Source organism: Prionailurus bengalensis, chromosome B2, assembly GCF_016509475.1.
Source record: "Prionailurus bengalensis isolate Pbe53 chromosome B2, Fcat_Pben_1.1_paternal_pri, whole genome shotgun sequence".
In the NCBI taxonomy this organism is placed as follows: Eukaryota; Metazoa; Chordata; class Mammalia; order Carnivora; family Felidae; genus Prionailurus; species Prionailurus bengalensis.
This window is the reverse complement of record NC_057349.1, coordinates 88,526,529-88,670,707: the sequence shown is the minus strand read 5'-3', so window position 1 is coordinate 88,670,707 and position 144,179 is coordinate 88,526,529.

Here is a 144,179-nt window from a genome sequence, read left to right as displayed (position 1 = left end):
GAGAGCTGGAGATGTGTGCGAACTCTGGCAGCAGCATTCCCTGAAAGGCACTGAGGTACCTCGGGTTGGCTCTGGGTTCAAGTCTCTGCTCCACCAGCTGTCCAACCCTGGGGAAGCCATTTCACACATGTAGTCATCACAGGGGGACAGTGAGAAATACATCCTCAATGGACATTAGCTACTATCGTTTTAGAAAGAAATCATTTTTAAGGTAGATAAATAAAATGTGGTATAGAATGATTGTAACTGATGTCAGAATTTTTCATTTCTAAAGCATAGAGGAAGCACATAGAAAACAGGCTTCTAAGGCCTAAATCGTCAAGCTCTCTGCTCTTCACCCACCTCTTGTTTGAATTCTTCTTTTCCCCTCTTCTCTTAGCTCTTAATGTTACTTTATCACCTCCCAGTTCACTTTGATGGAGATTATATCAGTATAGACATGCTTTATGTCATAAGAGTAGAAGTTTTCTATTAAGATACCTAAGTCAGGGGCGCCTGGGCAGCTCAGCTGGTTGGGCAACCAACTTCGGTTCTGGTCATGGTCTCAGAGTTCGAGGGTTCGAGCCCTGCATCAGGCTCTGTACTGACAGCTCAGAGCTGGAGCCTGCTTCCGATTCTGTCTCCATCTCTCTCTGCCCCTCCCCTGCTTGCACTTTGTCTCTCTCTCAAAAATAAATAAACATAACATAATTTTAAAACAGATACATAAATCATAATGTTTTATCTACCTCAGTGTTCTAAATTTTCATAATATAGTGTGTGTAATCTGTATACAAAAGTCACTAAAATGGTTTATTAACTCCATGATAAAGCTAAGCAGACATATTTGACTTCATTTAGTTGCAGGAAATAAATTGAGATTTACAAACGATTATTCAACTGTTCATTCATTCATTCATGCATTCACTCAAAATATTTACTAAGTTATGTATCAGTTACTGAGTACCTGAACATTTGAACACAGAAGTTCAATTAGAAGATGTACTTTTACCTTGAATCCAAAATAACGGCAAAGAAGAATTATGGCTTCAGATAAGTGTTTAAGCAGAGGGTTTGAGATAATAAAGTTATCTTTCAAGATTTTAAGATGGAGAAATTAGTCACTTTTTATTAGAACACTATCGGACAAACGTATTATATATTTTGTATCAATTTCCAAAATAAGATTTGTGCAGGCTTCAGTAGAATATTAGGTCAGTTCTTATTAAATAACAACAGTGTCAAATAATGATAATAATATTGAAATACGAACTTTGACATCTGGAACTAAGTAGTAAATTCGTTGGTGCTGAAGATAGAAATAAGGAGAGTATTAAGCTGTAAGCTTCACCTGGCATCTTTCATTAGAGTCTGAATAAAATTCTTCACTGGAATTTGCAACACTGCTTGTGGTTCATCTTATTACTTTTACAGAGGACAAACAGCCATGTAATTAGAGTGTATTTGCGGTATTACACGCTTATTTGTAGCCTGAAGATTAGATACCAATTGGATGTTATCATTTAATGGCAAGTATAATTACCACGAAGCTTGTTCTCTGCATCTGAGAGTTTACATTTCAATGGTGCTACAACTATACAATTATGTTTCAGTTAGCTTATATCTGTATTATTATTTAATGATTATGTCCACATTGGCTGTAATACAATCATCTTCAAGTCACCGTTAAAAAAATGGATCAGCTATACATAAAAAGCATACAGTAAATATTTTACATTATGGTGCTTTCTATTTTTACACTAATTTCCAATGCAAGTTATCACAACCATATATCTGGTTTCTTGGGAACAAGCACGAGTTGTGCCTTCAAGGATCTGAAGCTTACTATAATAATAGTAATACTGCCATATGTTTGTATAGCAACACTTATTTCCAAAGTGCCTTCATGAAGATTAAGCTTCACACTATCCTAAGGGGTTATAAGGAGGGGAGATTAAAACAATTTAGGATACAGAGGAGTTACACTCAGAATCCTGGGAGCAAAGTGGATTTGTGGGCTATACATGGTGTCCTTTCCACCTCACTGTATGCTGTGGAAGTTAAACAGTGGCACAATCATAGTTTGAAAGTAATCTTCAAAGCATTCATTCATTCATTCATTCACTCATCCATCCCTCCCTCCCTCCCTCCCTCCCTCCCTCCCTCTCTACCTCCCTCCCTCCATCCATTCACACTATGAATGCCAAGAAGTATGCAATGGGGCCTACCCAGGGCAAAACTGGCTTTGCTGGGGAAGCTGAGAACTGAAGCCCAAATCGTCCAGTGGCCAGACAGAAGCAGAGGTTTCAGAAGAATAGGTGTTGACAGGGACTAGGAAGACATTTCTGGATTCAACAAAAGGAAGCCAGTGTGGTTCTAAGATAAGCCACCAATATCTCTGGACCAATGGCGGGTTGGTTAATGTTTAACAATCAGCTCTCCAGGGGATGAAAGCCCCAATTTGTAGCATTTTCTGATTTTCATGGTGTGAATTATCCCACCAGGGCTGATTCCAAACTACCAACGTGATGTCCCTGATTGTGGAATTGGGCAGAGACATGCGATAGTGGCACATCATTATACGGTTTTCCATCATATAGATATGTAAATAGCCTCAAAAGCAGAGATTCTAGTAAAATATAAAATTATTAACTGGTGATGAATTTTGAGTATTGAATAGATTTTATTTAGCTTCTTTAATTTTAAGTTCACATGATTTTATTTTGAATAATGGTTTTATCCTTGGCTTCCAAAATACCTGAAAATTGAACAGTTCTCGCCAGCTGGTGCTAATTAGTCTAGCATGCCACTTCTCTGGACCACACCCTTCATTCTTTCCTTAATTTAAGGGGATTCGGATGCTGGGTCCTGGATTAGTTTGCTAGGATTCCCATCACAAATACCGAAAACAGGGTGGCTTCAATGATGGAAATTTACTGTCTCCCAGTTCTGGAAGCTAGATGTCTGAGATCGAGGTGTCAGTTGACCTGGCTCCTTCTGAGCCTACTGAGGCTGAAAGTCAGTTCCATGCTTCTCTCCTGGCTTCTGGTGGCCATCTTGGGTGTTCCTTAGCTCATACATGCATCACTCTGATCTCTGCCTTCACGTTCTCATGTTTTCTCCCTGTGTGCATGGCTTTCTCTTTGTCTAAATTTCCCCTTCATATAAGGACACAGTAATATTGGATTAGGGCCCACCCTGATGACTTCATCTTAACCAATTACATTCGCAACATCCTAGTTTCCAAATAAGGTCACATTCTGAGGTGCTAGGGGTTAGGATTTCAATATATGAATCTTGGGGGCAATACAAGTCAACTCATAATAGGCCCTGACTTTGAGCAGTGTCCCTTCGTTTTTCTTTGGATGTTACTATTCCCTTCATGCAATAGATTGCTTGTCCATATTAAGTCTTGAGGCCTGCAGGTCCTTATCTGTTCATCCATCTGAACACCCACTCATCCTTCAGGACCCAACTCAAGTTGCACCTCCTCTTTAAATCTTTCCCTGAGTCTTTTCCTGTCCTCCCAACCCTCACGCCACGGGAGCAGACTTGGGCTGCTCTGCCTCACGTGATACCTGCTGCTTTGGACATCTGTGAGGGGCAGTATGGCCTTTCGGTGAAGCGCACAGGCTGCTCCAAAGACAGAGCTGGGTTTGAATTAGTGTTTCACTCATTTGCTGGATGAGCCACATGACTTGTATGGCTTCTGTTACCCCATCTACAAAATTGGGTAATAAAATTAACTTTCAGGATTGTTTTGAGGATTAAGTGAGAGAATGGATGTAAAAATGGTAGCATAATACTTCCTACAAACTAAGTGTTCAATAAGTGCTAGCTGCTCCACCATATCCTAATGATCCTTGCATTCTCCAAGGTACAGGTGCAGTCTCTATGGCTTGATGTGTTCTTTGTTCACCACTAGGCACTTAATTCCTAGTGGGCAGGGGCTGGGCCTTGCTCGTTCTCATCTGCTTACAGGCACATGGCTACTACTTAATAAATGTTGGTTGAATGAAACTATATATTTTTAATGACAATATTTTATTTTTGTTACTGATAATAAAATCTCATCTTCTGACGCAGAGTAATCTATCCACTATATTCCAGCCTGACAAGGAAGTATGTGTTTTAAAGCCGACCTCAGAGTTGAAATATTCAAGCTTTATTTCTATCATTATATCAACATATAGTATAAAATATGACATATATCATGTCACTTTTTAATTCAACTTTTTATTTTGAAATATTATAAATTCACACAAAGTTATAAGAAATAACACAGGAATCGTGTGTGTGTGTGTGTGTGTGTGCGTGATATCTTGCAAAACTAGTATAATATCACAACCAGGATACTGACATTGATATAGTAAGGTGTAGTTAAGCTTTGGTTCCACCACCTAACGATCCTTCATGTAGCCCTACTAGCCACACCCATTTTTCTGCCACCAAATTATTCTACGGAATGTACCATTTTATATTCCTATCAGCCATATATGAGATCCAATTTCCCTGCATCCTTGTCAACCTTTGCAATTGCCAGTATTTTTTACTTTAGCTACTTTCATAGACAGGTAGAGATATCTCATGTGGTTTTGATTTGCATTTGCATAATGGCTAATGATGTTGAACATCTTCTCATATGCTTACTTGCTGTCTTGGTACCTTCTTCAGTGAATTGTCTCTTCATGTGTTCTGTTAACTTTCTAATTGGTTGTTTGTTTTATTGCTGTTGAGTTTTGAGAGCCCTTTTTTTTTTTTAAAGTTTATTTATTTATTTTGAGAGAGAGAGAGAGAGAGAGCGAGAGAGAGAGCAGGGAAGGGGCAGATAGAGGGAGAGAGAGACAGAGGGAGAGAGAGAATCCCAAGCAGGCTCCACACTATCAATGAAGAGCCCCATGCAGGGCTCAATCTCACGAACTGTGAGATGATGACCTGAGCTGAAATCAAGAGTGAGACGCTTAACTGACTGAGCCGCTCAGGCACCCCTTGAGAATTCTTTATATCTTGTAACTACTAGTCCTTTCTTGGATATGTGGTTACAAATACTTTCCCCAGTCTGTAGTTTGTCTTTTTATCTTCTTAACAGTGTCTTTGAATGAAAATTCTTAATGTTGGTGAAGTCCAGTTTATCATTTTTCCCTTTTATGTACTGTGCTTTCTTTTTTAAACAAGTCTAATAATGTTTTGCCTATCCCTATATTCTGAAATTTTTACTCCTATTTTAATAGAAATTTTATAGATTTATGTTTTACATTGAAATCCATCATCCATTTTGAGTTAATTTTTATATAAGGTGTGAGATTTAGTTTGAGGTTTACTTCTTTCTTCTTCTTCTTCTTCTTCTTCTTCTTCTTCTTCTTCTTCTTCTCCTCCTCCTCCTCCTTTTTTGCTTATAGTTACTCAATCACTTCATCACCATTTATTGAAAAGGCTATCTTTCCTCCATTGAATCTTTGTCAAAAATCAATTGTGCATATTTGTGGGGGTCTGTTTCTGGGTTTTCTATTGATCTATGTATCTGTCTTTCTGCCAATACCACTGTCTTGATTACCATAGCCATGTAATGAGTCTTGAAACTAGGTATATAGATTCTTTCTACTTTATTCTGTTTCAAATTTTTTAATTACTCTAGTTCCTTTGCTCTTCTATGTAAATTTTTAGAATAATCTTGTCTATATCTATAAAAAATATCTTCCTGGGATTCTGATAGGAAGTGAATTAAATCTGTGTACAATCTGGGGAGAATTGGCATTTTTATTATGTCTTCTAAGCCATGAATGTGGTATGTCTCTCCATTTATTTAGATTTTCCCTGATGTCTTTCGTCAACATTTGGTCGCTTTTAGCACACAAGCCTTGTACATGTTTTGTTAGATTTATACCTAAGTGTTTCCTTATCTGAGTAATTGAAAATGGCATTATATTTTAAATTTTGGTGTCATTACAGTGTATAGAAATATATTTGATATTTATATGTTTATCCTATCTTGCAGCCTTGTTGAACTCCTTTATTAATTCTGGGAGGTTTGTGTTTTATTTTATTATTTAGTAGATTCCTTGGGGTTTCCAACATAGGCAATCAAGTGATCTACAAAATAGGGAGAGTTTTATTTCTTCCTTTTTTGAAGTGTATGCCTTTTATGTAGTTAGTTTGTTTGTTTTTGCATTTTATTATACTGCCCAGACTTTCTTGATAGAATTTCCAGACCCTCACATGGTTTTCACTAATACCATGGGCAGAATCTCATTATTACATGGTGAAAATGGAAGTCTACATTCCTTACTGAGCCTTTACTCGTGAGGGTGGGAGAGAAGTCCTTGTTTTCTTTCTGGTGTTGGGCTGGAGCAGAGCAGTTACTGTCTGGACGTTTTCTGTCTTGCTAGGCTGGCCCTTTCCTGGGCCTTAGATTAGTATAGAAAGATCATGTTTTTGTTTTGTTTTGTTTTGTTTTATTTTGTGGCTTTTTCTGTTTGCCCTTTTGATATTTCCAGATTCCAGATTCCAGCTTGGGATATATGAGGCAAATGAAAACCCAATGAGCTACTGACATGGTCTTGAGGCGGCTAAGCAGTTCTGTCTCATATGTTTGTTTTCTATATAATTTCCAGTTTCTAATTGTACTTAGTGGAAGGAAGAGAGAAAAGTATGCTCACTCCCTCTCCCTGGAAGTAGTAGTCCAACCTCATAGCTTTAAAGGGAATGTGCTGTGGATATGTTTTCAAAGATTGAAAAGATGTTTGCTCACGTTTTATAAGTAATTCTTAATCCTTTGGACAAGTGTGATAGCTTCAGAATTTTTAATTTTAATTAAAAAAGAGAAAACAACTACTAAGAAGGGTCTAAATGTGTGTCTAGTCTAAAATGTGGTATAATTAAGTGGGTAAAAGGTTAGATAATAGCGTATGGTGTTTTGTTAGCTAGAAAGACATTCCTAGAGTACTTATAAAATCCATTTTTTTGGTGGAAGTATATGAAAACCATTGTGGAAATGATAGTGTGACTTTCATCCATACATTTCAAATTATAGCTTCTTTAGATATATAGAAACAAAACATTGGGGATGAGACAACTGAGTTTTAATTCTGAGTTCTTCCATAGCTTTTTAACCACAGGAGAGTTTTAAAATCTTTCCTCATGTGTAAATCAGTCTGGGGTCATTGTGAAGATTAATTGAGATAATATACATAAGTCCTAACAATTTCTAGCACATAACAGCTACTCTAGAAATAGTAGATGCCTGTCTTTAACAGGATTAGGGAGTTGTCAAAAAGAAGTCAAGGAGTCCAAAATGGAGTCATTTATGCTAAGCCCCACATCGCCATACCAAGGTTTAATTAGAGTTTGGCTGTCCCAGAAATGGAATCTTAAATAAATCAATCAGAAATTGCTTGCTCAGCAATACTTAGGTAATCTCCTGATAAACCCTGGCCATCCCCTGAAGGAAAGTAATCTTGCAGTAACCAACCCACTTTTTTTGCATAGTATAACTTACTCGTTCTCATTCCCTTCTGCCTATAAAAGTCTTTCATTTTGTACAGCTTTTTGAAGGTCCCTTCTATCTGTAAGATTGGAAGTTGGCCAATTCAAATTGATTTTTGTTAAAAAAAAAAACTCTTAAAAACTTTAATATGCCTCTGTTTATCTTTTAATGGGGTTCATGTTAATTCAGATGAATTACATCTCATAGTCCTAGGCAACTGCCTTTGTAATCTGTCATTTCAAATGAAATGTGCATTGAGGAAATACCAAAGAAAAACTGCTTTTAAAAACTTGGAAACAGAGTGCAGCCTACATAGAAAAACAACAAGTCTGAGACTTACTACTTAAAAATAATTTTGTTGAATATCTACTCAGAGAACATGAAAAGGAAGGCAAAGTTCTCTTGTTAGGTATCTATTGAGTAGCCCACACAGACAACTTTAGAACAAACAACAGTAATTCTATTCCAACTTCCTTTTAAAACAATGATAAAAATTCTTTACATTTGTATACTGCTTTACAGTTGACAAAGAGCTTTCATATACATTATCTCATTTCAAAGAGACTCCAAGGCGCCTTTCCTGCCCTGATTGATGTTTATGAATGTACGACTTTCCCCTGGGCTGCAGTCATCAATAGTCAATGAGAAGAAAGGCTGGCTTTTTTGGAAATGCTTTGCTGCCAGGTAACTGCATTAACTCTGCTATTGTTGAATAGAGCCATGTATTAACCGTGCCACAGGATATCATCCATATCAACTAATGAATATTTGAATCCTTGTTCCTTGTGGAGCCGTGTTTGAGACCCATTCCTCTCTGCTTATCCAGTGCCCTCCCTCAGGATCCATATTCTCAATGAAGTTCTGTCTGACGGCTCTAAGCCATTTCAGAAAAACCTACACTGAAGATACTTAAGTCCTAAAGGAAAAAAAAAATGCAGAAAGTACATAAACAAGACACTGCTGTATGAAACAAGGATTATACTGTTCTGAGGACAGAAAGTGATGTTATTTGTTAAGGTCATGGGAGGCATACTTTGACTCGATATAAAGGACTTTCCACAATAGGAGTTACGGTGCACTAATGAGGTCTCTGTCTGTGGAAGTATTTAATACAAGTCTGGAATGGGGCAATCCCCACATTCTTGGGAATGTGGGACAGAGGATTTCTGAGGTCTCTCCTGAGTCCAGATTCTCTGCTTCTGAGATTCCTCTTTGTTCTCTGATTGTTTCACTCTATAAGGAACCACTCTGTATTAAATTCTCTGGATGTCTCTTGGTGCCAAGCAGTGTTCACAGCCTATTGACTGAGAACTAAGGGAAAACAAAGAAAACAGAAAACACATATGCTTTCTAGGAAAATATGTAGGAGCAGAGGTAGAATTAAGATTGCTCAATCGACATCTCTGAACCAGTGACATTTTCAGTTGTGCCTTGTTTTTGGCTTATACGGGATTTCTTCAGTCTTATTCACCACTTCTAATTTCCATAGCTAGTTATGTACTTTACATTTTTCACCAAAAGTTTTAAACTTTCAGCCTGAGTCCCAAGTCGTAACAGATCAGTTTTGACCAGCTGTGTCAAGAATCACTAGTATGGTCAGCTGATTCCCCCTCTGAGCACAGGGGGCTCTCTCTGCAACCAGGTCACATCCACACCTTAGGGTCTGTCACTTATGATGACCCAATTGCAGGAATTAGTTCCAGAACTGGTCAGATCTGTTTCCTGTGGCAGGTGGCACCAAGCCGACCCCAAACAGCTAACGGCCTGACAGAAACCATCTAGTTGCTACTGGGAAGTGGTAAAGCTGACCTCAATCATAACTAGATACTTATTATATCTAGGATATAACCCAATTACTCTGAAACAAAGTAGGTAGTGGCATGCGGGATAAAGGGGGTATTTTTAATATTTTAAAACTAAACGACCTAAACATATTTCTTTTTTCAGGGATAGCTATCTATCATAATACTTCCGTATGTTTGTTCCCATAACATTCAGGTCACTTCAATAAACATTTACCGCAGTTTATCTCCCTTGTAATCGATTGGTCAGTGTCTGCCTTCCCTGATAGACTGAAAGCTCTCAAAGGAAAGGCAGATTTTGTCATTTACTGGCATACCAATGACACTAATACAAGGCCTAGCACTCACCGTATGTGTGTGTATGTGTATATGTGTGTGTATGTGTGTATGTGTGTATATGTGTGTAAACACTAGTTGAATGAATGAATGAATAAATGAATGAAATAAATAGTGAAACCTAGCATGGCATGGTTTAAAGAATATGGATTCTAGAATCAGATAGCATGTCCCTCTATTCTGAGCTCTGCCATCTTTTAGTATATAAATTACTTAACTTTTAAGTCTAAGTTATTCAGTTGTAAAAATTGGATAATGTTATTTACCTGTTAACATTGTTATGAGAATTTGAGATGAAGTATTTAAAGCATCTGGTACTGGTAGAAACTCAATAAATGACAGTTACTTTTAATGTTACAACAAAAATGTTCTGTGCTAATTATTGAGGATATAAGATGAAACTATTGAGAAGGATTGAAAAATCACAGGCAGAAAGATCAGTTTATTCAAAATGATAAAATAAATTTTAGAGATGAGTATAGTGTACCATAGGGCCGGGCAGGGTCATGTGGTGAGCGGAGCCGCCATATTGCGCAACTTCAGAAATTGCATGTGCATGATAGTCTGTATGAATAGAGGGCACCGTGTGTACAGTTGCCATTCACATCAGCTTATTGACTGAACTGTGTGAAATTGCTGACATTCAACCACTGCGACATACAGAACTAAAAATGGGAATGCGCCCTCTGAGTCACGTGGAGACCATGCGTGGGGAAGAGAAAAGAATCAGAGATTTCCTGAAAGCCGTCTTGTCCCAGATGAGCGATGGAGGAGGAGGAGTCATCGTAGTAAAGAAGTAAGGAAGACATAGTCAGAGGGGCTGGCAGATATCAGTTAAGCAATAGAGGCTTAACAAAGCATTCTGAGACACAGGAAATGCAATGTTTCCAAGGGTGGGGATTGAAGCAAGGTGAGATGGACATAAAGTTGGAAAGGCAGGCAACGATGGCTGATTTAAATGCTACAGATACTATAGTCTTGAAGCAAAATTACAAAATGGCCATGAGAGAAGATGTTAAGTCTAGAATCCCAACTTTCTTGGGAACTAAATTAGATCTCCCCTCCACTACAGCCTTCTCCCACTCTTTAGTCTCAATCAGGTGCACCCTTCAGTCTCTTTCATGGCATCTTATTCTTTTCTTTCATCACTGGCCACATTCTGAAATTATGGAGTATATTTAGTTGTGTATTCATTTGTTCACTTCCTAAATTATAAGCTTCAGGTGGGCAGGGACCTTGTCCCATTTGTTTAAAATTACCTATCCGGTGCTTAGCACAGTAGCTGGAACTAAGTAGGTAGGGGTTCAATAAATTGGTTGAAACAATGAGTGGATAACAAATATGAATTTTTCCAAGTCTGCTGTCTCCATACCAATTTCTCCCTGCTAGAAATATTTTAAGAAAGTCCATTTGAAGAAGTCTTCGGGAGAGCCATCTCTAACACTTGTCCCAATTACCTAATTCACACAAAAGGGGCCCTTTAGCTCAAGTACCAGATGTGTGAGGAGCTGGCCTCCTTTCCGCCCGACTCCTGGGTGCTCTGACCCAAGCTTGTGTGACGCCAGGTGACAAGCCAGGTCTGGCTGCATGCCAAAACGGAGAGATGTGCAGAGAAGTGTTGCATATTTTTCTTAACACACTAACTCAAGGCCTCTTAGCAGGAGATGAAGAGGTTCGAGTGTTGGGGGTAATAAATGAAGAAAATATCTTTTAAAAATTTTACTAAACCCAAGGTCGTTTGTCATAGAGCACCATCTGAGAGACTTGTTAATTAGAAGAATGTTGTGTGCAATTCAATTTGGCAGGCATTTGGATATTGTAAGGGCTTGACTTAGATCTTGTACCTTAGCTACCAAAGGGAGTGGTGATGTCCCTGCTGTTTGGCTCTGGCCTATCAATGCCAAGTATTTCCTTGCTAGACCACGGTGACTAGATTTTCACTTTAAAACCATGCCACAAATCCAGAACGTTTCCCTCTTGTATCCAGTTTCAAAAATTACGTTCCATTTCCTTCAAGGGTAAAAAGGACATAGACTTGATAGGAAGGCAAAATATGACTAACCCTACTCCTAAATGCCCATCCCACTGTGACAGAACCTGACCTCCTTATTTCTTTTTCAGCTTACATAAACTGTCAGCTTACATAACATATAAGTGCATTTCCCTCCCCCTAAATGCAGAAACCCACTTTCAGTGAAAACATTTAATATTTGACATTAAATATGTGATGAAGTGCAAGATAAGCCACTCAATTGTGGAGAGATGATATTCTTCAAATGCACATGCATCTGGAAGCCTGGTGTTGTTGATTACTCTGACACATTAGGTCTAATCCTTGAACATTCACAGTGTCTCCTTGTCTCCCCTAAAGACAAAATCCACCTATTGTCTTGGATATTTGAAATAAAACATTAATGCTAATCTTACAATGAACAAAATTTCCATATGAAGAACCTTATATTTGGAATCTTTGATAGTCCTTAGATACCTGCTTATAAGAGGCATCCCATAAATGTTTAAGGGACTTCTTTAGAGTTTCAATGAAATTACTTTTGGTTCTCATAGAGTTGGGTTAATTTGAAGCTATATAAAGATATAATAGTGAAAAACCAACTACATTTGGAATGAAAATTCCTGAAATTATTTAAAACACTTCCAATTTGTGTCTACAGAGTCAGTGGGGAGCACATCCTTGTCAATGATCAGCCAAACCAAAAATCTGGGTGGAAGATCCTCCCGGGGCAAACCCTAACCTGGGCCAGAGACTGTTGTGAGACTTAAGTAATGAGGAGGAAAAGGAGTTGCTTTATCAGGCAGTCACTAACAGAAAATGTACTTTAGTTACCTGCAAGAATTAATGTGGCTCCTTACCCAGGATGCTGAACAACAGATAGTGATTTGGGTGCCCTCCCCAAAAAGTCCATTAAGCGAACCTGTAAAAATCCAGCACTTTTCTCTAGGAATTCCCAGATTACATCCTCATCCAGAGCTGGAATGATCCATCGTTGCTCCAAAGTCTGCATGAGAAAAGGCTAAACACCCAGAAGCGGGGCTTATTTGCAGAAGAATGAGAACACCAGATGCATCTCAGTAGGAAGTTAACCAGTTAGCCCACACTTCACTCCTGTTGCCATTAATGGCAAGGTATGTTTCAACACAATGCGTGGACATTTTTACTTTATTCTTTTCTTCGGAAAAGCTGCTGGTTTAAGAACTAACTCTATCTGTTTGAGAAGGGAAGAAGCCCACACTTCAAGATTTTGGCTTCCTGCAGACGGGTGCTCGCAACTCTGCAACTTTTGCTTCGTGAGAGGCGGAAAAAGTAGCTGGGAGATTTTCACTCTCCTGCTTGCTGAACTCATCGCGGCGGTTCTACAGAGGTAGGACCCTTCCTTCCTCCGCAATGGTAATAACCCTTGGAGAGAAAAGAAAGCAGCCGGTGCCGGTATGAATGCAGGCGGGATTGTGAAGGGCACTTGGAGAGGGCAGAGCAATTAACTCCCTTCCTCGACTGTAGAGAACCTGGTTTCTCTTGATCTCACCGTAGACCTTAGCCAATGGCCAGGATTCTTTACAGTGAGCGCAACAGAGAGTGCCACTACAATACCAAAGAGCGGACCTGCCCTGGTCCGGCGTTCAGAGCGCGAGAGAACTTTCATAATGAGGCCTGCGGATAAAGGACTGAGATCCTTTACAGCGGAGGGAAGTGCAAATAGGGTGCGTCTGAGCCGATCTCTCGGAGCCACTTCACCTCTGAACAGGTTCGGAGCTTTCAAGCCCCTTGATGTTTTAAAAAGGCACTGATTTCAGCATGAGATGTTTGCTGCACTGTGCTCAGCTGGAATGAAACGAAGGGGAGGAAAAGTAGCTTCTTTCTTGCATTCAGAAAGCAGAGGCCAATTGAATGGATTCTCCTCAAACTGATTGCGTTTGTAGTTTTTGAGGGGGGAAAAAAAAGCTAAGAAGTTTAAATCCTATTCACTAAGTTCACAAAAACAAAACCCGATCACAGAAGGACTCTGAGAAGTGCACACATCCTTACAAGAGATGGACAATTTAAAACAAGCTTCATTAAGTAAGCCCCTTTCAAACTGGCTTAGTATAATTCAGTAGCTCATACTTCTCTGCCTCATTTTAAGGGCTTTCTTTACTGTAGGCCGGTTTAAAGCAAAAGTTCTGCCTGATTTTGTAAGTTTACAACGGTTTATTGATTCACTGAGTTAAAAACCAAAGTCTTTTTCTCTTTTGTCTTTAAAGAATGGACTATCTATATTTATGTATCATCCCATCACTTGTCAATTACTACGTGCTCTGTAATAGGGAAGCCAGCAAAAATGTTGAAAAATGAAATCTCGTTATTATTATTTATTTTATTGTTTGCTCATCCTGCTCATCTGACACCTCCACTCGGTCCAAACGCACAGAACACCACAGGGGCTCTTACTTGCCTCTCTTTCGCCTAATTATCCTCTGCTTATGCAAAACGTTACACATTTATCCATTCACTTAATTCATGCAATGCTTTAAAGCTTATTCAGCTAGCTGATTCTCCTTACATCTGTCTGCTTTAGCATTCTTGGCCTTGGACTGAAGGCCTCCGGAGGTCAGGAAATTGGATATTACCTCACTTTGTACAGGACCTGGGAGAGTACCGTCTATGGCCCTTTGCTTAACAAATGCTTTCAGATGATGCTGACAGTGATGAGTGGATGCTATTTCACTGGTAGGAGGAAACTCGTAAAGAGTGGGTCCAATGTGTATTATACTGCATGTTGGAATTTACATCTAAGGTGATACACTGGCTAGTTCAGGCCACTGAGGTACTGTATAATGTCTAAGAACATGACTGCATTTAGTTAAGTGATCTCTAAGTGTCATTAGACTGCTTAGTTAACTTATGGAGAAGAGTCTCCAGTTTGATTTTATTTTTTAAACCATATAAAATAAACTGGACACAGAATGGCACTTTATAATGTTTGTCAATATACTGGAGGTTTATATTGTATAAGTTACATTTAAACAGATGTCTGTAGTCAATAGTTCATGATGCATGAGTGTGCAGTGGTGATGGGTTCTCATTTTTGGATCCGTTTTACAGAGTTTTTTTGAAAATTGCTTCCAGGAAACTGAATGAAGTTGGAAACATCCCATGCTGGAATCTCCCAGCGAGGTAAGATTAAGAGGTGAGATCAGAGCTCACATTCCATAGACACTAAGCTACTAATTAAATTATCAAGTATCAACCAGGATACTTGGTTGCTTTTCTTTTCTATCCCCATCATCTTTACATTCCGTTTACATGAAGCTAATAACCTGAGCATTTTCTTAGCACAAACAGTGGGTCAGCTTGAAGGTAATAGCATAGCTCACCATAAACAGTGGTATATGTGCTGTGTGAGTGGATATGTCCCCTGTAAGATGCTTCAGGAAATGAGTATAGTAATGAGCGACTGATGAAAATCAGATTTGTTGCAATAGTTACACTGCCGAAAGATGAGTAATATGGGAAGATAGGAGGTACACACCAGTCCCTACATGTGCCAGTGGACTTGCTTTTTCAAAATATATGGAAATTGATTACCAACACAAGCTGCTGCTGTTTCCCTTCTCCTTTTCTTCTTACCTCCCCTCTCTCTTTATATTATTATAATTAAAGTGATCAGATTGCAAGCCTATGTTTGGAAGAAACCTTAGATGTCTGTATCTCTAGATCTACCTTACCAAAATACTTCTGGCTACAGCCCTTGTTTGTCCCCAACAGGCGGATTTATTGTGTTCCCCTCAAGGAAAATGGTGACATTGGTTCTAGGGGTGTCTGTTTTTTTAGTCCTTTCTTTTTTCTAGTGATTAGTCGAACTCTCAAACACTTTAATTGCCATAGTTAATTTGTACTTTTTGATGAAAGTCCTTTAACAAGAGTAAAATCGCTGATACTAAATACTGTACCTCAACTAGATGCTTACATGTATCATTTTTTCCCTCTGGTGTCAGGAAAATGATTTCTTCCACTTTTTTAGACATTATTAAGTACCACTGAGTTGCATCTTAGGGGAGACGGTGGGAGAAGGCAGTGGAAATGAAATTACATGTTTGGCCTTGAAGGTAAGTTAGAATAACTTTTTAGCCAAAACAGATGTGCGTTGGTTCACAAGGGATAGATCAACTGAGATCCTGAAAGATTTCTATCTGCCCTGGTGACTTCTTTCTCCTTTGGGGTGGAAGAATCTTAGGTTTCTTCCACTGAGCTGTTGAAAAGTGTGAATTTGGCAGTCTCATCTGTTTGTGAACAACGGGTTTCTTTCAGTTTGCCTAGGAAGTTAGGTAGGTAGCCACTCTAGGTCATGAGATCTCTTGATGAGCAGGAGACAAAAGGAGCTAGCTGTGGTTTTAGTAAGAAGATGGTAGGGAAATTCTTCTGTCAAATTGTCTTGCAAGCCAACCAGATCAGATATATCTGATCAAATAATGATAAATATACAGGAAGTTCTGAGCATTAATGGTCAGACTAGATGTAGGAAAATTCTTTTAACTACAATGGCATTTGCCCAAGAAGTCTGAAAATATCAAAAGGGACTTTAGTCTGGAGATAGGAGAGCTGACACTTGATTGGATATGACAAAATCATATAGGAAAGCTTCCCAATATTATAATACAACAAAAGAAAAGAAACATTTTCTTTCAATATTCTCTGTGCCCGGCGAGTGACTATGTACTCTGAGGCATTAAATTTATCTTCATGTGCTTTTTTGAGATTTTGGTGTAGGGCTGGCTCAAGTCATCTGATTTATCTCATTGGATGGCTTCCACATAAAATAAGTTTCACACCGGGGCTCTTTTTCATCTATCTTTGAAAAATTATTATTATTTTTATATTTTTAGCAACAGAACATGTGTACTCGTTTTAAAAAATCAAATGCATTTCTGGGTTTAGACAGCAGTTTTAAACTTTTTCACAGATTTTTTCCCATAATACCTAAGAAAAAGCACAGCAACATCATAAAAATCTCTTGCCTGAATTATTGCAATAGCTTTCTAATTGGTCTCTTTGCTTTTATCCTTGTCCACCTATGCCCTGCTCTCAACAAAATTGCCAAGGTAATCCTTTTAAAATGTTAGATCATGGTTAAAATCGTGAAACCCAGAGTAAAAGCCTTTCAGTGGCCTACAAAACTGTCAATATCTACCCCATTATTACCTCCCTGATCTTAGCACACACCACATTTTGCTTCCCTCTTTCTACTCCAGCCACACAGGCTTCCTTGTAGTTTACTGTTGTTCCTATGCATGTGCACCTGGTGCGCTCTTACCTTGGCACCGACTGTTCCCTCTGGCTCTAAGACTTTTCCCCTGGAGAATCCTTCAGTTCAGCACTCGAATATCACCTCATGAGGCCTTCTATGACTGCCGTGTTTAAAACTAAAATTTGACCTATCCGCCCTCTCACCCCCTGCCCCCACCTTGCTTACACTGCTCTGTTCTCTCTTTCTGCCATAGCTCTGGCCACCTCTATGATACTATGGTACTGTGTAGTTTGCTTCTTTATTATGTTTCCTGTTTACTTCTTCTCCCCCACCTAGTCTTCTGCTCCACAAGCCCCACAGAGAGTTTTGGTTTGGTTCCTTCAGAGATATATCCAAGAGCCTGCTGCCTGGCACACAGATTTTAAATAAATATTTATTGAATGAATATATATAATACATAGTAATTTCTCCTTTATAAAAAAAATGAACATTTGTGTTGCATATTTCAGGAATTTTGATATGGGACATTCAACATGGATACATACCCTAGTTAAGGAATTGAACCTGAAGGAGTAAAAAACAAATTTTTTTTAGATATACAGGTTGATAAAGCAAATCACTATGGCTTATAAAGGAGCCAGATCTCAGACTTACTCACAGAAACATTTGATGCCAGAGGATGATGGAGTTATTTCTACAAAGCTTGGAAAAAATGAAAGAAAACTAAGATATCAATAGAGAAAAAGGCAAAAGACATTCTTAAACATGAAAGAACTCAAGGAATATGGCATTCTTGAGTCCTTCACGAAAAAAAAATGCTTGAAAATGAATTCTAGCTAATTAAGAGATAAATCAAAATAAAGAACATGGGAATTGAGAAGCTGTGATAAAAAGGACTGATGGTGTTTGAATCTATTTAAATATAGAATTAAAGACTAAACAACTGAGAGAATTATTGCTATAGAACAAAAGGTGAATGTTATTAATCAGAACAATGTAAAATTAGTAGTATAAAGATAATTGGAAAGCGTGGTGAAGGGAGATATTCTCATATTTCTAAGCAAGAGTCTACTGATATTGTCTAATATTGACATAATATCATAAAGACATTAATGACTCCAACTCTCATTTTTTTTTTCATATCCACCCCCTACTCTTTCAAGCTTAGAGGGTTTTAAACCTTATGGCAAGAAAACATTTATTTGAAAATCAACAATTCCTTTAGTTTTGCTTCAGTTTCCCTTTTTATTATTAAGATATAATTAAATTTAATACTTTGTTATTAAAAAAGTATCTGTATCTAATCCCATTTTAGCAAAAAGCAGTGTCATCTATATACCTGTCCATCTATCCACAATTATCTACCTAGTTATCATTTCCATCATTACCTTTTATAACCACACAGCAGGATTTAGAATATGAATGGTAGTAATTTTGGGATATTTGGAATCGGGAAGTAGCTTTTTATTTATTTCTTGGTACATTTCTACATTGTTTAATCGTTTTTTAATGAGCATCGCCAAATTTCAAATCAAACAACTGAGGGAAAATTTTAAATTCACTACCCCACCTTCACTCCCCCTTCCAAGAAAAAAACCGAGAAGGAAATAGGCTAACATATTTCTAGTAATTAATACTATGTGGTATAGATAACTGAATAATGCCAATAATCATTTTTTTCTATCTTTATAACTTACTGTATTTTTTAAATTAAAAACGAACAAACAAAAAAAGCAGTGTCCTGCCATGATCCTCTTTTTCTCATGGTTTTACTCCACACAGCCAACGACCTGTAACCCTTTCAGATGTCTCTTCTGACATTTATATAAGAAGATATAATGCTTGATTTTAAACATAATTTATTTTCCAATTCTGCCGCGGGAACTTTATCCTCTCTGTATCTTCTTTTTCCCAGTATAATGTTATCTTTTATATTCCTCTGATATAATTGTTAGCAATTTTTTGTTAAAATTTATTGTTTATATTCTAATGACTACATAAATATTACATTTGAGCCAGTGGAGTGCTATGATTGCCTTTTTCTCCCCTCATGCGATCCTTTGTATTTCCTGGAGTTAATAATTGATTCATTTTGAAAGTTTAATTTTATGCATCCCTATTCCCATTCTCTCCCCCCCCCGCCCCCTGCCATGTTCTAATTGATTAATCAAATGCCTAACAATAATTCTTCCAAAATGCTCAGATTATCTATGGGTTACATCTCTGTCTCTGCCCCCCCTTTTTACTTACTTGTTTATTTGGTTATTTTCTTTTTAACTGGAGACCTCTATTGCTTAGCCCTCCAACTTCTTGCTCCAAGCTGGACTATTTATTTTCTGAAAGTTCCCTCATTGTTCTCCTATATAATATCCCCTTTTCCTGGCTTCTATATCACTCTTTCCTGAAGTACTCTTAAATTTCATAGAATACTTGCTGCCTGAGAAAGAATAAAACTTTTGAGAGCTTGCATACTTGAAATTGCCTTGGTCTGCCTTCATAGTTGCTTAGTGTTTTGATTGGGCGTGAAATTCTGGAACAAAAATAATTTGGTTCAGAACTCTGAGGGCAATGTTCCAATGTCTTCTAGCTTCCAATGGTGATACTGAAAGTCAGATGTAAGTCAGATGACTGATTCTTTAAAAATAACCAGTTCTATCTCTTCAAAAACTTTTAGAGTCTTCTCCTTTTTTTAAAAATTTCTTTTATGTTTATTTTATTTTTGAGAGAGAGAGAGAGAGAGGGAGAGAGACAGAGCATAAGTGGAGGAGGGACAGAAAGAGAAGGAGGCGCAGAATCTGAAGCAGGCTCCAGGCTCTGAGCTGTCAGCTCAAACCCACAAACGGTGAGATCAGGACCTGAGCTGAAGTCAGATGCTCAACCGAGTGAGCCACCCAGGCATCCCCAGAGTCTTCTCTTTACTCTCATTCTTTGGAAATTTTGGGATGGTATGCCGTGGTGTCGGTTCTCTGTGATTCAGAGAGCTGGATACTCGGTGGGCCCTTTAATCATGGTCTCCATGTCTTTCCATTTAGGGATACTTGCTTGTATATTTCTTCTGTTTCATCTTTGTTCTCTTGCTGGAACTCCCGGTTTTCAATGTTGGACTTCCTCAGTTGATTATATCTTTCTTTATCTTTCCTCTTCAATTGCACTTTTTTTGGTCTGGGTGTTTATTTTACTTTCTGCAGGGTTTTTCTTCATGTTATCTTCCATCCATCTAATTGAATTTTTAATCTCTTCCATATATTTAATTTCCAGGTCACCTTCATATTTTTTGAAGTTCCCTATAAAAATAGTGTCCTATTCTGAGTTCATTAATGCATATTTATTCCTTTTTGTTTATGTATATCAATTATTGATTTTAAAGTATTTTTTTCTTCTTCCTCTATCATCTCTGATTCTTCTGAATTCCTTTCTTTTGTTTCTGTTTTGGCTCTTCTATTTCATTTTGGAGACTTTCTCAAATATTTGATGATTCTTGACTTTCTTAAATATGTAAACCTGTGGCTCAAAAAGCCGGTAAGAGACTCTGGATGTGTAAGTGAACTTGCCTTTTTATTTATTTCAAAAAATTTTAATGTTTATTTATTTTTGAGAGAGGGAGAGGAAGAGACAGACAGAGCACAAGCAGGGAAAGGGCAGAGAGAGACAGAGACACGGAATCCAAAGCAGGCTCCGGGCTATGAGCTGTCAGCACAGAGCCCCACGTGGGGCTTGAACTCACAAGCCATGAGATCGTGACCTGTGCTGAAATCAGACGCTCAACTGACTGAGTCGCCCAGGTGCCCCTGAACTTTCTTTTTTGAATGTAAAGCAATCAGCTGTGAGGTAGTTTTCTTTCCTGTGGAAGCCCCAAATATAAATGTCTGTAAGCCCCTTTCTCAGCTCCCTCATTCTCAGGCATCTCCACAGAAAATTATTTTAAACCTATATCACATGGTTACATATACCTGGTTGCTGACAGAATGGCAGAAAAGAAGGGGGCTGGAGACTTTATCTATGGGGGTGCCAACTTTCATATACTCCTTTAGTTTATTATGTGATGTTTCATCCCTACTGTCCATAGTACTTGGTATTTCTGAGTCCAGACATTCTGAGATACAGTTATGCAGTTTATCTAGATAATGTACTTCCAAGGTTCTGAAGGGTAGGACAGGAGTTTGGCTACTTAGGAAACCCGAGGTTTAGATGTTCTTTGTGTAGCTCTCTATCTATGCCCTGATCCTCACTTTTCCTCAGGATCCCGTGTCTCTAAATCCTCAGATTTCCTGGGTTACGTGGGGAAAAATCTTGCTTCTCGTAGATGTTTCCCTCTTTAGCTCAAGACTTGCCTTCTCCCACTCAGCTCTGTCATTCCCTGCTCTTCCATCTGCTTTCCATCTTCCAAAATGTGTTGACATCTAGTCACTCCCTGTTGTCTCCTTTCTGTCATCTTTTTCACTCATCTGTTTAGTGTTAATCCGGTTCTGTCCTTTCAGTAATCCTTCAGAAGGGAGTTCAGACCATTAGGTAGAGCCAGAAGGTATCTATATGTATTAATTTAAAAATGATTTACTGATCTTCTGTTAAGTTTGAGGAGCCTTAAAATGATACCATAGTTATAATCAGATGAAGGAAAAAAAAAAGATTAATGTGTCAAACGATTAGATCAAAGAAATAAAAAAAGAAGAAAAGCAAAACCGGAAGCTTATCTGACTAAAGAAAGCTGTGGCGGGTGCCAGGGTGGCTCAGTGGGTTAAGCGATGGACTCTTGGTTTCCCCTCAGGTCATGATCTCACAGTTTGTGATTCGGCTGTATGCTGACAGTGTGGAATCTGCTTGGTATTCTCTGTCTCCCTTTCTCTCTACCCCTCCACCCCACCTCTGAAAAATAAATGAATAAAAACATTAAAAAAAAAAAGAAAAAGAAAGCTGTGGCAATTGACCAACAACTGCTTCCAGGCTGTTAGTAACCACAGCAGAGAAGAAAAAAAAAATCATCATTGGTACATTTTTCATTGTTCAAAGGAAGAAGGATACTTTGTCACCAAGGGTAACACACTTCCTGCCCTGAACTTTGGGAGTAATTTGTTTATCCAATGCATTCATCATTTTACTCATAGAGCGATCTTTCATTGCCGCAGATCTGATGATACTCTTCTTTAGCTTAAAAACCGTTCCATGGCTTCCACGGCCAGCCACATCAAGTTTAAGCAGCATGTGCTACCTGTATAGTCTCATGGCTACCTCTCTAGCCTCATCGCCTCCCATCTCACTGGATATATTTTACGTACAATCATATTAGACTCTTGTCTCTGGATGAGTCATGCTTACCTCCTGTTCCAGGCTTTTGAACACAGCTGGTGAAATCTCAGTCTTCAACCTTTAAGGCTGTCTCAAGCTTCTCCTCCTCTGGGAATCTCCCCTTTTGCCCACTTCTCCTGTGTTTGTGTGCTGCTCCTCACTGCTTCCTTGGTACCTTATGCACACGTTATCAGAGCATTTATCATACTTATAAAAACTCTTGGTTTACTCCTCTCCTCTCTCCCCTTAATCCATAAAGCACAGAGATTATGTTCATTCATCTTAGAGTTTTTTACATTGTCTACCACATTTCCTCCTGGCACATGGTAGGCATTTAATAAATACATTTGAATAAATGAACAATAAATAGGATCTAAGTATGTAGTTTTCTCCAGTCTTACTAAATAAAGTCTGGAAAATCTTCAGGGTTGAACAGGTCATGTGTCACAGAGAAACTATCACAAATATCAGCTGTCTCAGACAGAATTTGGAGAGCAAAAACATAGTAGAGAATGCAGCCTGAGGTTGCCAGTGAGAACCTGAAAAGAAGGTATTCTGCATTGTTGACTAAAAGCAGAGCCATATGCTCAAGATGCCAGCTGATGTTTTACTGTGGGAATCTAGGGCCTTCCTAGACGCTGTGCCTGATTGGGGGCCCTGTCACTCATGTCTGTGTAATTGCTTTTGCCCTTTACATCCTCCTGAATCTTTGAATTGCCTGGCTCTCTGCTCCTCTTGTCCTCCCCCCCCCCACCACACCCACCCCTGCGAGGGCAGCAGTGGCTGGTTGCCCTGCTTCCCCCGCTCAGATTCTCTAACTCTTCCCTTTCAATGAACAACTATTTGCATTTGTCATATTTGCTTCTGCTTTTTTTCTAAAGACACAAAATACTTCAGACGTGTCAGAAGTTCCATTTGTAGCCGTCCCAAATCCCATCTCCCTTTCTTCCTCTGCTCACCCAGGGGTCCATTCAGAGTAATTGTAACACTTTTACAGATCGGCATGGTTGACGGGGAATCAGATCAAGGAAAAGTTTCTGTTCAATAGCACAAGATGAAGAGAACTAGGTAACTATCACCAAAACACCACTAGTTAAGATAGAGTAGATTTATGAGCATGAGTTTGTACCTTAGGCCTGTCATATTTTTTCACCTTTATGTTAGTTAATTGCGGAGTAACATAAATTAACTTTGGAACACAAGCAAAAATGGGAACTTTATTTATGAATTTCTTGGATTTCTTTACCTCAAGCCAAACAACTAAATTGCTGCTTAGCATAAATTATTTATGGGCCCTGGCTCAATACCATCCAGCACCAGCCCCTGGAGGTATGGGAGATATAAAAGATTTAAAGCATCACTGCGACAGTGTTCGGGCCGCCACGGAGCCGTGTTTCTTTCCAGAAGGGTCCACTTTATTTTGTTGTAAATAAATAGAGGCTGGATTTCCAGGGAGGGAAGTTAGCTTCCAGCAGGACGGTGGTGGTGTTTTGCATATGTTAATTACACAACCCTTTTATGACAGATAGACACAGTGTTTGCAGAGATATTTCTCAAAAGACCCATAGACCAAATGGATCTTTTCATTTCCTGGCATGGAGTCATTTCTCTCATTTGATCTCATTTCAGAATGAAGCTTTCAAAGCTTGCCACCTGTAGGGGAGGAAAAATTTTTCTCTACCATTCTAGATTCTTTTGGCTGGGCTATTAATTAAAATGACATAAGACAGATTAATAGGAGAAAAACAAATTTAATTTTGTACATATGGGAGCCCCCATAAAGACATGAGAGGCTCAAAGTCAGGTAAGTGAGGTTTATATATACCATCCTGAGCTAAAGTGAAGAGGATAGGGGCCTGGGGTTTCTAAGGGAAGGAAGAAAGAAAATTCACAAATTCACAGCAAGATGGGAAGAATAAATGTTTGGTTATATATATATATATGCCATGCAGAGACAATGGGACATGGAGAGGAATTTGAACAAAAACCCTGCGGAGCTCCCCCCTGGCTTACCACACCTAGCTCAGGTTCTTTGTAGTTATCTCTGGTGATAGCCCTCTTCCTGGACCAACCCCTCTATCTAAATTCTTACAGGCAGTTAAAGGGAGTCAGAAGCTCTTTCTGAGTCTTTTGGGCCTGGATTGTCTTCACTTCAAAATAATCTACATGCCAAAGCAGCACATTTTGGGGAGGCTCATTCTGAACCCCTTCATATTCTAACTATACTACAATTCTAGCAGGAACAAATGTACATCTTCTGCGATCTTGATTCCGTTTTCTTTAAAATTCAAGCTTGGTAATGGTGTGCTGACACTTGTGACAAGCCCATCGTCATTTCCTAGGTTGTCTTTCCATAGCTCTAACCTCAGCATGTCACCTTTTGCTCCAAAATACCCTTACATACCTTGTTTCTCAGGCACAGTCTGTTTCTAAGACAAGGTCATTGCTGTCTTTTTCTTTAGGTCAGACATATTTCATTTGGTTCGTACAGTGTTTAAGATCAGAAAACTCCACATAAAAATGTAAATTTCGGACTTTTCATTCAATTTCCAAAATTGGAAAGCTGAGCAATTAGGTCGTCCTTTCCCCTGGGCTGGTGTTTACTTAAGCTGAGTAGTTTCTGTCTCTTCTCCACTCCCTAGTTTGCCACAGTCCCCACTACTCCCTAGTACTACACCCAGTCTACTTTACCCAGTTAGGTTTTAGGCTATTCCCTTGTTCATGAAGGCATTTGCATTTTTGACCCCTAATTTATGTTAATGCCTTGACTGATACATTGATAACTTTTATGTTTTCTTGGGTAAGATTATATGTTATAAATTACCAAATCCAAAAAAAAAAAAAGATCATTGATAGGCTATAGCAATGGGCTCGTAGATGTGACTACAATTTCTCAGGATGCAAATATATAAATATATTTGCACTTAAATGCAGATTAGGCAGATTTGCTCATTTTTCTTTTGGAAATCGTGGTGTGTGTAATCACATTCTTTAAACAGCATAAAATGCCTCCGTGGTATTAATTCTCCTAAATCCTTGGTGTAATATTTGAAATGTCACTTTAGCTTGATCACTTGCCCAGCCCAACCCCAGTCAGGCCATGTTGTCTTTCAGACATTTCAAGCCCAGGTAGGCATTGCAACTTTGCTACCTGATCTTCATTGACTCATCCTCCTGGGATACCAGTTCTGACAGTGTTTCCATTAGCCTCTCACGAATTGCCACTGGGGCTCTCTTCTTGGGCCTTGAATTTGGTTGCATCACCATTCTCCTTTAATATCATCAGTGGTTTCCTCTTAAATTTCAGATCAGAATCAGATACTAAGTGTCACCCACAAAGAATATAACCGGCTTAACCTGGAAAGCTATCTGTGTCCTCCTGACCACCCTTCTATTTTAAGGGGAATTTGAAGCAAGGTAGAGGGGAATGAGGGGGACTCTGGAAACAGACCCAAATTCTAAATCTGACTGTGAGTATATCAGACCTGCCTTAGCCTCAGCTTTTTTATCTGTAAAATGGAGGAACTAGCAGCTATCTTGCAGAGTGCTTAGAAATGCAGTTGCTAATATGAATTTTGAAGATATTCAGTGAGTTATTCTTACAGGTCTGTGCCACATGCTATAAATCCTCTTGCTCCTACTCCCCTGCCTTGGCTCACCATGCTTTGTCTTCATTTGTTGAAGAAAAGAGAGAGAAAGTCCTTTCTTCATCTCTTCATCTATCTTTCTGCCACCACCTATGACGAAGGATCATCCCTCCCTAAAAATGCCTTGACTTCCTTCTATCCCGGCCCCAGCCCCCAGAAGCTGCTGCACACCAGGGGAAATAGAAAGAAGCTTCTGAAGAACTGAGGTCTAGCAGAACCTGGGTCAAGGCCAAAGGAGAGACCATCTTCCTTTAGGGACACGGAGGGAATCCTTCTTGTGAGGGCTGAGAAAGCTGGTTTCCCCCTCTCCCTTACTCTCATCCCCATGGAGAGCAGAATAAGACTCCACATGAGTGATCATCCCAAAACTGGCTGTATTGCATATTTTTATAACCAAATTGTATGTGTAGATATTATAATAGATAATCCGAATGTGTTGTACACATCCTACATAAAACATAAAGGGTTGCTGTCTCTGTCTCACATGCATTTAAAAAGCTCATTTTAATACTTAATGCTTCGAACAGTCATCTAAATCTCAAAAGGTAAGCAGGATACACCATATAAAGGACCCAGAGTTAAAACAAATGTTGCCGATATAATCTGGAATTTCCCTCCCTCTCCTCATCCCCAACCCACCATACTCTCATTGCTCTAGCTTCTAGAGAGCAGGAGCAGAGCATGGGTAGCAGATGCCATTCCCGCTTTGTAGCTCAGTGACACATGTTGGAAATGCAAATTGTGAAATGATATAAGGAATATCCACACTCATAACCCAGTATTCATAAACAACTTTTTAAAAACTTTACCTTTTGCATTTGTTTCTTTTTCCGTATTTGTTGTGAATCTCAAAAATATAATCTAAATTATAATGTATTAGGCAATGCTCATCTCTCAGTCTAATGACTTCTGGGACGAGAGTACATCAGCTTGTGGTGGCACCTCGGGCTGCTAGCGACAGCAGCTGATGTGCTGGGCAATTCTTTGGCAAAGTTGCTAAATTCACTAACTGGCACAGCTCTAGGCTAGGCTGTTCATTTGAGTATTGGATGATTTCCTAGCAAAATGAATAGAATCCCCTTTAGCAGAGATTGGGTTACTCAGATAATTCATTTAAGCTTTAAATGTCAGAAAACACTGGGATCTTTTTCCTATATTAATTATGACGACTGTTATGGATTGAATGTTTATGTTCCCACAACATTTGCATGTTGAATCACTAACCCCAACAGAATGGTATTAGGAGGTGGGGCATTTGGATGTGTGTCTTTTGTGTGCGTGTGTGTGTGTGTATGTGAGCGTGTATGTGTGTAGCTTCTGGCCTGATGGGTGACTGTGTATTCTCTCTTGGTCTACTTCCCTACTGTGTATGATACTGTGGTTTCTGGAAGAAACACTCTTCTCTTGCTGAGTTGCAGAGTAGACTTGGAGAACGGGAAGCAAGGGAAAGGAGAGGGAGCAGAATTATTTAATTAGGTTTAGATGAGGTCATGGGGGTGGAGCCCCCATGATGGGATTAATTTCCTATCTATAAGAAGAGGAAGAGACGGGGCACCTTGGTGGCTCAGTTGGTCAAACGCCCCCAACTCTTGATTTTAACTCATGATTTCACGGTTCGTGAGATAGAGTGCCACGTCAGGCTCTGTGCTCACAGCATGGAGCCTGCTTGGCATTCTCTCTCTCTCTCTCTCTCTCTCTCTCTCTGCCCCTCCCTAGCAAACACACACGAGTGCATGCGTGTGTTCCCTCTCTCCCCCTTTCAAAATAAATCAGTAAACTTTAAAAAAAAAAAAAGGAAGAGGAAGAGACTAGAATTCTCTCTCTCATCTTCCTCCTTCTCCTCCTCCACTCTTACTCTCTACCATATGAAGACATTGCAAGCTAGGAAGAGCGCTCTCGCCAGAACCCAATCATGCTAACACCCAGCTGGTACAACTGTGAGAAATAAATATCTGTTGTTTAAACCATCCATGTTGTTTAAACCATGCTATTTTGGTATAGCGGCCTGAGCTGACTAAAACAGAGTATGTCAGAGTCTTTTGCACATGTGTGCATGTGAGTGTGTATGGGCCTAATGACCTCTGGCCTAATGGGTGACTGCATACTCTCTCTTGGTCTACTTCTCTACTGGGTATGCTACTGTGGTTTCTGGAAGAAGCACTCTTCTCTTGCTGAGTTGCAGAGTTAGAATTGGAGAATGGGAAGCAAGGGAAAGGAGACGGAGCAGAACACTTACAAAAAAAAAAAGTAGCAGCACCTGTTCTTCCATTAAATGAAGGTTGAACCCTTAGAGATAGCCAGGAATGTGAGAATTCAGGAATGCCTGAATTTTTCAAAGTCACAGTGTAGAATGGGCCTGAATTTCTTTTAGCTTCCTTTAAAAGATCACCTTTCCTTTGCTTAGAATCATGTTGAGACTGCTGTAATTGGTCTGAACTCCATTTTAGTGTGAGACTATGGGTGGGCAGGTGAAGAGAGAACATGGTCAAGTGAAGTTTTTAAAAATGCACGCTTTTCTGCTACAAAAGCAGTTCCAAAAGCCCTGCCTCCTTCCTTCCCTGCCCCCCAACTAACTCTTGACTCAAAATGTGTGAACTTTGCATTTAAACTTTGTATGTGCCTACTGCGCAGTATGGAAAGCTCTCCTGGGTAATTGGGGGAAATCTATGTATTAAAAATGAAGTTATGAAAAATTGAAAATTGCTTTTGAACATTCATGGTAGTAAAACCCATATATAGCTCTTTTCCTTACTATTCTAATATGGAAGTTTTGCATGAGAGTTCAGTAGCCATGGCTTTTCACTTCTGAGAAGAGAGAAATCATGCCTTCTGTATATGGTTATTTTATGTTTGTACATAGCTTCCAGCTTCTTATAGTTTGTGCTCTGACTTCTACTCTTACTTTTTGTTATTTAAAAGGCAAAAAAATGGGATGCCTGGGTGGCTCAAATCGGTTAAGCATCCGACTTCAGCTCACGTCATGATTTCGTGGTTTTGAGTTCGAGCCCCTTGTCGGACTCTGTGCTGATAGCTCAGAGCACTGAGCCTGCTTCAGATTTTGACTCCCTCCCCCCTTCGCCCTTCCTCCACTCATGCTGTCTCTCTCACTCTCTCTCAAAAAATAAAAATAAACATAAAAAGATTTAAAAAGCAAAAAAAGTTTCTTAAATTCTTTTTAAAGAATGTTGGCATTAAAAAAACAAATTTGTATGTATGTATATATATATATATATATATAAAGCCAGTTGTGATTCTCACTTTCACATTATGGAATACACATTATATGAAACACACCTTTTCCTGGCACAGTTCCCTGTTACGTGTGGCAAGGGATATGCCTGCCTACTACTCACCTGCATTCTTCGTTTTGAGCTTACTCTTGCGTGTGACCTTCATGTTGAAAGGGGGCCCTCAGAAGGGACCCTGCCTTGCCCTTCCCAGACATACTCTGTCCTTTTGCCCACACAGGGACAGGCATGTGCCTGGAGACTCCCATCAGAGGGCAAAACTCATATAGACAGGGAGATTTGGGAGACCTGCCTTTCGATAGCCTGGTGAGCTCTCCTTTCAAGGTGCTTTCTCTCCACCTCTGTGCATTTATGCAAGACTCTCTTTCTCCTCCCAGAGTTATAATAATAATAATAATAATAAAACAGTGGGGAAAATCAGAAAAAAAACCCACATCAGTTTCAATGGCAATGTTAACTATCTAATAGTATGTACTTTCCACTTCAGATTTTTCTGAAATGAACTTTTTCTATGAAATCTCTGCGATAAATGGACAAATTTATAAATGGATATGGGCTTTCATAATTACTTTGACTCCTTCTTTCTGAAATGGGATGGGAAGTAGGAGTAACACGATACCAGAAACAATGGAATAGACCCTCAGAAGCCACCAGAGGATGACCTCTGAGTGGAGAGGAGAAGGGAGAGAAGAAGGAAGAACAGGGGTGGATGAAAATGGTTTCTCTGGGTGTGGGAAGGGGTACTACGAGAAAGAGACAATGTGGTGTAGGAGGAAAAGCATTGGGTTCGAGTCAAAAGACTGAGGTCTCATCTTTTGCTCTGCTATTTACTGGTGGCATAATCTGAGGTCACTTTGTCTCTGAATTCTGTGTCCTTCTCTAGATTTTTTTTTTTAATTTTTTTTTTCAACGTTTATTTATTTTTGGGACAGAGAGAGACAGAGCATGAACGGGCGAGGGGCAGAGAGAGAGGGAGACACAGAATCGGAAACAGGCTCCAGGCTCTGAGCCATCAGCCCAGAGTCCGACGCGGGGCTCGAACTCACGGACCACGAGATCGTGACCTGGCTGAAGGACCGCGAGATCGTGACCTGGCTGAAGTCGGACGCTTAACCGACTGCGCCACCCAGGCGCCCCTATCTCTAGATTTTTTTAAGACAGACTTCTCATCTAGCAAGGACTTTCGCTGCTGTCTTCGGAATATGGGGAGGTTTAAAACACTAATTACCCCGACTGTTTATCTGAATGAGCTAGGATCTACTGTGGATCCCAACGAATCCAGGCCACAGCTGATTCCTTTCAGAGGCCCGAGTCCTCCCAAACATCAGGGTTTACTCAACTAAATCTGTTGGAGACATTGATGCCTAGTAATCCCAGTCTGCCTCATCACCCTGACACTCTTGTCACTGCCCTTTAGCCATCTGTCCACTCCTGCAAATGGGCTCTTCCTGGAGGGTCATGCTTCCTCTCCTGCTGAGGCTGCTCAGATTCCCACACGCTGTTAAGTTGGGAGATAAGGTCTGTGTCCTCATTCCCCAGGGTTGCTTTCAAGTTATTACACCTTTACACCTGGACAAAAACTATCTAAGTCTTTGAGGTTTTGTGCCTTCTCTCTGAGCAACCTCTAATGTCTCCTAGTTGATGACATCTACAAACATCCTGGCCATAGTTCTTCATTCACTGAGGACTGTGGAGCCTGGTTTACTCTCATCAGTTCTCACATGGTCCTGGCACCTTGGGTCTGTGTGGACAAACTGGAAAACTAGGCTCTGTTTCTTCACTTCCTCATTAATTCAGCTTCTCTCATCTCTTCTCTGGCCCTGGCTTTCCCAGGAGCTGCTGCACTGTGAACCCTCAAATTCAGTCCTCTAACTACAATCAGCTCTCCTTCCATTGCTTTCAATCTATGTTCCCATCAACCCTCACATCATACTAGTAATTGTCTGTAATGAGGAAGAGACTTGGCATAAGAGAAATGGGATTCCCCCTTGATCCTGATGTGAGAGAGGTTGGCAGTTTTCATGAAATCAGGGAAAGTGTGAGTATTTGTAAATAGGAGTAGGCACTGTGGGGTGGGAAAGGGGAGTAGAGCTGCATCTTATTTATCAAACAACAGTAAAAGTTCAAGACCATGATCAAGGCAGGACTCTGGAGTTGTTTGGAGATGCCTAATGACGAAAGTACATTTCGATCTAACTTACTGCATGAGAAACTTGTTTCTACTAAGTTAGAATGTATTGCTGTAATTTTTCCAGATTCACCCATCATGGTGTTCCATTTGCACACAAGTGATAAACTCAGGAAGAGCACACAGCTTATATAGTTTCTTCCCCATCTATTCACTCATTAATTCAAACAGATGTTTATCACATTTCTGCAAAGCACCTGGTACTATACTGGCTATATCTCTGTCCAGATGTAAATCTTCTGATAAATTCTTGCTTGCCTTATAAACTATTTTATTGCTCATACATTGAAGGAAACAACAAAGGAAACCACTGCTCTGGATGTAATTCTTAGCAATAAGGAAGGCTTCTTCAGTGGAAAGGGCTGTATGATAAAATGGACTTGTCATCTCAGAGTCTATAAAGTGGTGAGAGAAATGATCAGACATGTGCCTTCATGATTTGAAAAGTGAAGTTCAATACCTGTTGAGGAGAGATATGCCCTCAAGGATAGAGACCCTGATGGAAAAAAACCCTGAGAGTGATAGAGGTCCAGGGGGAAAGTGGTCTGATGATAAATGGCAAGTGGTCCTGCTTACTGTGAAAAAAAGTAGCATCTTATAGCTCATGAAGAGCATAAGTGAGATATTAGATAGGGACAGGAATATATCCAAAGGCAAACACACAAAAACTCAGTCTTATTAGAGAAAAACCTCTTGGAGAAAGTTTCTAGAATACTCTAATATACTTAGTAAAAAGAATAAGAAAATAGTCTCTACTTGGTAGTGGTGGTACCAGCCTAACAAATAACAGAGTAAAAGTAAAGCTGCGGAACCAGACTTTTGCCTTTTTATTCTCTCTTGGGAAACTAAACTGTTTTTTTTTTTAAGTTTATTTATTTATTTTGATGGAGAGAGAGAGAGTGCAGAAGAGAGAGTGCAGAGAGAGGAGAGAGAGAATCCCAAGCAGACTCCACACTGTCAGAGCAGAGCCCGATGCAGGGCTCAAACTCATAAACCGTGAGATCATGACTTGAGCTAAAGTTGGATGCTTAACCAACTGAGCCACCCAAGTGCCCCAAGGGAAACTAAACTTTGAAATGAAGAAAGTGGAGTCAGTGGTTTAGGAAGAAGCACAACCATGGGAATGAGAAAGTGGGAAATTATTCAACAGCTCTGGTGAGTTCTTCTCCAGGCCAAGAGGAATGAAACCAAAGAACTCAGAGAGGTTTCAAATGGAAATCTCAGGAAAGCTTTGGAAATAGGGAGTTGCAAGAACACTCTAGATGAGTTAATGAAATTCTGATTTTTAAAATTGGGAAGAGGTTCGATTATAAGAACTACAGATCACTGAGGCTTTATGGCCATCTTAGCAAAATTCTACAAAGGATTTTAAGCTAAAGATTTCTGAGCACCTAGAAAAATAAGTAACAGGTACAAGATGTAAAGATTAATTCACTAAGCAAAAGTCCCCACAAGGTTTTACTAGGGTTTGAGTATCAGGTTTGATTTCAGTATTTTTGACTCATAAATTAAGAATTCTACACATATAAAGAATCTTGATTTCATCAAGACATTTGACAACATTTCTTATGATATGCTTGAGAAAAGATGAAAAAATATAGAGTAGACAAGAGGATTGTATGTGAATAAAAGAATGGATTGAGAATTGACCCGAACCGGGGCTTTACTGCAATGCCACAGGATTATATCTTTGATTGTATCTTCTTGTTAAAACATCACATTTCTATAGAACTGATGGCTTATGAAATGCCCTCAAATCTATTATGATAATAGCAGTTTGAATAATGCCAGTTTATTAAGATTATATTATTTGTCAGATGCATAGCTAGAATACTTCTTTTAATTCTTGGAACCAACTTACAAAGCTGATATTAACATTTCTGTTTATAGATGAGGAAGCTCAGGTGCAGGGAGATTAAATGATATCTCAATATTATAAAGCTAATAAATGGCAGAGTTGGAATCCAAAACGTACCCTGTCTGTAAATCAGATTGTGTCATCTCTGTTCCCAACTCCCTAGTGGCTTCTCATCAGCCTTAGATGAAACCAGAAGGGCTTCCCTGGTTCATTGGCCATCATTGCCTCTCTTGTATGTTTCTGCCATCCCTCTCTTGCTCACTATGCTCCTACCATATCAATCCACCTATGATTTTTTTTAAAATTGTGCTAAAATATACATAACATTAAAACAAATAACATTAAAACAAATAAAACTACTCTGTTTGACTCCAGCACTCAAAATACCTTTGTGGGATCATTGGGAATTCTTAGCCACCCTTTTCAGATGAAGAAAAGGAGACCCAGGGATTATAAAAAATTTGCCTAAGGTTACAGAGCTGGTAAAATCAAAACCAGAACTTGCATCCAGCATTTTGTAAAAAAGTTCATTTTTTTATTTGGAGAGAGAGAGAGCAGGGGAGGGGCAGAGAGAGAGGGAGAGAGAGAATCCCAATCAGGCTCCATGTTGTCAGCACTAAGCTTGATGCGGGGCTTGAACTCCTGAACCATGAGATCACGACCTGAGCCAAAATCGAGAGTTGGATGCTCAATCCACCGAGCCACCCAGGTGCTTTGCATCCAACAATTTTTATCCCAAGTCCGTGTTTTACATAAACATATGAACAAGATGAACAAGGCTGACACATAAAAAAAGTTAATAATAATTGAGCTAAAATTAATGTTTTTTTTACTTAGGTTAAAAATCGATTGGACAAATACATAAAAATCAACATCTGATTTACTAATAGTTTCTGTGAAGAGAACTAAGGCAGGCATTATCAACGTCTGGTCTCTTGACTAGTAGCATCAGTAACACTTGGCAAGTTGTCTGAGACGCAACATCTTGGGCTCCACTCTAAACCAACTGAATCAGAAACTCAGAGAGGGTAGGGTCAGGGAGAGGCACAGTAGAGCTTGTCTTAACAAGCCCTCTAAGTGGGTCACCAAGCTAAAGAATTTAGTTGAAGTGTAGTCATCAAAGGTGAAAGTGAGAACACCAGTAGATGGCTCAGCTCATGTCCAGGGAATAACAATCCTGATGTCTACCTGTAGAAGGAACTGGGGATGTCTACAGCCTATTCAGAGTGATGACTATAGCTTTCATGTGAGAGAGGAATGAGCATATTCTGATGTCACAAAGCTTAACAAGTGATTATATTTTTGAGCTAAAATAATTCCCAGGAATCATCCAGTTACTTGTTATTCCAAATGTGGTCCATGGACCAGCAACATCAGCGTCATTTGGGAGTTATTAGAAATGTAGAATCTCAGACCCTATCTCACAGTGATTTATATACTCATTAAAGTTTGGAAGCACTACTCAGGCTGAACTCCTTTGTGTTATATGAGAGGAAACATAAGTAATTTGCCGAGAGTCATAGAGCTGACCAGATACAGTCTGAAACTCATAATGGAGGGATTCTAACAATTAACTTTCTCTTTACAATAACAAAATATCTTTTTTTTAAAATGTTTTTATTTATTTTTGAAGGAGAGAGACAGAGCATGAGCCATGGAGGAGCAGAGAGAGAGGGAGACATAGAATTTGAAGCAGGCTCCAGGCTCTGAGCTGCCAGCACAGAGCCCAATGCGGGGCTCGAACTCATGAACCGTGAGATCATGATCTGAGCCGAAGTTGGACGCTCAATCGACTGAGCCACCCAGGCACCCCAAAACAAAATATCTTGTTTCAGTTTGTCTACATCTTCCCTTACCTTGGGAAGTTGTGAGTTTGCCATCCATGGTCATAAATATTACTGAATGGGTACTTTCCGGGTTAAGAGTCCTGACTTGATTAGAATGTTGGACTATAATTATTTCTATGTTTAAGTACTCTATGTTGCCAATCAGCACATTTGGGATTTGGGGGTGAGAACGTGATGGAGAATCAAAACCACTTTTAAATTTGTTATTATTATTATCATCATCATCATCATTATTATTAAAAGTGAGTGAATTAAAGATGTGATGTTTTAGATAATGGTTGAGAAGGAGAACCTTGTTCTTCCCAGGAGAGTCATTGGTATTTCCAGATTCCCTCCACAGAGACTTGCTGGAGGAGATCTGTGATTGTCTTGCCCAGTCCTGTATATTAAAATAGCTCCTCTATCCACACTACGATAGGAAGCAAGTCCTAATGACATGCTGGAGTTGTTAACAGCCTTGGTCTGGTCCTCTGTCAGTTTTTCAGCTGGATATTCTTCTCTCTAATCTCTTCTTAGAATTCTCACCTTAATCTCTAGCTCATTCCCTCACTATGGACTTAACATTTCTTCCTAAAGCTCACAATTAATCTTCTTGTGGCTATGGACCCTGTCTTTCCTCTACCTCTGATCTACATTTTCTCTTTGAGCCACACATGCTTCCAGATGTTCTGAGAAATGCTTTGGTGGAGACCAGCTGAACTCTGAAGGTTACATGTCTAGGGTCCTCAAGGACCCTTCCTTATCCCTGACAGAAATATCATGACTACTTCTTAGAATTTAGAGTCTTCTAAAAGTAGTGCATCCAAAATGCTTACAGTCAAATATAGGACAATTTGAGAAAGAACACAGGTTATTAGTAGAATGTCAAAGGTGAGAGCCAGGTATGAAAAGTTATGATTCGTGGAAGGTCAGATTGACATAGAAGGCATCACTTAAAGGTAGAGTTTGGTGTTAGTTTACTAAAGCATTCTTGGGCATCCCAAGATAGTTTGTCTCTCAACAAGTGGATTTGCTGGCTTTTACAGTTCCTGTTAAACACACCAGACATGTTTATCAACTGGAACATGAAAATAATTAGGAGTTTGTAGATTCATATAGTTCTCCCAGCTCTGTTTTGACTAAATACATCAGTGAGTTGATGAACTTATTGCTGGTGGTTATTTAGGGAGTCTAATGTTGTAAGTTCATCACAAATCATATCTTCAGAGAACTTTGTTCACAATGATGTTTAGTTTGTGCCTTAATGTAGGTCTAGTCATTCATATATAATTATATGGACTAGAGTTACAAACTATAGCAGCCACAGGCCAAATTTGGCAGGAACAGCCTACTTTTGAACGAAAAATTTTTATTTTTCATTTTATTTTTTTTAATGTTTATTTGTTTTTGAGGGGAGGGGAGAGAGAGAGAGAGAGACACGGAGTGTGAGTGGGGGAGAGGCAGAGAGAGAGAGACAGAATCTGAAGCAGGCTCCAGGCTCTTAACTGTCAGCACAGAGCCTGATGCAGGACTCGAACTCATGAACCCTGAGATCATGACCAGAGCTGAAGTAGGATGCTTAACTGACTGAGCCACCCAGGTGCCCCTATTGTACATTTTAAAGGATTATATATGAAAAGAAAAACAAAGAAAAATATGTGACAGAGACTTTTCTTTAAAGAAAAGTTTGCTGATCTCTTACATAGAATTTATTCACCACAAAGCTGTTCTTTATGAGACCAGCACCAAGAAATAGTTTTGTTTCACTTCATGTTTGATACAGTCTATTGCCACTCTATTTTATTTTATTTTATTATTTTATTTTATTACCTATTTCACATTCTACTTTTACCTCATGGGGCAATTAGGAATGTTTCTGTTTACTTTTGAAATTAAATCAATTAGATAATGCAAGCATCAGTGCAAATGCAACTATTAACTTATTAAATGAGATCATTTTAAGTGGTTGCAAACTTTAATTATGTCACATTTATTGATTCATACAACATTCATTCTTTCATTCATTGATTTAATGCATATTTAGTGAGCACCAACCATGCAGTTGACCTAGAGAAAGCCAGAGAAGAAGGAAGAGTAAGGAAGCATGGACACGGAAAATTAAATGAGCAATTATAATAACTGGTGATAAATATTATCATAGATACAAATGCAGGATGCTAAAGAAATTCAAAGAGGGGTACCTAAAAGAAGGTTGGAAGTTTGCATTGAATTGAAGTAAATTTGAATTTCTGGGGCATCTGGGTGGCTCAGTTGGTTAAGCATCTGACTTCAGCTTCGGTCATGATCTCACAGTTTAGTTTGTGACTTCAAGCCCCACATTGGGCTCTCTGCTGTCAGTGTAGAGCCTGCTTTGGATCCTCTCTCCCTCTCTTTCTCTGCCCCTCCCTCTCTGGTTCTTTCTCTCTCTCAAAATAAATAAAAGCATTAAAAAAATAAAATAAAATAAAATCAAGGTCTGCCAAGAAACACTGTGATTTGTTGTGGAGATTCAAAGTAATTCAAGATGGCTGGAAGATGAAAAGCGTGTGTTGAATTGACAGTCAAAGGACAAGGTTGCAGTGGCCAAATAATGGGGGCTTGGAATACTATGCTAGAAATTAGAATTTATTTTGAAGTGATGAGGAGTCACTGAAAGAGTTTTAGCAGCCAAGTAACATGATCTGCGTCTTCAAAAAGTCCTCCTCTTTTCCCGCATGCAAATTGGGTTGAAGAGGAACAAGGTAAGGTTAAAGGAGACACTGTGGAATAATCCATGAAGAAAGGGTGAGCACACCAATGAAAGTCACAGTAGATGGCACATAGAAGAGCCGCTCAGATGACACAGTTATCATGATCATTTGGATGTGGGAATAAGGGAGGGGGTGGAATTTAGGATGACTATAGTTTCTGTGAGAATAGCTAGGCATACGGTGGTGTCATTAACTATAGTAGAAAACAAAGAAGAAACAAGGTGGGGGAGAGAGGAAAAAGGGAATATTAATGATAGAATTTAGTTCTTGACATGATTAAGTTCAATATTCTTATGGGATTTTCAAATGAAGATACTTGGGTGGTAGCCACATACACAGATCTGGAGCTCCAAAGAGGATCTGGGCCAGGGATAAATATTTTAGAGTTTCTCTCCTCTAGGGTTGATAATTGTCTACTTCTGAGGGTTCAGTATATATGTGTGAATATCCATGTTAACTCTAAGATTTATTTAACTCACGCTTGCAGCTTGCTTTCAGTTTTCTAGCTTGCCAATTCAGTGATTGGCACCGTATGGGAAATCAATAAATGTTTCTTGAATCGATACATGAGTGAAAGAGACAGACATGGCAAAACATAATTATGATACACCATGCTGAATGCTATAATAACATTATTAACAAAGTTCTCCTAGGAGTAGACCCGTATGGGTAAGTCTTGGAAAGCATCACAGAAGAGTTGACAGTGGATCTAATTGCTTAGAGAAGCATACTTTGCCACATAGAGAAGAGAGAGAGAGGCACTCCAGGAATTGGGAAATTTATGCAAAAGTAAGGAGGACTACAAAGCGTTCCAAAAATTCTAGAAAGTTTCATGCAAGGTGGTGTGTATGTATGAATGGGGCAGGTGCAGGGCTTTTGGCATCTTTGTGATCCAGAAGAGCAGAAGAAAACAAGGACTGGACAGGGACAGAAGACATGTCTGCTACTCTAAAAGCAATCAGGCATTTCCTGTGTCCATAGTGGTCTCAGTTAGGCTGGGTTAATTGAGGCACAAGGTGGCATTGTCTGAGAAGTGATTGGTATATTTCAAGTGTTAAAAGAACCTAAATCTAATTCCTGTGAATTTAAGCAGGTGAAAAAGCCTTAATGTGAAGGTGGTGAAAGCAAAGTGCCCCGAGCAGGAGCTCAGGAGATGAGGATTCTATTGATTTTATTCCCAGTTCTGATGCCCCTAGCTATAAAACCTTGGGGGAAATGCTTCCTTGTCTTGGATCTTAACTGAACACTCCCCTAGCACAGAGCCCAGATCAAGAAAGTACAATAAAGGATTGTTAAATAGGACTTTTTATATTAATACATAAAAATAGAATTTTTATATATGAAGGATGTTAAATAGGATTTTATAAATGAGACAGATTAAAACAAGGCAATCAATAAGGAGTATTCTAGTTTTGTTATCTGGAGACCTCATGGCTGTATTTACTAATTTTTAATAGCACTTCCCAAACAATAAAGATAGTGACATAATATTTGTGTATTACTTAACTATTTGCAAAACACTTTCATGTAGACAGGAGCTAATAAAATAACATGATGTGGATTTAAATCCAAACCACCTGATTGCAAATCCAGTGTTTTTCCAACCCAACGCATACCTTTGCCCACCATTTTGAGAACCATGTTTTTCTTGTCACATCTCTTTGTAGCACATAGTATGCCATTGCAACATGGCCTGTTATGGAATTTTAGATGAGAGAATATAGCTTTTATGAGGAATCTGAGACAGACCCAACAGGTCTAGCAGCAAAAATACTAACGACATTTTGAAAACCTCTGGTCTTGGGGCGCCTGGGTGGCGCAGTCGGTTAAGCGTCCGACTTCAGCCAGGTCACGATCTCGCGGTCCGTGAGTTCGAGCCCCGCATCAGGCTCTGGGCTGATGGCTCGGAGCCTGGAGCCTGTTTCCCATTCTGTGTCTCCCTCTCTCTCTGCCCCTCCCCCATTCATGCTCTGTCTCTCTCTGTCCCAAAAATAAATAAACATTGAAAAAAAAAATTAAAAAAAAAAAAAAAAAAAGAAAACCTCTGGTCTTTCAATTAGCCATGACAATGACTTTGCATTCCTCCTGAAGATCGTGAATAGCCCATTGCACAGAATTGCCTGTAGAGATAGCCAGACAATCCATTCTGCTTTCTACCTGTGCTTGCCCTGAGTTTCTTGAGGAAGTTTAACGATAGCACTGGGATCAACTTTACTGACACGAGGCATCAGATAAGTTGAATGTAAATGAATCCAAATTCTGAGAGAGCGCAGGAAAGCCCGGTTTTAAACATTCTATCAGAGTTCTTCGGGAAAAGGCTCAATTACATTAAATTAAGCAGCCAGCTAGTACGGCTAAAGGAGTTAGTAGGCAAATACAATGTGCTCTTTTACAATAACTCCAAGAACTGTAGGTCAGCTTCTACTTCTGTTGGGAAAATAACATTAGAGGAACATTTGTAAAGGGCCTATCATTGTCTTGATAAGTTGATACTGAAACTGGTAATCAGTGAAATTGGAGGCATCCTATTTCCTGTTTGAATAGAAGTGAGGCAGCGACACAAAGACAGAGTCCATCTCAATTTGTCCTAGTATTTCCTGATTCAGATCTCTCAAGCTAGTATCTCTTACTTAGTCATACCTTAGGTGTAGCTTCCAGGGAAAGTCAATGATACAGTACACGATAAGAAGTAATTATAGGAGATTGGATTAGCTGATTTTTCCTTTATAAAAGCAGGCACACACAATAGAAGTTCTTATTGCATAAACAAATGGAAAAATCGTTAAGTGGATTCCTGAAATATATCTTTTAGAAGAGTGAAATTTTGTTTGCAGTGTAGTGCAGGATCTTTCAACTACTAAACCCACAAATACTCTGCTGTGTGAGAGTTTCTAGAAGGGAAAAGCTAAAATCTTCAGAATCATGTTAAATCCTTTATTTGGGACAGCATTACCCTTCACTCTTTGAGGTGTCTGGATATGCAAATACTCAGTTACAAAGGCATTTTCGTGCACAGCTAACTGAACACACTTTAGTTAGAAATGAGTCATAGGTGCCTTTCCCTCTGCTGTCTTTTCCTTTCTCTAGTGAACAAATATTTCTGTGGCTAGACCTGGGAATTTGGCACAGACACCAATGCCGCAATTAATTGTCTCCTCCTTACACCACAAGCCACTATTGTCTATGCTCAACTGAGTAAAGGCCATACCCTGCCATTAATTTTTCCCCTACATTTCTTACTTATTGCAAAGGGAGTGCTGCTCCCAAATTAATGGCAGAGAATGTCCCCAGGTACCTAGAAATTTGCAAGTTGTGGTTCTCAAAGCCATGAATTAGGCAGCCACGATATATGGGCACAAGCGACATCCCAAGGCATTTTAACCCTCTGTCTTCCAAAGTTATGGTCAAAGATGCCCCAAAGTGGTTATCATTTATTGTCTGCTTGAAATTTCTTCTTCCCTATAACTTTGCACTCTGAGTTTAATATTGAACTGTTGTGTTTCTCTGAGGATGCGCAATATACACTGTTGAATAGCTATGAATATCACTGTACAGCCTCTGATGAGACAATCATTTCTTTCTCGCTAGCCTCATGGACTTCCTGTGTAGTCAGGAACCTGGGTGCCTCCCTTTTCCTCTGCCTTGGCTTATCTGAAATGCATCAAAGACCAAAACACTCACTCAATACCTCAGATTCTTTGGCTAAGAGCAATTCTAAAACAAATGATGATTTCTCATACTTACGGAGTTACCAAACCACTTTTATATGTAAGTCTTTCTTTAATATTTACAGCAATCTTTTTTTTTAAAAGGTTATCTATTTATTTATTTATTTATTTATTTATTTATTTTGAGAGAGAGAGACAGAGACAGAGAGCATGCATTAGCAAGGGGAGGGCAGAAAGAGAGGGAGAGAGAGAGAATCCCAAACAGGCTCTGTGCTGTCAGCATGGAGTGTGACACAGGACATGATCCCATGAACTGTGAGATCGTGACCTGAGTGGAAATCAAGAGTCAGACCCTTAACTGACTGAGCCACCCAAGTGCCCCACAATCTTTTTTTTTTTTTAAATTTTTAATGTTTATTTATTTTTGAGAGAGAGACAGAGACAGAGCATGAGCGGGGGAGGGGTAGAGAAGGAGGGGGACACAGAATCAGAAGCAGGCTCCAGGCTCTGCGCTGTCAGCACAGAGTCTGACGAGGGGCTCGAACTCAGGAGAGATCATGACCTAAGTGGAAGTTGGATGCCCAATCGACTGAGCCACCCAGGCACCCCTCAAATGCCCCACAATTTTAAAGGTGGACTGGCCGAGTATTCTAAACAATTTCCCACAGATGAGTGTAAGTAATGTATTCTTATGATCATCAGGATACCTGCTCATCTGGTAACGACTATTTTATTTTAGCAGTAGGTTTCAATCCAGCTCTATCACTCAATGGGAATGTCACCAATATAACCCTCTGGGGTAAATAACCGGGAAAATCCTTTCTATTTATCTCTAGATTCAAATTAGTTTAGCTTCATTGGAGAATAATTAAAATAATTTTTTTAATGTTTATTTTTGACAGGGAGACAGCATGAGCAGGGGAGGGGCAGAGAGGGGGGGGAGACACAAAATCCAAAGCAGGCTCCAGGCTGTCAGCACAGAGCCCTACACAGGGCTCAAACTCAAGAACTGCAAGATCATGACCTGAGCTGAAGTCAGATGCTTAACCAACTGAGCCACCCAGGTGCCCTGGAGAATAATGTTTTAGTAACTGGAAACCTTCATAGCTGTTGGCAAAAATGACTGGTTTTATGTTACTTCAAGGGCTAGGTTAAGAAATCCTTTAATGTAGGTCGTGGTCATTTGGATTTTCCTTTTGTGAAGTCTTTGTTCCGTCAGGTCTTTAGTCAATTTTTCTACTGGGCTTAGTTTTTCTTTTTTCAAAGTGAATCTATAGTTTCCTTACATCTGAATCTAGTACATCAATTATATCTCAACAAGAAAATATGTTGTAGTTTTCTTATAAACCTTATTTGATGACAACTGTCATAAAGTATTTTTGTGTTAATTCATTAAAAATAACAACAATAAATACATACATGTTAAAATAACTAATAAATACATTTAATGAAAACTGCCCATATTTTTGAGAACAAAAATCAACATAAAGAGTGACATTGCTTTACATTTTTTGCAAATCTCTTTAATGTCTGGCTAAGTAGAAGGCAACTACATGTTGCTTCAATTTGTGGTGAAATGTTTTCTTATTTGTCTCGTATCAGTGGTGTGATACCAGAGCCTGTCCACTGATCCATGTGACGGGCTTTCATTTTTTCTGCTTTTGTGGGTCTTTTTGCTTTTGGTTTTTGGTTTTTGCCACCATACATAACGCTTCAATAAACATCCTTCCACATTTTTTTTAAAGCATCAGATAAAAGCATGTTTAGATTGTAAATATTTATTAAAAGCCTAATGTAAATGAGATTTTTCTGTATGTTATTTCTTTTGACCCCATAATATGTCCTGACAAAGCTAAGCTTAGACAGAATTAATTACTCCTGATTATGTCTTAAGTCGTTGACCAGGGAGGCAGAGGCAGGACCGCTGGCTCTTACCTTTGCTATCTACATTTGGTAGACAGGACCAGGGTAGGCGTGTCCAGGGCCCTATCCACCTGCTTCCCTGAACCACAGCATTCTGTCTCCTACTGGGGGCCTTTGGCTACCTAGTTCCATGCCCACGCAAGGCCTGAACACCTTCCCTTCAAGACAGTAGGAGCAGGTTGCATAGGGCTACACCATCGTGCGATAACGACTGAGAAATTATTCCTTCCCTCAGTCCTAAATCGACAAAGATCTCCTCTCCGTGGATTTGGGATGGTGCATTTTCTCCGGATCTCAGGTTTGGAATATACTGACTACTGCTGAGAAATTCAAACTGGTCTGTGCTTTATAAAAATCAAAATGCCATTCCTGTGAGGTTGGCAAGGGAGCAACCCTTTCCCTTTCATGGATGATGAAATCAGCTCATGGAAACATTAAGCAAAATGCTTAAGATCTCATAAGTAGTATACACCATCCGTGTGAGCAAGAAGGTGTGTGGAATCAAAAGTGCCACTAATGTTCCTGGGGCCATTCCTTTTATCTGCCGTGGCTTTTGTGGAGTGTAGCATGTTACTGAAAACAGACTTTCATGTTCTAAGAAGTCTTAAAATGCAGATCTGATTAAGACTCTACTTTCATGCTGTTCAGAACTGTTCTGGAATTCTTCCAACTGAAACTTTTGTTTGCATCATTTTATATTGTTTACACTCTTCAAATAGAATATAAGGCAGTTGATGAGTGATTCACATACGTTGAATTAAAACAAGAATAAAGCCCACAATAAAATCCAAGTAAAAGGGCAAGGAGATTTTTTCTTTCTTTTTTTTTTTTTTAATTTTTTTTTTCAACGTTTATTTATTTTTGGGACAGAGAGAGACAGAGCATGAACGGGGGAGGGGCAGAGAGAGAGGGAGACACAGAATCGGAAACTGGCTCCAGGCTCTGAGCCATCAGTCCAGAGCCTGACGCGGGGCTCGAACTCCCGGACCGCGAGATCGTGACCTGGCTGAAGTCGGACGCTTAACCGACTGCGCCACCCAGGCGCCCCAAGAGATTTTTTCTTTCTATCTGCCTGCCTTCCAATCTCCTTCCCTTCTTGAATAATTCAGCCCTAAAGCTATCACGTGGGGCTGATCGAGGTAGGTGTCCTTGAGGGGTTTGGGAGGTAGGAGGGTGGTGGCAGAAACAGCCTGGCGTGAGTTGTCAGAGCCTGTGTGGACTGACAAAGGAGGTCCTTGGGGGGGATAATGGCAGTGGCCCAGAGTTGAGGTGTAGGAGTCTGGGTAAGGAGAAGATGAGGTATAGGAAAGATCAGAGTAATAAATATAATAAGGATAACAGAAACTAGGTTTCTCATTACTAGGGAATGGTATTCAATATATGGAAAGAGAGAAAACTAAAATTTTTGATGTTGGATTGAACCTATAAGTTATGGTTCTGGGAGCAATGATGCCCTAACATCAAGGAGCAAATTTAGGTCCCAGATCTTTGTTTTTTAAATATAATTTTCCACTCAAAGGAACACAGATCCTTGGAAAAATAGCAGGCTTTATGGTTGAGGCTGAGCAAGTAAAAGATAAGCTGGGAGTATCTTCTTGTGCTAGAAGCTAAGGAAGTGCTCAAGGAATAATGAGGATATGGGAAAAGACATGGATTCCAGCCTAAAAGGGGCTCTCATTGGCCAAATCTGAGATAATTTAAGCATCAAAGTAACAAATATGCATACAAATATATAAATGAATAAGTGGTGAAAAGGGAGCGCTTTCCCTAACTGATGAATGCCGAAGAAATGATTGGATTAGAATTGCTAACTACTACATACAGGAGTGAATAAACTAGAAAATCACCATTTGTCAAACATCAATGAGTAGTACCAGCAGTGGGTGAAGGTTTGACAAGGAATGGAGTATTTATCTCATCTCAGGATTTATCTCCCTACATACTTAGTAAATCAAAGAGGAAAGAAGGAAATTTACAGTGGAGAAACTTGGCCATCTCTACCTAATCAAATAATCAAAGATAATATCAGCAGTAATTGAACAACTCAAAATCATATACCACCTGATTAGATGAATAAAGAAAAATATAGCATTTCTTCCAAAACATGCTGAAAATAAAGCAAGTCAAACAAAAGAAAACCCATCTCCATCTGATAAAGACATATCAGACAAACTCAAATTGGAAGACATTCTAGAAACTGACTTGTATTATTCAAAATTGCCAGAGTTCTGCAAATCGAAAAAGAAATGAGGAAGCGTTTGAGACTGAAGGAGACCAAAGATAGGTAACAACTAATGCATGGCATAATTTTGGGCATCCTTCGTTACTGAAGACATTCACCAACCATTGGTGAAACTTGAGTGGAATGTGTGGATTTGATTATGATAATGTATCAATATACTTTTTTGATTTTGATAGTTTCATTGAGGTTATATAGGAGAATGTCTCTGTACAAATTTCATCATAAAACATTGGAATTGATGGGGAATCGTGTCGGTAAACTTACTCTCAAATGGCTCGTAGAAGAATGTTTATTTTAGCATTGTACTTGCAAATTTTCCACGGTTGAAAATATTCAAAACAAAACAAAACCCAAAAAACAAAAAACGAAACAGTAAATGAAAGGGCAAAAGAATTTTATCATAATGTCTTAAATGAAACTACTCAGACTGAATGTACAATTTAACTCTGAGTTCCACTAGTTGATGCAACAAAGGCTAACAGTTTGTTAAGAGCAAACAGCTCTCTTGGGAAGACTGGTTCCATTACACAAATATTCAGTCTTTTTCATGATAGTGAAGCCCCCATGCATCTAATTAACATTAAAAACTATCCATTATTGAATACCTACTATGTACTGGGCATTCTACCTACATTACCTCCAATCCTAGGCTGACCTTATAAAACAGGTGTAATATGTGCCCTCTTTATCAATGAGGAGGCTGAGGGTCATAGTGGCTAAGCAATACATCTAAGCCCGTGGGTAGCATGGGCTGGAATTGGTATTCAACCCCCAGTCTGAGTGGGTTCAAAGTCTCTCCTCTTTTTACCATGTCTGTGGTCTTTGTGATCACTTTTATTTAACACACCCATGGGAAATTAGGCCTTAAGTCAGATCCCCCAAGTAAAGCTCTAAACTTTTTCAGCTAAATATTAGGAGTAAAGTGTTGCTCTCAGTCCTCAATACTTGAGCGCGTGAAATAAGATACTCCGAGGAGCCAAACTACTTCCTGTCTGCAAATTAGACACAGAGGTATCACATTAGCTTTTCTAACCCACCAAATCATTTTAAAATATGAGTGCATTTTGAAATAGTTTCTCATATGTAACTTCAAGTTCTGAAAGTATTATTATCCTTTGTACAAGAGCTTCTACAGGAGGCTCTTGATGGGTCCAGACGCACATGATTCATAGTGAGTGGTATTTCCATCCTGAGAATATGGCACTATCTTGGGAATCATGTGGAACCTGTATATCAGAGGAACCTGTGTTTTAAGTAATCCTGGGATTTGGACCCTTGTCCTACTCTTGGTGTTATGGGGATAGCTGGCACCTTGGGTCTAGATTTAGATGAACCAAGTTTTAGCTCTAACCTGTGTTAAAGTAATTGTGTATGCACCCATGCATACTGTCCCTATGTCGTTAAAAGAAGAATAATAAAGGAAAGGAAAAAAACCCAAGAAAACAGAAAGGAGATTTGAAGTACCTGGCTATCGTTCAAGCCCTATATCCTTTAAATTCCCTTCCCTTGGGGGCACCTGGAAGGCTCAGTTGGTTGAGTGTCTGACTTTGGCTCAGATCATGATCTCACAGTTTATGAGTTCAAGCCCCGCTTCGGGCTCTGTGCTGACAGCTCAGAGCCTGGAGCCTGCTTCTGCTTCTGTGTCTCCCTCTCTCTCTGCCCCTCCCCTGCTCATCTCCCTATCTCTCTCTCTCAAAAATAAACATTAAAAAAAATTTAAATTCCCTTCCCTTGTAAAAATGTGAGTGATAATAATATATATCTATTAGGGCAGATAATAGTACTTAACACATAGGATGGCGCTTAGGGTGTCCATGTGTTAGTATATATAAAGTATTTGCAGCAATGTCTGGCTCATAGGAAGACTTTGTGAATATTTGCTACAATTACTATTATACTTGAAGGGATGGACACCTAGTAAGTATTTATAAAGGATAGTTTTCTTCCCATTTCTTAAAAAAATTAGAATAAGTATACAGAAATTTTATTTATCTTTGCTGCAAAAGTTCAGCATAGCTATTAGTGATAAGAGATATATCCATCCGTGGCAAAGGAATGAAAGCCACGCTGGGTATTTGCCTTTCACTTTGGGACACTGCCACTGGTGATGCAATGCACTGTTGATATACCGGTGAGTTGATCTTGTGAGCCACATTTGACACAGGGATTGCTTTCATCTTGTTATATGGTTTCTGTACAAATAGTATTTATCCCTCAGGATAAGAAGTCACCCATGTGGAATAAAGAGCACCTTCTCTATGTAAGGTGTACAATTATCTGAAATGTAAGGATTGACGAATGTTTGCTTGATTGAAAGTTCTGCAGTAATTTGAGAGTTTGAAACGTTTCTGAGATGGTGTTGACATTCTCTCTTTTGTTGGTAACCAGGATCTCCTGGTGTTAAAGTTTGGGCCTGTTCTATGAGAGAGTGATTCAGTCGTGGTTACTCTAGCATCTTTCAATTGTGGCTCTATAAGAAACTTTAGTTATCCTCTAATTCTGGGATCAGCAAACAATGGCCTGCAGGTCCAAATCAGCTTGCCACCTGTTTTTGAATGGCCTGTGAGCTAAGAATAGTTTTTACATTTTTTTGAAAAAAAAAAAAAAGGCACAGAAGCACATGTAACAGAAATCATATGTGATCTGCAAAATTCAAAATATTTGCTGTCTGGCCCTTTACAGAAACAGTTTGCTGATACCCTATTCTAACCCAATTTTCTCATTAAAAAAAAAAAAAAAAAAGAGGAAAAGGAAGCCAAAGAAAGTGATGTGGTTTTACTCAGGTAACCCAGCTCATTGGAAACAGAGTTGGAACTTGAATTAACTCTCCTGACTTGCAGCCTCAGTCTCAATCAGCAACCCTGATTCCTCAGTTGGCCCTTCCTCTCCAGTGTCTTTCACCTAACTAATAAGAATAATTTCATTTAAAAAGATAACACTAATATATATACTTATTTATTTATAATGTTTATTTATTTTGAGAGAGGGAGAGAGAGCACGAGTGGGGGAGGGGCAGAAAGAGAGGGAGGCAGAGAATTCCAAGCAAGCTCCATGCTGTCAGCACAGAGCCCACTGTGGGGCTCGAACTCACAAACCACAAGATCATGACTTGAGTTGAAGTCGGAAGCTCAACCAACTGAGCCACTGCCTCTATGACACTAATATTTTAAACTCATGTGACATCTTTTACCTGAAGAACTTAGAGCACCTTCAACTGGATGAGCCAGTCCTGCCAGGGTAGAAATTACATCTGGGTGATAAACTGGACCCTTAGGTGGCAACAGCGATTCTATCTTACATATTATCAGTATTAGTAATGTCTTCAAAAGGTAAGACATAAACATTTAACCTGTTTATTAGGAGCAATCAAATTCTTAATAAAAGAACCATGTTCTGTCTTTAGGCTTCCACGTGACTTATCAATACCCCCAGACCAAAGGATTTAGCACTGCATGTTAATCTACAGGTTTGAGTTCTGCTAGATAGAGGTGGTGGTGGTGAGGTTTCAAAGACTGGGATATACTCAAACTTACTGGTAAGTGTTCATGAAATTATCATTAAAATTTTTTAATGTTTGTTTATTTTTGAGAGAGAGAGAGAGAGACAGAGAGAGACAAAGCATAAGCAGGGGAGGGGCAGAGAAAGAGAGAGGCACAGAATCCGAAGCAGGCTCCAGGCTCCGAGCTGTCAGCACAGAGCCTGACACGGGGCTGGAACTCACAAACCGCAAGATCATGACATGAGCCGAAGTTGGAGGCTTAACCAACTGAGCCGTCCGGTCACCCTAAAATTATCATTTTGAATTTAAACAATGGGTATCTGGAAATCCCTGGAAGCATGGGATATCAGGAAAACTTCATACTCTTGGGTGGATTCTCCAAGCTTGCCTCACTCCCCAAATTTCTCTTTGTAAGTTGAAGATAAATTTGGGGTGCATTTTTTTTCTCCAGATATTTGGGATAAAGCATACTTCAGAAAAAAAGACCAGTATTTAAGGGTTTAATCTCTGTGATTTCAACTTGTTCTAATTCTGTACCAAAATATCAAAGATTAATTGAATAGGTAAGTCAATTATTTCTATAAATTTATAAGAGATATGCTGAGTTATTTAGTTCATTACCCAAATGTGTTTTTTATCCAATATGTTTAGTTGAGTCCATTTATTTTCTCATAAAGTCAATTTTGTTTGTTTAAAAAGTAAGTCAGGAACTTTTCTTTAAATCCAAACTCCAAACTATATTTATAATGAGCATTAGAGTGGCTTTATTCCATATTAACTCTTTGCAAATGGTGAAAATAGGAATGTGCGTGTAATTGAGTGACATACACTTGATTGTAACTGAGTGGAGATGCTCCTATTGAACTAGCAGACAGGTTCCTGGAGTGTCTTTTAGGTGCTTCTAAGATCAGCTAGTAGTTGATAAGAACATCATTAACTACATGGATTATAAAATACTGCTCAAAAAAACTGGAAACGGGCTCCTAGGTGGCTCAGATGGTTTAAGCATCAGATTCTTGATTTTGGCTCAGGTCATGATCTCATGGTTGGTCTTGAGATTGAGTCCCCTGTTAGGCTCTGTGCTGAGCATGGAGTCTGCTTAAGATTCTCTCTCTCTCTCTCTCTCTCTCTCTCTCTCTCTCACTCTCTCCCTCTGACCCTCCCCTGCTTGTGCTCTCTGTCTCTAAAACAAACAAACAAACAAAACTGGAAACATATGCAAATTTGAGTACATGAAACCACTCTTTAGATTGGCAACATTTCTCAAAAAAGTGGCTTGAATTGACACTTAAATAGTCTATAGATGCTTATATATATGGATACCCTTATATATTATTACCTATAGGATAGAAAAGATGGTTTTTTCTTTTGATTTGAGAAAATCTACAGCTGAATATATTAAAACTATATCTTACAGTTATAGTTATCTATATAGTTATCTATATCTTATAAATCCCCCCCCCCGATTTCCAACATTTAATGGGGGATAAAAAGCAATAGGCATGACTTCGCAACATATTATTAAAAATTCAGTGGCATGCATTACACCAGACACAAGATGTTCCAGCCTATTCTGAACAAAAATTATAGCTGATATTTTTTAGACACACATGTTCTGAAACTGCAAAAGATATGATGAGCATCAGAGAAAAGGACTACGTGTGTCAGTGAGCAAATTTCTGGATATACTGCACATCTTGGTCAGACATAGGTTAGAAAGCTATTTGAGCCCACTGACTCAGCCACAGACTGTTTACTCCTCACATGATGCTAATCACAGTGACTGTGCCTGTCTCTGTTATGTCTGGCAAAGCAACTTGTAAGAAGTCAGCTCTGGCCAGGACAGCCAGTCAAACACACATGGTTAAAAAAAAAAATCAATTTAGCTAGGATACTTTTACCAGTCTCTTTATTAACGTTCTAAAGTTGTTGGAAATAAAAATAAAATCTCAATGTCTGGGTATCTTTTGATGTTTGCCAGTTTTAATTTGATATTTGGAAAAACTAAAGCAAATGATTATTTTTGTATTATTAAACACATTTTTTAATTGTATTTTTTCTCCCCTTTGATATCACATTTTTGGCTAATCATATTACCCAGTGAGATGGAATATTCTCAAGGAGCACAGGGTCGATGCTCCAAGCAGACATGGCACAATAAACGTGACTCCCTCAAAACCCCGCCATGCAGGCTTTGCCCAGAGAAGAAAGCGTAGATCTTTGGGGCAGCTACTGGGCTCAGTACGATAGGAACCACATGCCTCTCTAGCATTCTTGTCTCAGGCACTTGTTTCAGAATGATCTTTCCATACCTCTCTCCTTTTTTTTTTAATGTTTATTTTTTATTTTTGAGAGAGAGAGGAGAGAGAGAGTGATCAGGGGAGGGGTAGGGAGAGAAGGAGACACAGAATCGGAAGCAGGCTTCAGGCTCTGAGCTGTCAGCACAGAGCCAGACACGGAGCTTGAACTCATGAACCATGAGATCATGACATGAGCCAAAGTTGGATGCTCGACGGACTGAGACGCCCAGGCACCCCTCCATACCTCTCTCCTGATAACAGTTCCATTTAAGGTACTAAGGTGGAAGTTTCCTTAGATCTCAGCCCATTGGATAGCTGTAAAAGCCAGGGCAAAATACTTCCTTTCTGTGAAACCATACAAGTGAGCCACTTGTGGGAAAAGACCTGATTCAGCATCCACCACAAAGGCCTAAAATATTCCTTCTGGATGTTGTTGCTTCTTGGAGTTGCACTCTGAAGCTGCTTCAGAGCGGGAGGCACCTTCGGTCAGAACTAAATGCTTAATACTATTTGTGTAAGAATATGATTTGTAACCAAATGAGTATTTTTGAAATTAATAACAACCTAATGCAGTCAAAGTTGATCTTCACCCTTCCAGAGTCATTCTCATTTGACTGACAGCACTTGGATGTATGGCCTTAACATTAGAGACCAATGTGGTGTGGTGTTGCTTACAGCACTTGCAATATAGAACATGCCATATATCCCAGATGTTCTAATTACTGTTTCTTTAATTCCAGTCATATGATAGTTGTTTTGTAGTATAATGAGTGACTAGTGTCTCCTAGTGTCTCTGTACATTTGACAGGTCCATTTACTAGAGCCACCGTGTGAACAGACTAGTGTAGAATAGCTACCTCGTTTCCCCATTGATTTTCCATCCAGTATGATACTGTGATTATATATTACTTGGTGTTTCTCTTTATTATTCCCCCGGATATTAACAGTGCTATTTTAAAGCATTTAATTCTATGGTGTGAACCTTAATCCCATTGTGGAGCACTTGCCTATGTGTTACATTGTCACAATTCACTCCCTAGTGTAAGTCTAGGCCAGTAGTTGCTTTTATTTAGGAAAATAACTGCGTGTTAAATTCATCATACATTGGAAAAATAGGTCCTCTTTCATTCATTGAGCAGACCACGCATGTTTCCATAAGATGCAGTGCCATATTGGCCAAGGCTCTGTGTGAACAACCATCTATTGTAAAGTGGTTAAGAGAATAACTGTGAGCTTCTCTAACCGATAAAATTCAGAAGTGGAACATTATAACTCGGTTTGCAATATTTTTCCCAATATTTTCTTAAAGCTTCATGTATGGAAAGTGTCTTTGTTTTCACTCCATTTTGCATTTTGCCAAGAAAAAGTGACAAAACAGTACTTATCATCTTCCTTCAAAACATATGGCATGTGCCCACAGAATATTAAATGATCTTTTACAATGACAACAAATGTTGTGATATTTCATCTGAAACTCCCAGAATGTAAGGTTTCTTGAAGCAAGCAGGAAAAGCAGAAAGATGGTTCAGGGGGATTGGTTTGCTGATAGAGATGGTGATGCAAACATATGCTACATCAAATCTGAAGGAGTACTGTGTATGTATCCATGTATAAATGAGAGTGGTAGAAAATACAGGCTCTGGACTTAGAGATCTTAAGTAAGACTCTGCAGCCAGTTCAGTGTCCTCTGGCTTAGAATAGGTAAGAGATTGGGTCTACATAATTGGGTTCTCTTTTTTCCTATTACCTCTCACAGAACAATTTTTTCCAATGACCCCAGATTACTGACGGGAGGGCTTCCCACCTTCTCTCTTTCTCTCACAAACATCTCTCCAAGAACAGAGGAGTCCTTTATTGGACCCACAAACTTGGGAGAAGACCTGGGCATGCGGGGGCTTGGGCTCTCCTTCCTGTCTTTCTAGTTCACCTGTCCCGCATGAGTATTTCTCTTCTGCTCCTGCCCCTCTGAGGTAAGTACACCTGGTCTGAGTCCCCAGCTGCCTTCTAGAGACGGCTCTCTTGCTCCAGTCCCCTCTTTCCCTGCTACTGTGGCTCAGCAGTGTTTTCTGTTTTAGTTGGCCTGGTAAAAATATCTACATGGCAGACCTAAACTCTTTCTTCAGTGGATGGTCTTAAGGGCTAGACTGGGGTGGGATGGGGGGAATGCTGTATGTCAGTGGAAGGATGCCTGATTTTAGCCCTACATTCATTCTTAATGATAAAGCTGACACTTTGATCTCTATCAGTCCATATTCAGGGCCCATCTCTGAACTCAGGGAGGAAATGCACATTACTATTTGCCACTCCTTAGTAGCCCAACATTCACCATGAAGATAAAATAATGTTACATGTTATTCATATTCATACTGAGCTCCTCAAGAATAGCTGCTATTAATAAAACACCCTTCAGAGAGAAGTTTTTTTTTTTTAACTCCACGACACTTCTTCCATATTAATATTTATTTAGATAGTAAAGAAATACCGAAGAACATTTTTTGTTTTGGAAAATTCTGACTCTAAGTATACTTTAAAATTGTAATCTTATCTGCTAATTCTCACTTCCTCCTTCTTCCACTAAACTGTATCAATTGGGAGGTTTATAATGCTTAGGGAAAGATAGGGGAAAGGAAAATTTTAGTGTTATATTAATGATAACATTCTCAGTTAATATGTTCATCCTAATTTAATTAATTTCTGTGGAAATTACTATTCCACAGAGGAATCAGTCATCTATGGTACAGACATGGCCACTGCTTCTGACTGCTTTTGGCCCTTGGGGGTTAGTTGACTCAGTGTTTTCATCGCTCAGCATATTATTTCAAAAGAGAAAGACATTCTTTTGTTCACCTAATATATAGAGAGAGAAACCACCGTGTGCTAGGTATTGTCCTAGACTCTGGATTTACAGCAGCAGAAGTGTAGACCAAAATCTAGGGACTTTCCTTCTCAAGGAAACTCACTTTCTGGTGGTAGGGAAGAGGTAGTAGAAAATAAACACAATAAATAAGAATTTATAGTATTTGGGTAGGTGATAAGTATTAGAGAAACTAGATACAATAGGTTAAGGATGAGTGGGAGGGGCAGTGAGGAGGTGGGAGCTGTGGTTCAGGTAGATTAATCAAGGTAGTCTTCATTGAGGAGGTAGCAATTGAGCAAAGAATTAAAGAAGTGAAGAAACAAGCCCTGTGAATAGCGGTGAGGAAGGGCATGCTAAGTGGGGGATATGACCATTGCAAAGGCTCTGAGGAGGGGCTGCTTACATGGAGAGGAGGGAAGGATGAAGATAGGGAAGAAGAAAGAGAGGACGGGAGGGAATGTGACCAGAAAAAGTTTGGGTAGTGAGTTGTCCTGCCTTGTGGGCACTGGGAGGATTTTGGCTTTTTCTCTGAGAGAAACAGAAAGCCATGGGGAGATCTGATAGAGGAGTAACCTATGACTTAAGGTTTAAGGTTGAACAGGATCGTTCTGGCTGCTATGTTGAGAACAGGCTTTTGGCGGACAAAAATGTGAGGAGGGGGACTAGTTAGGAGGTTCCTGTTGCTCCCAAGGTGAGAAGTAATGATGGCTGGGTCAGATGACCCCAGTAGAGCAGGGGTTGAATTCTTGATACAGTATACTGAAAGTGTTAGCCAAAAGGGTCTACAGATGAATTGCATGTAAAGCATGAGAGAAAGAGATGAGTCGGGCATGGCTCCAGGGTTTTAGAGAGATTTTCCATTTACCGAGAAGCAGGGACAATAGCAGGAATTTAGTTTTAGACAGTTTAAATTTGGAATGTTCTTAGAAATCTAGGGGAAGATATTGACTACGCTGTACGATATGTGAGTCTGGAGTTCAAGGAGAGAAGTCTAGGTCAGAGATATAAATTTGGAAGTTGTCAACACTGAGATCTTATTTAAGGCCTGACTGTATTCTTTGATGAAGCACTCTCCACGCCCATAAAAACGGATGCTTTCCAAAGTCCTATGAAAGTTGAGCTTTTCTTCTCAGTCAAGCTTGAGATTTCATAAAGGTTAGCATTTTAAAAGGGAGCCACTGAATGATGAACATTTTCTGCTGGAAAGCGACAGTGAAAGAAAAAAATTGCCCTTTGATGGCATATGCACCTTGCCACTACAATTACAATGAAAAGCGTTCAGAGAATCCAGTTAATTTAGAGAATTCAGAGTCAAACAGGCACCAGCTTCCATCCCCAGAAGTTCTCTTCAATCCTTCACAACTCTTTCATACTTCTACATCTTTGTTGCCTGTGACCGTGTGCTAGACTGGCTTGCAGCCAAGATCAAAGTTCTCACAGATGCAGTGGTCAGAGGAAAAAGGACTCTTCTGGTTAATAGTCAAAACTACTCAGGTTTTATAATGCATTTATTTATTGTACGCAAGCAGTTCTGAGATGCTATACTACAGGCCTGAAAGAGTTAGTTCATTTCTCCAAAGAACCTAATGCAATCCTAAAGAATTTCCACATTGGGAGACTCGGGCTCAAAATAACAATCTACACAAGACTTTCTGAGTCAGAAAACTATTTAAAGAAGAGAGTGCTAAACAGTAATTCCAATAAATACTGGTAACTCTTTTGCATTTGAGCATACCACAATAGAAAGAGTGAAATAACTATCTTTAGAGCACACAGCAAAATGGGTGCAGAGAAGGGCAAAGCCTTCATTTCTGCCTTTCAGCTGTGTGGTCAGGCCCTCAGTGACGGGCCTCAAATGTCGACAACTGAATGACACTGGTTCTAACACTGTCAAGCTGACTTGCCCTGTGATTTACCTTGTTGGCACAGAATCATGTAATATTATTACTCCTGAGAGTGGCCACCATCAGGAGCCTTAGAAACACTGCTTGAGTTTTCAGTGTCCATCAAAAGAGAATGCCAATTTTTTAAAATGCAGAGAACAAGATTTTGCCAAGCTTCAACTTAACATAATTTTTCTTGGAGAAATTGTCCTTAAAACAGTCATGAAAATATTTCCTGTTATAGTGACTGCCCTCTCTCTCAGAGATTTGAGAATGCTGAACAGAAAGATGAATATAAAATGGGAGCTACATCATCTGGCCTGGGTCAAAGGTCAAAGGGCAACAGTTTGAAAGGTAATGAGCACTACCACTCAGTGTCAAAGGTGGAAGAGAGAAACCTGGTTCCTGCTTTGGGGGATGTCCTGACTTTCTTCCCCTTATACTGCAAACTGTAACCAGTCTTTCTTCCCTTGTTCCGTGGATCACCTCCTCCATGGGAGGTGGCGGGGAGGGCGGGGGGGGGGGGGGCTTGATCCGAGCTCTGTGGGAGAACTGAGGTCTTGGGAGATGGAACCAAGAGAGCACTGGGCATAAATCCTGGCAACAGATTGCCCCTTCCCACTCAGTTTTTAGCCATGCACATGTGTACTATTTGAGTACATATCACTGGTGAGCTGGGGATCTGTTCCTTCAGAGAGCACAATCTGGGAACAACTTTCCTCATTTACATAGAGTAGAGTAGAGGGAATACTAATTAAATCTGTATATCTGCGGCATATCCGTCTATCTTAATAGTCTACGCTTTCACCAGATAGGGGGGTGGAGGGAGGATGGGAGGGTGCTGAGTCAAGAGACTTTCTGAGGTTCCTTACTTCCAGCTCACACAACTGGGTTTTAAGGGGACTGAGTCAGTGATTTTGGGTGACTCACTTTATCATTATTTAAAATGGCTTAGTCTGGAGGTGGGCACTTTTGTATTTTGGGTCCCATGTCAAAGTTAAGGAAACTTTCTAACGTTCATGGAATTATGTTTTCCAGACCAATATCCTGCTGAGGAGTTGTACAAGAACATAAGACACCAGCTTTATAGTCCCATTTCTTGAAAACCATACCATCGCCTGGTTGCATTTGACTAAATTTGCCTTATGGGCCATGCAGGTGCCCCTCAGGTTCTCTGGGGTAACGTTAGAAATAGAACAGCCTGTGGAAACTGTCGCCAAGTGAATAAAGGCTTGATGTGATATCCAAAAAGCACTCATTTGCTCTCTCCAGACCTCACATAAGTTTGTTAAATTGGGAAAGCTCAGCAGGTGGTGTGTCTGAAATCTTTTTTTTTTTTTTTTTTCTTTTCTTTTCTTTTTCTTTTGCACTTGATTCTGGCTGCTCTTTGCCAAGACGTGATGCTTTGAAACTGACACAAAGACAACTGAGAGGCTGCTTGGTCAAATCTCCGGTCTCCAAACAGAGGGCTGCTTCTCTTCGAGAGTGAAACGCTAACCCTCGCGAGGCAGTAATTACTTTCTAAGTAGTCCAGCTCTGTCTCCGTGGAGGAGATTTTAGTTAAATGGCCCTGAGCTCTAAGCCTCCAGCCACTGAAGAACTCTTACTTGTAGTACAGATGGGATCCTCCCTGAAGGAAAACCTGAAGTATTCTTCTAATTAAAGATCAAATACCTGTTATTTGCACTCACATCTCTGTAGAAAGAGAATAGGCGCTAGCCTTCCCACAGTGAGCATTCACTCACATTCCTGTCTGCATCTTCCTCCTTCCGTGGAACCTTGCCCGAGGTCACCTTCATTGCAAATCACTGGGATCAGGCAGCTGCCAGTTCTGTCTCACAACTAGCTTTTGGCTGGCTGGGGGCTTCTGCACTCTTAGTTTGGAATGAATGCTTATGGCTTTTCCCACTTTCCAGATGGGGCCTTTGCTTTCTGCTCACTCTCTTCGACTCTATTTATCTGCTTCCTCTTCCCCAGGGTGTCCCCAGTCTAAGCCATCTATGGCTCTTAGTGCAGTTCATAGCCTGCCTCCATGCATTGGTCCATGTTTTATCTAATGTTCAAATGAAAATTAAAACCATCTCTCTTCAAGGAAACTTCAAGAATATAGGGAATGCTCTTCTGACTTAATTCTGTCTCACCGCAGTCTTCATATCTGAAGCCCGTTTTTGCAGACAAGAATGCTGTCTGTCTCCGGTTCTCTGCCTGAGTGAGTCCCTGAAGGCCCCATCAGGGCACTTCTTCCACAGCTGCTCTGAAGAGGCTGGGCGGGGCTTGATGCTCGTGACTTTGCCTCTTGTCTTTCTCCCTAGGACGCTGCCCAGTGCCCGGCAATACAGTTCCGCTGACTAGACGAAAACGGAAAATTTCCTTCTTGGTGCCTTAGGTATTCAATCAGAGGACCTGGGCAGAGGCTGGCTTTTAGGGAGGAGATGGGACTGAGACAGGGGCTCTTCAGCAAGACTGCCTCTAACTGAGCAATGGCAGATGGGAGAAGTGGCCCGCAATCTTGGTTTACTCTTTCCCTAGTCCTCTTTTGTCCAAGTCTGTTCTGTCACCAAACACACTGCCATGGATTGTCGGTGGAACTGGAGCCAGGGATTAGAAAGGAAGAGGGAGGAAAGCAGGGAAATTTGGAGGGAAGATAGGAGGGGATGGGGATTTTCTGAGGCAGCCAGTCAGGGTGTATGGAAGATGGATTTGTGTCAATGAGGAGCTACTTGCTGGTAGAATGCTCCTGGATGGGAGGCCCTAATTCCACCCGAAGCAAGCCTGCAAGCCACCATAGTCTGTTGCTGGGGGGGGGGGTGGGGGGGTGGGGGGTGGGTTGGGGGGGTGGGGGGTGGCTCCCCTCCTTCCTCACAAAGCTCTTCTCTGTGTGAGATTATCCCCACCTTTCTGGTCCTGTGTTCCCTTCAAACAAAGACCCATAATTACCCTAAGCTAGGATAGATCTGGGATATACACAACCTTTGACAACTGTCTCTTTTGGGGAAATTTCAGTATTCTCCAAGTATTAGCCTGCTTAGGCTTTCTGAGCCTGGGAACTTTCCTAATCCAATGCATGCCAATGGGTGGTCCTTAATAGCCCCTCCCATTTGGTCTCTTTCAGCAAATCTCATGGGTGGGGCTAGAAGAAAGGATAAGGCATTTTGACTATTACCTCCTCTAGCTTGAACTTTTCATAGGAAAGAAAAAGAACTCATTGATTACTAAACCTTGAAGTCACTTGGGCCTTTGTTTTTTTAATTCATTCAGTGGAAGTATTTATTTAAAAAAAAGAAAGAAAAAACAACCAGCTACATGAATCGGCATTGCAAGTACTCATTTCATGTTTATAATTGTTAAATTAAAAAAAATTGAATGAACCTTTCAAAGTGAATAATTTTTTATTTGAATTCTACATCCTTATGTATTATGTAACAATTAGTAATGATGTGATGGATAATTTTCTTTGGAACAGTTCCTGATTCCATTACTCAACTACTCGATCGACCAGTAATTATGAATCATATCTTTAATTAGCTGCTGCTCTTCAGAAACATATGAAAGCCAAGGGCATAAAGTAATTGGCATAAAAGTTTTCCTAATTAATTTATCTGTCCATGTAAGTAACCAGGGCTAGAGTCTGGGGATCATTTATAACTCCGGGAAGGCCAGCCCTAAAACTCACTGTCGAAGGAGATTTATATTTGTGAATTACAAAAAGACAACAAGCCACAAAATTGCATTATCCCCCGACTCTAACAATACAGCCCATAATGTGCCGTTCAGAGATGAGCAAAAAGTTCCTATTGATCCAATTCATTTTCATCATATCCTCCAGTGAATCTTTCAAATCTCTCTTGCCTTTTCCTCATTCAACATTGTAACAGTAATCAAGCACATTAAGCAATTCATTAAACAACAGCCCCGCTGACCACAGGGAGTTCTGCAGCTAACATTCATTAGGCAGCCAATAACTTTATTTAAGTAGCAAAGGGCTTGGGAGTAAAAACCAGCTCCTTTGTTTCTCCGCACGGAAATGCACATTTCAGCAATGAGCAAGGCCCGTGCCCTCTGCCCACAAGGTGCTTTCAAATGAGGATCTGTCTCTGCATAAAGCAAAATTAGGGTAGGGTTGAGGTGTCCTGATTATGTTCTCTCCTTGCCAAAAAGGCAGTCCAAGACTTAGCTCACTGCTGAGCGTGGCCATGGAAGATTTATGTCTGGTCTGGAAACAGAATGTTCAAATATTGATATTTGGGTGCCAGATTTCCAGATCTGACTTTAAAAATGCTAAATGATGGTTGTGTGGCTTCAGAGAACCCTGGCTGGCTTTGTGTGGTAATAAAAGTGATGGATGCATTTTCTCTCTTGACAACAGAAAGAGAACTGAAATAACAAAAGTAAGTAGCACAAACTGTTTTCTTCAAAACATAATTAGAGGTATCCTAGAAAAGTCCTACACATCCTTCTGAGGTTTGGGGGGAGTCCTGGGGAGATAGTAAAGGAGGAAGTAACTAGAAGAGTGGAACCAAGACTGTGCTTTGCAGAGAAAGGGCATCTTGCCAGTTGCCCCTTGGGGTTTGGGTTTCTTGCACTGCTGTCCTTGAGCACTTTTCGTTGTCTGGTAAACTCTTTCTTTATGGAACAACTTGAGAATGTTGTTGTATAGGTTAAGTCGCCATAAATAACACCATCTATGGTTAGAAGAAACTATTTTCAGAAAGGATTATTTTTTTTTTTTTTCCTTGAGGGGACCGAAGGAAATCCCTTTTCACAAGTTATTATTTTATTGCCTGAAGAGTCAGTCTCTGGGGGAAACACAGAAGAGAGTTGCATTTCTAAGACTTTCCTCCTACCTCGAAATAGTGGGCTATGTGTCAGGATTAACCTTCATTTGGTAAGTTTTCTTCTTAATTCACAAAATGCGCTTTTCTTCTAAACCTTTAGTCTCATGGGTAAGGTGTTGGCATCATGCTCTCTAGCCTTTATCTATTGATTACGCTACTGACATTGTGCCATCTGTAAATAAAATTAAATCGTTCTGGTTTTCGAGTCTACTCTGCAGTACAGCTAATAAAAGCAGGCTACATAACAGGCCTGATGTATGAGTCCTTCTCTGTGACTGCCATATTGGATATCTGGGTTGAGAATGGGGCTCGTTTCAGTGCGTGGGTCATTTCTAAGATCATTCTCAGAGCTTCTGACAAAGGGGATTAGCTGTGAGGCAAGAAGCAGAGCAAGACCCTGGGTTAGAGCAAAGGGGAGACCAAGGCTCAGAGATGGGTGAGAATAAACCACCAGAGTGATGCTTCCAGAAAACAGTAAGGACCTAAAATTATCACCTTCGCAGAAAGTGTTTTAAAAGAAAATGAGCAAGTGCACAAGTTTTACTTCCTCATGGATTTACAACAAAATCAATTTTGTATCCTGTAAACATTAACTTCAAATACGTTTTGAAACCCTGTAATCTGGCATTTTGGTCATAACAATCGTGTATAGAATTTTAGGTTTCAAAACGGAACAAAATGTTGTGTCTCCTTAGTTGTACCACCAGGGTTGCCACACTCAGGCTACGGCTGAGAGCTAAAAGGAGAAGAAAAAATAATTGTAGTGAATCAAAGACAGTATTGCTGAGGACATAGAAATCAGAGTGAAATGTGGCTCTGCCCTGAGATTTAAATCCCCTTTAACCATGAATTGTTGCGGTTGAATTCATCTTTAATGCCAATATGCTGAATATAGTCATATCCTCTCTCTGGGTGATTCCCTGTGTTATGTTACTTTCTTGTCCTAATGTTTAGAAATATTGCAGATAACCATTCAGGAGTCCTACTTAATAAAAATGGATAGGGATAGTCAAAGTTCTTTGAAAAGAATTACTTTTAAAAAATGAATCTTCGGTGACATTTGGCCTTCATACTACTTAATAATAAAAAAGACTATCACTGTTTGAATGTATAATAAGCATTGTAAGTTCCCAGGCGCTGTGATAACAGCTTTGCATGCAGTATTTCATTTAATCCTCTCAATAACACAATGAAGCAAGTACTACTATTTTTCCTATTTTAAAATTGATGAATCTAGGGATTAGAGAATTTATATGATTTATCCAAGATCCAGTAGTGGCTAGAGCTGGCTAATATTAGCTCGGGAGGACTGATTGTGCTTATCTTTTCTCGGCTCCCATGTTTAATGACTTCATGGTGGTCACTTTAAATTGAACAAGGTGGAATCATTTACTCCAAAGAAATGGGCAAATACTACAGTTGAAGGTCCCTCACACCCCAAAACCATTTATGAGCAGACCACTTCCAAGATCATGCAGATGGCAAATAATAGGGCCACACCTGGGAAGCATGTTTGCCAGACTTTAGAGCCCATATTTTTTACTGGGATATTAAACCACCTTGCTAAATTATCAGTAAGCTTACGACATTTACTGAGCACCCTTTTTCCCTAAAAAAAGCTGTATTTGATGCTTTGAAGCTAGTATTGATTTTTCCTAAGTTGGGGAGACCAAACTCCAAACTAGGAACACATTTAAGGACATTCAGCTGGCTGTATGCCCGCACAGTCTGGCCAGATCAGCTGAGAGAGGAAACTCTATTCAATTGTCCTCAATTCCTCAGTTATACGTTCACAGAGGCACAGATGAGGTGGTTACTTCTCCAGAACTCCCTTCATGGATGTTGACAGGGTAGGAAAATTATAGACGTCAGGGTTGCTAGATACACTTCAGTGGGAACTAATAAGATCAAAATAGGGGTATAGACATAGGGTGGGCATCGCCTATGTGAAATGATCAGTACCAGTCACTGTAGGGGTTATGAAAAGGATAGGAAGAAATTGTTGAGCTTTTATTTTGTAGATGTGTTATAGGTATCATGGTATGTTTAAAAGATTCCCTTTCTTTTGGAAATGACAGTACTGAAATATTTTCAGATGAACAGATATATTGCCTTCAGTTTGTTTCAAAATAATCTGAGGGTGAAGGAAGTTGGGGATATAGGTGAAAGTATAGATGAGGCAAGATTAGCCATAAATCAGTCATATCTAAACCTGGGTAATGGGTACCCAACAGTAAAATGGGTTCATTTTACTAATCCTTCTTTTTATGTTGTTTGAAATGTTCTCTAATAAAAAGCAAAACAAAGAAACAAATTATTGGACCGCAAAAATGCAATTTAGTGTTGTAAGAGCAAAGTACAGAACTTATGCCAAACCTATGCTGAAGCACATCAAAGTTTGTGGATATTAAAATAGGGAAGCAGAATCTTAATGGGAAACTAAATATGCAATGGTCAATCTTGACAGACCCTATTCGATAGCTAACAAGACTGACTAAAACAATAATGAGAGGCAGTATGGGCAACGGTTAAATAGCTACTAAATAGTTATTTATGTCCAATGAATGAACGTCACATGTCAAGTGTTTTAACAGACATCCCTTTTTTTTCGCATTAAGTTATCAGTCAGGGCTATTACAATTGTTTTTCTTTCATCACTTTAGTTTTCAAGTTCAGCTTCCTCACACAAAAAAAGGAAGACAGCTGCTTAGATGTACGAATACAATTGTTGGGAAGGAAAATTTTTCCCTTTACTTTTCGCGATTCTTTGGTTGGTAAATTGCTATAGGACAGATTAACAGGAGAAAAATAAATATAATAATGTATGTACAGGAGCCTCATTAGGATATGAGACTCAAGGACAAATCAAGCAATTGAGGCTGATATGCCATTCTGAGCTAAGGAATGGGATACAGACCAAGGCTTCAAAAGAAAGGACGGTAATTCACAGGACATTAAGAAAAGCAGATGTTTGGTAAGTAGATGTTTGCCCTGCCATACAGAGATGTTATTCAGAAAAAGAATTTTCTCTGCTAATAGCTCTCTTCTGGGCCACACCCACTATCTAAATTCTTTTAGGTAGTTCAGAGAGGTAAAAGTTTTTCTTGAGTCTTCTGGGTCTTGATTGCCTTCAGTTCAAAATAGTCTACATGCCAAAGTGGCATATTTTGGGGTCACATAATCTGGCCTCCTCACAACTTTTTCTAAACACTGAGCGCTTATACGGGATTTTCTGTAGCTTTTGAACAAAGACCACTGCATTAAAATAGGATTGGCCATGGGGCACCTGAGTGGCTCGGTCGGTTGAGCATCTGACTGGCTTAGGTCATGATCTCACGTTGTAGGTTTGAGCCCTGCATCTGGCTCTGTGCTGACATCTCAGAGCCTGGAGCCTGCTTTGGATTCTGTGTCTCCCTCTCTCTCTGCCCCTCCCCTGCTCATTCTATGTCTCTCTAAAAATAAAATAAAAAAACATTAAAAAAATTAAATGGGATTGGCCATTCTTTGTCATCCAAATACACATGTGTTAAAATGGTGAAATTTTGACAGCTTTTACCAGTCACTACATTTAATAATAAAATTTCAATGTCAACTTTTAAAGTAAACTCTTAGATAAGTTTGAAAGCTTTCTCTCTAATCATTACCTTTTCATTACTGATGAATCTTTACTCTCTTCTTATATGCAGTCCTTGATAGAATTTTCCTTTTACACTCACCAATCTTATCTGGAGTTGGAGATAAAATGTTTCTCAGACTTTGACAGCACTGTATTTGAGGTGAGCTAGGGGTTAAGGGCCTGATCACTTTTCTCTCAGCAATGGTACTGACTTTTCTTGGTTTCAGCCACATACAATTATCCTCACTACGATTGCTAAAATTAATTTTAAAAAGGTCTTCATTTTCAGCTCTCCACCACCAATCAGCTAAAGAGGTTTGGGTTGCTTCTCCAGCTCCTTGGCTTTGCTTTTCTCCATAAGGAGACAATATTCTTTTGCTTAGGAGTATGGGACTGACAATGACGTTGCCACAGTTTGAAAGAAGTATTTTCCTACACCTTTCCTTCTTAAATGCGTTCAGTCCAACTTCTCTCACTCATAAACTGTCAGAGAAAAGGAAAAGTCATTTATCTTAGATATGCAAACATTATTGCTTTTCCTTAAGAGTCGCCACTTATTTGGTGCTTTCTTCGGATCTGGTAGTCTGCTGGATGTTTTATTATTTTTTTCCCCAAATTTGTATTTAAATTCTAGTTACTTAACACACAGTGCAATATTGGTTTCAGGAGTAGAATTCAGTGATTCATCAGTTGCATACAATACCCAGCCCTCATCACAAGGGTCCTCTTGAGTCCTGACAAGGGTCCCCCATCTAGCCCATCCCCCACCTCCCTCCCTCCATCAACCCTCAGTTTGTTCTCTATCTTTAAGAGTCTTTCATGGTTTGTTTCCCTCTACCTGCCCCCATATGTTCATCTGCTTTGTTTCTTAAATTCCACATATGAGTGAAATCATGTGGTATTTGTCTTTCTCTGACTGACTTATTTTGCTTAGCTCCATCCCAGTTGTTGGAAATGGAAAGATTTCATTCTTTTTAATGGCTGAGTAATATTCCATTGTGTGTGTGTGTGTGTGTGTGTGTGTGTGTGTGTGTATATATATATATATATATATATATATACATATACGGACATTTGGGCTCTCTACATAGTTTGGCTATTGCTGACAATACTGCTATAAACATCAGGGTGCATGTACCCCTTTGAATCTGTATTTTTATATTTTTTTGGATAAGTACCTAGTAGTGCAGTTGCTGGATCATAGGGTAGTTCTATTTTTAACTTTATGAGCAACCTCCATACTGTTCTCCAGAGTGGCTGCACCAATTTGCATTCTGCTGGATGTTTTAAATACATTAGTGTTTAGTATTTGGTTATTATGTCTCTTCAAAATATAAGGGACTGGGGATGAGGGAGACAGAGCTAGAATCACTTGTCCAACCAAGAGTACAGAAGTAGTAAATATTGGAGGCAGAATTCAAACTCAGTTTCCTCTGACTAGCCTGGGCTTGTTCCTGTTGTCACATCTATTATCTAGTTACATGTTTTCAGTTGGTTCTTTTTAGCAACAGTTCTCATTCTGTCCTTTCTCACTCAGTATGAATTATATCCAAATAGCCAAGTTTATCTAACATGAATCAGAAAACACTGCTTTCTTCACAGGCAGGGATCACTATTTTATAGTAGTCTTCAAAGAGCAATTTACCCTCACCATAGTGCTCAGTTAATTATCGGCTTGGTAGTTTAATATTTGTGAGCAGTTGTGTTTCAACCTAAGTAATAAAATAAGAACCTACACACTGTTTCCATCTTCAAGATGTTTACAGGAGCATGGACAATCTACCACACTCTTCCTCCCTGCCAATGTTAGTTCCAGGAGATTGACTCTCCTTTTAAATTTGTTTTGTATTTTAAAGAAGCATTTAAAGAGAAAAAAAAATGTCAGTAGAAACAGGAATTGTTAGATGAAAACTTAAAACAAATGAAAGCTCTCATTTTCCCTACCTGGATGGTGGGATTGTCTGCATGGAGAATAAGAATGGGAGGAGCGATGTGTGAGTATGAACAGAAATGCAGAGAACGAGTATGTTTTTATGAGACTGTGGCCAAGGGAGTCAGGGAGAGCAGTCTAACTGGTGTTAAGAGCTATGGAAATGAAACTGAGCGAGTTAGATGGCTTTGAAGTAGAATCAAGTAGTCAAAGAAAAAATTTAAACCAGGCACTTGTGAAAGATGGTGAATTCTTATGGAAATTTCAGACTGTTCTTAGGTAAAAGAATAAAAGTAGAGAAGTCATGAGGAATAAGGATAGAGTAATAGAAATCCAACTATGGGAAACCTTCATTTGGGAAGTAGATTTTAGTATGACAGTGTAACTTCCAGAGATACTTGTAGGAGAATTTGGGGACCACATGACTATTGGTGAAAGACATATATATGCAATCATTGGGTATGAATGATAGTGATGACTTTGAGACTGAGTGGAAAGGCACACTGGAAGAGAATTAAGAGAAAGACCAGAATTCAGTCTATATACTCCCAAGTCGGACAGGACAAGACTTTCAGCCTTTATATGAAAGACGTGAGAAGATATAGCATTGAACAGCTAGGCAAAAGTGAATATTGAAAGGTAAATCTAGAAGATAGATGTGCAAATCATCAAAAATTAAGCCTCTCAGATTAGTTTATAGCTCGCTTCAAGTTAAGATGGACTTTCTGTCTACAATGCCTCACAAGTGGCTGATATGCCAACATTTTTGTAGCATTCTAGAGAACATAAAATGCTCTGTGTTCCTTCCTTCAATGAGATTTGGGATTAAAGACCAATCAAACTGTCCAAGTAGAACAACTATGGTGATTTTTTATTAGTGATAGTGAAAAAATATGATAAAAAACATCTGGAATAAAACATGTTCTACTGATTAGATATATTCCCCTGGCTGCCATATGCACAGAAAGACATGAATTACATGTGTATATAAAGCTGTGAATATATCTTGGCATATCTCCTGGAAGAGAAGCCAAGTTTTATGTATCTATCTATACATACAAACATATAGATACACATATATACATACTGCATACAGAGTTGTGTTATATGGCGCTGAGACATTTGTTTAGTCCATTAGACACTAACAAGCTATTGAATAAGTAAAATCAGAAGACAGTGCCAATTGAACCTTCTGTGTCTGCCATACTGGATGTGCAGACCTGCCTCAAGGCAGGAAGATAGACTTCTGCTTAGTACCAAGCTGTGTACCCTGTGACACTCTATAAACATTTGTTAGCTGACTGGCTGACTGGCTGACTGACTGACTGTCTAGATGACTTCTCACCATTCCTTTCAGTCCATCTGAAATAAGGCCAAGGTGGATTTTAATGTCAGAGAATGCCCAGGTAGAGAGTAGAGAAAGACTAATATATTCACACTGGTGACTGAAGATATAAAGGGCCCAATGTGCTATCTACATACCCTCTCTCTTAAATTGCTGATACTGAATGAGGTAAGACCCAGGCCCCTTTAGGTTTAATTATTGGAAGCACCTGAAGGACTTTGTTATAAAATGATGGGTCCTGTAACTGAGCCTTGTGGCTGAGGAGTTGAGAATGGCAATGGCATATTTAAGTACACAAATTCTGTTTATCTAATGATCCTAAGAGCCAAGTTGGAGGCACAGGCAAACAGTACTCAAAATAATCAAGAAAATATCGGGATTCAGCTTTATATGTTCTTTCAAAATGAAAAAAAAAAGACTTCTTGTTGAGATCCAAGAGAATACTTTTTTCTTCTCTTTCATTTTTGAAGTTCTTTATTGATTCTAAGGCTATTCAGGGATATCTAATATTTTCCACACCCAGTCTTTTTATTTCCTATCACTAACATATTTTCCCATTTTTAATTAGTCCATTGATTTTTAAGAGCTGCAAATGCCTTATAGGAAAACTTTGAATAACATCCTCCTTAGAAGTAATTCTTTTTTGTGTCATTTATTTTCTACATTTCTAATGTATTTTACTTCTAAAGTAATTTACATAAGGTACTACTAAAAATAACAGCATCTGGATTGCTGATTGCTTGTTTCATCTTTGATGATGGCTACTCCCAACCAATATTGTATGTTTCTCTTCCAGACATCTTAAGTAAATGTTACTTTTGAGGAAACATTTATCCATAAATATTATTATTGGGGCGTAAGTAAAGATTTTCTGTTTACCAATTTAACTGATCTTAATCTATTACTGCCTGCCCTTAGGGAATTATCACATAATTACAAATATTCCAAGAATAATCATGAATTGATAAAACTTCTGTAACTATGTTTCTGGATATGTGTTTTCTGTTTTACTTTTTAAAGTAGGAATCTATGCTTACAGATACTTAATATATTTGCAATGTTCATGACACACACAATGACACACACACATACATAATATTTCTGAAATTGATATAATATATAAAAACTAATTTAAAATATTGAAACAATCATATTCAGTATGAGATTGAGTCGCAAAAACCAATAAAATATTTTTAAAAGTTTCTTTGCAGATGCTTTAAAAAACTTCACTAGGTCTTTTATTTTATGCTCTTCAGATACATTGTTAGGTTTTTCTGATTACTTCCTCTGTCCTAAACATCAGTGGACTCTTGGTCCTTTAGGAAAGGCCAAAATTTAAGAGTCTGAAGTGAAGTTTATATAGAGATTTTCTGTTCAATCAGTGTGTTGCTGATCCGGGTCCCTAAGTCTTACCCCATTACTATGTAAAATCTAAACATTTTCCTATTGTTTATCTGCCTATAAATGTTTGGAAGACTAATTTATTAGCCTGAATATGTGGTTTATAAAGTAGTTAGAGTTCTCTGAAAGACACAGTACAAATGATTAATCTGGACTTATTTTGACTAAAATCTCCTGGAGTTGTTATCATTACTCACTGTATTGAGAAAAAGTGAGGCCCAGAAGTTGAGGGAGGCAGATATTATATTCTCAGAGCTGGAAGTTACATTGAATTTCATAGAATCCAATCATGTGAGTGAAAGAGTGACCTGGGGCTAGCTTTTCAACTTGACAGAGACTCCATTTCAAAAATCAGGACATATATGTATTTTAATTATTTAAACCTAAGATGGGGGAGGGGTGCTTGAGTAGCTCAGTAGGTTGAATGATTGACTCTTGATTTCAGCTGAGGTCATGATCCTAGGGTTGTGGGATTGAGCCCTGCGTCAGGCTCTGTGCTGAGTGTGGAGCTTGCTTGGGATTCCCTCTCTCTCTCTCTCTCTCTCTCTCTCTTTTCTTCTTCCCTCCCCACCCCCCCTCCCGTCATGTGTGCTTTCTCTAAAAACAAAACAAAACAAAAAACAAAAAACAAAAACAATAACAACAACAACAAAAATGCAAAACCAAACAAACAAAAAAACCAAGTTGAGGGAAGCAACCACCTGCAGAAATTTTCTAAAGTTCATTTGAATGCAAAACTGCTTTATAATTGAACATTTTCATGTCTTTATTACAAAACCATGAAAGTTTAGCCCTCTTGGTTACTTGATTTTAGAAGTTTGAAGTTGAATTCTACTAGCCTATGCTGAGGGTGAAATTAGTTTGGGCTCTGGGAATTTTCATTTATCAGGAACTAGTTTAAAGCATGAAAGGCACAAGAAAGTCTGATCATTGGCCCACATAGAATTTATCATATCTTTATAAGGAAATGTTTAGGAAGAGATATTTTATACCTATTCAGGGGAACATTCTGTGAATTTTTGAGTTATGCTTGGCAGAAACTTATAGAAAGGGATTTTGATGGTGGCTATAAAATTAGTTGGACAATGTAGTCACAGCTGTATAGACCAAAAAATCTTAACAATTGAATTTCAGCCCTTTAAAAGTGATAGTTTAAGCTATCAGGTAAATAGTAATCTTTTTATATATTGATCAGTAAAAAAAAGAAAACAATGTTTTATAAATAATATCAGAGGAAAAAGATCATATAAAATGCTTGTGTATTGATATTATGATTCAGTTAACGTCTCTGGATTTAAAACCCTCCTTCCCCATTATTCTGCTAGTGTGGTAGAATCCTAGGGAATGCATGTTTCTTTATACAAGGTTTTTGTTCCTTCCAGCCAGTTCTAGGTAAACCCCTAGTTCTTTTTTCTCAAACTTTATACATACTCTAGTTCCTACATCAAAGCACCATTGACTGAAACTATATAAAATCCTTGGCCTCCAACCAGAGAAGGCCTAAATGCAGGAAAGTAAGTATAAATTAAAGTGACAGGGTCTCAGCAGTGGAAATTAGTGCAACTCTTCTAATTGCATGTCTAGCCTGAATGATGGGATACTTAATTCTTACACATCCCAGACAATTGCTTTATACTAACATGAGCTCTGGGAAAAAGGCAGATTCCACAGACATATGGAGCAGTAGATGGAGTGGAAAAATAAATCAGAGACCCTAGCCACTCTGGGAAAAAAAAAATGTTTTATCTACATTGTTAATAAAGGTGTTGCCACAGTTTAAGCGATGTGGATACCAGGGTCCTCGTGGTCCGTCCTTTCCATAAAAACTGAACGTTAAATAGTCCAATGGCAGCGCTCCAACCTGCCTGTGTTAACTCTTGTGTGGCAAAACAACAACAAAGCACGTTAGTAAAACGTTAGGTAAAGCCATCGTTCTCTTAGTCAAAAGCAAGGACACATGCCTAAATATGAATCCCAAGGGACAAATGGATCTGGAACAACAGCATCCTCTTCTCCCACTACTGTAAGAACTGCTAATAAAAGCCTTCAAAACTAGCATGGGTTCTTATATCTATTTAACCTTTCGCCCCAAGAAGCAAAGAGCATCTGGTTAAGTGGAGAGTAAAAGCGCAGCAACTTTTCATTATCAGAGCTCACAGGCAGAGTGTGGGAAGCTGGAGCTGCCAAGCCTGGGTTAAATGCTTGTTGCCTTCACTGCCTGAGGCCATCTAGCGTGTTTAGAAATGATTAAGTACTGCAGCCTAGAAAGGACCTGTCCTGAGCGTTCATCTCTGACTTCCAGCAGAAAGGAGAGCCTGGCAATGACAGAGGCAGATGGATGAGTCTCATTAGTATGGCGAGGCAGCGAACCAGACTGCCTTCACAGAGCTGTCCAAAAAGAGGGAGCAAATTAAAATAGGATCTGGGAAAACCAATGAGCAAGTGTTTTAACTCTCTGCTACCTGGTTTCTTCAGCTGGGAGGTTATATAGCTGGCTTGGCTTCCTCTGAAATGCCTCTGCAACCATGAAATGAGAGAATGGCTTTGCAGACTCACACAGTTCCGGTCCACTGTCTTTTTGCATCCTTTAGAAAATGACTCTTGAATTTTCTATAGCAGAACAACACAGCTGATTTTATTCTTAAGCATGTGTTACTGCCACAGAGCAGAGCAGGGCGGAAGAGGGAGTGACTTCCGCCCACAGAGAAGGTAGGAGGCCTGGCGTTGTGTAGTGCACTGAGCCAGTGTGGAGGTGCTAAGCAAGGATCGAAGGTCTGCTCCGGGGCCAGGGTCCGTGTGCTACGGCAGAAGCCCCTGCTGGAGAGGTGGCAGCTCTATCCAAGTGCATTACCTTCCCAAATGAAGGAACCGTCATGTTGAAGGCTGCCTGACCTGGTCGTTTCAGAGACAGAACGTTAGCAAACACAGACCTGAGAGGGTGTGCCTTATAAGATGCTGGGATCCCCTCTTTGTGTGGCTCTTGCATCAGGATGTTTGAGGGGACCCACTGCCAGGTTAAACCTGTTGTGAGTTTTCTGAGTGCCACTGAATGAGAAGGAATAGATGAACAACAGGCTTGTGATGAAAGCCTTTAGTCTCCCCCTCTTCTATTCAGCTGCTTGCTTACATCTCGGGCTTGGGATGGGGACATATGACCTACTAATGCTATGGGGCACCCACTGAGGTTTTGGGAAAAGTGGGTAAATATGACTTAATCGTTCACTCATTCATTTGGCAAACATTTACTCTGTCCTTGGGGTGATAGGAGGCTGAGGAACCAACTGATGAGTAAAATAAAACGTATCCTCTGCCTTCCTTCAACACTCTCAATCTAGTAGAAGACAGAGAAAGAGAATAAACGTGGGAGAGGTCTCTGGAAGAGGCTGGGATTGCCCCAGCAGCTGAGTAGGAGGTAAACGCTAACGGATAGAATTTGCCCTAAAGGAGTTTATGGCTCAGGGTAGGAGCCGGACATGTGAACAATCAATTCTAGATCAAGGCAGAATGAAGTGAGTGGCAAGAGGTACAAGAACCCTGTTGTGAGGATCTTGGTGCAAGACCAATTCATTCTGCCTGGGTGGAGAGTAAAAGGCTTCACGGTGTACTTGGCATTTCTGTTGGGTTTTGCAGGGCACACTGAAGGCATATTATTTAAATAAGGGAATTTTATAAATAAAGAGGGCTTTTGTTCCAAAAGAGACTTATAATATCCCTTTCCAAATATATTTTTGCTTGGTCAAGTTTGTGTCAATGTTAGGCCTTACTTCATCTCGACTCATTCCAGTTGACTGTGTGCCAAAAAAGGGGAAACAGTCTGAAACTCCACGAGAAATCACGAGGAAGAAATGGGGCTGAGAAGATGAGACGGGAATTGGCTGAACATCTTTTTGATGTTCTTTGGATTGTGTGCTCCTCTCTGCTATAGCACAAAGAAGTTTGATTTGGAAAGAGCTGGTACTTTTCCTTCAAATGAAAACCTTTAATTTTTTTAATTAAAAAAGAAGCAAGAAAACAAACAAAAAATTGTAAAAACAATGACAGTAAAATAAGATTGATGGGATTTTATCCTGCCTTGGGTAAAAAAACCCTCTATAAGTAGTAAACTTCAGATCACAGTACCTGAACAATTCTTAGATTGTGTATTCTTCCCGGGGGATTATCAGTTTTGTAAATCTAAAGTCAAACCAGGTAGGTTTTCAGTGAGTGACCTAACAAAGAAATCAGAAAAGAACTGGCTCCAAATTTACAAAAGTATCGGCTCTACATGGGCAGCAAAATTGTTTTCGGACAACAAGCGTTGTTCTATAACTTACCAACTAAACTCTACTTGCTAATTGTAAATTTCACAGCAGATAGGAGCCTTTACAGGAAATTGGTGCTTACAAATAGGCAGGAGTAAGCACCCACCTGATGGTGTTCGGTGTACATAACAACGGAAGCTGGTGCTTACTGACAAATAAGAATACATCGTGGGGGACAGGGCTTTGTTAGCTCCTAGGAAAAATTAATAATAAAAATATATATTACTGCTCATGTCACTACCACTCTTCAGATAGATTTTCTTTGTACACACACGTAACTCCTGTTGACATCAGGGCCTGAGTGGCTGAGCCAATTGACTTTGTATTTTAGAGTTGCTTCCTTATCCCACTCAATATAAGCAGAAACCATTTCTCATATTTATCCTCATGTAAAATGTACATGGATAAATCATTTAACTAAATGTAAGGTGTCAGAAAATGGTTCATACAAAGAAAATAATATTATACAGTATAAACTTCCATTAAGTAGTAATGTGGCTGACATTGATTGAGGGAGATTAAGTCTAAGACTCTTTTTCTCATGACATTTGTTCAAATAAATAAAGGTAACAGGAGGGAAAAGTTGATGCTTTTCTTCTCATTTGCATATAAATTTTACCCATGTGATTTTTTTTTTATCCACATTTATTCACAGTGCAGTATAACTGGATATATTACGCGGATCCTGGATAGCCGTGATAACTGTCAGTAAAGCAAGGTCATAATTGACCTTTATCACTGAAAAAAGGTTGGCTACCTAAAGATAAACTTTCATGTTGAATTTGGAATGTAAAGAGGAGGGTTGAGGCCATGGAAGGAGCACATCTGAATAGAAATCTATGAATATTTCATGTCTGTTAAGAGGTTGGAAACTTGGTATGACATTATCCTGACCCCTGTCCTGAAATATTTTCAAAAGAATATTCTGATCGGCAGCAGACAACTTCAGCAGAAATAGATTTTTCTTACTTAGTAGGGAAATTAAATTGTGGTATGAAAATATCTGTTCTTAAAGCTGTTCTCTTCATGAACTAAACTGCACGCTTATGTTCTAGAAGAATGTGGCTAACTGACTTACTGAACAACCTCACCAATGTGTCTCGTTACCCTTCAGGTTGTCAGCTCTGGCTGTTGCCAAGAGCGGCTATGCTGCCCCTGAGCCAGACAAATGACTCGGAAGAGGCACTTCTACCCCCAAACTTCAGCACAGGGCATTCATAAATACTCAGTGACACTTGTCTGATTAACTGGATGTGTTGTCCTTTCTACCCCAAGGTACCTAGGTTCTGTCAACCTGGATCTTCATTAATAAAAGTGATTTACTAAGAAATGAACAGGTGTCAAATGCTATGCTAGGTCCTTTGACTATTGGAAATAATAGTATCAATAGCTAGTATTAATAAAGTACTTACTAATCTGCCAGACCTTCCATCCCATTTCTTAAATATATCATTTTATTTAAGAAAGTACCAAAGCACCATCCTCCTCCTCCTCCATTGGACAGATGAAGCAACAGCCACACAGAAGAAGCACGGGCACTTCTCCAAGATCACACAGTTAGTAGGTGACAGACCTAGAGGTGCCAAATTTCTTATCTCCATAGTCTGGTGAAGAAGATAATCTTAGCAAGCAATGAGAAACAATAAAGAAGGGGTGTGGGGGGGATCACATGTGGTAGGAAACCAGAGAAATAAGAAAACAAGAAAGAAGAGCTTTTAGAAAAGAAAGGAAAGACAGAAGCATTGCAATGCAGAGAATGCGATGAGTAATGGTGCCTTGGTGTGAAGCAAATAAAAATCAAGAATTTGTTCACTTTATAGTACTAAACAGCTGTTTGGCATGTATCCTCTGTGATTTGGGTTTTCTCTGATTCATAGCAGCTGTAAGAGACTGTATGTGCCTGGGGTGGTCTTGGCAGTCTTAAACTAAACTCTTCCCTGAGACCATGTAAGACTGAATCTGGAACATTTATTTCAAGCGGGAACTTCCTCAGCCTCCTGGATGGATGCTCCAGTTTGGCATCCAGCCAGGGTCTGACATGCTCTAGGGGTTGGAGGCAAGTCCATATGCTTCTCTATGCACTGATTTCTGTGGGATGCACATTGGAAGCCTAGAGAGACAGGAAAAGATGAGGTGTGGAGCCAGGAAGTTGGGGGACGAGATTGTTGGCATCATATTCTAGGAATGATCTGGGCTAAATTAATAAATAAAGCAACTATAATGTGTTTCTAATCAGTAGCCTGGTTTGGAAGGCCGACTTTTATACTTGGTGCATATTCTAGTCAAGGCCACTTCTCCTAGGTTAAAAATCTAACCAAGAAATTCATCCAGTGAGAATTACAGAGGCACAACATTGAAAGCAGCAGATCCACTAGAGGATTAAGAAAGCCTTTGGTGTCTACGGCAGTGTAAAAATGCCTTTAGGGTTATAAGTGTAAAATTGGACTCTTTCAGGAAACCCATAAACCCGCTCCAGGCTGAAATTCTCCAGTTGGGCATAAAAAACAGCAGTTTGTGTATACTTCTGGTTATGAGCTAACAGGTGTCTGGAAATGAAGAAACAAGTCACATTTCTGTGATAGAGTGCCACTGAATTTCAGAGCCAATAAATTTTCTTTGAAAAAAAAAGACTCTGTTCTATCACTATTGGTTTATAATAAATCAGAGCTTGACCTGCAAGTTAATAAAGAAAGCATGTTTACTAGTTAGGCTTTATTCTCATTGTCCCATGTTAATTGCAAAATATCCACCTATCTCATTTACAAATATGTTAATTTATGTCAGAGAGGCACAAGTTTTGAGTCTACAAACTCTTCCTTTAATTAGATCAAAGGAAGGGCTAGCTCAGTTTTATAAGATAGATTCTAATTTTTAATCAGTAAAATAAGTTTGGCTCCTAAAAGGCATCTTCTTTGACAGTTGGAAAACACTAATTAACAGACATAACTGTATTAATTGCATTATATCCCTGAATTCTTATCAGTTAGCTTATGTTGCCTGCTTGCTAATGCAAATAGTTGTGGCTTTGGTGGAGTCAACTCATACACATCTTTCTAATGCTAACTAGCAATCAATGCATGTAAAATTTCTAATGCTTCTTTAGGGAATTCTACATAATAGATGTAGTCTCTCTTTTGAGTTATGCCCTGCTATTTAGTATAATTAGTCCTTAAAGCTGCACCTATCATATTATCAGCTTCCTGGGAGATGAAGAACACACTTTATTTGTTTAAGAACAAAGAATTATAATAGTTTCCTTTAGGAATCCTTCTATAATAGGCTAAATGGAAATCTGTGACCTACCAAGTAACTTCCAATTTGTAATAATTAAAAATTGGTAGCTTTAAGAGAATTTGAGAAGGGACTTTAACAGGGAGAGACTGTCTGGGGAAGGCTTAGCGCTGTTGGCCCCAGAGACGACCACCCATCTTTTATTACAAACCCACAAGGAGAGCAGCAACCGTCTCTCTTTTCAGGTCCTCCTGGTGCCCTGCCTCCATTCTGCTTCCAAAGTCCCACCTCAGGCACCAGGGGACACAGGCTCACTTACTGCTTGGCCTCCTTGAGCTATGGAGGAAGGCTGCTACTGTGTGTTGATTGCGAAAGTACTTTTGTAAGTAAGACCATCTCTGTTTTTGCCTTCTGGGAGTGCTGCTGAAATTAGTCCCTCTTCTCGTAGAGGTGACTGAAGATGTTTTAAGATGATTTGGACTACATTCTACTAGTGCTTTTGAGGTCAGTTCTTCCATGTCCTGTGGAATGTATCCATCTTGGAACCTTTTGGTTAAGCTTTGATGATGGAGTCTTAATCTCCACCCCCCCCCGCCCCGCCCCGCCCCACCATATAAAGTATTCCCAATGAAAATATGCAGGTTGAGTTAGTCCTAATGAGTAGTCTAAGAGCACGAGTCTGGGCGTAGACAAAATAAGAATCATGCAGAGGCTGACAAGACACTGAAAATGGCTGCACAGCAGTGAAGTCACACCCAGGGGAAGCTATTAGGACCTAATTTTGAATCCTCTAAATCCACATACAATCAGAATCCTCCGGTGCTTGGAGAGACCAGTTCTGCAGGTTTGCTAAGCATTAAGAAGCCTCACTTGTGCACGTCCAGTTTATTTTTCTGCAAATTTGTGCCAGATCCCCCAAAACCATGTGAGTCCACAATAGAGGGAGAAGTAAAACTGACATTTATAAAAATACCGCCCTTGCACTTCAGAGGTAGCCAGGACCACACATCCACACATCGCACCAACTAATTGTGCGATGCAAAAATGTCACTGTTTCTAGAGTAGGCATCTTTTTACACAAACTCATTTATCATCTAGTATTATGGTAATTTAAAGGTAAATTTCCCACTTAGTCTTCTCCCTTGTGTTTCTACAGTTTCCACCTCTGCTTCCAACCTAACAAGAAAACACAAAAATAGCAAATAAAACTTGGTGGAGGGAGCTGGGAAAGACAATTAAATTGAATGGAGAAGGCCAAAGCTGGGTGCAAAGGACAGCTGAGGAGTTTCTGACAAGGAGGCTTCATTATCTATCACTCGTTGTTTCCTTGTAGGCATTCATTAAAACGTCAGCCCCCTTTGATGGTATACCAATACATTCCTTCGCTGATTCCACGTGGGAATTTCTCCACAGACCCCTGAGTGAAAGAAACCCACGTTTTGGTATTTGGGCTGTGCCGGCTCCCCATTTACATCTGACTGCCTGTCCGCGGGCCATCCGCGCGGGCCTCTCCTTGGCGGAACATTACTAATGCATGGTTGTATATTCTAAGATGTCCCTTGCTCCCGGAAACGCTGGGGATGAAGAACAAGACGTTTCCCGTGAACTCCAGCACAAATGTCTAGATTCTGGCACTGTACAAAAGTGCCAGAATTTCCCTGCAGCTGTAATATTTGCGTGTGAAAAGTTACATTCACTCTTTATATAGACTTCTCTGAGGGAGAAGCGTATCCACTGCCAAGTCATGTAACCAAAATGGAAGCAAGTTCTTATTAGAATTTCAGTATCAAATTTAATTCTAAATGAGGCTGTCTTTGGAAAAAGAATCTTTCCTTTGCAGAGTTGCTAGTTTGATTCCCTAGTCAGTTGCTCTCATAATTGTATACTCTCCATATATTGGACAATTGTCCTTAGAGACAATTGATACTTGTGGTCATTCCAAAGCAAACCTGGCTGGCTTTCCATTCTTTACGACTCTTACATAAATGTTGCTGAGGGCACACAAACTTTTGTCTGTAGTGTATCCTACATTGAATAAATATTTATAGAGGTCCATTATATGCCAAAACGTTCTCAAATGCAAAGATAAACTCTGCCCTTGTATTCAGTTAACAGAAAAATCAGTACAGTAGAAGTAAAAACCTTGCAAAAGGTACAGCACCCTAGACCTTGTGAGGGGTGCTTGGCCTGGAACCGATTAATTATCTGCTCAGACATCTCCCGGGTTATGCTTAGGCTGAACCGCATGTTGCTGTTCTTTAACAAACAGCACACACCTAGTCATCTGTCATCCCAAGGCCAGAATGATGAGATGTGCTGGTCCCGGTGTGTCCGTTTTCCTTCTCTTTCAGTTTCCCTTTGTAGAAAAGGCAAAGCGATATGCTGAGACCCATCCAGGGGACATTAAGGCACCTACCAGGTGACTTTCAGGGTAGGCTGCACTTTGCTTTGGCAGTGAAAAGCTCAGGAAGTGATGATGATAGGGCAAGCCCACTCAGACACCTGTTCCCAGAGTCTCCCAGTCAGCATCGCTGAGTGCCCACCCAGAAGCCCCTGCCTTCTGTAGCGCACACCCTCTGATTTCTTTTCTTTTTCTTCTTTGTCTTTTTTTTCTGCCCTCTGATTTCTATCTACTGCATGAAGCTCTATTTAGAACTCTGCTCGGGCTAGGGACCACCCTCATAACTTAGGGACCCAACTCATTTTCAGTGTCAATTACTTCCTTCTCTTCCACATTTTCTGGAATATTCTCTTTCAGAGAATCTGTTGCTGAATCCCATAGGATTTTATTTACTTTTTTTTTCCTGTTTGTTTCTTTCCTCCTATTTGCAAAGAGTTACATGGGAGCTACTTACCATCATCTTTTCTGAAGAAAGAGTTCTTCATTCATTTATTTATTTTTTTTTCTCTTCATCTCCAAAAAGAATCCTTAACGATTAGACCGTCTGTCTCCTTATTTAGTGATTATTAATTTAAAAACTTCAAGATAAAAGGAAAGTTTTTTATAAATAGATAAAAATATCTCTTCACAGCCTTTTAAAATGGCATCTTAAAGTGAATTTGTTTTTTTTTCAACTTTTTTTTTTTAATTTATTTTTGGGACAGAGAGAGACAGAGCATGAACGGGGGAGGGGCAGAGAGAGAGGGAGACACAGAATCGGAAACCGGCTCCAGGCTCCGAGCCATCAGCCCAGAACCTGACGCGGGGCTCAAACTCACAGACCGCGAGATCGTGACCTGGCTGAAGTCGGACGCTTAACCGCTTAACCGACTGCGCCACCCAGGCGCCCCAAAGTGAATTTGTTAATGAGACCAGAAAGTGGCCTTAAAATTTTTTAAGGCGGCCCCTTCAGCATTTAATTCCTCATATCCTAATACAATAAGATTCTTCTCTTCGGGATTTAGGAGACAGGATGCAGTTGTTCTGTGATGGAGCGTGCATGGGATTTGGAACCATCCAGACCTGAATTTGAATCCTGACGTACCTGCTGCTATTTACCAGTCACACAACTTAGGTTTTTCTCTTTCTCGTCTGTAAAATGAAGATGATCCTAGCTACTTCAGAGAGACGTGAATATTGAATTTTTAAAAATTGTGAAAAACACTTGAAAGCTACTGAACACTTAATTAAATTTGGTGCCTGTCTACAGTTTTCTCCACTTATAGGTGTTTCAGCCCAGTAAGATGGGAAATTTGCTAATCCCGGGCAGCTTTGGGGGACAACGAAAAAGATCCCCGGGCAGTAGAAGCACACACCTACACAGACACAGGCCCATCTTTGCCTGGTGCGGGGAGAGGGCGAGTTTGGTCCTAGCTTCTTCCCCACTCTGCCTTTGGGGGAGCACCGGTGGGCTTTCTCACAGCAGGCACAACTGGAGTGTGAAGTGGCTTCCTAGAAGACTTATAAAGGGACTCGGGGAGAAGAAATGTTCCTTTTACCTCTCTGTGAAACCCTACAGGGACTTGTAAGGATTATAGTACCAGAGGAGGAAAAATGGCATCAATCCACAATACCCGTTTGCTTATAAATTTCTGCTAAAGGGGTCAGTCTAGTTATGGACAGTATATATGACTGGCTGAAGTGGACATGACTGCGTATTATTTGTTTATTCTGCAAATATAACATTTATGGGGACCTATTTTAGTGCCAGGAACTGCTGAGGTATAACAATACGTAGACGTAAACACGGTCCCTGCTGTCACTGAGCTGATGGTTTACTGCGAGAGGAAAATAGCCAAATAATCACATGAATAAAGGCAAACCTGGAACGCCCATACAAGCATAAATGAGAGGTGCATGGTCAACTGTGAAGCTTGTAATAAAAGGAGATTTGAACTTCTTGGGGAATAGGTAGGAGGGGGGCTGGTGGTCAGAAAAGGCTTCTCTGAGAGCTTAAGGTTGAATAAAAGCTACCTTGGCAAGGAGGAGAGGAAATAGCAGGGACGAGACCAACTGGCAGAGGAAACAGGATCAGCTCCAGAATCTATCTGAAAGCAGACCCTGTGGCAGGAGGGAGGAGATGGAGAGAGCCAGGCTGCAAAGGTGGGCAGGGCACAGCCCATTTATTCAGCGGAGTTGCAAAAGTACAGGGAAGTGGGTGAAAGCATTCCTTTTAAAGCCAGAGGATCTGGATTCAAACCCAGCTCTGCTTCTTCCTAGCTGTCTACACTAACACCTTGCTTAACCTTTCTGAATCTCAGTGTCTTCAACGTGATAATGAGGTTGAAAATAATAGTACGCACCGCATGGGACTTTCATGCAAACGTAATGAACTGATCAATGTCAAGCCCTCAGGGTAACGTCTGCACATAACAAGCACTCTGTAAGAGATAGCCGTTATTATTATTTTGTCATTTCTCTTAAAGGAGATGGGAAGCCACTGGTTTTGCGGTTGCCCCATGGAGAGCAGGATCACTTCCTCATCCCACGTTGGTTTGATGATGCCACACATGCACCAAACAAGAGTGTGAAAAAGATGATTTTTACACAGAAGAAGTCTTCCTGGGGAGAACAGAGCAGGCTCCCTGGCCCCTCTAAAATGGCTTCCATGAAAGGAGGCATGAGAGGCTTGGGTTTTAAGTGGAGTTATAGAAGCAGGGCTGGACTGGAGAGTTCCACTCAGAGGCCAGGTTTGTGTGGCCTCTCTAGTGACACCTCTTGAACCTCTCTACTGACACCAAAGGAGAGAGTACTTCAGTTTTGTTACCAGCTCACCCAGATCTGCGGGGGAAAGAGAGGAAAGCAGAGAGGTCAGACTCAAAAGCAGTTGGTGATCCAACATCAAAAATAGAGTCAGGCTCTTTTGCCACCACCAAAGGGAGGTGACTTGGTCAGGCAGATTAATTAATAATACTACTCATCTGTCATACTTTCTTTGAAAAACGAAAGACTTTTTTTTTTTCTTTCAAGACAACAAAGGGGTTCTGTTGACTTGTCAAAACATTTTGTCAGCCGGATTGTGGCTGTGTCTATACTCATTTACCTCTTGGTCATAGGAATAATTAATAAAAGTTATGTGAACAATATATACCTCATTAAAGAATAATGAATTTCTAACAGAAGTTTCTAATAGAATTTTACAGTAGCCCAAATATTGACGGAATTTACTGTGATGCCTTCATAGTCTTTGATCATTTTTACTTTTGTTTTTAATATCATTTCAAAATGACAACAGAGTAGGTGTCGCTTAACAGGCAACGCTGTAATGTGTTTATCTTTAGTTAAAATGTGCACTCCTTCTTTGTATCTCTTCTTCCTATCATTGCTCTTTTGTCCTCGATTGACTTCCATGAGGCTAACCTCATCGAATTCAGCAGACTCAAGCGTACAGGATGGGACTTTTGTATTTCTCTTTAGTTCAGCTATTATGGGATCATCCAGTGTCGTTTTTCCATGTCAGGTTGGGTTATGCTGGTCCGAAAAACAAACAAAGCAAGCTGATATTTCCCCCACTGTACTTTTGCCTAAGCACTGAATTAGCTTACTCCGAGCAATGAAACTATTCTTTGGACCAGCCCAAATGTTTGACTACAATCTGTGCAGCATCCATGACTGCATTGAAACTCATTTTAACTTTTAAATTTATGTGTGGAGCCAAACTCCACATCTCCCCCCTTGCTCTAAATATTTCCTCCTCCTGATTTCCTCAGTGAACGCTGATGTTTCACTCACCAAACTCTCAGTCAATTAGACATGGAAAATCAGTCAACCTCCCACTCTTCTTTTTATGTTGAAACTGTTGGCGAATCTCATCAATTAGGTGTTGGTTTTTAATTTATATTTTCCACGTGATGCATGCACATGGATTTTTAACCAAATCAAATGGCTAACGCTGAGTTGCTGTCAAAGAGCAACAGCCCCTTGTTCCATCCTAGCCTCGTGCCCCATTTTTTTAACTCGTTCCGTGATAACATTTATAGCGCTGGCAATATCCTTGTGGTATTATTTCTTGACTTCACATCTTTAGATGTTATCTGTTGACTTCCTTGATGATAAGTGAGGTTTATATCCTCACCATTCCTTCTGTCTTATATTTCCCCAACTTAGTCACAACTGGCCTTATTTCCTTCACTGGGTGACTCCTGCTTAGATCTCCACCTTGTGTTTCATTAAATATGGATGATATTTCTTGACCACCATGTTGAGAGCTAAGGACGCTAGTGCCCCCAACTTTCCCATCCCCTCTTCCTTCTTCTGCCTCCTCATCTCTGCCAGCAATGTCATTATCTTGATATTGTGAAAATCATAATGTTGACATTCTCTTATAAACACATCATTCTTCATAATTTAACAGTTAATTATAAAATAAAAAATACACACCATGGACATATCATGGTCTCATAGATACTCGCAGAGCAGAATTATGTCTGTTTATCTCTAGCACCCTTTCATGTTTTTCCCATTCCTGCCACTCTGCCCTAATTTGCAGCCTCTTGTGCCCACACCAGTGCTGTCCTCTTTAACTGGCCATGACTTCCAATCTTTCTCTGTTCAGACTGAACCTGCAGCGATGCAAGATTCACCTTCCTAAAGCATGGCTCCATTTACATCACCGTTATTTTCAAAATCCTTCAGTGGTTTGGCGAAAACATCTTGTCAAAATTGTTAGCTGAGCTTTCAAAATCTTTTACCAGCTTTGTCTCTATGTTTATGTTCCCACTGCTGCCTCCATTCTTTCTATGCTCTACATTTTTTCTGTAAAAGTCTACCCTATCCCATTCTTGTACTGTAGCTTACAATATACCCTTGTCCTGAAGTCTGTGCCCCAGCCTACACCTGGTAAAATCTACCTTAATGATAAAATCAGATGTCTTCTGCATCCCCAAGACCTTCTTATGTGATAATTTTCTTATAGCACAATTATTGTCTGATAGCATTTCTACTTTTATATCTGTTTTAGTACCCTACTTAGATTGTGTCTTTGTAGGCTTTCTTTATTCCCCATACTAGCCATCTTACTAGAGACTAATCATACTTATTTAATTAACAAATGTTTATGTATTCGAATGTACTTTAAAATTTTTCCTGCTCTGATAGGAACATTGCATTTCTAGGGGTTGTCGCATGCCTTTGTATGTTTGACAGACTGGAAACACAGAGAAAATTAGAAAATATAGTTTGTGATTCATAAATAACTTTGATTCCCACAACAAAGGGGGGGATATCTATACGTGTGAAAAATAATAAGAGTGATGGAAAATTTTTTAGCTTCAAAATGTGATTAATTTAACTATACCTTTCTTCTACTGTTGGCTCTAGAAGGATGTAGCAATTCAGAATATATGTACTACAATTGGTTCTTCCCTGTTCAATGTCTTTATACATGGATAGCTAATAAATAGCTTCAAAAGCCAGAGTTTGGGTATTTTCTTTTCCTTTCAATTTCTTGATGTTTCAGATGAAGCCTGTCTGGGATTTCATTTTGTTCATAGATAGAAGCATAATGATTCTCTTTTCTCTCAGTAATATGCTCTCTACCTGTGACATTTCATCTGTGAATGGATATCACTAGAAGACACCACTAGGATCTCCATGACCCCAGCTCTCTTTATGTAGGGAAATGGGGTCCTGAACCATTTTTACCTCAAACTTTCCTCTCTCTCGTATAAACGCAAGCAACTTTGTAAAACCTTATGCGTCCTTAGAAACTTCTTTTCAGAAACTGTTCTTTCAGAGAATTTTACCCTTTTCCAAACACATGCGCACCTGTCTTTTATTTCATCCTTTTAAGAACCTACTAACGTAAAGTAAGTGGGGCTTTATTTATATCTACTGTATAGACGAAGAAAATGATCAACCTGCCAGTCTTTTCATGGGTAAATAAGAGAGCCAGAGTTCAGAATACCAGGCCACTGGTAGTGCTTACCCCATCATGCTGTAGAACTTCACATCTTGTAGTTGTTCGGCTGTACATCTAGCTAACAAGTTTAATTTAATGACGAAAAAGAATCCCTATCATGCTGAAGAGGGAGACATTCAGCTTAATCTCTGTGTATATCATTTATTTATCATGGAGGGAGACATGTTCCATTTATCTCACCCTACTTCTACATCTGCAGTATTCTCCTCTCTAACTTAAATTCTTTTTATGGAGTATGGTACACTTACAGAGCAAGCTATTGAGACGTGGAGATTAGTGTGGCCCCCATAGCAGGACATTTCCTACAGATGGCTGGTTGCACCATGTGTTAGCTATACATCCTTGAGCAACTTATCCTCGACTCAGTTTCCTCCTCTATAAAATGAAGATAATACTACCACTTACATTATGTGGTTGTTGTGAAGACTGGGTGAATTCATCTAAAGTAATTTAGAGCAATGTTTAGTATAGACACATATTGCTTAAGTATTTGCTATTGCTATTTTCGTTTTTATTTATTATTGTTACTGGTAAGTTCAGAAGGAAGTAAGAATGGATAACTGTCATGACAAAATTAGCAGCGTAACCAAAATGGCTATGTTTTCTGTGGTAATTCATTCATCTGATACGCCATTGTCTTTTTCGTTTTCCTGCTTGTATCAGTTATGCCCTCTTAAGTGTTGTGTGACTGTTCTGGTGGTCTGTTGTCATGGACAGAACACATATAGTTCCATGGCCAGGAAACTGAAGCTACTTGACCTTCATCTCTGCCCCCCTTTTGACCCCTGCCACTCATGTGTCTTCTTTCTTTCTTTCTTTCTTTCTTTCTTTCTTTCTTTCTTTCAGATAGAGAGAGAGAGAGAGAGAGAGAGAGGAGAGAGAGAGAGGAGAGAGAGAGAGAATGCAAGTGGGGAGAGGGGCCTCAGGAAAGAAAGAGAGAATCTTAAGCAGGCTCCATGTTCAACGTGGAACCTGAAGAGGGGCTCGGTCTCATGACCATGGGATAATGACCTAAGTTGAAATCAAGAGTTGGATGTCCAACCAACTGAGCCACCCAGGAGCCCCTAATGTGCCTTCTTATCCTTACTTTTGGTGTACGTCTCTCAGGCCTCCCCAGTTCCCTGTTGTCTGGTCACAGACTGAGTTTTCTGGAACTGAGCCAACCACTGGGTATGTTTCTCCTTTAGTGTGTGGCAGTGGGTAGGAGATGAGGCAGGGAGGATGGGAGAGGAAGCGGATAGAGAGTTGGTGACTGGCACATTGGGGTGTTGCTCTTCACATGGGTTTTTACATATTAATGATCTCTCTTCCTGGGGAAGAAATGCTAACCTGTTAAAATTTCCATTTTAAAATTCATAATGAAGAAAAATGACCTATTGTGGAGAGTATGTTTAGAGCACACCAGACTGAAGCTATGGTTAGGACTCCAAAGAACTTAAAAAACTCTAAGCTGTCTAACAGCTGGCTAGTTTGTTTTACTGTAAATGAAGAAAAACAAAACAAAACAAAGCCTCCCATGATAAAAAAGGAAGACATTCAGGTTCATTTCTGCCTTCTGAGGTAAGTTCTGAGTTAGGCAAAAGTGTTTTCCTTAACCTGTTCCCTTTCTGCCCACACCTAAGAACTAGCCCACTGTAGTCATCTTTCTAGAGGGCCACTCCATAGAGTTGAGAGTAAAGTGCCCTTTCGTCATTCATGTACATAACTTGGAAGTGAAGGCAGCCAGTTTCTGGTGATAGCAGGTAACTGGTTCTCCCTGCCTTCCATGTTCAGTCGGTTCTGGGGCAACCTTCAAAAGAAGGCCCAGACTGGCTGTGTTTGTGCTGAGGGAGAAAGAAGTATCCATCCAGAGCATCAAGGAGAGGGGTTGGAGCAACTCTTTTTGTTGCTTGGTTTTAAGTTTCTCTTTCCTCTGGATGGAGGGTCCCAGACTCAGTCTGTTTCACATATTTATGCTCATCAGAGGGGCATTGTCTCATCCTAGAAGACAACTGGCAGTGTGAAATCCTAGCAGCCGTGATCATCCCTCCCAGACCATGAAGGAGGATTTCCATATACTTAACTGGTGTGGAGCAGATTCCTGAAAGACTTACCTGACAGTGACAGTCATGTTCAGATTTCATCCCAAGACGTTCACTCTTTCGTGCAATTGTGGCAGGCAGAATTCTGAAATGGCCCCTAAGGTTCCCTGTCCCATGTGTGCATGCACACCTTCTCCCAGTTATTCAACAAAATGCTGCTCTAACAGAGATGAGATTTTGCAGATCTAATTAACATCCCAAATTAAATGAGCTCAAGACAGGGAGACTACTGCAGGTGGGCCTGATCTAATCAGGCAACAGAGCTCTTCCTGAAAAAAAGACATTCAAAGTGTGAGAGGGATTCCATGCAAGGGAGATACTTTTTAGCTGGCTTTGAAGACAGAGGGCCCATGTGACAACAAATACTGATGGTCTCTGAAAACTGAGACTGATCCCCGGCTGACAGCCAGCAGGAAATGGGGACCTCAGTCCTACAACCACAAGGAAATAAAATTATGTTACAACCACAGGAACCTTGAAGACTGAAAGTACCAGGTGATTATAGCTAATACCTTGACTTTAGCCTTGGGAGACTCTGATCAGAGAACACGGTCACACCATTCCCAGACTTTGACATATAGAAATAGTGAGTAATAAATGGGAGTTATTCCAAGCTGCTAAGTTTGTAGCAATTTATCATGCAGGATTAGAAAACTAATACAGGGGTGGCAATGGAGCACGGAATGTTGTCATAAAGTCACCTTTCAGTACAATCTAGGAAGTGTGCAAGTTTTTTGTTCGGTTAGAAACTAAGAGATGAAGCTCCCTGTCTCTCCTCCTGAATGAACCCCACTAGGTTATTACCTAGTCCACATTTGATAGCAGGTAAGGGAAAGTTATCTTTATCTTCTTCCCTTCTTTCTGGCCTTATAACTTCACGTGAAAATGAAGAGACGAGTACACTGTAAACTCTAATGTTCTTTAAAATGGACGTGGCTTTTATTTTATTTCATCTTTTTAGCTATTTCAGGGAACTTTCTGTATCTTCGTGTGTTTACCTTCCTATAGCTACACCTGCCAGCTCTCTAGAGTTAAGGACGTCCCTAAATGAGAACGCTGTCTAGGAGAGAGAAAAGTTGCTCTGTGCTTATGATTCCCTGGTTTTATGGGGTAGCAGCCTATTTTCCCTTTTTGACAACTTCCCAGATATTTTTCTCAGTCCGCATGTTTAAATCTGCCCTTCTCTGTCAATAATCCTTGTCAATAGAGTGTATTTTTGTAGGTGACTGAATCACTACTGCTAAACTTGTGGTATCAATGAAGAAGTCAGAGCTGTCCCTGTAGGGCCGTAAGGAAGAGCTTAGAGTGTCTGGTGAGAGCCTGGCCACTTCGCTGAAGAAATCATTGAACACAGTTTATTGGATCGAGGCCCATTATCCAGGTGGAGTCCTGACACTTGTCAAGCTCCCTTCTTTACTCTGTGTGAACTACAGGGCAGTCACGAGGCTGAATTTTGAAAGTGGCTGCTTGAAATAAAGTTCACTGCCATTTAGTTATATAGACACTACTTGACAATTGGTTAAGGAGAGGGCCTTGAGATAGTCTCTGTATTACTGGGGGCGTACGTTGCTTTTGTAATTAATGTATTTTGCACTGAAGTCCTAAAAGTTAAGGATGACTGAAATCTTTCATATGATGCTAAGCTACTTTGTCTTACTTTGATGCTTGAACGACTATTTCATTATAGGTAAGGACTGATCATTGAAAACCTTTAACTTTGTTTGGCTCTGTATGCACAGGCTTCCTATATTGAAAGCGAGCATGTAAAATATTTAGTTCTGGGGGGCATCGTTTTAAGATAAGAGAGTCTTGTGCTCGCTTCGGCAGCACATGTATTAAGAAAAGAGAGTCTTATAAATTTATCTAAGATGACACAAACACCAGAGAGCAAAAGCAAGGCCCCTCCCCCGGCTGCTGAGCCAAATAAGCACTGGGGCCAAGCAATTAGTGCAACACAAAGGCAACCATTACAGTATCAGAGCCAACCTCCATTGTCTCATTGCACCCTGCAGGCTTGACAAGTTTTCTCATGGGCTGCAGCAACTGTGATTTGGAAAGTAAACAATTTATATGTCACATGACTGGATTGGTCCTTTAGGCATCATCCACAAGCCTGTTATGATCTCTGGACCCCAACCTTAGCCACGAGGCTGGTGAAAATCCCTGGGACCGATTCACATATTGGGAACTGAAATGAGAGAAACTGGGAACACGCATCTTGGTGTTTTATTGAAGCGCTGTTATCAAAGAACTGAGGCCTTGAAGGATCCGGGTGGGACAAAGAGTGATGGAGGCTGTTGGAGGCGAAAGTGGAAGGGAAGTTTCCAGCAACAGGCTTTGGATTTGAATGAATCCAGGAAAATTCAATCTGAGTCCTCTCAGTTTGGAGAGATTGGAAGGAAACTGAGACCGCCTCCCTGTGTTCTGGGGTCTTCTGTCTCCTGGCTAAGATAGGGAGGTGTAGTTCTTCAACCTGGAAAGTCCCAAAAAGCCAGCTCATAGCAGTCCTGACGTCATGAAAGTGGGCCTCGAGGCACTTTTTCCTTTCGCTACACACCTGGGACCCAGACGCTTTTATCTTTCCTCGTATATTATGGGCATAATTATATATAGCAACAAAACCTTTTACCATAGGGGCGCCTGGGTGGCTCACTTGTTTGAGCATCCCACTTTGGCTCAAATCATGATCTCATTGTTTGTGGGTTCGAGCCCCGCATCGAGCTCTCTGATATCAGCACAGAGCCCACTTTGGATCCTCTGTCCCTCGCTCTCTCTGTCCCTCCCCTGCTCGCACTCTGTCTCTCTGTCAAAAATAAATAAACTTAAAAAAAAAAAAACCTTTTAGAAATGTAGGGAACCTTTTAAAACAATGTAGGGAAGTCAAACTTATCTTCTCACTATTATAAAGAATTCCTTGAAGTGAGTGAGTAGCATAGGCAAAGAGAGGCACGGCCAAATAATCAAAATAAAATTCTGAAATCTTATCCTGCTCGACTGCAAATTTACCATAATTATTTAAGTTGGAACAAATTTGTCCACTTAAGCTTCTTATATTTCTAGTTATCCAGTTTTGTTTGGCTGATAACAATTTAAAGCAAAAAAGCTGTCAGAGCATGCTTTGTGGAGAAATCAGTTTTCCTCTGGAATGATGACCTCAGAAATGTATGGGAGCTACAGAGCTATCTGATGGATGGCCTGAGATTCATCCATAATGACCTATATAATGATGGACAGTTATTCCCTAGATTGGCTCTGGTCATTGAATAAGGTGGCTGGCAGTATTTCAGGCCACTGCACCATGCAAGAGGATGTGGAACTATTGATATTTCATGCAAATTTGCCCACGCAGGAAAGTAAGAGACTTCCAGCGTTAGGCTATGTTGTTTGGGTTAGGCTGTCCCTGGTGGGGATGTGCTGTATTGTGGCAACACTATATATTTCATTTGACATCATATCCTAAATAACAATCACAATAATTTAGAAACTGATTGCATTTTACATTACTTCCGACAACAGCCATGTTTTAAACTAGTATTCATATTCAGTTTTTCAGTGGCTCTACATTTCCTATCTCTTTACCTTTTCTCTCACTTCCCCGATAAACTTATAACAAAAGACTACAATTTATTTAAAAGAAAAGGTACTTCAAAACTGCTTTATCCCTAGTAATTAAATTCAAAGTACACACTAACTTGTTTCATCCTGTGGGATTTATTTTGGTTATTTGGTTATTTCCTTACAGGAGACTGCTAGGCTTATGACAATGCTTTCTGGCTAATGCCTTATTTGTACTGTATCTTAGCTGAGTCAGATATAAGACACCGGCCCAGACTATGTAGCAGAATAGATAAGTCCACATACTTCGGAGTCAGAAAGATCTCTGTCAAATGCTGGTTCCATTGTTCACTGGCTTGGTGACTTCTCCATTTTCTCATCTAAAAAATGGGGGTTTTATTTCTCAGGGTCATTGTCATGGGATTAAATGAAATCATGCATGTGACGTCCTTAGCAGGGTGCCCGGCCTCCTTGTAAGTCCTCAGCAAGGGGCCGCTATTAGTAAGAGTTGCGTCATCCATATCCAGCGTCTGCCCGAGGTACGTAGTCATTTCCTCAAAGGCTACAGATAGAACCTTTTTTGCCCCACGCCCTAATCTGTTCCTGCTAGAGTCTGCATGATGTGATACCTGTGGTATGGTTTGTCCGCTTCATCACTAGCCCGCAAAGATTCTTCGAATTCTCTTAGCCAGGGAGATGAGGAAACTGGTAAAGTGGATTGAGTTCCCTTGCAGCAATTTGGGTGCCCTCAAGCAATATTGCAAGTGAATCAAGGAGGGATAAATGCCGGAAGACAATCCTAAGACTCACTTTCTGGCGCCTTATTTATTTCTTTTCTGGACGTGGCACTGTTCCGTTCAGATTCTGGTTTCAAAAGGGCCTTGGCTCAGCTCGACTGCAGACGGCGAGTAATGCTTACTGGGTCACTGTAAGCGGCATCGCAACTGCAGCCACCAACCTCCCCTTGGAGTTCTCCAACCAGCTTACAACCTCCCTGGGACTGAAAACAAAGCAGCCATTGTCACACCAGATTCTGTGGAAAAGGAGCTCTGTGGTCAAATAAGTGTGGGAAATGCTGTGTATGCCATCACTCTATGAAAAATTCGCATGTGCCTTAGCATATTCAAGTCTCTACACCTGCACTAAAGAAATGTGGTGAATTTTTTAGTCAAACACTTCACCAAATGGCCACCTGCTCCTTCCCCAAACACCTGAATAGAACATCTCAGTCTTTGGGAGACTGCGGAATCGTAGTTCGGTCTGGCTATGATGAGAAGTGGTGTTGACTGTTTGACTTTCCTGACTGGAAGAGATGCTTTGGTAAGCCAAAGAATGGACATTTTAAGTGAAATAACATATTAGTCAGAATATGTCTCCTGAATTATATAGACTCTTTCTGTGAGAAAAGTGCATACATATAGTACAGATGTAACACCACTTTTGAACTGGGCTCATTTCATAGCTCCGTCCTTCCTTTCTGCCAAGATTCACCCACTACCCAATACCACCGCCATAAGACTCAGGAAAAGAACAGGCACAGCCCACACCGTTGGCCACAAGTAGTTTTCATCCCTGCTTGCGAACCTTGATGTCTGTTACATGCAGTCATGAACCCTGCATGTAACCATAAACAGAAATAATTCTGATCACCGTTCTAAGTGTGATTTGCACTTAAAAACTAAAAAGTAAAGTGTAATGATGTAGCTTTACCAAAACCAAAAAACAGCCCTGCCCGCTTCCTCAAATAGATATGCCGGACCTTCCTTTTTGTAAAAAAGCTGATCGAGAGGCACCTGGGCGGCTCAGTCGGCTAAGCCTCCGACTCTTGATCTTGGCTCAGGTCATGATCTCACGGTTTGTGGGTTCAAGCCCCTGCATTGGGTCATATGCTGATGGGGCAGAGTCTGCTTGGTATTCTGTCTCTCCTTCTCTCTGCCCCTACCTTCTTGTGCTCTCTCTTTCTCTCTCTCTCTCTCAAAATAAATAAACTTAAAGAAAAAAGAAAAAAAGCTGATTGGATGAAAATTGCCATGTCTCCTCCATGGCAGTGCTTGGCATGTAAGACTCAGCCCACCGTCCATCATGAAAGGATGTTACTGAAGAAACACAGAAAATTAAGTTGCTTCATGGATATTTAGTTTCACTCTTCTGAGGCTTTACAAATAAGATGAATATCCATAACACGGCAATTTTAGCTTCATCAATGTTATAATTGAACAACTGTAGTCTTGTTTTCTTTCCTTATCTTTTTCTTTGTACACATATATGCTATGTATCATTTTTGCATCAGATTTGTCTTCTAAATCAGAAAAGCTTTTGAAAAAATTTCAAGGGTATCTTTTAGTTTTAATTAGTATTTCTGAAAATCAGGATCATACACTTGAGGAAAATGAAATTTTTGTCTTTGCGTGTAAAAACATTGATGTTTTTATAGCAATGATATTAATCAAATAGTTTAAAGAGTTTGGGAAAACTTCTGCCACGTGATTTTTTAAGGCTCTTCCAAGGGTTAAATTATTGATTAGTATATTACCACCCAAAGAATAGGATCATTCTGAGTTCATAACTCATTTCCAGGGCATTTCAAAATTAAAAAGTCTGAATCAGTGCTGAGCTGAACTCAGGTAGAATTGTTTGTTTTTTTGTTATTAAAATTGTTTTCAAAGTTTATTTATTTTTGAGAGAGAGAGAGAGAGAGACAGAGACAGAGAGAGACAGAGAGAGGCAGAGAGTGAGTGGAGAAGGGGCAGAGAGAGGGGGAGACACAGAATCTGAAGCAGGCTCTAGTCTCTGAGCTGTCAGCACAGAGCCTGATGCAAGGCTCGAACTCATGAACCGTGAGATCATGACCTGAGCTGAAGTCTGATGCTCAGCCAACTGAGCCACCCAGGCACCCCTCAGGTAGAATTCATAAGTAAGACTATTTTACCAGCCCTTGCTATGCCACTACACGTCTTGTCATCAGTTTCTTGGTCTACAAAATAAAGGATCATGATTCCTTTGAACATACTTGCTTTTTGGGAACGTGTAAACGATTAGTCAAGTTTAATGCAGTTTGGATTTACAGCAGAAAATACCAGGTTATTAGATTAAGTGATAGATTTTTCTTCCTTTATGGGATGTGAATAATGAAAATTGTTGTTGGATTTGGGTCTTAAATAGTAAAAATCGGTGATCGTGATAACTACATCGGACCTACTTTTGGCAAATGAGGAGAGCATTAAGAATGGAGTATTTTTAAGGCTGCATCCAATATACTCATAGAGCTTGTCAGTTCTCCTGTGTATTTGTCCATAGGGGACTGGGATCAACTCAGGCCTGACCAGTGGTCAAAGCCTGTGTCCAAGAGACTTCCTTCCATTGTTTATTGACATTCCTCTGGGTCTTATAATGTTCCTGCTGTATGGACCCTAAAACCACCACTCTCAATTACTTCATTCATGAAAGGAACACTTGGATAACTTACCACCTTCCATATAATGAGAAAATAGCCACCACCATAATAAATGCTTAATTTTACAGTATTTACAGATGGGGTATCATAGAAAGAATGTATTGTGTACTTAGAAAGGAATAATAATAATGACAATAATAATAATGATAATAATAATCCCTCAGATCTTTAGGCTGAAGAATCATTGTTATAACAACACTACAAAAAATGGATTTTGAAAAGAGGTCTTTGGAAATAAAAATAAACAAAGAGTAAAATGATTCTGTGAAAGAACACTGTTTGAAATAATATGTTCATTTCATCTCTATAGTTCTATTTGAAAAATGTGAGACTTTCTGAAGCAGAATGACAGCAAATAATACAGTAGAATGATTTGGCTGAGCTACATATTTGGGTGTGAAAGTGAATTTCTTTGAAGTCATAAATACGCTCTGGATTTTTAGTTAAAGTTTAGATTTCCTAAAAGTTCTGCTACAACTAGACTTGTAAAGCCATCCAAAACAAAATCCGTAATTTATTTTCCTATTACCTTTTTATGAGGTCTTATAGCCACCGTAACTTCTTTTGTGCTTCGAGATTTACAGGTTAGGTCCTGTAAAAGGGCACTTGTATGACCCTCTAGGCCAGGGCTGTATATCTCGCCTTTCCATTTCTGGTCCACCAAAATTAATGAGGGCATCTTTAAGTGACAGTCTCCTTATAATGTTCAAATGACCAGAGTCCAAGAGGTTAAATAATTTTACCACTACTGTTCTGAATTTAGACACTATAATCAAGTGAATTGACATAGAAGACAGTGTTGACAAAGCTCGCGGTCCCTTGTGCCTGATTTCAAATGGGAACTAAAATATTGATAGAATTCCATTTGGGATATTATCGAGAGTGTGGTATCTTTACTTTGAATTTTATTCGTGTTTGCAGTATTATTCAAAAATCGAATGCGCCACAGGACTGCTGTCACTCAGAGTGCCCTTGTTGTTTGACTAAGAGAGAATTCAGCTTCAGGGCGCTGCGCTTTTCAGCAGAACTTGGTGCCAGGAAGGGCAGCGCTGTGCCTGCCTGGGAGAAATATACCCTTTTATAAATAGCCCTACGTTGCCAGTGCCTTTTAGACTCCTTAAAGCATTTTTAGCTAAAAATACACAGCCATTCACAACAGAAATTTTATTCTTTCCCCATCTTTTATTTTTTTTTACCTTCTAATTTACTACATAATAGAAACAGCATTGCATGCCCTGGCAATCTTTTCTTTTAATATTCTATATTGTACAGCGGCTTTTTATTTTTTTATTTTATTTTTTTTTTTTTATTAAGGACTCCTTTAAACTATAGTGACAATATTTGGACCTCAACATAAAATATTACCCTTTATTCCAAGATAATAATGACTCTACAATAAAAATAAATAAATAAATAAATAAATGAAAAAGAGAAAAGAAAGAAACCCCAAACAAGCCACACCATCCAGTTTCGGCCAAGCTGCCAAATCCTATTACAGATTCAATCCTATTAAAACGTTCCCAGGTTTAAGCCTGCTTTGGAGTTTTTCATAGGAGTGCATGACCCCTACCCAAACCCCTACATGTGTGGTCAGGGACCTCAGGATAATCGTAAACTGCCTGGACTCCCATTAATCTCGCACAGTCAGATATTAGTGCTTGTAAATCAGCACCTAAACAAGGACAATAGTTAAAGCCATCAATAGTCTTTTAATGAGGCAGATCAAAAACAAATGAAAGCAGCAGGACACTGGGATTTGCCAAGGAGGGGATGGGGAAGGCCATAAGCTTTGTCTGATTTCTTACAGAAAAAAGTGGATAGATTTAGTCCAGGTCCTGTCTTCTAACTATTGCATCCACTGTTTAAAAAAATATATATATACAACAAGATTATTTCCAGGAATTTCCTTCGTTTTCTTTGTTTGGGACCTAGCAGCTGTCACTTTCTTCCCTTTCTCTCCCTTTCTCTTTATAGTTCCACACAAACATATATCGACATATGTGCATTAATGTACACATATTTAAAAGAGGAGGCCATTGCAAATAATAACTGCATGTAGACACATTAGGCAATGATCAGTTACACTTTGTCAAGAATTGTAATTACTTATCTGCATCCTTGCAGGCATTTTATGTGCTTTTGAAATTTTCACAGATGTTTTTTGTTCATTAGAAAAGAGGGAAATATCTTGTTTTGTAATTCCTTGTTTTAAAGAAGGGGAAAAATAAAGCAAGATAGGATTTATTATCTAGCACGCATGTGCAGCAGCATTATAATGGTTGCCAAGCAACCTAAAGGAACCATATCATAGTAAAGAGGGGGGCAAATGAATGAACAGATGCATGGGATTAGATATAGGAAGGGGAGAGGAAGGGCTGCTCTGAAATGAGCTCACCTTGGCACATGACTTTTTGATTGGGATTTGCTCTTTTTCAGGTATATTTATCTTAAGTATCTCCTTTTTGATTTTGTGTGGGATCTTTCTTTTTGCTACGTGTTTGGTTTACTATTTGACTGAAAGGCTCAAAAAAGAAGAGGTGTGAAATGCTTATAAAATTCTTGTTCTTTCATTGTTGCCAATAACATCCTTTCAAGACAGTGTTTTAAGAAGCAGAAAGGTACAGAAACAAGCGTCCTCATACATTTGCTCTGACATCGTCCAAAGCAAACACATGCATTCAAAGAAGGAATTTCTTTGGGGGTGCTATCAAAACATAAATTCACTTCAAATTGACAGCTTACTTGCTGAGCCACTTTCATTGCTATCATTTAAAAGCCTCGCTATATATGTAATTTTATGTATATGTGTAACACATGCACACAAACACACGCACATTCATGCATACATACTTACATATTACAGGTAGTCTAATAGATCAAAAATAAAACACCACCTCTTCTTGCTGCAAGATTGTGGATGATTAGGATGAGCACAATCCTGATTCTATTCGAGGAATGAAACCGATGAGTAGGGTGTACTTAAAACGGTTGAAAGGATTGTATTCAAGACACCTCCTCTTACAGAACCATATACTCTTATACCCACTCTTCTAGAACCATATACGGAACTATATACGGAACTCAGTTTGGACATTTGAGATATGAAAACTTGTAATTCCATGCATTTAATAGCACACACATATCCCTAGAAAGTGAAATCGTGTAGTAGAGGCAGACCTCAATGTTAGATTCCAGAGCTGACATAAATTCTGGCAGCCCAGTTCAGTTTCATTTCATGAGAAACGGGAAAACTTTTAGACCGTTTTCAAGCTCCATTCAATTCTTTAAGAGATGAGGCAGACCACAAAGGAGTAAACATCTCAAGAGTGACTGCAAGCAAGTCGAGAACACTCAGTTGGGAAATGCCCACCATGACAGTTTCCGAAAACGCAAGAGATAAACTGCTGGGTCCTCAGAAGAAGCCATCGCAGGAAGATAAAACGTCTGACTCCACAGATGGGTGGTGGCAGAATTCCTGTCACCTGAAAGGATGTCTGTCTGTCACTTCCTACCTCAGAGCAACTACCTTCACGAGGAGTGCTGGCCTTGTGGCAAGACGTTGGCTGGGCCAGATCAGCTCTTGGGGATCATTTTTTTCTTTGGACAATGTGACGATGAAATTGTAGCTCTGTAGTTTTCCCAAGAAATGGCAGGTGTAGTTGCATTTTAATCATACATTGACGTTAAGCTATTGGGGAATTATACCGTGTCTACTAATATATATTCCACCTCTCTTGCCCTAATGAGATCACCTTACACTCGCTGGCACTGATGCAAACATTTAGAGCTGAGTGCTCAAAAGAGGCAGGAGTACAAATGGTACATAATTCATTACCCTGGGAAACGCGATTTTAATGCAACATAATGCAAGGTGCTCTCAAGTATTTCTGAGGCAGGAAGAGTGAACCACAGTCATGGTGAAGTGACTGTTTACATCAGCCTGATTCCACTTGTTCTTTACTAGAGCTAACAAGCCCTGTGCTGTATTATTGCATCCACTTGTACTTACTGGACTCCACAGAGAAATCCTTGCAGCTAGAGGAACAAACCCTTTGTTGCATAATCTACGAAGCAATGGAAACTGGTGTGTGTAAAAAAGGAAGATCCTGGAAATTCTAAAGAACACTCCTCTGAGCTATTTTATAAGGTCTCAGCAACCTGGAGAATTTGCATTTAAAATAACAAACTCTATTCTCCACTCCCACTTCTCCACCCCCATTCACTCTTGTCAATAACCAAAAGATGGCAGCATTTTGCCCATCATTCATTAGTGACACCTTCAGTGGAACTAGGTCTGCATTTTCACTTTCATGTGCATTGTGATTTCCTCTTGGTGCTAAATGTGGATTGATAGTGCTGTGGCATTTATTAACAACAGCAGCAACAACAAAAATGCAATTTCAAAAAAGCTCAGAAGATTAATTATACAAATTATGGTGTAAAGCAACAGAATTCCTCTTTGATGAGGAAATGCATACCAGTCTAACTGCAGTGACACTGCGGAGCAATCAAGCTTGGCCAGTGGTATCAGGACCCAAACACCTTGTCCCTCCAGCCATTAGGCTTTCCTGGCTACGGGCCAGAGAAAGGAGCAGGGAATCTGGGGCCCGCAGTCTGAATCTAACGTGGGGCAAATGAAGAAGGGCACTAATGACCATATCTGACAGGGTGTGCATCGACCCAGGGATGCTCTCGGTCTCTTCCTCAGAGCTTGCTCTAATAAAGAGGGCAAGGTTGGCTAAGTGTCTAAGAGAAGGGCTATCTCTCTTACTCCTGGTATTTGAAACGGAGTAGCTTCTTTCCCATGAGGGTGTAAGGACACTCCTTTCAAAACCTATTCCAGACATTTCTCTCAATCATTCGATTCCCAGTAAGACTGAATGCCTCATTTAAAAATCTCAGGGGGTGCCCGGGTCGCTCAGCCGGTTGAGCATCCAACTTTGGCTCAGGTCATGATCTCCCAGTTTGTGAGTTTGAGCCCCACGTGGGGCTCTGTGCTGACGGCCCAGAGCCTGGAGCCTCCTTTGGATTCTGTGTCTCCCTCTCTCTCTGCCCCTCTCTGACTAGCACTCTGTCTCTGTCTGTCTCTCTCAAAAATAAATAAACATTAAAAAAAAATTTTAAATCTCTGTATTTTGAAGAACAAGAGGGCACAGCTTTTGCCACAGTTGCTTGCAAAGGGAATTTGGTCCTGTTTTTCTGAATGTTCATTATAAATAGGGTCGACATTTAAAAGCAATAAGCCTCATCGGCTTCCTGCTCACTCTGTGTAGTCTGCTCCACTAAGCTATTATTTTCCTCTCCTACATTGTTGATTAGCATTATCGAGATACAGTAATGGGACTCATTCCCTCCTAAGTACCAAGATTCCCAGTTTTCTTGAAACAGGGGCAAAATCCCTTTATTAGAAAATAGAGGTCCATTTTCAAATTTGATTGAAATGACCCAGGAAAATGCAGGCAAAAATAACATTGAGAAGTCTCTAATATTTGTTTACCTGAAAGCAGTTATTCTGGGGGTACTTTTGCCTTTGGACACAGTATCTGTATATCTGAGAGAAGGGTGCTCATTGCTAACAGAGGTGTCAAAATATTGATATGTGATGGGGGAAATGTCAACCCGTTATAATATAATGGGTGCCACTAACCAGAGTGTAAGTGTTGATCTCTCATAGAAATGAAACTGTAGAGTGAGTTTATAGATATAATCAACATATGTACATAGCTGATGTAGTTTAAATATGTACAGTTGAAAATGGGATTGAGGTGAAGTTAAATTTAAGAAACACCATGAAGGGATTCCGTAGGGAATTACAATTCAGTTTCACAAGTGTCTATCTTAAAAAATAGTGACTTATAAAAAGCCTGTATGTATTAGAAATATTTAGAATTACAAGGAGAGCACAGTGCGCTGTTAAAAATCCATTAAGTCAGGAACTGCTTAAAAATGAGCTTGAATCCCACTTCTTCAACTTTTAGCCATGTACCCTCCAGAAAAGTACTTAACCTTTCTGTGGCTGAAGTTCCTCATCTATGAAATGGTGATACAAATAGTTATCTCACAGAACTGTGTTAGGATTAAGTGCGATGCTCATTAAGTGCCCACTCACCATTGTTAGCACGGAGGAGATGTTCTTACTATTGTTAACGAGACCTAGATAAATGGTCATAACAATATGTAACTGATGGTTCTAACAAGACATAACTTCACCAAAAATCGCCAAATTGTAAGCCTGACAAAGATGGCAGTAAATTTCTACACATCCCTATTATCCAGGAATAGAATTTAGGATAACTATTGATCATATCCTCTTAAACATTGCACCTTTACTTCTAAACTAACAACTTCCTGTACCTTTTTTTCCCCAAAACAACTTGCTATCTTCACTCTTCTGTTTCTTTCAGTGATCCCACCATCACACATCTTTGTTTGTCTTTTGATTGTTTGTTTGTCTGTCTTTTGGAGTATTACATACAGTGTTACATTAGTTTTGTATGTAAAATATAGTATTTCAACAATTCTATACGTTACTCAGTGCTCATCATGCTAAGTATACTCTTTTTTAAAAAAATTTTTTTTCAACGTTTATTTATTTTGGGGACAGAGAGAGACAGAGCATGTACGGGGAAGGGGCAGAGAGAGAGGGAGACACAGAATCGGAAACAGGCTCCAGGCTCTGAGCCATCAGCCCAGAGCCCGACGCGGGGCTTGAACTCCCAGACCGCGAGACCGTGACCTGGCTGAAGTCGACACTTAACCGACTGCGCCACCCAGGCGCCCCGCTAAGTATACTCTTAATCCTCTTTCCCTCTCTAACTTTCTTTTTTCCTCTTAAAAACAGAATAAAATGAGGGTTGATGGGGAGTGGGAGGGAGGGGAGAGGAGGTTATGGGCATTGAGGAGCACTGGGTGTTGTACGGAAAACAATTTGAGAATAAATTTCATATTAAAAAATTATATTAAAAAACATAAAAAATAAAAAAAATAAAAAAAGTAAAAATCCCCCCCCCATCCCAAATTCTCTTTATCTATTTCACCATCCACTTTTAGTATTTAAGTTTAGGTTTGTTCATTTATTTATATGTACAAAAGTTCTATGGCTTTCCATTATGTATAAAGCAGTATTCTGGGTATTGCGTGTTGGGGTGAATACAAAAATATCTGTCAGATTTTCTACCTTTAAGACAATGTTTTATTAGGAAAGATGATGCAAACTTAGATACCTATGACTCAAAGTACCTTGAGATAGGTAGTGTTTGTGGGTGAGCTCTTCTACAATATTCCCTTCCCTTAAGACACATACAAGTGCACACAAATGGATCAATCCCTCTCCGCTAAACATTTTCTAAGTTTATGTACGTATGTATGTATGTATGTATGTATTTAGAGAGCAAACAGGGGAGGAACAGAGAGAGAGAATCCCAAGCAGTCTCCATACTGTCAGCGCAGAGCCCCACACAGGGCTCAAACTCATGAACCGTGATATCATGACCTGAGCCGAAGTCAAGAGTCAGAGTAGTGACTGAGCCACCCAGGAACTCCTCTGCTAAATATTTGAATGTGCTCTCAGGTTTGGTTTTGTTACATTGTATGATCAAAGTTGAATATACTTTTTTTTGGTCACATCTAATTCATCAGAAAGTCTCTTAGACCACCTTCAAACTTATCTTAAATTTGTCCACTTCTCATCACGTCCCTATCTTTTCTAAGCTCCTTTCAGCTATTTTCCTGGATTACTGCAAAAACCTCATGATCGATATCTGTGAGTCCATTCTTGCTAGACCACAATCCATGCTTTCTACAATCCTCTACCTCTCCAGCTGCAATCTTTTCAATTCTTCAAAATGCCATGAAAGTTTAGGCTTTATGGTCTTTATAACAACTGTTCCCTAGAGTGCCCTTCCCCACAGCTTCATGTGGCTGCCTCCTTGTTGTTCATGCTTCAGGTCACCATCCTTCCCATCCAGCTAATCGTGCACGCACTCTCTATCCCATCACCCTGGTACAATTATTATTGGCATAAAACTTACCACTCTTGGTTATGTTCTTGTTGATTCATTTTGAATGTTGCCCTCCCAGCTGGACTGCAAGCTCTTTGAGAGTAGGCATCTTATCTATCTTGTTTATTGTTATATCCTCAAAGTCTGGAATAGTGTCCTTGGCATATACTTGACACTCAATAAATATTTGTTGAAATAACAAATAGTTGATGATAATCCATTTGTTTCCACCAATAAATTTTGAGGTTTTGACAAAGGGACCGTGGTTCATTCATCTTCAATTCACGGATTTCTAGCATATAATAGAAGTTAAAAAAGAAAAAGGGTAGTGGTTTTGATTTGAATAAGTCAAGAAATGATTTATTGTTCATTGATTCTGAAAAGCATCATGGAGAAGGCATTTAAGCTGAAACTTGAGTTGATGACAAATGATGACGTAGTTCATTTTGGGCAGTGGGTATTACATGAGGAAAAGGTTGAAACTGGGAAAATTTAGTGAATTTTTAAAGATAATAGTGAATACTAATTCAGATAGGCTGTAGTTTGTGTAATCGGATGATATAGGATAAGGATGGCAGGGAGGTTGGGGAACAGGTTAGGCCTGACCTCGAAAGCCAAATAGGGAATATAAAGTGTATATATTAAGTAGGCAGAGGACATCCGTGAATAGCTATTGAAAAGAGAGTCAGTGATTCATAGCTCTGGCTTAGAAAGGTTAAACGGCAGCTTTATATAGCATAAATTTGGGGAGGGAATGAACAACAGGACCAGTTGGAGTCTAGTATAATAGCTTGTAAGAAAGTAATCATGAAAAAAATTAGGTTGGTGGCAGTGAGTATGTAAAAAAAAAAAAAACAATAAAAAAAAAAAACACAAAAAAACCCCCAAAACCCACAAAGCCTTAAGAAAAATTGGGGGAAGAAAAGAATTGCTAGAATTTGATATGGAATGTTCAAAGTGGAACCCACTTTGAGGTCCCAAAGAATAAGTAATGGGGGTGGAATGGAAAATATATTAAGAAAAATGGAGAACCCAGAAGGAAGCTCAGGTTTGTTGTGAGAGGGGGGAGGTCCATTCATATTTTTACAAGTGGATTTTTAATTTATGACAATAATTCCTAGAAGCATTGCCTAGCAGGCAGCTAAAAATGTGGCAGTGGAGCTCAGAAGGTTTTGGTAGGAAATAGAGCTTTGGGAATTATCTGTATGGAGGTGATATTTGAAGGAGATGGACTGGTTAGGGAATCTTGATGCAAAGATAGAAAAAACCTTGTGAACTGCCCACCATCAGTTTCTTTTAAAATCATGAAATCATCTTGACTTTTCTATTACCTTTATCCCCCATATCTGATCAATCACTTTTTAAACGTGGTTGATGTCTTCATTCCTTTTGCCCAGGACATTGAAATCGTCTTTTAAGTGTACCTTCCTTCTACCCTTCCTGATTTAATTCCTGCTGCACAAAGTTATCAGATTTCCCCCTTGACTCCTCTTCACAAAGTCTTCTAGATGCATGGCACTTCCCACAAGAAAAGGTCCAACTCTTTAAACATTCCATAATACATATAACATGTAAAAATAATAAATATTACATATGTGCAGACCAGCAAATTGATAGTGTGGATTTAGTACATCAGTCACAATTAAGACTTTGTAATTGGCCCTAGGCTGCCTTGGAGGGCCAGCTTACGAGGATGACAGTCATGAGCATGGTTTTGGAAAGAATTCTGTTTCATCACTTTGCTCAATAGCTCTGTGATCTCCTTAAGGGCCATAGTTTAATGTACAACTCTTTTTTTTTTAATTTTTAAATGTTTATTTATTTTTGAGAGATACAGTCAGAGTACAAGGGGGGTAGGACAGAGAGAGGGAGACACAGAATCCAAAGCAGGCTCCAGGCTCTGAGCTGTTAGCACGGACCCAGATGTGGGGCTTGAATTCACAAACCATGAGATCATGACCTGAGCCGAAGTCGGACACTTAACCGACTGAGCCACCCAGGCGCCCCTAATGTACAACTCTTAAGGGAGCCTCTATTCAGATAAGAAAGTGTTGGGTCACCTTGTAGCAAAGAGGAATATCTTGGTCAAGAGAAGAAGAAGACACTGTAGGCTGGTGTTAAGATGAGCATGAAGAATTGATAAGTGCACTGGGAAAATTCACTCTTCCTCTCGACAGTGTCATGTAACTAAAGTAATTTTACCTGGGCAAAAAGCTATGATGCCTGATTAAATAGAGACGAGCTTTGGATTGTAGTTTAGGGAGGGGTCACCTGGAATGATATTCTGGCCCTGCTACACCTGTGCTGTCCAATATGGTAACCACAGCCTCAAGTGACTGCTCAATATTTGGAAAGCGGCTAGTTTGAATTAAAATGTAGTATACGTTTTATATGCCAGATTTTGAAGATTTAGTATGAATATATATATATATATATGCACAGAGAAAAGGCCATAGTGAGACAGCAGCTGTCTGCAAGCCAAGGAGAGATATCTCAGGAGAAACTAACCCTGATAACACTTTGGTTTTGTACTTGTAGCCTGCAGACTTTGAGAAAATAAATTTCTGTGCTTTAAGCCACCCAGTCTGTCATATTTTGTCATGGCAGTCCTAGAAAATGAATACACTTGTCTTTCTTTGTTTTTTAATGTTTATTTATTTTTGAGAGAAAGAGAGAGACAGAGTGCAAGCAGGGAAGGAGAAGAGAGAGAGAGAGGGAGACACAGAAACCGAAGCAGGCTCCAGGTTCTGTCAGCACAGAGCCTGACGTGGGGCTTGAACTCACAAACCCTGAGATCATGACCTGGGTTGAAGGCACTCAGACGCTTAACCGACTGAGCCACTCAGGCGCCCCAATACACCTGTCTTTCTACTTTTTAAATATGACTACCAGAAACTTTAAAATGACCTATAGTGTTTGCATTTGGGACTTGCATAATACTTCTGTCAGAAAAAAACTCTTCTAAACTCATGGAAGGCAGGTGCAGGAATGGCTTTGTAGGGGCCAAGATGCTTTCGTGGATCACAGCCCGATATTCAGTGACACAAAAGAACAGTGATGGGTTTTATTTGAGGAGAGACTGGAGTGGCAGTAGGGGATTAGTTCTCTATAATCCAAGTTAACTTGCTTCACTACTTCTTTAGTAGGGATGTACTGTCCAAAAGCATTGGTAATACTTTTTAAGACTGCATAAAATTTGGTCGTTGAAGAATTGATGGGGACCAAATATAATTTATCTTGGGTAGGATTTAGTGAGAGTTTTGAAAAGGGTTGAAAACATAAACAAAGAGAGGTAACTTGGGAACATGATCCAATCTGCTATGGGTAAAATGACAAGAACGTGAATACTGGACATGCCAGGCAAGGAGTTCTGGGCATCTGGAAGCAGTTTGACAGCTTGAGGCAAAAGAGATAAAGGGAAAAGTTTCAGAAAGTTCTAGAGAAGAAGAACCAAAAGATAATTTGCATTAGTTTATATCTCACAGGGTGTTAATTTAACAGGATTAAATAGATTAATAGTAATTCAGGGCTCAAAACAGTGCCATGGTCTTGTCTTACTCTCATTCTCTTCCCTAATCCTGGGGACCTAATAAGAAACATGCTCCCCTCTCTTAAGTTGGGGCACAGTGGGAAGAAAAGCCTCATGGTGTTCCCAACTTTGAGGTCTTTCCACAGGGGTGTTGGAGCCACACAAGTGGGGGGCTAGGACAGAACTCTAGATGGCCTGCTCAGTGCAAGCATCTCATACTCCATTTGAATTTTACTCTTACATGGCTTCTAAAGCCCCTCTGGTGGGTTTTTTTCAGAAATATAGTTTCCTTCCCCATGTGACATTCATGAATGCTACACGCAAAGGCTTTCTTTAAGGACATTAAACAGATTCTGCTCTTTGATTCTGTGTCCAGTTTTCTCTTCTTCCCTTTCTTTTTGATGTGAGGACTGGGCAGAGATAAGAAATGGTCAAAGTTAATGTGTGTGATGGAGAGTATGTGTAAGCAAACACAGCTTTGGAATATGCCAGTTGGGTTATAGGAATTTGATTCTAGGTGTAAAGTAATTGTTGAATAAAGTTAGCAAGAGGAAAACAAAAGACTCTGTATTCACAATTTCCTCTAATTAAAAAAAAAAGTGAGGAAGATTACATAAAATGCACAATGTCCGAGAACTTTAAAAATAAGGATCAACTTCCAGGAGTCATGTAGTAAAGTGCTGTGCAGAGTCCAAAACTATAGGTAAGGAGTTTAGCTGTGGGCTCCCAGTAGAAGCTTCCTGAAGGCTGAGGCATAAAGAGAACAAAGAATGGAATGCAAAATATCTTTTCCTTAAAAATGATAAGGATGACTTTTTACTTAAAAATGAATTGCAGCCCAGATGCTGAAAGGCACTGTTCATAGATGTTCTTTCACATCTTCATGATGTCTTCCACATATAGGAGCATAATACATTTTTGCTGAATTTAGGATGGAGTGACACTTGGCACTTAAGCCATTTGGCCTTGCTACTCATATTTTTAGCTCTGTAGTAATTTTGCAACAAGAGCTGCTTATAAGTTGCTTTGAGTTCTCCTCCTCCTCCTCTTCCTCGTCCTCCTTCTCCGAAGGAATTATAGTTAACACATTTACTCACATCTTGGCTGATATATTTGGTCAGTAAAAAAAATGGTTAAAAGACAAGATATGGGTAGATTTACTTATGTTTTCCACTGACTTTAATATTTGACATTATGTGCTTGCATTGACAAATATTGAAGAGCAGTAAATTTTTATTTGTTTTTATGCCAATCCCTATTGACTTACATGTGACATTCAATGTAACAATAGCATGCCAGGGAGAAAAATTCAATAGAGAAATGCTGTAGGGATGGAGGAGGCATTTCTATTTATTTTATCAAGATATGAAAAATAGCACCTCATTATTAAAAATAAAAATATAATGGACTGTTTCAGATGTATATTTAAGACTGGCTAAGAGTTGTCAAAACCTATCTGTACATGCAACGATTGTATAGATCTTACTCTGAAAAATAACCAGATATGCACATATGAAAGTTTATGGGCATGTCTATTTTTGTGTGTACATTTGCTCTTAATCCAGTTTATCTATTCTGGCTGTAAAATAATCTTTGACTAGTTGTTTATTATCCCATCATATTTTGGCCAATTTCTTATAGGCAAGCAGTTTCTTGGGGGTTGGCACAACACAGGCATTGTGAATTCTGTTATTTTTCTTCCACTTGCCTTGAAAATTAGATTAAGTGAAAGATGTCTCCTGTCGTATACTCCCCAAGTCATTTTCTTATATACACACACAAATGTCTTCCGGGATCCATCACATTTGAGCTTCCGCATGCCAAGTCAAAAGGCACTGAGCTTGCTCACTAAGTGAAATGTAAACAGGAAGAGAGAGTGAACTAGGAAATGAATGGACACTGACTCTATATGATTCTATATGCAGGCTTCTTTACACTGTGACGACTCTGGGAAAATCGTTGAGCATTTTAGATAGCTCAGTTTTTGATATGTGGGAGAGATACACATGCCTGATTCTTACAGCATCAGAACTAATTAGAAACTTTTCAGAGTTTTGTAGGTAGGCCACAGATTGATTACTAAAACCCAGCACTAAGCCACACACCAGTAGAATCTCTTGAAAACTGAAGTTAAATATGAGCCATGTGTCAACTGTATTTATAAACCAAGTTCTTTCGCACTTCATCACCAAAGTGTTATCCTATTCTCTACTTGTGATAGGGTAAGGAAAAGCACAGATATCATGACTGCCAAAATATTTGTATGCCGCTTCAAATGCCCTGGCTACCTTGCCTTTTCCAATGCGCCTCTTTTAAGTCATCTTCAACCCTGGAATTGCTTTTGGACACTTCATTTTATTGCCTTAAAAATATGACGTTTGGAGGAAAAGAACTGGAGCATAACCTCACAGGGCAAATCAAACTTTTCTAGGGGTTCCAGAAAGTTTAGTCAATATTGTATTGAATGTCTTAAGCAATGTTTCATTCACATCATTTTCTCCATTAAATGAGAACCTCAGGGTGGCACTTCCCTCTGTCTCATTCTTTTTACATCTGCCCTCAAAAAGCACGGGGTAAAGTAAAAGGGCTGATACAGACATGATTTTCACCTGTTGACTTATACACATATTCTTTGAAACATGCATTCAGTCCTAATAATGGGAATTAAGTAGACTTATGGAGACCATAAGCATCATTACCTCGTGAGAAGAGACTCACAACTGAAGCTCTCAAAGACTCAAGGCTCATTTTCTTAAGCTGGTAATAGGCATCCTAGATAGCTTCTTCAATTCACCTGACTGCCTTGGTTTGGTTTCTTCCACTGGGACAACAGATGGTGTTAAATTTCCTCCAAATTTAATAGAAACGATGACTGAAAGTCATCCATTCCTGAGCTTCATAGGTCTTGTTAAGAGAAGCTCAACGGAATACCAAATAGTGTATTTATAGGAAGCTGAACCATATTTTTACCTGGAGGTAAAGTCTTTTATAATTTCAAAATCGCATTGAAATTGTTAATGCTACAGGTTAGAGCTTTTTTTTTTCTCTTTTACTCTGAGGGAATAGAAAATGTGGTTTTTATTCCCATTTTTATATTTTTTTGGGAAAAAAGGTCATGCTGTCATCTTCTAGGGCAGTATGAATCCCAATGACCTGTCTCTTGTCTTGGTAGCTAGGGAAGATCATTTTAAAATGCATTTATTGTGTACTTTTTATCTAGCACGGGTTTTGAATCCGTGTAAAGATTATGAGTAATTGACATATCTGTATGCCTAAGGGTGGCTAGGTGGGATTCTTACAGAACTGGTTTTTGAATTGTTCCTAAGTAAGCAAAATACCAATAAAAATCTACTTATTTTACACCCTTTCTGACAATCTACAGCAAAATTAAGGCAAATATTATTTTGGGGAGCCCGCTTACTGGTCACATAACCAACATTTTAGTTAAATTTCTGTCAGCTGAACTGTAAAAAATTAAAGATCCAAGATAAAATGTGCTCCCATGCTTCAAATCTGACCAATTCCATTACGTGCACTATTGAAGTATGAAACCTTTCTCCTTGATCAAAATGCTGGTGAGGATCTATACTTCTTTTTTTTTCTTTTTTACACGAATATTCCCGCTATGAAAAAAAGAGTTGGAAGGCCAAATGAAAGACTGAAACAAGCAGCCATAAAGTGACTTTTTACATTTTTTAAGTAGGTCACAGTAAGGTATATTATTCTTACTGCAAAAGTCAGGTTAAGCTTCTCAATTAAGAAAAGATGCATTTATAGAGTTCTTCCATTTTTATTGATTTTTGATGTCATTTTAAAAATGATGAATAACCATATTGTAGGAAACTGGACCCAAGGAGCATTTCTTTCCTATCTTTAGTTACTGCCAAAGAGCATGGTTCTGGCTTTCACGGGTCTCAGGAATATTACCTTCTAGAGCAGCTGGAATGATAGGCCCATGAGAAAGGGTCATCGTCTTTGACACTTATGAATATATGAGTGTCCTTGTCCTGGGGCTCTGCTGTGCACCTGAACATAGCCCATGCTTCAGACAAAAGCAAGGTCTCTCATTTGGAACAAGGATAATCTGCTTAAAAATCTAAATCTCTTATAAACGGCTGACGTGTGCAAGAATATCATAGTACATAGCTCTTTGTAAGGTAATTTTAAAAGAAAATGATACACATTTTGCTCAGCCAAGCAATCTGAAAGTTCAAAAGGTAAGAAGCACTTCTCAGCATGAAACTGTCAAACATATTTGAAAAGAAAGTTAATTACAATTGGCATTTCCAGGCCTTCTGCTGGCCATGGCTATCTTACTGAGAGGTGACACTAGTGACATCCATGGTATAGTCGCTGAGAAACGAAGAGAATCAAAAACCGAAGCTCTGTGTTTCTGTAACATAGGGTGAAGAACCCTAGGGCAGTTGTTATTTTTTGCAGACACATTGCAGGTTTGTATAGGTAAAGACTAAGACTAGGCATAAACTAGAGGTACAGAAAATAATGGTGTTCCAGAGAGATTGTCTGGATTCTTCCTTCCATGGAAAAGATGATGGAGAAGACTAATGATGAGGCAAACAACTTTTCCTGTTTGCTTCACCTCTGAGTTTTCCTGAGTGGGCTTATGTTTTCCTCTGATGACTTCCTGGTAAATCTTTACCTATATTTTTTTTCTCAGAAAGAAAAAGAAGAAAGAGAGAGAGAGCGAGCGAGAGAGAGAGAGAGAGCGCGAGAGCGAGAGAGAGAGTGGAAGGAGGGAGGGAGGGAAGGAAGGAAGGAAGGATGGAAGGAAGGAAAAGAGAAAGAAAGACAGGAAGGGAGGAGACAGATCTAACCATTCAGGTAAACTGGGCTTGTCTAACTCCCAAAGAACTCTGATAATAGAAAATGTATGATCCTCTATGTGTTTCTGAGCTCACAGGAACATGAAATGCCAACTAAGTTCTAAGAGACAGTACCATGAGACCCTGGGCAAAATCAACAAACCTTAGTTCTTATTATTTAACATTGTGTTGACCACTAAATATTCATCACAAATTGGAGTAGGTCTACGTTGGTGAATCTAGGATGTTGGAAATAGGAAAAATTAATGGAAAAAGATGGACCTTCTGGGAGCATCAGTTTTATTTGAAGTCTTGGGAGAAAGTATTTAATATGCACATAACTATATATGTTGAATGCCAACTTTCACATCAACATTTCAAATAAAATGAAGTATTTCAAAGAATTGTTCTGATTGTATGTTGCTTTGGCTAGTTCCCAGACCCTAGGGGCACACATTTAGTTTTCCTGGCCACTAGAATAGTTGTTTTAGTTTTGTTCTTTTTTTTTTTTTTCCAGTAGGCTCCATGCCCAGTGTTGAGCCCAACATGGGACTTAAATTCAGGACACTGAGATCAAGACTTGAGCTGAAATCATGAGTCAGATGCCCAACTGACTGAACCACATGGTGCCCCTTGGCTGCTAGAATAGTTTTGTGGAAGCTTTTGAGAGTCATTGAACCCTAACACTGGAGTTATTAATTAAAAGTCATTGTTAAACTGTTGTGATGTAAAATTTAGCAATTGGCCTGGATAGTCCCTTAACAAAACCCACATTATGGGTTTTATGCATACCTTTAGCCCTTGGTAAGGAGGAGCAAAGGAATATGCCCTGGGAACCTTCCATCTGCCAGAGAGTTCTAAGCAGATAAACATTGAAGGCAGAAGAGGTCACTCTGAGGCAACTAGATGGACAAAAACAGTAAAGCAAATTTGGAGAGCCAGAGAGGTATGAGTAAGACACACTATTATTAATGTATTTGTGATAGGTAACATTTTTTAGCAGTTTAATTGTTCACCAACTAATACAAAACAGTATTTTACAGTATTTTCACAGGGTTCTGATAGGACCTAATTAAAACGATTACCTTCATTTGGGGAAGAAATTAATGATATGGTGATATCATTGTCAACATATATGTAGCATTTAATACATAGATTATACTGTTTTTCTTTTGTTAGCCAACCCAAGAAAAATACCAATGAGATACTGAATTACCATAGGGTTCTAACCATACAGATGTCCTAAACTACCAGTACCTTTTTGATGAAATGGCCAGTATGAGGAAGATGCTCAGAAGTCACAAATGAAATATTTCTTAATTTTCTTAAAATTTCTTTAATGTGTTATTTATTTTTGAGAGAGAGAGAGAGAGAGAGAGAGAGTGTGGAAGGGGCAGAGAGAGACGGAAACACAGAATCCAAAGCAGGCTCCAGGCTCTGAGCTGTCAGCACAGACCCCGAAGTGGGACTCCACCCCACAAACTGTAAGATCATGACCTAAGCTGAAGTCAGACACTTAACCGACTGAGCCACCCAGGTGCCCCTGAAATATTTAATTCTCAATTGTAATTTGTAGTCTGGTTAGCATTAATATTAGGCACTCGTATTTGAATTTCCATATGCAATTACAAAAAATGCTTGAATGATAACTCCAAAAATGCCGTGTTCACATTATCAAATGGCTTTTTATTAGTTTTCCATGTATGAACACTTAATTTTAGTGCACAATTTTAAGGTTTCTGCTGTGAGTAGTTATATGACTATGGGGTCCTCTAATGGTGTACTGTTTTGCTCAAATGTAAATTGCCCAGAATAACAATGATAACAAAATCTGTGAGCCAGTGAGTTTTGAAAACTATTTTTCAAGGCTAGTTTAAATTGTTATATACATCAATTCTGGTAAATGACAAAAAATACACATTGACAGAAATCATATAATCAAAATCACGCATATTTTACGAACAACAGTATAGAAACATTACTTTAATATCAAACCTCAAAGGCAGTATGCTTATTCAATTTAATGTGAAATTCATTATTTTAGATCCTGCACATGCCTGCATAACATAGGTTAAAAACTAACCATTGGCATTAGGAAAGAGTATTAATTATACTAGGATCTGAAACTTTAAAACTGAACTATATTTGTGGTCATGCCAAACCATGTACTAAACAATATTCTGAGAACGTCAATAAAACTAATTTGGTTTTCTCAAGTTAGTAGCAAGTGACATCTTGAGAAAGTTAGGGTTAGAATCCATTGGATCTGGGGACTGATTTACAGATGCTTAGTGTTCTTATTTATGCTTCAGGAAGTAATAATCAAACCATTTCATTCAATAAGTGCTTACCGAGCACCTACTATGGGCCAGTCACTGTTCTGGGGGTTATAGGAATAGGGAGAAAAAGCAGACAAAATTTCTTGCTCTCATGGAGTGTACATTATAGTGAGAAGATAATCAATCACAAAACAAAACATTCATTTATTAGATGGTGATATGTGTTCACTCTATCTTGAATCTACCACTCTTTTGAAAATGCTAGATTTGTTGGTATTTAAATCCAGTTATTTTGGTCTTTAGGAAAGGTATAACCTAGAAAATTCCACCAAGAGTTACCAGGAACTTCTCAAACAGGAACATGAAGAAAAGTTATATTCCAGGAACAACTACGAAAATTTAATCTTATTTTAAATATTTCCTAAACCATGTTAGGATTTTAGTTGTTGGAGACAACTAACATCAGACTATACACTCTAATTAATGTCTAATGAACTTGGAATGTTTACATACAAATTCCAACTTCCATTGTATGCATCAGGTATTAGGCAAAACTTTGATGTACCTCTAATTCCTCTACCGAATGTTTAATACTTTCATTTGGATTTCTCTTTCACTTTGGAGGATTTTGTGAAATGTTTTAAAAGATAAAAATAAAATTTTCCTCTTTGTTATGGCTGGGAATGATCATTATTATCAGTTTTGGTAGCATGTAAAGCTGTAGTGATTCTTATTGCAGTCAAGTAGCAGTTACTGGCAAGGGCACAGATGATCAGTTTTAGACTTGTGTGCTGCTGAATTCAGCCAACAACTCACTCATCGTGACTTTAACAGATTTTTCTGCTCTTCGGACCACTGGGAACCTTATGAACCAGTTAGTTCTGCCCTCCTTCTTATGACAAAATGCCAATACTGTCAACATCCAGGAAACCAAGCACCAGAATCATTTGCTACTGTAATGAGTTCACTTTTAGAGTATAAAACAAAGAAAAGTAAAATTTTCCCAAAAAGTGATGATTTTTCATTGCCCTCAGGCTTTAGAAGGTCTGAAATTCACTGGCAAAAATTTCCAGCCAAAAGGTAGGGATATTCTTGATTGTGATTTGCTAAATAATTCTTTCTCTCTCTGCCCCTCCTCCTCTATATCATTGAGGAACAGGGGATTATTTCTCCTTATATAGACAATGCTATCATTTTAGAATTGGAAAAGACCAACTCATTTTGCAAAGAAAATGGGTGATTTGGTTAAGATCCCGAGGCTACAGAATAGAACTGGTATCTAGTTCCAAGTTCCTAGCTTATAATTCAGTGATTTTATTAACACATTCACTGTTGTCCGAGCCTTTTGGGACATTGTATTATCCTTTTGCTTATATGTTTAGGCTTCATAATCTGACCAAATTTAGCAAATAAATAGAATATTATCTTCATTAAAGACATATTTTTTCTATTTTTTTATTTTGTTCATAATTGTATTCTATCTTCAGCACCTGAAACAGTGCCTGGCATATAACAAATGCTCCAAAAATATATGTAGAGGGGCTTAATCATGGTCAAATTTGTGCCTTAGTAAGTGACATTACAGTTAAGCTATTTTCTATTTTGCCAAAGCCAAGGCAGAGATGTGTAAAGTCTACTGGGAAAGTTAACTTGCTACAAATAAATTCAAGAAATAATGAATGAAGTAGTATATTGGGAATACCATTTGGTAATTCAGAATTTGACTGAGCTTGACAAAATGTTCAAAAGGTATTGTGAAATATGATTAAAATAAGAAATCAGTGGTAAAAATGAGACCAAGAGTCATAGCAACAGCCAAAATGTATTTTACATGTTTATTCTGACAAAGAAGGTTGTAACACACATAATCTTCCCTTGCCTACACGATATTTTTTTATAAGGTAAGTAATGGGCATATATTTTCATTTTGAATCCAGGGAAGCCAAACCACTTGCCTGAAATTAAAGGAAATCAGAAGAATGGCTGGAAAAAAAGGGAAGGCGTGGTCTCACTGTACGTCCAATTCTGTTTGCATTTAGACCATGCTGCTTCTGGTCTGGTTTAATCAAAATAATAAAATCAGTCAATAGGCCACTAGCTGGGCTTTAAACACTATTTTAGCAGAGTAAAGAAAGCGCATAATCATCTCTGTTTTTGATAGTGTTCCCAAACGACAAAAGAAACTCAAAGCTTTGGTTCCTTTGCTATTTGAAACATGACTGTTTAAAGATCATGCCTGAGCTGCTGAGCCATAGAAGAAGTGTGACGGAAAGCAATGATGGACTCTACAAAACCCGCAGAAGAGATCCGTGGTGCGCAGGCATCAGAGGTGAGCTGGTGAAGTCCCCCTGAGCTGCCATCTGGGTGGTGACCGCGAGTGGTGCAAAGCTGAAGGCTGGCTTCTGCCATTAGATCCCAATAGGGTCTCTTTTGAAAATAACCTGGGCTTCAATGGCACTTCTGAAACCAGACTTTTTTTTTCTTTTCACAGAATTAATTTATCCTCAATATCATGAATCACAAAAACACATTTTTGCTTGAACACAGGCTTGAAATATAATTCACTTTCTTTGTTGCTGTCCAGAAATGCCCTTCAAAGCACTTTGGACACAATTGTCAAACGAGCACGATTTACTCTATATGTGATGTTTTTGATCAAAAGTTGGAATTTTCTTTGTGTTTTCCTTAGAAAGGACTACTACATTTCTTTGCCCCTCTTCAGCAACCCTAGTGCCCTCCTCACTCCCACACCCCCACACAAAGACACTCCTTAATTGTATTACTGTTAGGCTGACCTCCAACCCCAACTAAAATGAGGACAAGACTAGTTTTGTGTTTCGTGGGATAACAATTTATGAGCAATTAAAAATGAAGGGACACAAAGCATTCATCACAGTCTCAGCTAGACAGGCAGCTGAGGTCAAAGGCTCTAGCAATGAAGTGTGCACAATATATTTTTATTTCTGTTTTCACTAAGAAGGAAACGGGTTAGCTAAAAATTATGGCATGCAGCCTCCAGTTCAAAATAGGTGCACTTAATCTTTGAAGACAGTCCACGCTTGGCCAGATAGGTTATGACAGCACATGCGAAGACGCACACACAGACACACACACACACACACACACACTCACACACATGTGCACGTGCGCACACACACACACACACACACCCTGAGTACCAAACAATATTATGTGGGAAAATGAGACATTTTCAAGTCCAATTCACATAGAATTTCTAAAAGAAAAATGTGCTAAATAAATATTCATTATGATTTTATAGCCAAGTTCACAATATTTCTCTCCTCTTGTCCCTATTATAGAAAACAAAATAGAAGATTTTAAGGTATAATTCCTCTTGGCACATTTCTCAATCTGTTTGGAATAACATGAGAGTCTTATAATTTTATTTTCCTGGAGCATCGGGGGTATATTACATGAAAGTTGAGATTAATGTCTTCCATGCTGAGCTTCAGTCAGAGTTCCATATCAAAGCACTACAGAAAACTCCTTTCAAAGGAATGCATTTCGTTTTTAAAATTTGGTTTTTTTTTCCTGAAACACTACAGTGTCCAAATCTGACACTGATCTTCTGACTTAAGGTCTTGGCCCGGCAGGAGTAAAAGTGCTAGTGAACTGACCATACATTATGCTATTAGATGATATCACTGTTATTTTATGATGTGTCCAAAATTTTCCATAGGAAAAAAAAAGGCCTTTAGCAAGCAGATCATCAGCTTTTATTCTGTTTGTAGGTTTGCTCACTTAACCAATGTGTTCTGGTGTTAGAATAAGCAAGAACCAAATGCTAAAGATTATTCTTATTATGCTGTGAAGGTTATGCTAGGTACACATGTACAATTCTTCATTCACTATTACAAATTGAGAGCGCTTTTTCCTTTCCTTGGTAGTTTTTTCTAGAAAAGCAGAGTAAATTTTAAAAAGGAGTTCAATTTGCACCTAAGCAGCATCACTTTGCTAGAAGATAAGGATTAAAAGCTCTCAATAACTAACTCAGATTGATGCAAACTTTCTCTCACCAAAAATACCAAGATCCTCTGTCAATTCTAAAATCACTGATCTATGTATCTGTCCCTGTGAGCTTTAGCCTTTTTAAAGGTATATTCAAATACCTTATTTACACACACACTTATGTAATTTTGAAATATAACATTTTTTTCTTTTTATGCTGTGGCTATTGTGAATTACTGTGATGCATATTCCAATGTTAAACCAACCTTGAATTCCTGAAATCAACTGTACTTTGTCATGAGGTATTATTCTTTCATATGTTGTTGGATTTTATTTATGTAATATTTGTGGTGAGGTTCTCTGGCCACATAAAATGAGTGTGGAAATGTTCCTTCTTTCGGCATTTTCTGAAAATTTATTTAGAAATGATATTATTTTTAACTTAAATATATGATAGTATTTACCATTGAAACCATCTGGGCTTGTAGTTTTTTCAAAAGAAAGATTTTGATTGTGAATTCACTTTTTTTAAATTGCCCTAGAGCTGTTCAGATTTACTATTTTTTGTTGTACCAGCTTTGGGAAGTTATGCTTTGCAGGAAGTTCTTTTCTCTAAGCTGTTAAATTTATTCGCAGAAAATTATTCATAATATTTCTTTGTTATAATTTTCACATCTATAGAATTTGTTATAATGTTCCCTCTTTCATTGCTCATTTTGATAATTTGTGTTTTCCCTCCTTTTTTCTTGATAAGTCTTGGTACGGGGTTGTAAATTTTACCAATTGGTTTTTTTAGCTTCTCAAAGCTTAATCAATTTTATACTTTTTTTCTGTTTAAAGTTAAAAATTTCTCTTCAAGCAGCATGTTAGGTATATCTCACGAGTTTTGATATGTTATATTTTCATTGTTATTTAGTTAAAAATATTTTCAATTTTCATCATGATTTCTTGTTTCATGAGTTATTTATAAGTGTGTTGTCTATTTTCCAAATATTTGGAGAACATGTTCTGTATGATTTTGGTTTCTATTTATTTATTTAAATAAGTAAGTAATCTCTACACCCAACGTGGGGCCTGAACTCACGATCCCGAGATCAAGAGTTGCACGCTCTTCTGACTGAGACAGCCAGGTGTTCCTGATTCCTTTTTATTAAGGAAACTTGTTTTATGGCAGCATATGACCTATCCTGGTGAATGTTCCATGGAAATTTGGAAAGAAAGTATATCCTGCAGTTATTGGGAGAGTGCTGTAAAATGTCAATTGGGCCAAGTTAGTTAATAATTGTTTAAATCTTTTATATTCTCCTTGATTGTTTTCTTTAGTTGCCCTTTCAATTATTGAGAGGTGGCTATTAAAATATCTAGCTACAGCTGTGAATTTAGGAGTTCTAATTTTGTGAATTTTGCTTCATGTATTCCAATGCTCAGGTATTAGATGCATAAGCATTTAGGATTATTATGTCTTCTTGAGGAAATGACTCTTTTATCATTACAACACATCCCTCTTTAACTCCGTAAAACTCTTTGCCTTGAAGTCTACTTTGCCTGACATTAATGTAGCCATGATAGTATAGTGTTCTTGTACTTAAAAATTTCTATGTCTTTTACACCCTTTTACTTTTAACTTGTCAATTTATTTATATTTTACATGCATATAAATTACTACAAATCTTATAATCAGCATTTACTTATGCTCAGCTTTTTAATCCAGTCTACTGATCTTTGCCTTATAATGATGTGTTTAGCCATTTACATTTACTGTGATTGTTGATATAGGTGGGTTTAATGCAGCATCTTAAAAAATAAATAAATGCAGTATCTCAGCATTTGTTTCCTATTTGTAACATAACTCTTATTTTCCTCCTTTCTTGTCTTCTTGCCTGAATAAAATAATTTTTCCTCTTCTATTTTATTTTTTGTTGATTTGTTTTACTGGTTCCTCTAGAGATTACAGTATGAATCTTTATATTATCATACTGTATTCACAGATATTATATAACTTCAGAAAAAAATACTAAAATTTATAAAATAATTCCATTTGTAGCTATTTTGTGTGCTTTTTGTCATGCATTTTACTTCCTCACATGTTATTATTTTTGCTATAGACAATCAATAACAGTCTTTCAAACAATATGCACATAAGCAAGGATAACAATTTGTGTATCCATTTCCCAGCTTAATGTAGATTACTTAAAATTTTTTTACTGTTATGTATAAAGCTGCTATAAACAATCATGTACAAGCTTTTTTTTGTGGACATGTGTTTTCTTTTACTCTGTGTGTGTGTTTCTCATCTTATATCTTTTTTTAAAATTTTTATTTAAATCCAAGTTAGTTAACATTTAGTGTAATAATGGTTTCAGGAATAGAATGTAGTGATTCATCACTTACATATAACACCCAGTGCTCATCCCAACAAGTGTCCTCCTTGATGCCCATCACCCATTTTGCACGTCCCCCGACCCAACACCCTGACAGCAACCCTAAGTTTGTTCTCTGTATTTAAGAGTCTCTTATGGTTTGTCTCCCTCTCTGCTCTTATCTTATTTTTCCTTCCCTTCCATTATGTTCATCTGCTTTGTTTCTTAAATTCCACATATGAGTGAAGTCATATGATATTTGTCTTTCTCTAACTGACTTATTTCGCTTAGCATAATACATTCTAGTTCCACCCACATTGTTGAGAATGCAAGATTTCATTCTTTTTGATCATGAGTAATATCCCATTGTATATATATGCCACATCTTCTTTATCCATTTGTCAGTGAATGGACACATGGGCTCTTTCCATACTTTAGCTATTGTTGGTATTGTTGCTATAAACATTGGGGTGCATGTGCCCCTTTGAATCAGCATTTTTAATCTTTTGGATAAATACTTAGTAGTATAATTGCTGGATTGTAGGGTAGCTCTATTTTTAATTTTTTGTTAAATATTTTCCAAATTGGCTGCACCAGTTTGCATTCCCACTAGCAGTGCAAAAGTGTTCATTTCTCCATATCCTCATCAACACCTGTTGATTCCTGAGTTGTTAATTTTAGCTATTCTGACAGGTGTGAGATGGTATCTCGCTGTGGCTTTTATTTGGATTTCCCTGACAATGAGTGATGCTGAGCATCTTTTCATGTGTCTCATAGCCATTTGGATGTCTTTAGGAAAGTGTCTGTTCATGTCTTTTGCTCGTTTCTTCCCTGGATTATTTGTTTTTAAGTGTTGAATTTGATAAGTTCTTTATAGATTTTGGATACTAACCCTTTATCTGATATGTTATTTGTAAATATCTTCTCCCATTTTGTTGGTTGCCTTTTAGTTTTGTTGATTGTTTCCTTCGTTATGCAGAAATTTTTATCCTGATGAGGTTCCAATAGCTTTTGTTTTCAGTTGTCTTAAGTAAATACCTAGGAGTGAAACTGCTGCAACATATAAGTATTAACTTTATGAAAACCTGCCAAGAAGCTTTCCAAAGTAGTTGTACCATTTTGAGTTGCCACCAGCAATGCATGAGAGTTCCAATTGCTCTAAATCTTTGCCAATACTTGGTATTTTAAATAGTTTTAATTTAACCTATTTCAGTGAAATGGTATCACATTGTGGTTTTGGCTTATATATATTTTTTGGTGAAGTGTATGTTCAAATTTTTTGTATTTTATTAGGTGCTATTAAGTATTATTTTATGTATGTATTATTGAGTGACAAAATCTTTATTCTTAAAATTTTTTTTGATCTTTATTTATTTTTGAGAGAGAGAGAGGCAGAACACGAACAGGGGAGGGGAAGAGAGAAGGGGAGACACAGAATCTGAAGCAGGATCCAGGCTTTGAACTGTCAGCACAGAACCCAGTGTGGGGCTTGAACTCACAAACTGTGAGATCATTACCTGAGCCAAAGTCAGACACTTAACTGACTGAGCCACCCAGGCATTGTGACAAATTCTTTATTCTTTGTGTGGTTGGACACAAGTCAGACTACCTGCGTTTGTTTTCAATCATGGGGGAAAATTTAGTCTTTCACAATTAGGTATGATGTTGTGGGTAAAATTTCTAGATGTGTTTCAGCAATTTAAAGAAGTTCCCTTCTTTTCTTCATCTGTTAAGAACTTTAAAATCATGAATGGATGTTACATTGTGTCAAAGTCTTTTTCTACATCTTTTGAGATAATCATATGGTTTTCCTTATTTATTTTTTTAATGTTTATTTATTTATTTATTTATTATTAAAAAACATTTTTTAACGTTTATTTTTGAGAGAAAGAGACAGAGCATGAGCGGGAGAGGGGCAGAGAGAGAGGGGAGACACAGAACTGGAAGCAGGTTCCAGGCTCCAGGCTCTGAGCTGTCAGCACAGAGCCCAACATGGGGCTTGAACTCAAGAGCAGAGAGATCATGACCTGAGCTGAAGTCAGGACTCTTAACCAACTGAGCCACCCACGTGCCCCTGGTTTTCCTTTTTTAGTCTGTTGATATGGTAAATTACATCATTTGATTTTTAATTTGTTTTTCTGGGTTAAACTTAATGATGCTGCGTTATTCTTGTGATAATTACTGGGTTGCATTCAATAATATTTTGTGAAAGATTTTATGTCTATGTCATGGATTATTCTTTAGTGTTATTTTCATGCAGTATCTTTGTTTTTGATATTTTGGTAATATTGACCTCAATAAAATGAGCTTGAAAGTATTGCTTTCTTTTCAATTTGCTGGAAAAGTTTATGTAGAATTGGTGTTATTCTTAGGGAAACATTTTTTAAAACCCACTAGTAAGTCTTCTGGGCCTGGGATTATCTTTGTGGGAAAGACCTTTATCTTCAGTTGAGTTTTCTTAATAGATATTAGACTATATGGATTGTCAATTTCGCCAGAATCAGATGACTTCCTCTTTGTGTCCGACAAGTGTCACACCCAGTGGTAGATGGCTTTTGGTCTCGTATAAAAGGGAGGTCCGTGGCTCAGATGGGTTTTTTTGGCCCTGTGGAAGCCAATCACTACCTCATACTCATGCAAGACCCAGAGTATAGATGGGTTTCTCCACATACTTCTGCTCCATTTTCAAATCTAGGTAGGCTCTGCATAATTGGAACACTGAGGAAGTCTCTGGTCTTTTTCGTGAGTTTCCTATGGATGCCTATGAAAAAGAGTTGGCAAATGGGTATAACTTCCCTTCTTTCTGTGTTCCCAGCTATCATAAACTGTCATGTTAGTTTACACTTGGCAGTTAAGATTTCACTAAAATTTCATTTCTTTACTTACTATCTTATGGAGGCCTTCTCTTCCTCTCATGTTATGCCAGAGTTGAAACAGCTTTTGTTTCTCTTCTTGAATGAGCTTGTCAACCTCTGGAATTCTGTTCACCCGGTTGTCTGTGACCTCAGCTCTTTGATGGGCTAGAAGGATGAATTTTGAAGATCATCCAGCTTTGTGTCATGTTTACAGTAGGAGCAACATTTTCTTGTGGGTTTTTTTCCTCCTCAGCAGAAGCAAAACTCCAGTGCAGTCCCTTTTTCTGGATATGTTATTCACTTAGCAATATGCCATGAATATTTTTTCATGTCAATACATTTTTCTCTACAGCCTGATTCTTAATGCTGCATAGTAGCTATTCAAATGTGTCCTTATTTTTTTTTTTTTTGGTATCCCCAGCTTTTAATACAAAGTCTTGGATACAGTACACACTTAATACGTCTTTGTAGAACTGAACTAGACTTTTCAAGTAGTGTTTAATTAAAAAAACAAAACCAAACTCAGCCATAATGAATATAACAGACAAGACCGACAAAGAATTGTTCTGTGTTGTTGCTAAATATGCATATATGTGAAGCATGTGGTGGTGCCTCTGCCTTAGCTTGGGTTGTCCTGAGACCAGATCTTGAAGCAGCTGGCTTTTGTGGTACTACTTCATTATGGAGCACGATCCCATTGGGGAAATGACACAGAGATGAAGGAAGACCCATGATATGAAAAATTGTAAACTAACTAAATTTAGAGGGTGCCAGTTATTCTCAGATTTGTCAAGCAATGTATGTGTGCTTCTTTCCCATGAAATGTTTGTCAGTATGAACAGAAGGGTTTAAACAAGAATCTTTCTAGATTAAAAAATTCTTAGAGCTGGAAGGGATTTTTTAACTCATCCTCCCTCCTCACACCACTGCCAATTTTATGGATGAGCAAATTGAAAGCTGGAAGGTTAAAGGCCTTGCTCAAAGTCATACAGCTAATTTATTTTATAAGGATCACGCGTCTATATAGGACATGACATACAGGCAATGTGGGTCCTTTATTTGTCCATTCATTCACACTCCCTGCAAGCATGAATTGATCACCAATTTTATGCCAGACACTGTGCTCAGTGCTGTACTTTAACATTTCTGATACTGAATGCATTCTTGTATTCTCATTAATATTGGCTTTGCTCTATTTCTGCTTCAGGTATAGATGTGAGGAAAACCAGACTTCTGAACATAATATTTGAGGATTCATATCACTTCCATTCCTGTGCTCTGAGACCATCCAACAGGTATGTTACCACAGTGAGTACAACATGTGCATGTAATAATACCCTAGATGCAAGACCAACTTGGAATTGTATCCAAGGTAGAAAGACATATTGAAAATGTTTGGAAGTACCAAGGTTAACTTTAATTATGTGAAAACTATTGTTCGATGGTCTTAGCTTTTTAAAAGTATAAAGAAACTTACTCTAACGGAAGTGTTATTTAGAGAGGAGATTTCTTCAGGTATAACCTCCACCAAAACCCATGCCAATATCTGTGAGTTGGAATATTAAAATAAGAATAGTGCCTGTGGAATGTGGGAAAGAGAAACGGTGAGTAGTTTCATTTAGCTGTCATGTCAGGCTTGCATTTGGTTGTTCCCAACTCTGGCTGCACATTAGAACCACCTGGGACTTTCTTTTTTTAAATGTTTTGTTTTTAATTTTTTTTTCAACGTTTATTTATTTTTGGGACAGAGAGACACAGAGCATGAACGGGGGAGGGGCAGAGAGAGAGGGAGACACAGATTTGGAAACAGGCTCCAGGCTCTGAGCCATCAGCCCAGAGCCTGACGCGGGGCTCGAACTCACGGACCGCGAGATCGTGACCTGGCTGAAGTCGGACGCTTAACCGACTGCGCCACCCAGGCGCCCCCCACCTGGGACTTTCAAAAATATAGATGCCTGGGTTACATCCCCAGAGATTCTGATTTAATTGGTTTGAAGTGAGGTTTGGGCATCAGTATTTTTTTTAAGGTAAGTCCAATGTGTAGTATATTGGGAAGCACAGGATGAAGACACCATTAGAAGCAAGTTAAGAAAGAAAAAACGTTTTATGCTGTGGTAGAAAGACTTGACTTTGTAACCAAAGGCCAGTATGAAACTAGGGCTTAATTAAGATTAAGCTGACGACCGGGCAGAACGGAAGGAGTGTGTTTGTGGACATGTGTGTAGGTGTAGACTAGAGGCAGACTAACAGTTATCAGACTGACACAATAGGGAGACTGGGAGGTGATAAAGTTCTGAAATAAGGTTGAAGTAAGGAAATAAATGCAACAGTAAAGAAATATTTCCTTTCTGTTGGGAAGGGGCAGCAAACAGAAAGTAACATGTCCCTTCTTCATCCTCCAAACTTCCAGTCTCCTTCTAAACTCAATTAAATACTGTATTTCAAATTGACACATAAGTATATAATTCAATATATATAATTCAGCATATATAGCTACGTATATTCAATGCAAAAGAGATACCTTAATTATTCATATAAAGCGACTGTTTCTTTTCCCAAAACAATTTCTAAGAGAATAAATTTTGCACATGTTCTAATGAATAGTTGAATTTTTTCAAAATATATGCTAACATATCTAAATCTTAATGAAATCAACACATATATTCTTATATCAAAGTCCCTTTTGGAATAGATTACAGAATCTATACCTGCATAATTAAAGATCCCTGAAGGGACTTCATATCAGGATAAGATCCTGAAAAAAAAAATAAATGAAAATACGCATTTCTGGTATGTAGTTTCAACACACCAGGCTCAGGCAGCCCACAGATAAAAGATTATCTCACCAAATTAAAAAGTTTACTACAGCTTGTGCTTGTGAAGTTTAAGTCCAAAAGTGTTTGTCTTAAGATAAATGAAAGAAGTCAAAATATTCTCTGATTCTAGCCCTACCAGCTATATTCCAGCTCCTCCAGCATATCATGGTCCCTCCTTTCCCTTTTTCCACCGAGTATGGACCCAAGTTGGATTAAGAGAAAGTGTCTTCTGGGGTGCCACCTCTTCTGGGAAGCCCTCTCCAACCCTTGCTCTGAGTATTCATTACCAGATGTGTCTTTCCTTGTGTTACCATCACTGTCTGTAACTCCACTGCCATTCGTAATCAATTAGCTTGTGTCTGCCCATCGGATGAGACTATAAGCTCTGTGATGGTAGGAAATGTTGGGCTTTACTTGTTTCTGTAGTTTTAGTACACAGGGAATACTGGGTATAAAGCAGATGTTCTAGGGTCTGACAGTCAAGAAAAGAGAAATGATATCAGTTTCTGCTTTCTAACATAGATAACTTAACATGGAAAGATACCATGGCACATAACAGAGTCAATAGCTTAATTACTAGCACACCTAGAAATGTGCCTAATATCTAGGAATTGTAGACTATCTATTTGTAGAATAAGTGAATGAAAGGCTTAGGATAAATCAAGGAATAAACTCAAAGGAAGAAGGTAATGAATAAAAATGGGATGTGATTGATGAATCTCATGTGGTGACGTAAGAATTTTAGGCAAAGGGTCTGAAATATGAATTCTAACTCTAGGACCCTACCCATTTAGCTGTGTGTCTTTGAGGAAGTCACTTAACATCTCTGTGTCTTAGATGTTTCTCTTGTATGCAGTGTGGTGTTGAACAAGATATTCTCCAATGTCTTTTCCAGCTTTGAAATTGCAGTCTCTTTTAGTTGATTCTCTATGCTCCCTGTGGACTGTTGGGTTTCTCACATACCCTGAAGTGGTATGCTGAGCTGTAGCAAGGATCTGAAACAACGAGGAGGGAGAGGTGTGTTATTAGGAAAGCTGGAGGAGAGTGATACAAACTTGAAGACACCACTTTACCCTTGCTCTTCTGCATTCACCCTGGCAAGTTAGGTTTTACCATGTTGCTACACGAGTTATCACTTTGTATTTGAGAGGTCTTCTGAATTACCTTTTGGCTTCCCTGTTAGTCCTTGAAGTCTGAGACCCTGATATTGGCATTCTTAAATTCCTAACATCTGGCAGCATCTGGTACCCAATAGGGGCTCCGTGGAATAGTAGAATTTAGTGAAGAGCATTAGGTAGGGTGGGAATTCTCTTTAGGCATAAGTCAATCTTCAGGCTGCTCCATGGACCCACTTAGGTTATGTTTTCTGCATATTCCTGCAAATTATAATAGTTTTGACACTGATACTGAAGCATTAACAGTGTCTCATTTGAAATCAAAGAACATCATGTAGATGGAAGAAGAGGGACGATGAGAGGAAAAAATCATGAATGAGTGACACAATCCATCCAGTAAAGGGTCTTCATACCTCAAACCAGGTCTCACACAGACTTTACAAAGTAGCCAACTGAAACTGCAAGGCATGGTTGGCACTCCTACATAGGAGACTGACAGTTTATGTAGGAGCTTACCATGAACAGTACAAGGCAGAATCCAAGAAAGACAGTATATCAGAAAATCATGTTTTTGTCTCTCCTCCAAATGTGTCTGGAATCTGACAACCTATCACCACCACAGTCTGGTTCAAGCCACCATCATCTCTTGGGCCTCCTCACTTAACTGCATGGCACTAGTGTCCTCACTGGTCTGCTTGCAATGGCTCTTGCCTCATTTCAGTCTGTTCTTAACTTATATAAAGTCTGTATTAGATTAGGACACTTCTCTTTTCAAATCCACCAGAGCCCTCAAATCTTTAAGAGCAAAAGCCACCATCTCTGCAGTGCCCTTGTAGTAACGTCTAAAGGACGACTTCTCAGACCCTCTTAGTTACTGTTCTTTCTGTTCTTACTATTTAGAACCAAGAGTCTCACTTGGAGATGTACAACATCTCTAGAAAAATTAGATAGTTTGGATAAGATAGACAAATAACCCAGAATTCAAGAATACTTGGAATTTGGGGTGTGTGTGTGTGTGTGTGTGTGTATTTCTTCTTCTGATTGTCTAAAGGGAGCTGTGTTCGTGGCATTGGAGTAAGACATATGTGTGGCAATCCTGTTTTACTATTTGCTAGATGTGTGACCAGTTGTCCCATGTCTGTGGCTTCTAATTTACTTTTCTATCAAATGGGTATGATCACACCTCCTCTTGGGTTGTGCTGTGTCTTAAATGACATCATGACAATGCAAAAGATTTAGCTCAGCATTGCCACATAGCAGAAACACAACAATTACTAGCTCCTTTCAGTTCTATTTATGTCAGGATTGGGCACTCGAGGTACAAAAGAGGGAGGCAGTGGTAAGTGCTCAGTGTAGCCTCACTAAAATGGTAACTCTGATCAAAAAGAAGGCCAGGCCTACGAGAGGCGGGCTGGATAGGAATGGGTTAAAAGAGTTAACAGGCTGCCCAGCTGGACCATTCTCAATCAAGGGTCTGCATAAAAAGCCAGCAGGAACAGAAGTGGGGGCTGGCCATGCTGGGAGTGCCTTCAGAGGCCAGCAGCTGAGAAGTTGCTCATCTCCTGGTTCAGCCTGTTGTCAAACCCTGGAGTGGGGGCTTGGGGGTGGGAGAGGTTGGATAGCCTTTGTTAAAACCCTGAGAGAGAGAGCGCTCGCGCAGTGTTTTATATTGAGTCTGACAAATAAAAGACCAACCTGAACCATCTGGTTCTGTAACATATGGGAAACACAGATTTCCATTGTAGATGACCAAAATATTAGTCTATTGAATCTTAAGGCATTTGACTATCAGGAAGGATTTGAATAATGAAAGAAAGAGCTCTTAGAGTGGTCAACCTGATGAAGGGAATGATAGAAGAAAAGGTTTCGATGTTTCAAAGTGATTATTGATTTTGGTACAGCGCATCTTATCACAGGACTCCCAATTGTTTCGAAATATTAACTGATCCTTAGAGTGTCACTGGGTGGGAGGGAGAATTGTGCCAGTGGAGGGTAGCATGAGCGCAGATTAGCTGAGAAGTCCGGAGACTGCTATTCTTGAGCAGAATGCATCAGAAGTGACAGTGAACTAAAGTGCTGCCTCCTGTTCCTATTTTTATGGTATGTCTTTGACTCATTGTGAAGCAAAGACTAAACACAGTAACCAAACAAGAGCCCTTGAAAGGCCTGCTGCTATGTAGGCAATTAGTTAAAAAGTGTATCAAATCGTTGGATGATCATTCAAGGATTTTGATTTTTTAAAGCCATTTTTCCACCATCGCTTTTGAGGTCAGGTTCTTCCGCCCTTAGTAATAAATAGGACAAAAAGAATGCAAAATTCAACTCTAAAAGTGGTTGGAGAGAAAAAATAGCATAGGTTGCTCATTTCCATTCTCAGAATAAAGCATTGTACAGAGTTTGGAGTTGAAAAGCAGAATGCAGGGATAACTGATGATGAGCCCAGTGGATATACTACAGCTTGATTTCAGCAAAACAGTTGAAAATCCTTAAAATGAATCCTTCATTGTAACCCAAATTGACCTGGACAGGGTTGAAAGTGGCATAATACTTTACTAAGTGGATTTTGAAATGGTGGGGGTAAGTTCTAACGTGTCCAAAAGTGAGGGGTACACAGAAGGGCAAAAATGGATATTCAGTGTTGCTTAATTGTGTGGCTAATTTGTAAGGAGCATTAAGTGACATCTGCAAAGACAGAAGGGTGACAAGTGCCAATACTAACCGAGTGTTTAAATAAACTGGCCCAGAATAATAAGAAATATTAACAAGAAGTTAATGGGCAACAGCTCAAAAAAGTAAAAATCCATTTGTGAGGATACAGACTTTGTCGTGACGGGGGGTGGTAGACTAGATATAATCATGTCTGTATTCATAAAGCATCTGTCTTTGGGGATTTCAAAGCACTTTGGATGTGTATTATCTCATTCAGTACTGCCCCCTTTTGTCTGGAGTAGCCCAAATAGTGGCCATGGAGGATGTGGCCAGCATGCCACAGCATGCTGGCTGGAGACTTTATCGTGTGTTTAATGACGTTGAGGCGAAGGGTCCGGGGCAAAGGGCACTTCAGGGAGCTAAAAGGCCCACTAGGTTTGTACTCTGAAATTTCAGGAACTGTACTGGGACCATTCTCAGCTTAGTTCTTTGCACATGGTTTTGCTACGGGTGAAAGGGTGAGGGGAATGAGGAGTCCATAACTAAGTATTGTCTTGAGGAAACTGGGGCACATCGGGATGGAATAGACTGTGTATTGGTAAAGGGGACTTAATTTCTCTCAAGTCAATTCTGGACCCTGTTATTGGGTGTCCACATAATGATGTCCTTTAACACAGAGGTGGTAGTCAAAGAGCGTCATGGAATGCAGGCAATGGAACAGAGGAGGCAGCATACCCACTCAACTCAGGCAAACCATCCTGAAAAGTGGCCATGTAATTTCCTCATTATAAGAAAGATGGAAACAAACTGGAGTCAGAGAAGAGCTACAGGGATTGACTTGTCACTAAGTCGGCTGGTGGTGGGAGGGGAACTCGAAGTTTATAGGCAGAGGAGGAATCCTTGAGAATGGGGCGCGAGTAAACCTGGAGCTTATGGGATGGAATGAAGATATTTTTCCAACAAAAGAAATCCTTTGGGTGGTGGAACAGCTCTTGGTCCAATCATATTTTTTTTTTGAAACTAACACCTATAATAAGTTCTATCTTTGCTTTTTGACCGATAAACACATCTTGTGATCTATGATCATGATGCAATCAACAAACACCATGCAAAGGTTTGTGCATGTTGATTGTTACTATATGGCAACCAACAATAACTAGGACATATTAAACACTGCATGATTCTTGTGGGGAGATACAGTTCCTAGATTTATAGCTGAAGTTTTTCATTGAAAGGATGAGCACAGCTTCACAAAAGGCCATAATCGTTCTCTGTCCAGCACAGAGTCAAACCTTCACAACCTGATTTTGTATTTTCCCAGAGGCCCCCAGATGAAGGATAACTGCTACAGAGAAAAGTGCAAAGTGTGATCGTGCTATAAAAAGTTGAGCAGTTGTGCTCTAAAATCGAATCAGGTTTCTTGATGCATTCATTCAGGCAGAGTTGGTGAAAAAAATTCAGAAATAAACATCATGATTCCTTCAGGAAGTGGTAGCTGTAGCCAGTAGAAGCTACTTCCTGTATGATTCTGCAGTTATTTTGAATACATCCTTCTTCTTTGTACTCATAGTAAAAAAAACACCTGATCAGAGTAGGGGAAACAACAGTCAAACAGTCGCATTACACAGAGAATGCACAGAGACAATTAATGAAACGTGATCAGTCTCGACATTTTTCATATTGCAAGCGGAAACGTGCATAGTATCTTATTACCTAATAAACTCTTGAGCGCACTGACAAATTCTGAACACAGTGCTAACTGTTCTGGTGCACACATATTTCTTTCTTTTCCAGATTTTTGTTAAGCACATACAAAAAATGCCCCCCTCCCCAACAATAAGTAGAACCAGTCACATGCTAAATCCCATTAATAACGTATTATAATGGTTCTCTTATGATGCAGTTTTCCATTACTGACCTTGCAGATTTTATCCAAAGTATGCCTGACCTCCCAGAGTCATTCCAGGGAGTCTGTACTCAATTTCTAAACATCAACAGGACCGCTCAGACATGAAATCGCTGTGTCCGAAGAAGTGAAGCCAGCTCTTAGCATTTTAAAAGAAGCCCTTCCATGTTGTGATTTTTTTTTATATTAGACTCATGATTTAATCAAAAGCCTAAATTAAATAAATCAGCAAGTAATAATATGTAGCCATTTCTTCAACTTTCCTGCTCAATCCTGCTCAAATGAGTTGGCAGCCTTTCTAGGCTGGTTTAAACTTAAACAATTACAGGCTTCCAAACTAATTAGGGAGCAGAACATTATAGGACTTGCAAAATTTGGCAGCTGTTGCTAAAAATAAGAGTTCAAAACTATCTGTTATGAAAACGACTGGAAGGTTCCAAGGAATAGCACTAGTAAACCATCAGCATGGCCCTGAACAACTCTTCTTCCTTTAGTGGACCTTTTCTTCGTTTTTCACACTAGTTGATGGAGGAGGTTGCACAGCTTTCTGTGCCAAAACAGTGCCACCGCACTTGGTCTAATTTACAGAATCAAAGCATCAATGCCTTTATTATTTCCATGATAAAGCATCTGATAAAGTTTTGAAAAGTTCTGAGATTAAAACGCTATTACAGTTGTCTCTAAATGTTCCATTGTGATACTGGGTTTTTTAATTTCTCCTAAAGAGCTGCTGCTTTAGTACAATCTCTCAAAGGAAAGATTTGCTCTGAGTAAAAGCTTTCCAGGAACAGTTCATAGATTGATGAGAGTGCATGCTTATTAATTTATAATTTTGAAGTAAACAATACTCGGGAATCCATAACCACAGCCAGGCAGAAGTCACATGTTAGGCAAAGTTGTCATGCTTATCATATGAAGAAAGCAAAGTCTCAAAAAGTTGACTTATTTCCTCAAAGTTCACATGACATGTTTGCACATGACAAAACTTGGTAGGGACAGCAACTCTTTCCTTCTCAAGTTGTTGTCCACACAGAAATGAGGACACCAAAGTCTTTCACAACACAGGCAGGGACCCTGGACCTGGTTATGAGTATGGGAGTTGTCATGATCAGATTCATTTTGGTTCTTATAGCAGAAGGCTTAATTATTGAACAACCGGAAACACCAAAGTCTGATTCATAATGCAGTTTTGACACAGGCCCCAGGACAGGGCTGGGTTGAGGCCACAAAGCATGTACTCTCAGGCAGACACATAGAATACAATTTTCTCTAGTACATTTTCACTCTCTTGGGTACATACTGAAATTATAAAAGAGGACACAACAATAAGTGTAGGAAACAGAAGTGCAATCGTGATATATCGGGATTTGGTTCATTTAGCAAAAACATCCTGTACTAATGCTGAAAAATAGTGCTAAGCCCAGAACTTAGCACATAGAGATGCTTGGTAAAAATTTGCTGATGGGTAGAGCTTTAGTCAAGTTGAAGGTTGCTCATATATATTTGGAAAATATTTCTATATCATTCTCTCTTTTTTCCTCCTCTGATTGTATGTAGCAGCACTGTCTATAGTATAATTGGGAGCCATTTGACTATCAGAATTGGGAGGGTGAACCTGGCAGGCGCTGGAATAGATCTTCACTGACTGGCCTATGTGGGAGTTAAGCCTTATGTTAATTCAAACAACACGTCTATGTTTAGACAAAGGCGATATTGTATAAATGTAGCAGAAGATACTCTTTCTTCTCTTTTGACCCCCTTACATCACCCTATCTTCCCTTTATTTCACGTTTTAAAATCTCAAAATAGCCACATACTCTTTCAAGCTATACCTACCTTTGTATGTATTTTTTCAAAACTTTACAATGTTGCTTTCACTTCCACCATCCCCCCCACCACCACCATATAGCCAAAACCTGAGCCCACATGTGCTTCCTTTAATCCCATCATGCCCTACCCCATCTAATTGTCCTTCACGTCCCCTTGCTGGCTTCTGGTCCTTAAAAACAAAAAAAACAAAAAACAAAAACCCAATAACAGTGTTTCCGCTTCAGCTCTTTTTTTTTTCTCTCTGGTATCTGTTTGCTGATGACCATCCTTTATCTTTACTTGAGACCTTTGTTCAGAATTCCAGATCCATAAGCTTAACAGGGTGTTGGGCATCTCACCATGAGATATCCAACTCAACGTGTCCACATCTTTCTCACCCCCAGAGCGCCTGTCTTCTCCTTTTCTTTTATTCCCACTCTAGTTCGTGATTCTGCCATCCAGTTGGTTATCCAGGGAAAAAATGTGTGAATTCTCTCCCTCTTTCTCTCACTCTTCTTATCCAAATGGTTAAGTTCTGTCAACACGCCTTATAAACTCTGCTCAAATCTGTGTGGTGACACACTCACTTGCTGGTGACACATTCCAGATCCTCATTTTCTCTTTGTAGACTATTGCCATGGTTTCTCTTCTTGGTTCTCTTTGACCAGGACTGACCTCCTCCTAATCAGTCTCTACCTGGTTGCCAATTTCCAAAATGCAAATCTGATCATGTTACTTTTCCCCTCAGAATTCTGCAGTGGCTTTCCATTGCCTACAGAATAAATTCTTACATCACTTGGATGGCATACAAGATCCTCCCTGAACCAGCTACTACTTAGCTCTCTGTCTCACTTACTATGCTTTTGTATACATTTCAGGCTCAAATCATGGTAAAATGTTTGCAGTTGATTCCCTTCCCTTCTTCCCTTTCTCTTCCTAGGTGATTTCTTCCAGCCTTATCTCCATACCAATAGTTCCCAAAATTGTATCACTGATCTCAATCTTGTTCCTAACTTATAGATTCATATCTTCATCTGTTGGATGTCTAATACACAACTCAAACTTAATGTGTTCTAAACCAAGCTCCTGACCTCCTTAAAATCCATTCTTCTCATAGTCTTCTTCATATCAAGATATGACAACTTTTTGTTTCTCGTTGGTCAAGTCTAAACCCTTGCAGTCATCCTTGATGCCTCTCTTTCTCTCATACCTTTTATCAGTGTGATAAGACGCTCTGCCAACCCTACCCCAAAATGTATCTAAAATCTGAGTTATGAATGTGGTCACAGTCACCATTATCTTTTGCTGGTTGGCTATTACTCCCTAACTGGCCTTTCTGACATGTCCTTTGTCTCCTTGAAGTCTATTCTCAACAAAGCAGTTATTGTATGTCAGATTGTTGCGCTCTTCTGCTCAGAACCCTCCAATGGCTTCCCCTCTCACTCTGTGAAAGCCAGAGCTATCTTTAATTGCTCTTTCTTTTTCCATGGATTTTCTTTTTCCTAATTCCCATGGAAAGATTTATATACATTGGTCCTTGCATTAATTAGAATCCTCTGCTAGTTTCTGCATCCTAAATTTTTCAGACCCAACTCATTTATCAATTAACTGTGTAATATTTTTCTTTGCACACTGTTACACTGAGAAGATATTGTTCTTTAACCTTTAATGTGCTTGTCAGCAGCCAAACTATACAACATTGAGAGTAAAAAAAAGTGTATCTTGGATATCTTTTTATCCTACACACCTTGGTCCATAGTATAAGATCCAGAAATGTTTTTTTCACATTATTGATTATATTAATATTAAAAAATAAGTAGTGCTAAGCCACAGGATTATATATATATATATATTGACTATATATATGACTATATATGTATTTCTATATATTACTAGTATATTTTATATATATACATATATGTATATATATATGTACATATATGTATATATATATATATATATATATATTACTGGTGGAAGCATTAGTTTTGTAGTCCTAGACCTTGTTAATCTATGAGGGAGAAATAGCTTGATGTACATCTTATTAACAATAGCCACAAAGCTGACCTCAAGGAACCAAGTGTTAAATCCGTCTCTCTGTCAATATTGGTGTCAGAGCCCTTGAAAATATTTCTGATTTGTAGCCGTCTAAATTACATATCTCCTTGAGATTAGATGGATACCCTACTCAGAATTATACTAGCCCTTGGAGAGTTTACTTTGGTTCTTAACCTTTTGGGTGTAATGGACTGCTAGAGGTTTTGATGAAAGTTGTGACCCTTCTCCTCCCCAAATGCCCATCCATGCAGTCACTTAATATTTCTATAGTTCATGGGCTCAGGTTATTGAAAGTCCATCCATGGATTTTCTAGGACTATATAGATCCCAAGTTAAGGATCACAGAACTTATTGCCAGAATAATGTATTTTTTTCTTAGTACCCTAAATGGTTACATGATTTAGGTAAATTCACATTCCCTGTTTGTGCCTCAAATTTTGTCATTTATAAAAAGAGGTTTATCCAGTCTAGCACACAGAAGGTGGGCTGACCAAATCCCTTGGGCACTATGGAAATTGAAAGTATAATTTCATCTAAGAGAGTTGAGTCAATAACGAAAAGTGTGAGGCTGTACATAATAGTATCTCACCTTAAAAAAAATAGTAACTCACGTTACTAAATAGTCATGGTTAATTGAGCCCAGTTCATCTGGATGCAATGGAATATCATCAAAAGAAAGAATTAGCTTATGTCAGTAAATGCTTCATTTGAAAGTAAATAACTCTAGTTCTTGGAGCCAGCCAGTCCCTGCTCTACTTTTCTTAATCTGTAAAACAGCTCTTAGCATCAATCTCTCTTTATCCTATGATTAATTAAGCAATCATCTCTTTTAAAGATTTATTTCTTTTTTTGTAAAAACTGATGGCATGTTTTTAATGAAATTGTAAAATCTGATCAATGTCCTCCAATCCCATACAAAAAAGGAGTACAACATTATGTGCAGAGCAATGATTTTTTGAATCAATCTATGTTCTATTTTTTATATACCCATTTCTCCCCAATAGCAAAAAAAAATTTAAAAATAAAAAATAATTTGAGGCAGTAAAAAGTAGCAATGTTTTAAAAACCATTCCCTTAGGGGCGCCTGGGTGGCTCAGTCAGTTGAGCATCTGACTTCGGCTCAGGTCATGATCTCACTGTTCGTGAGTTCAAGCCCCATGTCGGGGTCTCTGCTGTCAGCACAGAGTCCGCTTTGGATTCTCTGTCTCCCTCTCTCTCTTTGCCCAGCCCCCCTTGAAAATAAATAAACACTAAAAAAGTAAATTAAAAAAAAATAAAAACCATTCCCTTATATGCCCTGGCATTCTGGAGGGCTCAGTGATGGTGATGTAGTGGGGCTACCGCTGAGCTTGATGGCTCCCTCCCTAACAGATGGTTTCTCATTGCATAACTTTGGGAAAAGCCAACAAGACGTGTCATGCTCATGACACCAAGCACATACCCAGGCTGATCCTGACTGTTGTGTTGCCTGTGTCATTCGTGAATCTTGTGAATGACAACTCATTACATTATATTTACATCTCATTTTTATCCTCCTCCTCTTCTTCCTCATCATTGTCCCCAGCTACCATTTACTGAGCACCTAAGAGAAGCCAGGCATGATGCTATTTTTCTACATCCTTTGATTATTGATACTACCTCACAAAAGTAGCTATTAGTAATCTAATGTTACACTTGAGGAAACTGAGGCTCAAAGGAGCTGATTAATTTTTCCTAGGTCTTTAGTAAGCAGTGGTGGAAAAAAGGATGGAGAAGAGTTAAGAGGAAGTACACAAAGGCAATCACAAATCAGGAAGGTGGCAGGTGGGAGGAAGACTTAGGGAGAATATAAAAGTGTTCCCCGACTCTGGGACAAATACAATTCAACTGAAAGAAAATGCTACAAGTAGAAAGGAAAGCAGAAATGGGAAACTGACCTTGTTTGAGAAACAGAATTGTCAGGGTAGAATACAATGACCACATGAGGAAACTAGAGCTAATAGTTTCTCCTTTTTTTCACCTTAAGCACAAAAGGGTTGAAGTTATCTCCCTACATGAGCTCCTCTTTCCACTAAGAGAGTGAGCTCTACACACAGGAAATGATGAAGCAAGACGACTGGCAGAAGGGGTCAGCCATTGCACCACTGTCCAGAGTAATTCTGCTCTTGTCCTTTATCTCATTTTCCACTCCACAAGGTTTCCCTATGGTAACTAAACTCATATCCTTGATGGACTTCTGATGTACTTTGAGCCTGCCTCTTTAGAAGATGCATCCTGCCTTTCAGCACATGGACTCCTGCCCCCAAGAAGACTTTGGATCATTGAATTTGATTCATCTTATCTCAGTGAAGTTTTAGCACCCCCATAGATTAGCAATCTGAGGACCTTCCCCCAGGCCCACCCCTAAATATATTTCTGCTTTCAGATAGCCACCGATTATTACTATTTATGTAGCTGTCTCAGTTCCCGTCTCTAGGAACACAGGAGTGAACAATGTAGGCATTGCCCCCATTTACATGTGAATCACATATCCATACACAAGTAGAAGAACAATGGGAAAAGGGAAAACAAGTTGTTTTCCCTTTTCCCATTGTTCTTCTACTTGTGTATGGATATGTGATTCACATATCTTTGCTATATTATACAAGTAGAAGGAAATAAGGTCACATCATAAAGACGTTCTTCTTTTAGTCATTGGATTTATCACTTAAATTATAAATGTCTACACTACAGCAACAGGAAGAAAAGAGGGATTGTGATGGTTCTCTCCTCAAATCAGCCTTTCTGGGACGGAGTGTATATAATCTACCTGGCCAGCAGAGACAATATCACATCTCTTTTCCCCATGCTACTTGGATGAAACCCACTCTTGAGTTTATAGGGCCCAGGGGAGTTCAATGGGCTAATAGGCAATCCCAGTTGAACCTTGGCAGACCTTCCCACCAAACCTCAGGGGTTACTGGATTGGTAATGCAACCCCAGAGGCATTTATGAATCAGCTGCGGTGGAAGTACTTGCCTGTGGCATCTTGCCAAGACCCTGTTAGAAGTCTCTCAGAAGAGCCTGACAACAGATACTATAAAGGCTGCAAAAGGATGATTATGGTCTGTCATTTGAAGAGAGTACACGTGGACTACACATTTAGTGTTCTTCACTATAGATGAAAATGCAAATGCCCCTAAGTATAAACTGTCTAGCCAGTACCATCTACTGAATATTGAGTGCAAATACAATGGAAAGCCTTTTAATCATCTCAATTCTTCCTAGAGATATTGGTAAACTTAAATGATGGAAAGCCATAACTGTGGTTCAAATTTGGTATCCTCACCATATCAATTCCTGGTTTATTGCAGCATCTTTTTCTTAAAGAGTATGACCAGCCACTGAGAAAGATCTGGGGCTGGCACTTGCTTCTAGAATCAGAAATACTGTCTCTGGGTTAAGCAGCCTGAATGTGAAGACTTAAAACACTGATAGAGTGCTGCTTTTAAAGAAAGGGAGAAAGAGGGGTGCCTGGGTGGCGCAGTCGGTTAAGCGTCCGACTTCAGCCAGGTCACGATCTCGTGGTCCGTGAGTTCGAGCCCCGCATCGGGCTCTGGGCTGATGGCTCAGAGCCTGGAGCCTGTTTCCGATTCTGTGTCTCCCTCTCTCTCTGCCCCTCCCCCGTTCATGCTCTGTCTCTCTCTGTCCCAAAAATAAATAAAAACGTTGAAAAATGAAAAAAAAATATAAAAAAAAAATTTAAAAAATTAAAAAAAAAGGGAGAAAGAAAGAAAATTGTTCCTTGTAAAGACTGACGGAGAGTTTCAAAACATGCATAAGAGGGAAGAAGATAGTGGGAAAGAATAAGAAATTATGATGGAGTGGTGCTCACATTAAACAGAAAAGCTTTGGGAAAAGTGTTCTTTCCAACTCTCAACTCTCCTTTTATACTAGACTATAACTAATTATACATGAATAGATTTTTTTAAATTTAAAAGTTGTATAAATAGCGATTTTTTTCCATTGCTGCACAGAGTATGTAAAGAAAATAAACCCCTCTCTGAGACAGCACACCTGCTACAAAGATGTTATGAAATGCAACAGATACAATCTTTTTGAGAGAATCCCCAAAATATGACTTATCCAATCTATATTGTCAGGCTGATTTTAGGCACAAAGTAATTCCTGCTCCTGTTGGTGAATTTCAGATTTGTTTCAGCAGTGTTACTGATGTAGGGGTAAAGAAAAGTTCTTTGATACACAAGTAGGGGGAAAGATCCTGGAATTAAATGGAAGCATATTGAAAAAACTTAAGCAAGGAGAGCTTGGCATAGTTGAAAGTAACTCATAGTAGAGTGACAAAGGTGAAAATTATAGGATAAAATTGTTCATTCATTGACTCTAAATATTTATTAAATATTGTCTCTCCTCCAAGGATATCACTCTTCTGACCTCTCATTTTACGTTTCCAGCAGCCTTTGGTGTATAGTCTTCACCTAGCTATTTTATTATGACTTTAAAGTCTAAAATTAACCTAATTCATCCATCCACTCATTCATTTGATATTTATGAACAACTTATTATAGGCTAGGTATTGAGAAATGGAAGTGCCTGTGCATCCAATGTAACAGCCGAAGGTTATGTTTTTGGAATCTGGACACCATTCCAGTCCTTCATGTCCCACACCCCCATTGTCTTTGGCCACCATCCAACATGCAAGCTTCTCTGGTGACTGTGTACTGACATTCCCATACTGCTTTGTGCTATCTCCCGACTCAGCCTCTCGGTCCTCCTGTCTCTTCTCCTTTCTGCTTTCCTTCTGGAGTTTCTGTGCCGTGGAAAACGAACTACCTCATAACATTATATTTTCCACAAAATACTTTGTTTTATTTTGGCTTGAATTAAACCTCTGCTTTTCTCTAGGATAGTGCCTCTTCAGGAGCTTAAATGGGGAGAGGCTTCCATGGGACCAGGCAGTTGGGTCTGCTTTCATTTGGGTCCTGAGGGAACTTCTAGGTTATATAAAATTTCCTTCTACACTGGAGTTCATGACGTACGACTCCACCACCTTCTCTTACAATATCATTTAACTACTTCTACTCACTGCTTCCCATTCACTGGATACAACACTCACAGTCTTCCTTTATTTCCCATGACTTGCCAACAACATAGGTGAGTTCAGTGTCCAGGCCCACGACTCCTGCCACCTTGAAACTGTGACTGTTTTCTTTCCTCCAGCACTTTTTTCTAAAAAATAAACTTTATTTTAGAGCACTTTTAGGTTCTCAGCAAAAATGAGAGGAAAGAGCAAAAATGACTCATATATGCATAGCCTGCCCCATTATCAACATTCCCCATCAGAGTGGTACATTTGTTACAATTGATGAACTTATGTTGACATGTCATTATCACTCAAAGTCTATAGTTTACATTCGGGTTCACTTTGATGTTGTATTTCAGTATCTTGTAATCTCTCTTCTTGAGCCCTGTGGCCCCCTGACCATACCTGGGCCTTGTTACCACTCAGTTCTATTCCGCATCAGAGAGCTCAACTCCAGTATCCTACTCTGACTGTAATCTCCATTTTTTTTATCTCTCACTATGACTGCATGATTTCTTTTCAACTTCATGGATTTCCCAGTGTTTGCGTGCCCCCATTTTCTTTCCACTTTGTTGATCTTTATTGATCATTTATTTTATTCTTGTTTTTAGAACTGTTAATATTTTACATCCTTATCATTCCCCTTAGCCATTACGCAGAATTCTTCAATACTTCATCTTCTCTCCAACCCAATCCTCCAAAACTAGCTAGAAGGAAAGCTACCACACCACCCATTGCTCACATTAGAATTTCCTGATTCTCAGTCTCAGCTTGGCCCTGTGTTTTACCTGAAAATGTGTTTACTCGCTCACAGTCAAGATTCCTAGTTAAACACTCGCAGCCATTAAAAGTGCACAAACCCACCCAGCCTTTTATTCCTGCCTTCCACAAATGCAAGTATGTTGGTGCATTTCTTCTTTCTTTCCCTCCTCTATGAACCTGAATCTTTTCCTTTCATCACTCCCAGGACATTAATCCAGCACTTTATCTCTTGTTCTTGCACCTTCGATGTATTCTCACTAGAAGTTTCTTTCTCCTAAAGCTAAAACTGTACACTAAATTCATACATCCTAGTCATTGATACATATATAATAATACAGGGATAAGTGAAAAGGGATATAGAGCTTTATACATAAAATGAACTCAACTTTACAAAAATAATTACATAGAACAAAATCTGGAGGGAAATAGACCAAAACTTTACTGAGATAATCTCTTAGTCATGGGATTTTGGTTTACTTTGATTTTATTGTTCATCCTTTTTCATAGCCCCCAAACTTTCCACAGTTAGCATATATTGCTTTATTATTTACACAAAAGATTTTTTTTCTAGAAATACATTTCCAAATACTTATAATCATACCTTTGATCTTGGGTCTCATCCTAGCTTTAATATATTCATATGCTATTTATCTGACCAAGCAAGGGTCTACATTTATCCCATTTTTTCAGCTTCATTCATTTCTTAATCACTTAATCTTCCGAATTCCACTTTCCCAGTTTCACTGGGAGATTCTGATATTTCCAAGATGACCTTCAATGCCATCCAAACAAAAGGCTATCAGTTTCTCAGTGCTGCATTTGCCCCTGTTCCCCTGAACCACTCTCCTCCCTTAACTCCCACTTCATGCCTTTGGCTCTATCTTGAGCATTCTGTCCTGTCTCTCTTCTTGCTCCTTAAATGCTGGGATTCCCTAGGGCTTAGTCATCAGTTCCCTGCTTTTCTCCTTCTTTTTTCGCCCTCCCTGGGCTATCCCAGCCACAAAAATGCATTTATCTGAAGCACATCTCCTAGTCATTCAGAAATCTCTACTTACTCTGGTCTAAAGTGTTTCCAAGTTTAAGGGACATAAATGTACTTCATGTACAGTAGTAAGAGAAATAATAGCCCTTTTAAAGAACACCTTTAATAGATTTTACAATATAGTATATGTTATGTTTCAAATAGAAGTTGGACTTGTATGTACAGGATAGTTCCCATTATAGCCAACTGGGAATAATATACTTGGATACAATCACATAACAAAATCTCAAAGATGCGTATTTTCACATTTGATTTTATTGGTGCTTATGTGGTAGATCTTACATTTCAAAAAAACTATAAAGTGAAACTGTAAGTAAAAGTGAAAGAAAGCAAACACAATACAATACAATGAGAAGAGCCCAAAATAAAAGCCAACATTTTCAGTATCATTTGAAAATAGAGTCATTACGATGACTGCTGTGGATACCTGATTATTTTATTGGTCACATAATAATCTCACAGTGAGTTATAATCATTCTGAATTATCTACCGAAATTTTATACATGATAATAGAAAAATAGCTTTATTTTTCCCTCTCGAGGATGTCAAAGATCATTAGAAAGAATATTCAAATGATAACGTACAGACACTCACTTGGCAAATGGTTAAAATAAAGCAAAGAACCATAGTGAAGGCCTGTTATACCAGTGGGACAACTGGAGAATGAACAAAGAAATTAGATTCCCACTTGGTGTAATTAGTCTTTAAATTGCTAGCTCTTTGCGATGGGCGTGGCATTCCTTTTCCCAAGCCTGTGCCATTCACAAGCTCCAGAATCTGAGTCCGCAGACCTGGCTCATAACCATGTTCTGCCACTTAGCCCTCGTGTGAATTTTGGGTCATTTTTTTTTCTCTCTGAACCCAATTTTGTCCATCTGTGTGTGAAGGAAGTTCACACAATGGGGTTGTGGTGGCAGTGGCGCTTTGTCAAGCACAGTAGTCTCGATGTCTATTGAATCTCTTGACAAAATAATCGAGTCTGCAGATTTTAAAAGTTCCCTATTTAAGAGCAGTAGAAACAAAAACTGGATTTTATTATTTATTTCTTCCATGCACTAACTGACTGATCTCGGGCAAGTCACTTAAACTATCTGGGTCAAAGTTTCCTCAGCCTTAAAATGAGAAGTATAGAGGAGATGAATTATTTTTCCACTCTGTTTCTATAATCCTAAAGCCATTTATTTAGGAGGTGAGTTACTTTCTCAAACATTAACATGGCCCTTTTATTTATTCTGCCTCTTCATAGAAGAAGGAGTTTCATTTTAAAAATGTTTTGGAAAACATTTGGAAGTCAATATTAAACTGAACAGATTATTTTGAATCCTTAAAATGAAAACTAAAAGATAGTATGATTTTTCTTTTGCTTTTCACAAGTTTCTTTTGGAAGTAAGTGTGTAAGTAATGAATAAAACATCTAACTGCATATGTGTGCAGATGCAAATAAAATTAGGCATTTCATAGCTGGTTGGAGCAAGGACTCCTATTCTAAGTTTCTCTCTTCACTTATGCTGCTGTTCAGGAAAAAAAAAAAAAGCAGGCAGAGAGAGGCATTTCGCATCCATGGCTAGTCATAAAGTGACTATGTTTTCCGGGAGAAGGAAGACAGAAATGACATCTTCAAAACTCTGGAAAACTACCTCCAAGTATTTGGGATCTGAGACTATCTGGGGCAATCTCTGGAGATATAACACAAACCCCGAGAGCCACCCTTGAGGCAGCTGGGAATTAGCAAGGGAATCCAGAGTACTGCTACCTGAGAAAGACCTTCTTCATACCACGACAAAGGAATCATCCACTGTCACCTCAAGAGACAGCCCCACACAACAAGGGCAAGTTGAGAAGCGTCCCAGCCCTCTTTACTTAAAAGGAGACAAGATGATATAATTAACAAACGTAAAAACACAATATCTTTTACTGCAATTGATAATTAAAAAAAATAACTTGTATAGTTCCCGGGAATCTGGATTTGTACCACTGACATCTACTGATTTCTGGCGATCCTTATCTAACACTACTTGGAGGGGAAATTCAGATTTTACCCATGTGTTTAAAAATCATTTGAAAACAAATGTGAAGTCCCGACATTCCTTTGCAAACTTTTGAAATCTGGGACCATAAGATGCTGCAAATAGATGTGAAGATGCACTGGGCATCTATCTGGGTTTCAACAATTCTAAATGAGAAACTAATGTTCATTAAAACCTTTTTCCATAAAGAGACAGACCTAAAAGAGATAACAAGAAATAGCAACGGAGGGGGAGACCCAACATCTAGCATCTAGTGTTTCCTAGTTCATGAGTTAACTGCTAATGTAGCTGCACCGCAGATCCACTAAAGCTGGTACCCACCGTACCCTGTGCGTCTCATTTTAAAACAATCATTTATGGGTGTTAGAGGATGCCTAGGAAAGCAGAAGGGTTCTGTGTCAATCAAAGCTAATCACTGGTACAGGCAGAGGGCTTTTGTTGGCCTCCATGCTCTAAGCCGTGCTTCCACATCTGTGTTTGAAGAGATTAGAGAGGTGCTTCATACAAGAACTGTATTAGTTAAAGCTGATCGACAGTATTTGGAATAAATCATGAAAAAGTTGAGTGCCAGAAGGGAAGGCATGGCAAGGGGGAGATTGAAACCGACGAGGGCTAAATCCACCCCCGCCAGTCCCCCCACATTTGTATTTCGGTTTTGCTCACTGGAGAGCGTTACCAGGTACCACGCTCTCGCCACTTCCTAGCAAACACGCAGCGGCTCAGCCAAGAAGCCCTACGCCAGTGTTTTCCGTGACATGCTTGCCACGCTTGGATGAAGGGCTCCGGTTTTATTTGAGGCGCTTCGTGGAAAGCAGATTAGCCCAAGTGGGTAAGTGGGATTTGGAGACCAAGGATGGGAAAGAACGAAAAGTAGAAAAAGATCCCAGCAAGAACGAACACCGAAGCCCCCTCCTCGTTTATAGCGGTGTTCTCTCTGCATGAAGGCCATACACTGGCAAATAAATTATGAGTGACAAGTATTTGAACCAATAAAGA